This window comes from Sesamum indicum, linkage group LG10, assembly GCF_026168435.1.
Source record: "Sesamum indicum cultivar Baizhima isolate 11 linkage group LG10, ASM2616843v1, whole genome shotgun sequence".
Classification (NCBI taxonomy): Eukaryota; Viridiplantae; Streptophyta; class Magnoliopsida; order Lamiales; family Pedaliaceae; genus Sesamum; species Sesamum indicum.
Window position 1 is genome coordinate 10,819,974 of NC_142666.1, and position 144,179 is coordinate 10,964,152.

The 144,179-nt window shown below is 37.1% G+C and overlaps 3 protein-coding genes, 4 long non-coding RNA genes and 1 pseudogene across 7 annotated transcripts in view; 3 read left to right on the forward strand and 5 right to left on the reverse strand.

Annotated features, from left to right (window-relative positions):
* LOC105179640 (uncharacterized) overlaps positions 1–4,076 on the forward strand; it is an 11,110-nt gene extending 7,034 nt beyond the window's left edge. Inside the window, exons 2-9 of the mRNA XM_088886208.1 lie at positions 1–379; positions 496–591; positions 1,418–1,730; positions 2,386–2,735; positions 2,916–3,172; positions 3,349–3,487; positions 3,582–3,603; positions 3,862–4,076. The exon at positions 1–379 is cut by the window's left edge and continues 94 nt beyond it. Of these exons, the coding sequence (XP_088742334.1) occupies positions 1–379; positions 496–591; positions 1,418–1,730; positions 2,386–2,735; positions 2,916–3,172; positions 3,349–3,487; positions 3,582–3,603; positions 3,862–4,076 (1,771 nt within the window). The remainder of the gene's footprint in view (positions 380–495; positions 592–1,417; positions 1,731–2,385; positions 2,736–2,915; positions 3,173–3,348; positions 3,488–3,581; positions 3,604–3,861) is intronic.
* A 2,608-nt stretch (positions 4,077–6,684) lies between these two features.
* On the reverse strand, positions 6,685–8,913 carry LOC105179641 (uncharacterized). Its single transcript, XM_088886209.1, has 5 exons — positions 8,464–8,913; positions 7,969–8,127; positions 7,792–7,869; positions 7,391–7,699; positions 6,685–6,816 (listed from the first exon to the last, which is right to left on the reverse strand). Exons 1-5 carry the CDS (start codon positions 8,911–8,913, stop codon positions 6,685–6,687), a joined length of 1,128 nt encoding a protein of 375 aa, XP_088742335.1.
* A 4,696-nt stretch (positions 8,914–13,609) lies between these two features.
* Positions 13,610–26,574, forward strand: LOC110011365 (dnaJ homolog subfamily C GRV2-like; annotated as a pseudogene).
* Positions 26,575–40,862: 14,288 nt separating this feature from the next.
* LOC105179642 (uncharacterized) lies at positions 40,863–42,324 on the reverse strand. Its single transcript, XR_016067991.1, has 3 exons — positions 42,098–42,324; positions 41,171–41,395; positions 40,863–41,068 (listed from the first exon to the last, which is right to left on the reverse strand). It is a non-coding gene; the product is annotated as an uncharacterized LOC105179642 (long non-coding RNA).
* Positions 42,325–46,126: 3,802 nt separating this feature from the next.
* On the reverse strand, positions 46,127–48,566 carry LOC148786632 (uncharacterized). The gene is made up of 3 exons (XR_016067961.1): positions 48,531–48,566; positions 48,316–48,452; positions 46,127–46,194 (listed from the first exon to the last, which is right to left on the reverse strand). It is a non-coding gene; the product is annotated as an uncharacterized LOC148786632 (long non-coding RNA).
* A 1-nt stretch (position 48,567) lies between these two features.
* LOC105179632 (uncharacterized) lies at positions 48,568–50,697 on the reverse strand. Its single transcript, XR_016067962.1, has 4 exons — positions 50,656–50,697; positions 50,238–50,305; positions 49,742–49,928; positions 48,568–48,619 (listed from the first exon to the last, which is right to left on the reverse strand). It is a non-coding gene; the product is annotated as an uncharacterized LOC105179632 (long non-coding RNA).
* Positions 50,698–56,104: 5,407 nt separating this feature from the next.
* Positions 56,105–57,891, forward strand: LOC148786633 (uncharacterized). The gene is made up of 3 exons (XR_016067954.1): positions 56,105–56,158; positions 56,676–56,739; positions 57,617–57,891. It is a non-coding gene; the product is annotated as an uncharacterized LOC148786633 (long non-coding RNA).
* Positions 57,892–61,644: 3,753 nt separating this feature from the next.
* On the reverse strand, positions 61,645–62,469 carry LOC148786634 (secreted RxLR effector protein 78-like). The gene is made up of 3 exons (XM_088886210.1): positions 62,442–62,469; positions 62,180–62,325; positions 61,645–61,923 (listed from the first exon to the last, which is right to left on the reverse strand). The coding sequence occupies exons 1-3, from the start codon at positions 62,467–62,469 to the stop codon at positions 61,645–61,647; spliced, it is 453 nt and encodes a 150-aa protein (XP_088742336.1).
* Between the last annotated feature and the right edge of the window lie 81,710 nt (positions 62,470–144,179).

A 144,179-nucleotide genomic window follows, 5' to 3' on the forward strand; every position in this document is an offset into this window, starting at 1 on the left:
GACGCCGGAATTTGCTGATGAGCATGACACAACATTTGATGCGGACGCTGACATCAGTGCTGACCTATGTGATGATGTAAGTAATGACACAAGCGCTTATGCAACTGCTGATGTAATGCATGACATAAGCAATACTATGGACAAAATTAGTACTCTTCCTACACAAGAACGCTCTTTTCCCACGGGTTTGTTTGTGGGTAATATTTCGTTGAATACACACTCCAATATGAGCATTGATGACAAAATTACTGATGCTTTCAATAATTCATCTCGGAAGACACTTTCATACATACCTCCAACAATACAAAATGGTGAAGTGGTGGTGAGACCTACGATGGAAACTATTCGCAATGGATCTACAAAATGGAAAACCACAGCGGTTGGTTATTTTTTGGGAAACTCCCGTATTTTTATCATGTTAAAAACTTTGCCTACTCCGTTTGGTCGGAGTTGTGGGAGGTAAAGGCTACAACGAATGGTTTTTTCTTCTTCCAGTTCAAAACTGTTGCATATATGGAAGAAGCAATTGAAGGAGGACTGTGGTTGTTTCAAAGACAACCAATTGTGATGCAGAAATGGGAGCCAGGGATGGTGATGAGGAAATTAAAACATACACAAGTCCCTGTTTGGATAAAATTGAGACACTTATCGGTAGAATTATGGACTGAGGAGGGCCTCAGTATAGTGGCCAACGGTATTGACAAACCCCTATATCCAGATGTGATTACAACGGCATGCACAAGATTGGACTTCGCTCGTGTATGCGTGATGTTGGATGTGAGCTCAAAATTAACTAAACATATTATCATTATGACGCCGGACGAGGAAGGGGGAGAGACACCGTGCAAAATTGACGTGGAATATGAGTGGATACCTCCCAAATGTACAAACTGTATGACATTAGGGCACTCGGTTAAGGACTGTGCACTCAATAAACCATCCAAACCAATTATACCACTGGTGACTGTTTACGTTCCTAAACCAGGAGTTGTGAGGCCGCCACCAATGCCTGACCAGGAGACAATACCACCAGAATGAGATCCAAGCAGAGAGATGGTTGTGAACCTCCTCGTGGTGGTGGCGAAAGGCCGAGTCGAAAGGGGAAGGGTAAGAAAATTATCGTATACAATACGTTTGATGCTCTACACTTACTTGATGATGTAGATGAGATGTCACGGGGTCCTAATCAAAGCAGCCCCATTCCTGGTGACCCATGTTGAATGCAGCAATATGGAATGTTCATGGCCTGAACAAAATAGACCATCAACTAGCAGTGAAGGATATTGTTGCTGAGTTCAGGTTACAATTCCTTAGTCTTCTTGAAACTCGTGTTCGTATTAATAATGTAGCTGTTATTCAATCTTTCTTATTACCCAATTGGAAATGGTTTGTGGATTATTGACTGGTTGGTAATCAGCTTTGGATTGCGTGGGATGATAACTTTATTGATGTTGATGTTGCTGAATGTGGTACGCAATTCATCCATTGCCTTGTTTATATACGGTCACTACGTGAGTCAATTGCCATTACTATGATTTATGGAGCTACGGAGGTGACAGACAAGAGGGAGTTATGGGATTCCCTAGTGACTATTGCCATGCAGACTGTTGATATCCCGTGGCTTATTGGAGGGGATTTCAATGCGGTACGAGATCTTAGTGAAATATGTGGAGCATCGGGAGACATTCAAATGGCAATGAAAGAGTTTAATGACTGCATTCAGAATGCAGGTTTACTACCATTACCCATGCAGGGAGAATGGTATACGTGGCATAACTGCAGTGCAAGTCCACGGAATCTTTGGAAAAGGTTGGAGCGAATGATGATTAATGATAGATGGTTGGCTCGATTCCCAACATCTTTTTACACTAGCCTCACCCCACGTACTTCAGATCACTTACCGCTGGTTCTATACGGGGATAGTCAACAACAATATGGAGGTATGTTTCGATTCGATAATTACCTCACCTTATCACTAGTGTTTATTCCCAGTATGCAGCAGGTTTGGCAACATAACATTATTGGGGTGCCTATGTATGCGGTAACAAGAAAACTCAAAGCACTTAAATTGGTTTTAGAGAGCAGAGGAGGAATAAGAAAGACTTATCACATAATGTCCAGTTGGCTAAAGGGTTTCTTGAGATGGCACAACTGCTTGTCAGTTCTAACAGACAGGATGAATTATTCTTGCAGCTGGAACATTGTTGCTGATTCATACTAGGCAAAGCAGCCAAACTTGAACAAAGTATGCTCCAACAGCGAGCAAAAATGCAGTGGATGAAGGGGGCGACCAGTGCTCCCAGGTATTCTTTCGTCAGATTGCTCAACGGAGATCGACGAGGAGAATCTTACAAATCAATGATGATCATGGAGCCACTTACACAGAACCACAAGCGGTAGTCGATGAGTTTGTCATGTACTACCAAAACCTGCTTGGTGGGGAAAGAAGGAGAGACGTAATAGATCTACGGTTCCTTCGACCATGGGTGAGACATCTATTAAATGAAGAGGACGTTAGCTCTTTACTCTTGCCATTTACACCAACGGATGTCAAGCAGGCAGTTTTTGACATTGCGGAGGATAAGGCACCGGGGCCGGACGGATATTCATCGGGCTTTTTCAAAGCTGCATGGCCTATAGTGGGGCAGGAAGTGACGTCGGCAGTGCTGGATTTCTTTACTACGGGACGAATTCTGAAGCAGATAAATACTACACTTCTGGCGCTTATACCCAAGGTACACTCTCTTATGACCGTTGGTGATTTTTGTCCTATATCTTGCTGTAATGTGTTATATAAGATTATCGCCAAACTCATTATCCAACGGTTGAGTGTGATATTGGACAAACTAATTAGTCCGTGCCAAGCGGCATTTGTGCCCGGTCGAAGCATTGAAGACAATATTATGTTGGCGCAGGAGCTATTTATAGGCTACAACCAGGCTCTACCACCCCAGTGTGCCTTAAAAGTGGACATTCGAAAGGCATACGACACGGTGGAGTGGGATTTTATGATCGCGGTGATGGAGTTATTTGGGTTCCCCTCTAATTTCGTGAAGTGGATTGAGGTGTGTGTTACTACAACTTCATTTTCTGTTGGGCTGAATGGGAAACCTCATGGTTTCTTTAAGGGGGCTAGAGGGCTTCGACAAGGAGATCCTCTTTCGCCATACTTGTTCGTGCTTGTAATGGAAGTACTACACTTGGGTTTCCTACAGTTGATTGATCAGGATGAATTATTTTCCTTCCACTGGAAATGTGATACATCCAGGGTTTTTCAGTTGGGCTTTGTTGATGACTTGTTGTTATTCTGTCATGCTTATATGGACTCTATTGGAGTCATTAAAACAGGATTGGGTCGATTTGCTATATGGTCGGGGCTCAGGCTGAACGTGTAGAAAAGCTATCTTACAATCTCACGTTCAGCCCAAGGATTGCGCGAGGAGATGCTAACAACACTCGGGTTTCAGGAGGGTATCTTACCGATAAGGTATTTGGGGCTACCTCTCTTATCATCTCGCTTAAGAATTGCTGATTGTCTTCCATTATTAGTGAAAATTGATAAACGTATTGCTGGTTGGAAGGGTATTGCACTGTCTTATGCTGGTAGGGTACAAATTATTAGATCTTACTCATGTCGCTAAGTTTATATTGGGCATCGGCGTTCATACTGCCAAAGAAAGTTACAAACGAAATTGAGAAAAGGCTGCGAACTTTCTTGTGGAAAGGGACATCAACCAATGGTTATGCCAAGGTTGCGTGGAAAGACCTGTGTCGGCCGAAGGAAGAGGGAGGCCTAGGATTCAAGGATATTATTATCTTAAATCGTGCATTAATGGCTAAGAAACTATGTGATATTATCAGGTGCGATAGGACCTCGATATGGGTGGAATGGTTGTACCAGGGTCGTTTACGAGGTACTTCCATCTGGACGATTAGAGAGCATGGAGGATCATGGGTATGGCGCAAAATCCTCCGTTTTTACGGATCTTCCTCCGATCTATGGTGGATTATTAGATAGGAGATGTGAGGAGATTCTACTTGTGGCAAGACCCATGGCATCATCTGGGACCCCTTAGTGACAGATTCCCACGTGGACCGAGATTACTTGGATTGGAGGAGTCAGCTAAACTCAGTACGGTGATTAGTGGAGGAGAGTGGCATTGGCCCTCTATCACAGATTTTGAGTGTTCGGAAATCACACATGTACTACCCACTATCCATGGAGGGGAGGACCGTATTATTTCGAGGTTCAATCATGGGCTTCCTACAGCTCACGCTCTTTACAGGCTTTTTGATCCACCTGGACCGAAAGTAGACTGGTCCTCGCTTCTTTCGGGATCCCTCAAGATTTCACGTCACTTATTCATCCTATGGCTTGCTATTCTTGGCAAGTTGGCTACGACGGATAAACCATGACTAGCCCACCTTAGCCCGTGTATTCTATGCAGCGAGGGAGCGACGGAGACACATGGCCACTTATTTTTACAGTGTAGATTTAGTCGACAGTGTCTCACAAAAATTCGGAAAATGGTACGATTCTCGTGGCCCAATAGAGACTGGATGACGGATATTACATGGGCGTCCCGAAAATGGAGGGGTAAGCACATTATTAACATGTCTTACCGAGCGCTATTAGCATCATGTGTTTACCACATCTGGAAGGAGAGGAATTTGAGACGATTCGAGCAAACCGAAAGGACACCCAGCACCATGGCAGTAGTAATTATTAAGGACATCAGGCAGCGGATACATAGCATTACTTTACCTAGTTTAGTCAGTACACGAGCTTTATTTAGACTTTGGCATATCCCTTGGCCTGTCGGGGGAGACACCAACTGATAACCACCATGTTGTATTATACTATTATTTCATTAATGAAACTTACATTTACCCAAAAAAAAATAGACATAGGGGTGTTTTGCCTATTTTCAAATCAGAAGGGGGGCTTTTGCTGAGTTTTTAAATTACATGGGGGTTTTATGCAATTTGGCCCAAATAATTACATTGTCTTTTCATGAGATCGATATAATTACACGTAGATCTCATGTGGTTTGGAAATTTACATTTAGTACTCATGAGGTTTGTTTTCCTCTAATAAATTTACCCATCTGTCACTTAAAACTCATAAAAATTGCTAATATTTTTTTTTAAAAAAGGATGACAATTCATATTTACGCCCAATTGACTTATTATTGACTTATTTCAAGTAAAATAATACTTTCTGACTAAACTAGAAAATATACTTCCTTACATGCATTAACATGTGAAGATGCAGGGTAGTTTGGCTATAAAAAGATTTGTTTGACCTGCAATAAGTCAATAATAAGTGAATTGGGGGTAATAATGGATTTTCATTCAATTTTTTATTCATATAGCAAATTCTATGAAGTTTGAGTAACATAAACAAATTTTATGAATACTATATTTAATTTTTTCAAATTACATAAAATTTACGTGTTGTTACACCAAACCTTAAGAATGGGAGGTGCAACTATCCCATACAATATATGTTATCTCATATAACTTTGTATCAAACATTAAGACCAAGTTTTTCATACAAAATCGACTCTAGTTCAACAAACATAGTACTATAATATATTTTCATAAATATGACTAAAGAGTGATTTTAACTCACACAATCATATGAATCAATCCATTGACCTCTAAAATAAATAACAATAGCAATATTATTTTGCTATGCCATATTTCCACAACAAAATAAAATATATATATAAAAACTTGAGTTAATAACATTTATAACAAAAACAACGAAATGTATAAATATAAAAAAATTTTAGTATAAGGAACTTACTATACTAGTTTTGATTGTAAAAATCCTCAATTGAAAATGTCAAATAAAATAAAATAACATTTTGGATCAAATGCACTTTCCATCCCTAAAGTATACATAAAATCGTCATATATACCCCTTTAAACTATAAAATATAACAAACTCCCTCATAATATGGACCAAAAGTTTTATAACAAAAATACCCTTATTGTTTGCACCCTCTAAAATATGTTTATTATAGTCATCACAAAAAAAACATAATCTCAATTATTATAATTTTTTATTTAAAATAAATATTATCCAAAATTTATGTTCACGGACAGTCCAAATTGATGTGTCCCGTAACCGGCCTTGGTAAAGCCATTGAACCCAGATGGATGTCTTGTCACACCGAATAACATCACATAATTTCTTGCTCATTAATACGCGATTCAAGGTAGAGATGTCCTTGAACCCAAGTCCCCCCTCATCTGCCGGTCGACACACATCTTTCCAGCTACCTTGGTGTAGCCACTAGACGTCGTACCCTTCCATAGGAAATTCCTCAACCTCTTCTCAATTTCATTGATAACTTTCTTAGGTAGTATAAATGCAGATACCCAGTATAAACTCAATGCTGAAAGTACAGATTTGATGATTTGTACCCGCCCAGCATATGATAATGAAATCCCTTCCCATCCAGTAATGCGTGCATCGATTTTTGAAATAAGAGGCTGATAGTCAGAGATAGACAGTCTAGAAGAGATTAAGGGGAGACCCAGATACCTCATCGGTAGATGCCCCTCTTGGAAGCCCAAAATCTCCAACATCTGATCTTTCAGTTCTTGAGCCGAATGGGAGATGATTAAGTGGCTTTTTTGAACATTCAGCCTAAGGCCTGACACCTCCGCAAACTAGTCCATTCCCTCCTTGAAGACTCTGATGGAGTCAAAGTCAGCTCGGCAGAAAAGAAGTAGGTCGTCTGCAAATCCCATCTGGAAAACCTTGGAACTCTCACACTTCAAATGATAGGTGAATTGCATGTCCTGCTCAATTCGTTGCAGGAATCCCAAATGTAAAGCTTCCATAACGAGGACAAACAGATAAGGTGATAGTGGGTCTCCCTATCGTAATCCTGACAAACAGATAAGGTGATAGTGGGTCTCCCTATCGTAATCCTCTTGCTCCAGTAAAGAACCCATGAGGTTACTTACCTTTACCCAAAAAAAATAACCCATGAGGTTTTCCATTGAGACCAATCAAGAATGATGTCGTGGGAACACACTTCTCGATCCACCTTGTGGACTTAGGTGGGAATCCGAACAACTGCAAAACTGCTAACAAAAAGTCCCACTCCACCGTATCATAGGCCTTCCTGATATCCACTTTAAGCGTGCATCTGGGAGGTAGGCGCATCTGGTTATAGCCCGAGAATAGTTCCTGGGCTAACATAATGTTGTCCCCAATGCTTCTTCCCGAAATAAAAGCTGTCTGACAGGGGCTAATAATCTTGTCTAGCAAAACACTAAGTCTCTGAACAAGTAGTTTCGCAATGATTTTGTATAAAACATTGCAACATGAAATCGGTCTAAAATCATTAACCGACATAGGAGTGTGTACCTTTGGTATTAAAGCCAAAATTGTGGAGTTGATCTGTTTCAGTAGTTTTCCGGTAGAAAAGAAATCCAGAACCGCCCTCGTTACTTCTTCCCCCACCACAGGCCAAGCCGCCTTAAAAAACCCTAACGAGTAACCATCAGGTCCCGGCGCCTTGTCTTTAGCGATATCAAACACTGCTTGTTTCACATCATTCGGCGATAATGGTAGGAGTAAGTGGCTAGCTTCCTCATCAGTAATACAGTGCCTCACCCCTGGTCTAAGGTATCGAATATCCACTGTCAACCGTCGTCTGGTACCTCCTAAAAGGTTCTGATAGTATGAGACAAACTCATGGCGACCTCCCCTTGATCCGTGTGTGTGGTACCATTCTCATCATTGATCTGCAAGATTCTCCTCATTACTTGTCTCTGAGCAATCTTATGAAAGAAAACCCTGGAACATTGGTCTCCGTCTTTCATCCACTGCATCTTAGCTCTTTGCTGCAACATAATTTGTTCGAGTTTTGTCGCTTTAGCATAAATGATTCGACAACAATATTCCAGGAGTAAGTAGAGCTCATTCTGTCTGTCAGAGCTCACCAATTGTTGTGCTTCATCGAGAAAACCTTTAGCTAATTGGACATTCAGCGTCAAATCCCACTTATTCCTCCTCTGTAGTCGGAAGACCGATTTAAATGCCTTCAGTTTACATGTCACGGCATCCATAAGTATACCAACAACCTCATGATGCCAAATGCTCTGTACATTGGGAATGAACTCAGGTGAAAGGGCCAGATAGTTATCAAATCGAAACATACCTCCATTAAGTTGTTGTGAATCCCCATGTAGAACCAGTGGCGAGTAGTCAGATGTCCGTGTTGTAAGACTATGATAGGATGAGGTAGGGAACCTTGCCAGCCAACGATCATTAATAAGAATCCGATCCAACCGCTTCCATAAACTCCGCGCGGTTGTACTGCAATTATGCCATGTAAACCATTCACCTTGCATTGGAAGTGGAATCAGGCCCGCCTCCAGAATACCGTTATTAAATTCTGCTGTGGCCATTCTTATATCTCCTGAAATGCCACATACCTCATTAAGGTCTCGTACTGCATTAAAGTCCCCTCCCACCAACCATGGGACGTCTGAGCACTGCTGAGCGAGTGTCTCCAGTGCAGTCCACAAAATCTGATGGTCAGTCACCTCAGTTGCACTATAAACAACAGTAACAATAACAGATTCATTGACAGCTCTACTAGTGATACGACATTGCACGAATTGTTCACCCAGGTCAAGAACATGGACATCAATAAAATTCTCATCCCACGCTAGCCATATACGGTTTCCATTGGAATTATAATCAGCAAACCACTTCCATTGAGGTAGCAAATAGGACTGTATATGCATAACATTATTCAGTTGAACACGCGTTTCAAGTATGCCCAAGAAATATAACCTGAATTCTGAGACAAGGTCCTTTAATGCAAGCCGATGGTCTCGTTTATTCAGCCCACGGACATTCCACACGGCAAGGTTCAACATGGGTTATGATTAATGGGGCTGCTTGTGTTAGGACCCCTCGAGGATTCACCTGCGTCATCAATTAATTCAAAGCATCAAAGGCATTATAAATAACCAATGCCTTACCCCTATCATCGTGTTTGGCATTTTTGCATTCCCTAAGCATTTCTCCCTCCTCACGTCTCGGTATGTCAACCATTGTCGGTCTCATCGATTTTCTGCTCTTTTCATTATTTGGTTGTGGTAGAGGAATATTTGTTTTTGCCACATACATAGCTACTGGTGGTTTACTCGGTTTGTGTGGCTTGTTAGTGGACAGTCATTTGCCATGTGCAAAGTCATACAGTTTGTGCATTTTGGGGGTAGCTATTCGTATTCAACATCGACTTTACAAGTTGTTTTCCCTCTATTTTCATCTGATGTCATGACTATGATATGTTTTGTCAACTTTTGTGCTACATCAATCATCACACATACACGAGCGAAATCCAATCTCGTGCATGCTCTCGTTATTGCATCCGGGTAAAGAGGTTTACCCACTCCACTAGCAACCGTACTGAATCCATCAGTAGTCCAATATTCTATAGGAAGGTGTCTAAGTTTAATCCAAACAGGTACATGCTTATGTTGGAGCTTTCTCATGGCCATACATGGTTTCCACTTTTGCAAAACTATTGGTTGTCCTTGGAATAACCAAGGTCCCCCTTCGATCACGTCTTCCATATCAATAAGTGTTTTAAATTGAAAGAAAAAGAATCCATTAGCTGTCGCTGTGACCTCCCTCAGTGCTTGCCACATCGAATGAGCGTATTCCTTCAGATGATGATAAAGCGACTTTTTTCCCTGAAAATATCCGACAGTCGTAGTTTTCCAACATTTGGATCCATCACGTACTGTGTCCAAGGACGGCCGTACTATAGTTTTCCCATTTTGAACCGTTGGGGCGATAAAAGATAACGTTTTACAGGACGAATTATTAAACGCGTGGGCAATTTTATCTTCATCAATCGCATTAGGGCTAGCATGTAGTGGTATGTTCCCAACAAATAATCCAGTCGGAATAGTTCTTAAGCCTATCATACAATATTGTTGTATCTCAAGGTTCTTATAATATGGAGCTATATAATTCAGACTGCTATATTTTAAATATTTATGCATGTAATTTAATATAAAAATTATAAGTTATATAATATACTTTTTTATAAAATTAAATTGAGCTTGTAAATAATTTTCTTTGTAAAACATATTTTCATATTGAACTTGTAAACTTTTTCTTATGTATTATATAGTTTATATAAAGTTATACATTTTGAACATTATCGTTTAAATAAAAATTTGAGTGAAAATTTTAAAATTACTAAAAGTAGTTTTGAGAGAGATTTTTTAATTAAATATACTTAGGAAGTGAAACAAAAAACATAAAAATAAGTTAAAAGGGTGTTTTTATTCTGTCAACACTAAATTATTTTTTTACGGGAACTTTATTATAAACAAAAATTTGAGTGAAAATTTTAAAATTACTAAAAGTAGTTTGAGAGAGATTTTTTTAATTAAATATACTTAGAAAGTGAAACAAAAAATATAAAAATAAGTTAAAAGAGTGTTTTTATTCTGTCAACACTAAATTATTTTTTTACGGGAACTTTTGTTATAATAAACATAATTTAGTGGTCAAAATCTATAATAAAAATTTTATAATTTTGTAAAAGGTTTATTAGCGGTAAGATGGTCGCATGGTAAAACATATTTCAACTCTCTCCTCTCTCTCTCTCTCTCTCTCTCTCTAGGGTTTTGTTTTTCATCGATTGCACGAAAAATTCCCCAATTGGTCGTATCCATTCGATCGAAATGGTAAGCAAATGCGCGTTCCTGATTTCCAATTAGCTTATACGCTATTGTTGGCTTACCGATTTTGTATCTCGTGCTGTGATTATCGAATGTTTTGGTTTAATTTTGTAGGAATATGGAGGCGGAGATTTGGAAGCGAAAATTGACATGTTGCTGAATGTGGAGAAGTAGATGAGGCAAGTAGGTGATGTTGCAGGTACGACGAAGGCCGTCACACCTCTTGAAATTCTTCTTCTCACACCTCAAACAATACCCCTCAGTTTCTCCCTCCAAGAAAGCCAAAGCCGGCGAAGGAGAGACGCCGCAGTTCAGTCCTCCCACCGCCAAAATACCCTCACCCAACCCCACCATCAAACCATTTCCCTTCTCCTCTGTTCACTTCTTCGAGGAAAAAGTTTAAAGAAAGCAGGTGAAGTTCATGGTGGTATGGCCGACTCAAGGGTTCGAATGTGATGGTACGGCAGTACCCGCGGGAGAAGCAGCTGAGGATGTGGGTACAAATCCAAGAAAGGAAAACCCCGCTGGAAAAAACCCTTAAACCACCGTTTTCTCCCCATCATCAAACCCCACCCACACTCACATGGTGAAACCCTCTCACCTTCATTTCTTTTTTCTTGTGTGCATTTCTCACCCAAAAAACAGAGTAAAGAAAACCAAGAAAAGCAGGGGGGAGAGACAGAGCGAGAAGGAGGCCTCAAATTATGGTATTGCGAAATGTTACTGCTGTTTGAACAATCCTTCTTGGCCCAATATTTTCTCATTGTTCATATATTGATAGATAAAGAAGGAATACTGGAATACTCTCTGTTGATGTCCTAAGTTTGCTCTCACTTCCTTGCTTGCAAATACTTTCTCCCTCCATCTTACATGTCATCTTTATCTTGCTTTCTAGTGCTTCTTTCATTTAATTTTTGCTTTGACAATCCTAATGTGTTTAACTTGCTCTATTATAATATCATATGGTCAGTAATTTTCTTCTACTTAAAATTAGAAAAATGTTACTAAGGATTGTTGGAACAGTTTACATCTGAATTTGATGAATGTCTTCTTCTAGGTTTGGGATTACACTGGTTTTGGATATACAAGGTACAATGCCAGAGACATTAACAAAGAAATACTAGGGTAAGCACAATTCTGCAACTGTCTCCCTCTGTGATGAAACCTATAATGTTCACAGATTATCTTGTTTGTGGTTTTCATTTAGGTGTATTGTGGAGAATAAAGTGCTTCATAGATCTTTATTATCATGCTTCATAGGCCTTTCCCTCTTTTTGTTTTTTTTTCTTTTTTCGTTTAATCCGTAATACCCAAACCTGAGGATATGTGTCTGTATAATTATCCCGTAATCTTCCTTTGTTATTCCAGCTCTTAAGATGTGACAATTTGTAAGACATGAGCATTTATCTAAATCATGAGCGCTCCATGGTTGCTCAGGTGTCATTGCTAAGAGGATATAAATCAGACAGGAGACTTGCAAACTCGACAATGATGGCAATTCTGGATGGCTTTCAGAAGGCATATTCCGTTGATTTCAGACCACTCAATGTACTACGCGCTGCTGCATTCCAAGGGGCTCATTATATTTCACCATTGAAAAGGCAAATAATCTCGTATGCATCTGGTGAGCAGAGATTTCGGCTTTTCTTATGACTTGTAACAGTTAATTTTCAGAACCATGCTAGTTCTTTTTGAATGATGAATTCTATTACATGAAGTTTTAATGGAAGCCACTTTTTCTTTTATGATGTTTGGTCCCCTTGACCTGTCCAAATCCAATTTTTCACCCCTCTTTATCTTCTAATTCAAGAACCAGCTTCAATTTCTGATGGTTTTAAGGGCCTTCACAGTTTAACATTGTTGGTTATTACCACGAACAGTTCAGTCTCCTTTCCAAGTTGAATACATTCATCTAATACCATATTGTGAGTGAGAGGCTGTTTCTGCTGTTTGAACAATCCTCAAATTAGGATTTTCTGTACAGTTTGGTCTTATGTAGACGTTATTCGTGATAGTCCTGTATTTAGTCAGTTTGGGTAATATTGAAGCTGATGAGCTTCTGCTCGAATATTGTTTCATTTGGTAATTTACTGAGTTGTGGAGCTTTCTGAGTACATGTATCATGAATGATTATGCTACTCAAGATTGATTTATGATCAGCTACCCCCAAAACACTTTCATTTTTTTTTCTCGAAAATATTCAACTTGTTAATAGATCTGAAACTTATGCGAACCGATTCATTAGTTCATTGGTAGTGCTAGCTATTCTTTTGAGTGGATGGGTGGGCTGGTCCTCGTCCTACGTTTATCTTTTTAATGTAGTTCAAGGGTTGAAGGAGTATAATATTTGGGCATGGAGATTGCGTGGTATTAAGTTAAGCACTAGTAGCACAATGACATTGGGAGGAGAATAAATGGAACATAAGTATTGTCAAAATCTTTTAGGTACCTTTGAGGACTTACCATGCTGGCGATCAATATAACAAAGCACGACGGTCTTGTTTATAAGAGTGTCACTTTTTGCTGTGTTTGTGTGCATGTAATGATTCATGTTGTTCTTAGTTGTATGATGCCCTTATAAGTTCATGATTGATGGTTGGTTAAGGCTTCGTCTTAACAACTACTTATCTTTTTAAGCAATGCATTGGTTGTTCATATATATATATATATATATGTGTGTGTGTGTAGACATTTGCCACATCTAATGCATTTGTCAACGTCTTTGTGTTTCAATGTTTCTGGACCACATAGGTAACCAAGCTTGTACACTCGTTTGAGGAAGGTTCGGAGGAATGGTCCAAGAAGGTGGTAGAGCTTGAGGATTCATGAAGACTTTAGAAGTAAGTTCTATTTGTAATTTATTTATCCAACAATGGCGAATGATGCACAGTACACTAATTCCTCTTGTGAGCATGCAGTTTGGTTGTGGAATTTCAAAATTATCTGTTTGTCTTATGTCTTCATGCATGCTGGGCGCGAATGGAAGGTGTATGAGGTGGCAAAGACGGTCTTTGAAAACAATTACACAGAAACTAGAAAGTCTTTGCAAAATGATAATGGTGGTAAAAAGTTGATCATTTTCTTGGCTTTCACTCTTCATTTCATCCATCAAGCATTCCTTTATATGTTTGCATTGTTATCTTGAGTTCTTGATATTTATCATCTACATTATGGGGTTGTGATTTTCTTTTTATCTATGGCAAGTTTGTTCCTTTGATAAATAGTGTTGGATGCTTTTTTAGTGGTTTTCAATTACTTTACTACTGTGGTGTGGGTGTTTCTCATCTTGTTTAATTTGGTTGTGCTTTTATGTTATCTCATTCAAGTAAACGACGTGTATTGTGTTCTTTGTGGTATATCAAGCTCTGTGAGACATTTTGTTGTCGGGATGTCTGTAATTGTTTAGCATTTTAGGATTAGACTCTTGGTTCAATTGAAATTACATGAAACTTCTCATATTCTAATTTTGATTTGAACAGCCCAATTCACCTTCCAAATGAGATAAAACCATTTCAAAAGTAAAGAATTCCATGACATATATGCAGTGTTAATTAACACATAGGAACCAGAGGGTAACTTTTTTTTAAATTTTTGTTCATCTTTTGTTATCCTATCAAAGTACTTTTGTTTTGTTTTCTTTTGCCAGTTACTATCAAACTACTTCCGTTTATATTATTTTTTAGTAATTTGACAAATAAATGTGATTTAGGAAGTCATAAGATTGAGACATGAATGTGCACTAGCGTTATGTGATTGTTGCTTTGATTAACTGTGGAGTCGTTGAGGCATAATTTCATGCATTTTGAATTGCTTTGAAAGAGAGTTGGAATTTCTTTGCTTCTACTAAATCTTAGGATTCTTGTGAGATCATATTTGTTTGCTAAAACTCTACCCGATTGATCCTTATATCCCTAACATGGGACATGCATCCATTTTGAAAAATTCAAAGGCCCTTCCCCTTTCAGAAAAAAAAGAAAGAAAGAAAGAAAAGTAAGAAAAAGGAAATTACATCTACTCCGCTGGTTTAGGTCACTTAGTAACTGGGTAACTTCATCACAAATGTTGTTATTCACGTAAAACGGTGGCCGGAGCTATGAGTATGCAAAGCACTTTAGGTAAAACGTCTTTTGGTTGAGTAACCGGGTGCCTTCACCACAAGTGTTGTCATTCGCGTCAAAAGGCCAGAATGCGACGTTTTTTGGTTGAGTAACCGGGTGCCTTCACCACAAGTGTTGTCATTCGCGTCAAAAGACCGGAAAACGGCCTAAAGAACACAAGTCGCGGGCAAAAACAAAGGAAAAAAAAAAGAAAATAAAAGCCGTGACTAAAGCAAAAGGGGAAGAAAAAAGAAAAAAAATTCATTAGTGGCCAAAGAAAAGAAAGAAAAGCGAAATCCGTCCCGACTAGGTAGATGTGAGGAGATAAAAGGGTATTGTGCTAGCATCGAGGATGATAACACTTTGAAATCCATAGATTTTGTGGAAGCTTGATTGTCCTCCTCTATACTTGGCAAAACGAAGTGCTGTGATGTGATTGGCCTCTTACCCTCATTATGATAAGTTAGCATTTGCATAATGTGTTGCGGCGTTTGTGTTTTGAGATTATGTGCACATAGTATTTCATTCTGTTGGAGGCAATAACTTTAATGACATTGCGGCAGTCCTTTCTTTTCTTTATTGATTTATTAAAAAATTGTCACATTTCTTGGAGCTGAAAATTTTTTGTGTGTAAAATCCTCTACTTTGGCATGCCTTTTCTTATGTGACTACTATTTTTGGTTGGGAGGAGGAGGAGATAGATTCTGGCCTTGTATTTATTGTAACAATATTTAAATTCTATATTATTATAGTTTTCTTTAATCTTAATTAATTATTCCCTTTAGATTGCCATCCCAGCAGGGTGAGGGTGCAAGTTCAGTATGTAGCAGTAGTGCATCTTACATGACCGCCCCTTAAAAGGAAAATGTATGTGCTTGCATGTAAGAGTTAAAGAAGTCTACCATGGTGCATATAGACAAGTATTATAAATTTTTCACTTCTAATCTATACTGGCCCATGAATGCGGTTTATCCAGGTATGTGAGGTTGGGAATCATTGTTAACTAATAATTGATAATAAAATCAGATTCCTTTTTTGTGTTCCATCTTCTGTTAAACTCTTTAATGAAGTTCATCAGATACCTTTCAGTTACATTTGCTACACTTGGTGAGAACACCAGATGATGTCGCTGGATGTGCTTCTTAGTGCTGGTGTTCGGTGGTGCAGGTGACTATTTATATGCTATCATATCATCTTTATCATTTGTCCCCTACACTCTTATGCAGAACCCATTCATTCATTGGTAGTGCGATCTATTCTTTCGAGGGGCTAGGTGTGTTAGTGCTCTCCTGCATTTATCTTTTTATGCTATTGAAGTGTTGAAGGAGTAAAATTCAAGTCCATACTCGACAATAGATATTGGGTGGTATTGAGTTATGAGCTCACAGCAAGGTGTTTTAAATGAAAAAAAGATTACATCATGAGAAGAATATATGGAACATAAGTACTGTAAAAATCTTAGGTACCTTTGAGGACTTAGCATTCTGCTAGGGATTTTCTTATCCATTGAAAATCAACAGATACAATTAGATACCATGATTTGTAATTAGGTCTGTGTTACTTTTTGTTGCCCTGCATCTTTAGTGATTTAATCTTTGGTTGCATTGTAAGTCACTCTCTTAAATCAATGCTTTTCTTGACTACTGGTGCAAAAAGCTCGATACTTTGTTGTCACTTCCCAAGAGCTTATCACTCGGGGTTCAGTCCTGGTAAGTCGCTTGTACTGGCTTAATTCCTATCGATATTTATGTTGATCTATCTAGAGAAGTTATTTAATATCAATTTCTGAAATTAAAGTGCTTATTCTGTTTATTCGATCTTATTGTTTTAGGATATTATTGTGGAGATGCTGCTGATATGGCTAATACTGAATCGTCGAGTGTTGCAAGAGAAGCTGCAATACATAGTGCAGCTATTAGGTGTCCTCCAATGGTGTCTCGCTTCCAGTTATCATATGATCTTGCAGTCTCGTTATGTTCTAGGTTTGTTTTCTTTTCTTATGTGTGATCCTCTTCTGGTATCACGCAGAAATGGTCTCTTGGAAATTTAGTATTTTACCGGCATTCCTTTTCTTGTTATGCCCCTGTGCAGAAACTTATGGTAAGATAATAATTATTATTTAAAATTGAAATATATGCAAATAATTGCTTCATTTATGTAATATATGACTTTTGATCACAATTGGAATGCTAATTACTGTGTCGCGCTGTAGAATGATGCATGTTAGTTGGAGCTAAATGAAGGTAATTTGGTGGATATCTCTAAGTCATAAAGTATCAGAGCATTTTAGAGGATGCTTGATGGTTTTGACTTTTTGAGTGCAATAATGGCAATATACTAAAATTGTCCACAACAGTAGACATACTGTCCCCATATTCTTTTACTATTCCTTTCTCGAATTATGATATGCCTGTTGCTATGTAAATTGTTGAACTTATGTACATGAGCATGCAATTGCAATCTCTGGGATTTTGGCATCTAACTATTTGGACAATGCTCTGGTCCGTTGTGGGATGGGATGTTTGATGCTACATTTAGGATATTCTATACAGTTTGGTCTTATGTAGACGTTATTAGTGATATTACTTTTTTTTTGTCAGTTTGGGTAAGATTGAAAGTGATAAGCTCGTGCTCAAGTATTGTTTCATTTAGTAATTTACTGAGTTGTGAAGCTCTGTGAGTACATGTATCATGAATGATTATGCTAGTCAAGATTGGTTTATGATTGGCTACCCCCAAAACCCTTCTATTGCATTTGGTCTCTGAAATATGCAACTTGTTAATAGATCTAGATCTGAAACTTTGAAATAATTAAGCAGGCTGTTCAATTTGAGAATTGGAGTTCATTGGGTTTAGGCCTTGAATTGGTATCCTTTTGTCTATACCTGTATCATCCAGAATGGTACCGTGATGCCAATCAGGATCACCATGAACTCTGTGCTTCCTGTTTCCATCATGTCTGCTGACTTGTATTGAACTACTCTAGCTCTTTGCGGATCTTGGGGATCTTCAATAGCACTGAAGTGTTGTTTATATATCAAACTACTGCTGAACTGATGGAGTTGAATTAGTATCTAGTTTCTATAGAGACTAATTACTGGACTACAGACTATGATCATGATCATTCTGTTGCAGTTTTTCGCCACAGAATATGAAATAAAGTAATTTCTACTGTGATAGCGAAGAATTTTTCGCTCTTATGATCATCTACATTTCTTAGACTAAATATATTATTAATTAGTTACTGAACGAGGTTCTTTCTTATTTGCTTTGTTATTTAAATAGGATATCTATGGTAGAGAAATTTCTGTTTTTCCTGCGCCAAAGGGACAAATAATGACATGGAAGGAGTCTTTACTTGATACACCTACCTATAGTTGGGTATGCTTGTTTTACAATGTTCCTAAAACGGGCGTGTTCTTTTTCAGGTAGGAGATGTGGCATTGTCCATATTGCACAGTACGGTAGCCGCTCATTCAGATATAGATGATGCTGGAGAGATTGTTACGCCAACCCCCAGAGTAAAGAGGATCTTGTCAAGCTCACGTTGTCTTCCACATGTTGCACAAGTAATATTTTTAAGTGCCTGTCCTTCTATTGGTTGTGTGTGCTCTTGTCCCAATTTGGCCAACTGAAAAATCTACTCAGACTTATTAGAATAAAAAATTGCTAAAAACGCAGAAAGTTATGCTTATTATTGTATCTTTTGTTTATCTACCTGGAGAGCCTAAAAAATGTAAAGGTTGATATGTGGTTTCAAATAAGTTCCATCAACCTTTGTCCTCAAATATTTGAGATTTTCAATCTGGCAGTTCTATGATTTGTATTCGCTTAGGGCTAGTAAGTCAAGGATTATGTTGATGGATATGCGAGGGTGGTGTACAGCATTTCCGACTTCTGTTAAAAGAGTTCTAAATTTTGCTTGTACGTAGATCTAGTACAAGTTGGTTCAAAAGAATTATGAAGGGGCTGTTCATTTTGTGTTTCCCTTCCCTCAATCTTTACTTGCTTCAATGAGCAGGCCATTCTTTCACGTACATAAAGCACTGGGCCCCTTAAAGCATTCCTTTGGTTATGAGCTTGGTTACATGAAAGATTGATGTGTGGCACGTAGAGTAAAATAAGATCAGAGCTTTATCCATTTAAAATGGGAGTCAGTTGTCCGGTATTTATGCTTATCGTCACATGAGATGCACATTGGAGACTGATTGAGCAAACAATTGTAGAAGGGTCACTGGAACTGTTGCACCTCTTTAAACTAAAATATAGTTTCCATGTAATATGCACTTAGGATATCCACGTTTACTAGTATCCTTAAACTCCTGGTGTTTTAAAGATGCAACTTTTCATATTCTCTTGTGCCTTTTCATGGTAATTATATTATAACACTTTCACTTTGGAAGTGGGGTAACTTTTGTTCCTTTCTTTGCCTTCCACACAGGTTTGAGATGTTTTCGTTATTTTTTCTTTTGTTTTTAAGCTGAACTAGGCAGTGGCTCGATGGTGGCTCCCTCAATATGCACATTGTTTCTCAATTTCAGAGCTTCAGTTAATGAACCAAACTCTTTCCTCTATTTCTTATGTGCAGGCAATGCTTTCTGGTGAACCAACTATTGTTGATGCTGTTGCTGCTCTGCTGAAAGCTATAGTTACTAGGAACCCAAATGCAAGATCGACTATACAGTACAGGCGCATTTTCTTTTGCTCTGGCTTACCCTGGATCTAATCTTCTTTCAATTGCCCAACTCTTCTCAGTCACTCATGTTTATCAAGCTTTTCATGGTGGTGAGGAAGCTGCAGTTTCCTCTTCTCTACCTTTGGCGAAACGAAGTGTTTTGGGCGGCCTCTTACCTGAGTCATTGCTTTATGTACTGGAACGTAGCAGCCCAGTTGCTTTTGCCGTAGCAATGGTTTCTGATTCTGACACTCCTGATATTATTTGGACACACAAGATGCGAGCAGAAAATCTGATCCGTCAGGTAGCCCTGAATCTGCAACTGGAGTTTGCTACTTGTCTTTCACCCCAAGCTTCTTTTGTTAACATTTAGTATTTACATTCTAAAACATGGTGGTACTTGAGTCATCCTCAATGCAAATAAGTGCTGCATTTAACTCTCAGTTTTATTTGATTAGGTTCTTCAGCATCTTGGTGATTTCCCTCAGAAATTGTCACAGCATTGTCATTCCTTATATGACTATGCTCCAGTGCCACCAGTGACATCCAGAGCTGAAAGATGAAATGTGGTGTCATCGTTATTATCTTTGAAACTTATGTGATGAAACTAGATTTCCTAATTGGCCTATTGTTGAACATGTTGAGTTTTTGCAATCATTGCTAGTAATGTGGAGAGAAGAGTTAACTCGAAGGCCAATGGACCTTTCTGAAGAAGAAGCTTGCAAGATACTAGAGATTTCCATTGATGAAGTATCCAGAGACGACGCCCCTAAGAAACCAAGTTTTGAGTCAGTTGAGGAGATACCTGATATATCAAAGCAGATTGAGTATATTGATGAGGAAAAGCTCAAGAGATAGTATAGGAAACTTGCAATGAAGTATCATTCAGAGAAAAATCCTAAAGGGAGGGAGAAGTTTCTGGCAGTGCAGAATGCTTATGAGTGCTTGCAGGTATGCCAAATTCCTTGATCCTGTGTGAGGATCTGTCGTTACTGATAAAAAACGGAGACTATATGATTAAGCTTGAGAAAAAAAAAAGAACATATAGACAAGGGATCTTATAAGCTGCCAGATCTTATTTCAAATGAATTAGTCGACTTGTTTAGACGCCGTTTTCACAATTAAGCTGTTTATTTGACTGGTAGAAAGTGCTCTAAAGGTATTTATGCTGTCAAGATGAGCCAAATGCTTTTTTAACATATAAATGGATATCGGTATTGATTTTAAATATATCTTGGAACTAGGAAGGACACGGGACTATATATATATATATATTTAATTCTTAGATATGATACTACCTCAATTTAAGGTGTGGACCAAGAAATAAATTTAAATATATAAATTTAAGTGGCTTTTGCGGAAGAGTGAAAATGTAAATCATAGGGCTTTCCTATGAGGTTTGGACTACTTACATATGTTTCCCTTTGGTTTTGTTGCCTGCATCTAATATTTCATTCTGCAATCAGTAAACTTCTTGGAATATGATCAGCAAAGTTGGACAAAATTCCTAAGTTGAACCCTACATATGAGGGTTTTTATGAGGCATGTCTTTGGCCGGAATGCAATCCTCTTTAATTGGTTGTATTTCTTCATATTTGATTTCCATTTTTCATATTTTCTTTTTAGTGAGCTACTGCTTTCTTATTCCTCTCCCTTAGGTGACCGTGCAAGGATTGCAAGGTCCCCCAGAGTTGGAGGTTGTTGCTTCTCTTAAAGGGCCAGTGTATTCTATATAGGCGATATGGGAATGTATTGATGCCATTCAAATATGCTGGATATCCTATGCTCAAGTGCCATTACAGTGGACAAGGATGATAACAATTTCTTTCCTCTGATCAAGCACATCTTCTAGTTGCATCCTCGGAGCTTGTTTGGTTGACGTAAATTCATCATCTCCTTCAATTTCCATATCATTCTTCTTTAGATAAGTACTTTGTAAATGTACTTTTGCTTATGCTATTTCCACATATTTAACTTTCAGGTGCGAGTCTTCATCATTGAATGGTGAAGAGCTTGTGAGAGATGGTGGAATACCTCTTCTTGCAACCCTCCTTTCCCGTTGCATGTGTGTGGTCCAACCAACAACTCCTGCCACTAAACCGTCCGCCACTATTGTCGCTAACATAATGCGAACCTTTCCAGTTTTGGGTCAGTTTGAAAGTGCGAGAACTGAGATGCTCGAATTTTCAGGATTAGTTGATGACATTGTTCATTGCACTGCACTTGAGCTTGTTCCTGCTGCTATTGATGCTGCCCTGCAGACCATTGCTCACCTTTCTATCTCCTCTGAAATTCAAAATGCCCTTCTGAAGGCTGGTGTACTGTGGTAAGATAGATCATTATATTGTTATGATTATGCTTTCATCAGTTTTCTAGCATGAGATTCTAGTTTCTGGAAGTTCGCAGAACACTACTGTTTCTGTTATGGATTTCTGGACCGTCCTTTTATATTTATCGCTTAACCTGGTTCCAAGTGACATATTGCTTAGTGACTTAGTTTCTATTCGTTCATTACTTTTCACTCTTGCCCATATAATTCTTCGTAGCTCATATATGGATATTGAATAATGAAATTACCCATATTGGTCTATTTATAATGCTCTTTGTGCTCATGTGGATGACTTTGTTGCTGGCATTTTCTCTGTGTCTGTTTGAGCTTGTATAGAAAACTTATTTGCTTGTGAAGGTGGTCATATTTTTATTTTTTTAAATTGAAGAAAATGTTGGAACTCTAGTGTTGAAGATGCTTTGTGGTGACTATTCTTTGAATGCCAGAATATACTTTTTCTACGTGAAGTGTGAAAACTTAAGCTTTATGAACAATTTGAATTTTGAAGCCACTGCATCAGCTGGCACATGACTGTTACATCTTACAAAAACCACTCCGATGTTTCTCAAAAAACTGCCGTACCTTGATGTTATAGTTTTCTCTTGTGGTCTGTTACTTGAATCGAGGTCCATTTACAAACTTGAGGGTTCATAGAGTTAATGTTTATTTGTTCGGTACCTTTTGTCGAGTCAATTTGCTTGCAAAGAGAGTCCAACTTTTATTTTAAAATTGAACAAAATCTTGGAACTATTGTGTTGAAGGTACTTTATGGTGACTATTCTTTGAAAGACAAATTTTCTTTATTTTATGGCACTGTGGAAGTTTATGGTTTATGAACATTGTGAACTTGAAGGCCTCTGCATCAGCTGCTATGTGCCTGTTATATCTTAAAAACCACTCCACTGTTGTAAACTGCTTTATCGTGATGTTATGGTCTTTCTCAGGTGGATTTTTTTTTTTTTTGAATCCAGGTCCATTTCAGAAACTTGTGGTTTTATAGGGTCACTTTTTGTTTATTCAGGTACCTTATACCATTGTTGCTCCAATATGATTTGACGGCGGAGGAATCAGATAAGACAGATGCACATGGTGTTGGAACTAGCGTTCAAATAGCAAAAAACATACATGCTGTAAAAGCATCTCATGCCTTGTCAAGGCTTAGTGGTTTGGTTGACGAGGAGATCCCGACACCCTACAATCAGGCTGCAGCTGATGCCCTTAGAGCTTTACTAACCCCTAAACTTGCAAGCATGCTGAAAAATAAATTTGCAAAATGACCTCCTATTCACATTAAACTCAAACTTGGAGTCCGCTGAGGTAAATGCTGCAGATCTTGCATTTTGACAAAGAAAAAACGTATTGGGTGCTACTTGAGCGTTGCCTCATCTTCCTGCATCAGTATCTGCATATTTTCTTTGAATGTTGTGAAACTCAGAGCACTATAACGGGGCAGGCTTCTTAACATACCTTTTCTGATATGTCGGCAATATTTGCTTCTTCTTTTGTAAGTACTTTGTTGGTTCTATTAGAAGTAGATAATTGGGGGAAAAAAGGGAGGAAAGCAATATGTTCTACATGTTTGTGTTATTAAACGTTTTCAAATTGGCTTTAACTACTTGGTATGTAGTTGTCATGAAGATTCTATAACTGATTCAAGTTTCATTTTTTTTTTCTTTTCCCGATTTACTTGTTTACTAGCAAATCCGGGTGGTTTGATGGCATTGATGTATTCTGGACGTTCTGCATTTAAATTTAGAGAACTTAATTTTCTTTGAACTGTCTTTTGCACTGGACATAGTATTTAATTCAAAGAATCTCTTGCAGCTCAACTATTGGTTCTTTAAGGGAAGAGGTTATTTGTTTGCATCTAATAGAGTATCTTCTTCCGTATATCTATCTTGTCTGATCAAAGAAATTTGGTGTTGGGCCTTAAAATCTATGCCCTTCCTATCTATGACTAGTTGTGAAGTTTCCATGCATTTCTTATGTTTGATATGCGAACCTATTTGCACATTTTCCTCCTCCCCACCCCATAAAAAAAAAACAAAAAAACAAAAAAAGAAGCTTTTGCACCAGAAGTTCTTTTCACGAGCCTGAAGGTTTTATTTTTTGCATAATGATTAAGAAAAGGGTATCTATTATGTGCAAGCTATAATTCTAATCTATATATAGGTTGTCTTTCTGATAATAATTGGGGTGTGGGTGTTACTTTCCATAACTATCTAGATTGAAAATGTTTTAAACACATATAATGTAGTTCCAAGTGATGGCCATTTGTAGATGCTCTATGCCATAGTTGATGACCTTGTGGGACTCTCAGATATCATGACATAGTTTCACTTGATCTTTCATTTACAGATAATCTGGAATTCCTCCACCTGAGTAGAACTTTTGAAATTTGTGGAAGAGTAGCGTGCAAGCCTTAGTCATCATGGTTCCTATGACCTTAAAGATTTGCATTTCCTTTGTTTATGAAGCATTATCTAAGGAGCTCTATATTGGCAACATATACTTGAGAGTCTATAATGATCAACCAGATTTTGAAATTACTAAGCCTGAGGACTTCTGCCTTGCCCTTGTTGATTTTATATCACATCTAATCCATAATGCACCCGCTGCAAGCATGGATACTCATGTTAATAGTGATGTAACCACTGATGGATCTGCCGAGCAGCATCTGATGATTCTTCAGCATCACTTGATGGGAAAAGCTTGGAGAGGGAGGATTTGGAACTAGTTAAAAATCTTCAATACGGTCTGCTATCCCTTCAGGTAGAAGTCTGGTGGTTTTTCGTCTGACACTTTTTTAGTCACCCTTGACACCTTTTTTTCTGTAATTTCAGCACTTGTTGACAAAGAATCCGAATTTAGCTTCAGTGGTCTCCACAAAGGAGAAGCTATTCTACTCTTTGAATGCTTTTCTCTTCCTGTTTCTTCATCAAGCAACATTCCTCAGCTATGTCTACTTGTTTTGTCACGGTTGACAACACATGCACCTTGTGTGGTTTTCATTCTTGAAGTTCTCTTGCCAATACAAGGTATGCTGATCTCATAGATAGCGGTTACTTAAGAATTCTATCTTGCGCTCTAAAATGGAAATTCTGTGTAGAAGAGATTCCGTTGCAGCAAAGAGCCGCAGCAGCTTCGCTATTAGGGAAGCTTGTTGGCCAGACTATGCATGGGCCTAGAGTGGCGATAAGTCTGGCAAGATTTCTGCCTGATTTCCTTGTCTCGGTAATCAGGGATGGTCCTGGTGAAGCAGTTGTGATTGCTCTTGAACAAACAACAAAACTCCTGAACTAGTCTGGACTCCAGCAATGGCTGCATCGTTGTCTGCACAAATAGCAACTATGGCTTCGGATCTGTACCGTGAACAGGTGAAAGGATGTGTTGTTGATTGGGATGTACCTGAGCAGGCCTCTGGCCAACAGGAGATGAGAAATGAACCTCAGGTATAACTGCTGTGTGCTGCAGATGTACTCTTTTGTTTTTGATTGATTACATGGATGTTCTAAAGAACGCTAATTCTGTTTAATGACTTACATCATGTATTGCTGTCTAGGTTGGAGGGATCTATGTTAGGTTATTCCTGAAAGATCCCAAATTTCCACTTAGAAATCCCAAGAGATTTCTTGAAGGGCTGCTGGATCAGTACCTTACATCCGTTGCCGCCTCACAATATGATGGCCAAGCTGTTGACACTGAACTTCCTCTACTTCTTTCTGCTGCCCCGGTCTGTTTACTCAGGATGTACCCCGCTCTTGCAGATCATGTTGGATATCTTGGTTATGTGCCCAAACTTGTGTCTGCAGTAGCCCATGGAGCAAGCAGAGAAACAATAGCTTCAGAAACCTATGTATCTGAGGATGGTTCGTCGCAACAAAATTCACAAACTCCTCCGGAGCGAGTTCACCTTAATTGTTTACGTGTTCTACATTAGCTTGCAGGTAGCACCACCTGTGCAGAAGCTATGGCAGCCACTAGTATTGGGACACCCCAGATATGCTGTGGTTTTAAGCAGCCCCCCTTTTTTCCCCTCCAAGAAAATATCATACAAAAGATGTGTTTATCTGATTAAACATCTGTTGCTAAGTTTGGTATTGTTCTGATGAGCTTTTTCTTCAGGTAGTTCCACTTCTGTCGAACGCGATTGGTTGGCAAGGTGGAACCATCCTAGCTCTTGAAACCTTAAAGCGTGTTGTAGTTGCAGGGAATCGAGCAAGAGATGCACTTGTTGTAGGGAGCATCAATATCTCTTTAGACCCTAAGTTGTAGAATTGTTATGCATGTGAAATGTGCAGACGTGGTTAATGAAACAACAATGCGCATAAATTCATCTGTGTTTTCATGATAAATTTTCTAAGATGGGTATTCATGATAAATTTTCTAAGTAATGCAAATCATGCAATTAGTATTTATTAGATACAAAGTAATTTTCGGCCCACAACGTGCAATTATCTGTCACCTGGGCTAAGATATGGGTGGGTGATTGAGTCTGTTTTTAGAATATTATTGGGATATGCATGCTCTGATAAAACTACTGTTGCATGTTCTCTGTGTCATGCAATAGTAACATAGCATATAATTGTTGTAGGGTTGGTCTTGTGGAAGTTCTTCTTGGCCTTCTTGACTGGCGAGCTGGGGGAAGAAATGGGCTTTGTTCACAGATGAACTGGAATGAGTCAGAAGCAGCAATTGGCCGGGTTCTTCAAATTGAGGTCTGTACCATGTCATGATTTGTGTGAACACATGCTGCCTTTTTTGCATGGTGGTTTGGAAAATTCAGATGGTGCCTTTAGATTAAATGATAAATGGCTTTATATCCAAGTATAGAACATTTGCAATGAACTAACATAAAATGCCAGACCAACCTTGTGGGACAGAAGTGGTGCATAATTAGCAAAAGAAATTATGTTCTGAATTCATATGATAAGTTGCTCAAGGTGGTCTGAGTTCTATTTTTTTTAATTTCTCCAGAAATATATTTGTGTTTATAATCTCTTTGTGGTCATAATCCCTTTGCTGTGGGATCTTCCATGTTTCCTTCAAAGGACAAGGAAAAACAATATGCACACCAAAATGAAAAGCTCTAAAAGGATTAGTAGTTTACAAGTCCTTGTTAAAAGCTTTTCTTGAGGTATTGTGATTGTTTCCTGAGTTTTTTGATTAGCATGCGAGAATACTAAGTGAATAATGACTTATTTAGGCTTAAGAAAATTATAGCTGCTGAGAAGATTTCTGCATCTTCGTTTCACATGTATCTTTGATCTGCTTTAGTATTGGTGTTCCGTGGTGCAGGTGACTATTCATATGCTATCATATCATTTTTATCATTTGTCCCTTAATGTTGTGTTGTTGGGTTCTCATTTTCTTGGATTTTTGACTAATTGAAGCGTATTTCTTCATTGATTTTGCTGCTCTGATTAATTTATCTAGTAATAATAGCGTTTGTGTTCTACCACCTTGCATATTGGCTTCTTTGCTGTTGAAACTCTGTTATTGTTCTCCATTTTCAACTTTCTTGTTCACAGCATATATAGACAACTAACATATTGTAGAACTCTTGTAAAGCTAATCTACTCTTGTGGTAGAGATTGTGTTCTTGCTTGAGTCCATGTTGAAGTAACTTCCTCCTTGCATATATAACTCTTTGACAGCATAAGAATTGGCGGGTGATTAATACAGTTGTTGAACAAAATCTTCCAGCCAAAAAGGTGAGAATAAACTCATCCTCATACACTCTCATTTATTATTTAAAAGGGTATTAATAAAATATAAGTAGTGTTCACACTTTTATTATAGTATAATATAATAATATATATAACTGTAAATGAAAATTCTGAATGATTTGATATTATATTTCTTCATTTATGACTGCCGTAAATAATTTTATAATTATTTTTTAGTTTTTAATTTATTTGCATAGGATAATGGAGATAGTATTTGTCGTTTTTTATATTTCTTCTTTTTTTTGTGATGACAATTATATCTCTTTCTTATAATAATAGATTGTTAAATTATGTATAGTAACTTTGTAATTAGTTAATTTATGTAAAATCAAGTTAGTAGTTGAATTCTAACTTGGATGTTATATGATAATTGGATTTCAATAAATGGTTTATATGCAAATTATATTGCATAATAATAATTATTTATGATTTATTATATATTAAAAATTATTTGTAATGAGAAAGTCACCATTATTTCATTTATTTTACACACATACACACAGATATATATATAATCATATTTGTTGTCATTATTTATGATTTTGATGATTTTGAATTTTAATGTTTATAAATTTTTACAAATTTGGTTTGAAATTTGACCAAATTCGTAAGAATTTGTAAACGTTAAAGATAAAAAACCACGTCAATGGCTAAATGGATCAAAATTAATCTTATATGTAAATATTTGGAACCACGTTACCAAGGCATTTATTTGTACTTTTTGAATTTTATAATAATTTTTTTAAAGAAATTGTTTACATGCTTATTATATTATACAATTATTTTTTTTATATTATATATAATTTACTATAGAAACAAAAAATATTTATTTGCATACATAGAATAAAAAAATTGAATTAATTGTACATAAATTGTTTATAATTATATTAGTATTTTGTGATTTATTATATCTTACTAATAATATTTTCATATTACTATATTGTTATATATAATGTAAATTATATTTATGGTCCCTTTGTTTTATTCTGTGTACCAATGTTATAGGGCAAATTAAATATTTTTTGTTCTTAATGTTGTCGTATAATAGGATTTTTAAAGAATCTATATGCCTTATATAATTATTGTCATATCATTTATGAATTACCTTTATCTCATATTATTATATAGATATTTATTCGCTTTATTAGACAATAAAAAAAGAAAAAAAATTGAATTTATTGTACAAAATAAATAAATAGTCCATACGGTTATTATATTAGTAAATAGTCTTGCCGTTAAGTTTGTTGTAGATTTTTTTTTGTCCTTTTTTTTATTTCTTGAATGTCTTGATCTCTAAAATTTTGTTTTGTTTGAATAACTACTAAAATTAAACATTATCTTCATAAATTAAAAAATATAATAAACATCTTATATGTATATTATCTTTTTCACACTGTTGATTATAAAATATATAATTATGTCCACAAATATGAAATTTAAAATAATGCTAGTTAACTACTAAATAAAATATAGCTTATGAAATTCTTTTGAAAACAAAATGTACTAACAAATAATTATTCAAGACTTTCATCGAGCTATTGAGGAATATTATATGGATTTATTTCAAAATTGATAGTATAGCCAAATTGAGAAGATTTTTCAAATATTTAGGAAAAAATAAGTATAGCAAAACCCATTGATGGGACTGTATATCTAACTTAATTTTTTTTTTTTTTATTGTATGTACTCTAGAAATTAAAATTAATTATTTCGAATTAAGAATAATTTGTGTACAAAATTAAACTTAAAACTAAATTATAATAGGACTTTTAAAGAATCTGCATGCATTTTATAATTATATTTGTTGTAGTATTTATGAATTATCATTATAATCTTTCATATTATTAGATATATATTTATTCGTTTTATTAGGCAATAAAAAAAAAGAAAAAAATTGAATTTATTGTACAAAAAAATAAATAGTCCATGTTTTAATATTGTGTTTATATATTTTTCTGTATATATATAATTATCATGTAAAATTAGGAGTTTGGACATAAAATGCTGACCTTAGAACTGATCTTAAAATTTACAATTACATCACTAAGTTAACATTTTTAGTCTTATATGTATTATATATTTTTATTTTTATAAGTGTAAAATTAAAATTTTATCGATATTGTTGGACAATTCCAAATGGATTAAGTGTGAAAGTTTTGAATGGTGTGTATAATTTTAAAAACTTTATGGAAGAAAATATAATTTTTTATTTTAAGTTAATATTGTTTATTATTATGTGGTTAATTACTATTTAATTTTTAAGAACTAGTCATCGTGTACATAGTAAACATTATAAAATTGAATTAAAATAATATTTTATTTGAATATCTAGACAGTGGTTCTAATAATTAAATACTATAATGATAAATACAAAAACGTAATAATTATTTTGATTATATAAACATAGTTTTATCTGATAGAATTTAGTAATGTTAAAGTGTAGTGTGAAAAAATATGACCATAAAAATAAATTAATTTATAGTTTATTTTGAAAAGAAGTAAAGATGAGAGGGATAGATTAATTTTATAATTTTATTAATTTTAATTTTTATTATATTTAATGTTATTTGTATTATATTAGAAATTTATAAATTAATTTATTATTTATATTTCGATAAAATTTTTACATTTAAAAATCATAATGTAGTCAAATATGTTAAAATATTTAATGAAAATTAATTTTGATTTTTCACTCATTTGAAGATAAAAGTTATCTGATTTTTATTTTAGAAAATTGATTTTATTTAGTAGAATTTGTGGTAAATATTTATTAAAATAATTTCAAGCCAATTAATAATTTAATTTCAAATAGTTACTAATATATTAATAATTAATTATAACTAAATTTATAAAAGTTCTCTAATTTTTTTATTTTAAAAAATTATAATTTTTTAACTATTATATATGGTAAAAAATTCATTGAAATATTTTCAAAGAAAATAATAACTCACTTTCAAGTAAAAATTTATCTTGAATTCTTGTAGTTTTATTTTAAATTTAAAAGTTTCTAAAATAAATAATTTAAAGAATATTTTGGCGCTATATTTTTTCTTTATGGGTGAAAAGATCATCTTTCTTGGTTAGTCGGTGGTTTTATAGATTTTTCATTTACATTTGATTCTGTTCATGGTTTAAATGCAAAACGCTGACCTTAGCAAATAAATATTATCTAAATTTTTAGTTGTCACTGATTTAATATTTTTATACGTATGTGGAGTCAGATTAATATTATTATTTTTTTTTATAAACAAATTGGAATGATAAAAAGATAATGTCATCGTTATTTTTTTTCTACTAATTATTTTTTACATTCACACTGTATTATTTACTAAAAATAGCCTCTATCATGGAAGATGGAAAAACTAAAACAAACCAACAAAATTAGAAGTATCTCAACCCCCACTCTCCCATTTATTATAATTTTGGTCAAGTTTTTTTTTAGAAGAAAAACTACCTCAGCTAAATTATATGTAAAATTTAGTATTAATTTATATTTATATAAATTAAAATCACTAATTTTATTTAAAAAATAAATATATTTTATTATAATTATATCGTTTATAAATTTATTATATCTTTGTAAAAGATATAATTATATCTACAAAATACAAAATTTGTTAATTCTAAAATTAACTATAAAAGAGAAAAAGTCACGATTGAAATCCTTCTCAAAATAAAGTATAGAAGTAAAATAAGTTTATAATTAATATAAAAACCAGTAATGAATTTTCTTTATATATTTGTACTTAACTCGTAATTATATTTTAGATTACAATTAGCATATTTTAATTTTATGTACCAACAATAATAATATTCAAAATAAAAATAATTGAAGTTAATATTATTGTTTTAAATAGAAATTTAATAATATTTTATATTATTTGTATTTGAAAATTTTGTGTTACTTCAAATCTTATAAATTTTATATTCACCTCAAGATTGGTAGTACTATAAAAATGTGGAAGATATATTTTATATTTCTTCCTTATAAATGTTCACGGATAAGTAATTTTATAATTAATTTATTTACATAGGTTAATTGAGATAAAATTATAATGGAATAGTTTAATAAATCAAAATTATAATAAACTACCTATTTAATAAATATTTAAGTACATTAGACAAATCAAAACAAAGCGATGGGCGACGGCAAGGGCAGGGCGATCGATGATGGAGAAATGGTGAAAAAGAATAATTTAATAAATAAAAAAATTACTAAATTATGTTAAAATAATAATTTACTAGTTTTAACAAAAATTGTATTTTTAAATTATAATTTATTAACTTTAATAAATTTTAGTTATACATAAAAAATAGAGGATAATATACTTACACAAAAATTTTAATTTTAAAATTTATTAATTAATAAGTAATATGTTACTTTTAGTTTGAAGACTTTTAACATTAAAAGTTGCAATGTTATGAATTTAGTTTTAAATTAAAAATTTGTATGAAAAGTATATGGTGTTATATTGCTCTTACCCAAGATATTACTCTGACACCCTGCTAAAGTTTGGTAATTACATAAATAAATGTTGAGGGATTATGATCCATGAAAAATTAAATAAATATTTGACCAAGTTAATATGGTTATTTTGCAATTTTTAAAATTTTTTTGGCTGACATGAATTTTTTCGGATCGAAAAATTGGTGATAGGATATCAGTGTAATGAAGTTGACATATTTTTATGGGTGTATGTATGCATAATTATGCAAAGATAAGAGTAATTAGTACAATTACACTATAGTTTAATAGACATCAAGTATTAGACATGTCAAATTTTGTTCCTTGTTAATGATCTCCATCAATCAATTCTTCATTTTAGGTACTACTAGAGGACAACGTCAAATCATTCAACAGATCGATAATCTGAGCAGGCTCCTACATGAATATTATGGGAAAAGAGCTCTCATCAAGGACGAATACATAGCACATGACTCTTTGGTTGTCTCCAGTGTTGGAATCCTATTGCTCAAAACTGTGCCGTCTCAGAAATAAATGTGGTTGCTACTCTATTGTGCTTACTCTTCAAATTAATTAAAAAACATACGTTTTCTTCCAGAACAAGTATTTTATTTTAGATGGTCAAATTATATTAAATTATCACAATTTGCTTCAAATTATATTAAATTATCACAATTTGCTTTCTAAAATTTTGGGATTTCTCACTTTGTCATTCGACTTAGGGCCGTTCATTTGGGATTAGGATAAATAGCCTAATTCAATAAAAGCTTGTTTCTTGTTTACTTTGAGTGTTGGGGCCTGGGCTTGTGGCCCCAGCGTGGCACTATTATTATTTAGACTCGATTAGTGACCAATAGAGGGGGTGTATTTATCAAGTCTAGTTTCTAGATCTGCCAATATGTGGGTATTATCTTATTCGAATTTAGACTCCTTAAATATTCATTGATATTATTTATATGTTCTACTCAAATTCTACCCGTATAATATTCATTGTGTTTTAAGTCATTCTATATCTAAAATAATTAGATCTGATACGACTCTTATGTTACATATTAAAATAGATGAAATTATAATTTTCAAAATAAAAAATGAGAGAATTTTTATAAATATTAATATATCAATAATTATTTGAAATTGAATAATTGGCTTGAAATTATTTTAATAAATATTTACCACATTCTACTAATAAAATCAATTTTTTAAAAATAAAATTAGAGAACTTTTATCTTCAAATGAATAAAAAATCAAAGTCAATTTTTATTAAATATTTTAATATATGCTAACCACATTATATTTTTTAAATGTAAAAAATTATTTTAATATAACTTATAAATTTTTAATATAATACAAATAACATTAAATATAATAAAAATTAAAATTTATAAAATTAGAAAACTAATCTATCCCTCTTCTTTATTTCTATTCAAAATAAATTATAAATTTGTTAGTTTTTATGTGATTACTTTTTCACACTTACACTTTGACATTACTAAATTTTATCAGATAGAACTATGTTTATATAATCCAAATAATTATTACGTTTTTGTGTTATGATTATAATATTTAATTATTAGAACCACTATCTAGATATTCAATAGACAAACACTCCCTATGTTCTAAAATAGGCAAAACACTCTCTAAGTCTAATAAATTACATAGTAATTAACCACATAATAATAAGCAACATTAACTTAAAAATGACTTTCTTCAAAGAGTTCTACAATTACACACACCATTCAAACTTTCACACTGAATCCATTAAGAATTGTCCAAAAATATTGATAAAATTTTAATTCTACACTTATAAAAATAAAAATATAGTGTTAAATTCATTTTGACCCTTGTAATATAACAAAATATCAAAAATCTCCCCATGAAATTTTTAATATACAAAATCACCGCCTATGTTACGAATAAATAATCACACTGCCCCAATTTTTATACGAAGGATTTTTTAAACTTTATTTTATATTATAGGGGAAGTATTTGGTACTTTAATTTTTCATATGGAGTTTTTTTAACATTCCTATTATTACAGGGGTGACTCTGGATTTTTTCCTAAAAATATAATAATATGAAATGATTATAATGGTAATTCATAAATAATACAATAAATATAATTATAAAATGCATGTAGATTCTTTAAAGTCCTAATAATCATTTAATTTTAAGTTTAATTTAATTTTATTTTTTAGAGTACATAAAGTGAAAAAAAAAAAAGAAAATTAAGTTAAGTATATAGTCCCATCGTTGGATTAATAATATGATTATAATTATAAATTTAACAAAATTAATTAATACCTACAATATAAATAGGAATATATAAGCATAATATTAAAGAAATTACGAATAATTAGAATACATTCAAATCTACTCATGAAAATAATAAGTCACCATTAAATCTAAATATAATACAAAATAAGGACCAAATAACTTATCCACCTCAACATTTCAAATAATATAATATAATATGATTAAAGAAGATAATTGAGAAATGATTAATCTAAGGTTCATTATACTTATATTGCTTTTAAAAATGAGAATTGCACTTTTTTTCGAAAACAAAAAATTCTAATTTGACCCTCTTTGTTAAGAATTAGACAAAAAATACTGACGATAGCAAAAAATTACACAAATTTTTAATTTTACCCCCTCAATCACATTTATATGTAATAATACTTGCTTATAAAAGAATATATGATAATATTAACTCCATTCTATATACATAACCTACATTCATTCTAAGTACAAAATTATACATAAAAATATTCAATGACTGACGAAATTCAAGATTTCTATAATTCTTATTTGCTAATCCAATATTTTATGTCGAAATCATATCAAAAAAGGTAAAATGTAAATGGAGAATTTTGACAGAACATGTAAGTATAATTTCGAAACGTAATAATATACAAGTAAAATTATGTTTCATAAAATTTAATTTTTAAGATCACTGTCCAGCTAGATAAATATTCTTTTTGCCCATAATTTAATAAAAAAACTGAAAAACATGAAACAGCCGCGACACGACCTTATCTTAGATGAATCTCGCTGGTGCCACCTAAACAGCCTTTGTTTAGCATCATGTGGGAAGGGCTACCAAAGGGGGACTTTTTTATCTTTTTTAATAAAAATTAAAAAACTTGTAATTTTAATAAGTATTTACCACAAATTCTAATAAATAAAATAAAAATTTTATCTTCAAATAAATTTAAAAATTAATTTTTATTTACTAATTGTACTGCGAAACATCCAAAGCAACGATATGTTTGTAATGTTTGGTTATATACCTTAATAATAAACTCTGACCATATATTATATTTTTTTAATAAATTAAAATTTTATTTTAATATAAATAATAAATTAGTTTTTTTTTTAATTTTTGATGTTACAAAATCAAAATTTAAAGTAATAATATTAGCTTACATATAAAATTAGAAAACTGACTTATCCATCTAATATTTTTTCTATTAAAAATTAACACAAAGATATCATTTAATTATTAAAACTACTATCTAACAAATAATTACTTTTACATTATAAAATTTATTTATTATATACATGTAGAAATACCACAACAACTAGTGCAAAAAAATAACTACCCACATAATAAATTAACAAAATCAATTAAAAGGAAAATGACAAAACAAGGAACAACTAGTGCAAAAAAATAACTACCTATATATAGACAATTTATTTAATTTTGTACAGTAAATTCAATCTTCATCTAATAAAGCGAATAAATATATAATAATATGTACAATATGATTATAATAGTAATTCATAAACAATATAACATAGATAATTATATAATATGTATGTAGATAATTTTAGTACATAAATTATTCTTAGTCTAACTAATTACTTTTTTTTTAGTACAGAAAGTGCACCAAAAAAAATAAAAAGAAAAAAATTATTTTGTTATTTTAACCTTTATAATAATATAAGCATGTAAATATTTTTTTTTTAAATCCTATCTTAAATTTAATTTTTTTAGAGTACAAAAAGTAAAAATAAATGTCATCGTCACATGATCCAAATATTTACATATAAAATTATTTTTGGCTTTTTTTATTATATATTTTTCACAAGCTACTGTATTTTATCTAATATGATTTTTGATCTCTAATGTTTACAAATTCTTACGGATTTGATCGAATTTCAACCAAATCTATAAAAATTTATAAACATTAATGTTAATGTTAATTATGTACATGACGACTAATCCATAAAAATTAACTAGTAATTATTATGAATAACAAAATTAATTAAAGAAATAGCTAAGTTGCCATTAAAATTTTATTAACAAAATAAACTTGACATAATTAATGAATAAATTTAGAATTAACTTAAAAATAAAAAATTATATTTTCCTCCAAAAAGTTCTAAGTTACACACACTGTTCATTGTTTTAGGCTTAACCCTTGTTTCGTTAGGAATTGGTCCAAAAATATTGATAAAAAACTTATAAAAATAAAAATATAATAATATTAACATCATCCTATATATAAATATATGACATATCCCCAAAAAAAATAATTAAAAATATAATTAAATGACGTAATTCTAATTTTCTACTATCAATTATAAGACCATTATTTTATATCCTAACTCCTAACCCTACATGAGAATTATAAATACAATAAATTCAATTATAATTACAAATATAATAACCATATGGACTATTTATTTATTTTGTACAATAAATTCAATTATTTTTTTTTATTGCCTAATAAAGTGAATAAATATCTATCTAATAATATGGAATAAAGGTAATTCATAAATGATATAACAAATATAATTATATAAGGCATGTAGATTCTTTAAAAGTCCTATTATACGACAACATTAAGAAACCAAAAATATGTAATTTTTCCTATAACATTGGTACACATAAAATAAAACAAAAAGGGACCATAAATATAATGTACCCTATATATAACAATATAATAGTATGAAAATATTATTAGTATAATAAATCATAAAATATTAATATAATTGTAAACAATTTATGTACAATTAATTTAATTTTCTTATTCTATGTATGCAAATAAATATTTTTTTATTTCTACAGTAAATTATACATAATATAAAAAAATATAATTGTATAATATAATATTCATGTAGACAATTTCTTTAAAAATAATTATTTTAAAATTCAAAAAGTACAAATAAGTGTCATGGTCACGTGGTTCCAAATATTTACATATAAGATTAATTTTGACTTATTTAGCCATTGATGTGATTTTTGATCCTTAACGTTTATAAATTCTTACAAATTTGGTCAAATTTCAAACCAAACTTGTAAAAATTTATAAATATTAAAATTCAAAATCATTAAACCATAAATAATGACAACAGTACATTTATATATATATATATATGTGTGTATGTGTGTGTGTAAAACAAACCAATAGATAATTGATGTCTTACTATTTAACATATATACTGCATTAAAATATTTGGTCCACTTAATAGTTTTTCAAGTAATATGTAATTTCTAAATCATTAAATTCTTAATTAATCTTTAAATTAAATAATCAATTAAAATTTTAATTTGTAGCACTCCAATTCATTCCATCAATTTTAAAACATTTTTTTCTCACAACACGACAAATAAAATAAGAAATTTAATTAATAAGTGAAACAAATATAAAATAAATAAAATAATGGTGACTTTCTCATTACAAATAATTTTTAATATATAATAAATCATAAATAATTCTTATTATGCAATATAATTTGCATATAAACCATTTCCATTGAATCCAATTACCATATAACATCCAAGTTAGAATTCAACTACTAACTTGATTTTACATAAATTAACTAATTACAAAGTTACTATACATAATTTAACAATCTATTATTATAAGAAAAAGATATAACTGTCATCACAAAAAAGAAGAAATATAAAAAAAGACAAATACTATCTCCATTATCCTATGCGAATAAATTAAAAACTAAAAATTAATTATAAAATTATTTAACGACAGTCATAAATGAAGAAATATAATAGCTAATTATTCACAAATTTATAATAGACACAATAACTTAGTATGCTTTTCATTTACAGTTATATATTATTATATTATACTAAAATAAAAGTGTGAACGCCACTTATGTATTATTTCAATTATATACCCTTTTAAATAAAAAATGAGAGTGTATGAGGATGGATCTATTCTCACCTTTTTGGCTGGAAGGTTTTGTTCAACAACTGTATTCATCACCCGCCAATTCTTATGTTGTCAAAGAGTTGTACAAGCGAGGAGGAAGTTACTTCAACGCGAGTCCAAGCACTCAAGCAAGAACACAATCTCTATCACAGGAGCAGATTAACTTTACAAGAGTTCTACGATATATTAGTTGACTATATATGCTGTGAAAAAAAAAAATTGAAAATGGAGAACAACAACAGAGTTTCAACAGCAAAGAAGCAAATATGCAAGGTAGTAGAACACAAACGCTATTATTACTAGATAAATTAAAACAGAGCAACAAAAACAATGAAAAAATAGGCTCCAATTACTCAAAAGTCCAAGAAAATGAGAACCCAGCAACACAAAAAATTGGGGGAGAAATGATAAAAATGATATGATAGCATATAAATAGCCACCTGCACCACGGAACACCAATACTAAAGCACTTCCGGGAACTCACCGTGGTCTTCTCACCACGTGTAGCAAATGTAACTGAAAGAAAATTATGTGATGAACTTCATTAAAAGAGTTTAAAAGAAACATGGAAGACAAAAAAGAAAGAAAAAGAAAGAACTATAAATTAGAGGGCTACACGACAAATTTGAAGAAGTTGCACATGCGACGAGTACCATAACATATGTTAGATGAGAAACCACAAGAGATTCTTTGAATTAAATACTATGTTCAGTGCAAAAGACAGTTCAAAGGATAATTGAGTTCTCTAGATTTAAATGCAGAACGTCCAGAAAACATCCATGCCACCACCACACCCGGATTTGCTAGTAGAAAAGTAAACCGGGAAAAGAAAAAAAAAATTAAACTTGAATCAGTTATAGAATCTTCATGACAACTACATACCAAGTAGTTAAAGCCAAGAAGATCTAAGGACGTAAATTTGAAACCTTTTAATAACACAAACATGTAGAACATATTGCTTTCCTCTCTTTTTTCCCTCAGTTATCTACATCTAATAGGACCAACAAAGTACTTACAAAAGAAGAAAGAAGCAAGTATTGCCTACATAACAGAAAAGGTATGTTAAGAAGCCTGCCCTGTTATACTGCTCTGAGTTTCACAACATTCAAAGAAAATATGCAGATACTGATGCAAGAAGATGAGGCAATGCTCAAGTAGCACCTAATATGTTTTTTCTTTGTCAAAATGCAAAATCTGCAGCATTTACCTCAGGGGACTCCAAGTTTGAGTTTAATGTGAATAGGAGGTCTTTTGCTAATTTATTTTTCAGCATGCTTGCAAGTTTAGGGGTTAGTAAAGCTCTAAGGGCATCAGCTGCAGCCTGATTGTAGGGTGTCGGGATCTCCTCGTCAACCAAACCACTAAGCCTTGACAAGGCATGAGATGCTTTTACAACATGTATTTTTTTTGCTATTTGACCGCTAGTTCCAACACCATGTGCATCTGTCTTATCTGATTCCTCTGCCGTCGAATCATATTGGAGCAACAATGGTATAAGGTACCTGAACAAACAAAAAGTGACCCTATAAAACCACAAGTTCCTAAAATGGACCTGGATTCAAACAAAATAATCCACCTGAGAAAGACCATAAAGCAGTTTGCAACAGTGGAGTGGTTTTTAAGATATAACAGGCACATGGCAGCTGATCCAGAGACCTTCAAGTTCACAATGTTCATAAACCATAAACTTCCACAGTGCCGTAGAATAATGAAATTTTGTCTTTCAAAGAATAGTCACCATAAAGTACTTTCAACACAATAGTTCCAAGATTTTGTTCAATTTTAAAATAAAAGTTGGACTCTCTTCGCAAGCAAATTGACTCGACAAAAGGTACCGAACAAATAAACATTAACTCTATGAACCCTCAAGTTTGTAAATGGACCTCGATTCAAGTAACAGACCACAAGAGAAAACTATAACATCAAGGTACGGCAGTTTTTTGAGAAACATCGGAGTGGTTTTTGTAAGATGTAACAGTCATGTGCCAGCTGATGCAGTGGCTTCAAAATTCATATTGTTCATAAAGCTTAAGTGTTCACACTTCATGTAGAAAAAGTACATTCTGCCATTCAAAGAATAGTCACCACAAAGCATCTTCAACACTAGAGTTCCAACATTTGTTCAATTTAAAAAAATAAAAATATGACCACCTTCACAAGCAAATAAGCTTTCTATACAAGCTCAGACAGACACAGAAAAAATACCAGCAACAAAGTCATCCACATGAGCACAAAGAGCATTATAAATAGACCAATATGGGTAATTTCATTATTCAATATCCATATATGAGCTACGAAGAATTATATGGGCAAAAGAGTGAAAGTAATGAACGAATAGAAGCTAAGTAACTGAGCAATATGTCACTTGGAGCCAGGTTAAGCGATAAATATAAAAGGACGGTCAAAAAATCCATAACAGAAACAGTAATGTTCTGCAAACTTCCAGAAACTAGAATCTCATGCTAGAAAACTGATGAAAGCATAATCATAACAATATAATTATCTATCTTACCACAATACACCAGCCTTCAGAAGGGCATTTTGAATTTCAGAGGAGATAGAAAGGTGAGCAATGGTCTGCAGGGCAGCATCAATAGCAGCAGGAACAAGCTCAAGTTCAGTGCAGTGAACAATGTCATCAACTAATCCTGAAAACTCGAGCATCTCAGTTCTCGCACTTTCAAACTGACTCAAAACTGAAAAGGTTCGCATTATGCTAGCAACAATAGTAGCGGACGGTTCAGTGGCAGGAGTTGTTGGTTGGACCACACACATGCAACGGGAAAGGAGTGTTGCAAGAAGAGGTATTCCACCATCTCTCACAAGCTCTTCACCATTGAATGGTGAAGACTCGCACCTGAAAGTTAAATATGTGGAAATAGCATAAGCAAAAGTACATTCACAAAGTACTTATCTAAAGAGGAATGATATGGAAATTAAAGGCAGATGATGAATTTACATCAACCAAACAAGCTCCGAGGATGCAACTAGAAGATGTGCTCGATCAGAGGAAAGAAAATTCTTATCATCCTTGTCCACTGTAATGGCACTTAAGAGCATAGGATATCCAGCATATTTGAATGGCATCAATACATTCCCATATCGCCTATATAGAATACACTGGTCCTTTTAAGAGAAGCAACAACCTCCAAGTCTGGGGACCTTGCAATCCTTGCATGGTCACCTAAGGAAGAGGAATAAGAAAGCAGTAGATCACTAAAAAGAAAATATGAAACATGGAACTCAAATATGAAGAAATACAACCAATTAAAGAGGATTGCATTCCGGCCAAAGACATGCCTCATATAAACCCTCATACGTAGGGTTCAACTTAGGAATTTTGTCCAACTTTGCTGATCATATTCCAAGAAGTTTACTGATTGCAGAATGAAATATTAGATGGAGGCAACAAAACCAAATGGAAACATATGTAAGTAGACCAAACCTCATAGGAAAGCCCTATGATTTACATTTTCACTCCTCCGCAAAAGCCACTTAAATTTATATATTTAAATTTATTTCTTGGTCCACACCTTAAATTGAGGTAGTATCATATCTAAGAATTAAATATATATATAGAGTCCCGTGTCCTTCCTAGTTCCATATATTTAAAACCAATACTGATATCCATTTATATGTGTAAAAAAGCATTTGGCTCATCTTGACAGCATAAATACCTTTAGAGCACTTTCTACCAGTCAAATAAACAGCTTAATTGTGAAAACGGCGTCTAAACAAGTCGACTAATTCATTTGAAATAAGATCTGGCAGCTTATAAGATCCCTTGTCTATATGTTCTTTTTTTTTTTCTCAAGCTTAATCATATAGTCTCCGTTTTTAATGAGTAACGACAGATCCTCACACAGGATCAAGGAATTTGGCATACCTGCAAGCACTCATAAGCTTTCTGCACTGCCAGAAACTTCTCCCTCTCTTCAGGATTTTTGTTTGGATGATACTTCATTGCAAGTTTCCTATACTGTCTCTTGAGCTTTTCCTCATCAATATACTCAATCTGCTTTGATATATTAGGTATCTCCTCAACTGACTCAAAACTTGGTTTCTTAGGGGCTTCGTCTCTGGATACTTCATCAATGGAAATCTCTAGTATCTTGCAAGCTTCTTCTTCAGAAAGGTCCGTTGGCCTTCGAGTTAACTCTTCTCTCCACATTACTAGCAATGATTGCAAAAACTCAACATGTTCAACAATAGCCAATTAGGAAATCTAATTTCATCACATAAGTTTCGAGTAATAACGATGACACCACATTTCATCTTTCAGCTCTGGATATGTCACTGGTGGCATTGGAGCATAGTCATATAAGGAATGACAATGCTGTGACAATTTCTGAGGGAAATCACCAAGATGCTGAAGAACCTAATCAAATAAAACTGAGAGTTAAATGCAGCACTTATTTGCATTGAGGATGACTCAACTACCACCATGTTTTTGAATGTAAGTACTAAATGTTAACAAAAGATGCTTGGGGTGAAAGACACGTAGCAAACTCCAGTTGCAGATTCAGGGCTACCTGACGGATCAGATTTTCTGCTCGCATCTTGTGTGTCCAAATAATCTCAGGAGTGTCAGAATCAGAAACCATTGCTGCGGCAAAAGCAACTGGGCCGCTACGTTCCAGTACATAAAGCAATGACTCAGGTAAGAGGCCGCCCAAAACACTTCGTTTCGCCAAAGGTAGAGGAGGAAATTGCAGCTTCCTCACCACCATGAAAAGCTTGATAAACATGAGTCACTGAGAAGAGTTGGGCAATTGAAAGAAGATTAGAACCAGGGTAAAGCCAGAGCAAAATAAAATGCGCCTGTACTGTATAATCGGATCATTGCTTTTGGGTTCCTAGTAACTATAGCTTTCAGCAGAGCAGCAGCAGCATCAACAATAGTCGGTTCACTAGAAACAATGTGCATATTGATGGAGCCACCATCCAGCCACTGCATAGTTCAGCTTAAAAACAAAAGAAAAAATAACGAAAACATCTCAAACCTCTGTGGAAGGCAAAGAAAGGAACAAAAGTTACCCCACTTCCAAAGTGAAAGTGTTATAATATAATTACCATCACAAGAGAATATGAAAAGTTGCATCTTTAAAACACCAGGAGTTTAAGGATACAAGTACACGCGGATATCCTAAGTGCATATTACATGGAAACTATATTTTAGTTTAAAGAGGTGCAACAGTTCCAGTGACCCTTCTACAATTGTTTGCTCAATCAGTCTCCAATGTGCATCTCATGTGACGATAAGTACCGGACAACTGACTCCCATTTTAAATGGCTTGCAAGGCAACCGGTTTATTGTAGGATAAAGCTCTGGTCCTATTTTACTCTATGTTCCACACATCAATCTTTTATGTACCAAGCTCATAACCAAAGGAATGCTTTAAGGGCCCAGTGCTTTATATACGTGAAAGAATGGCCTGCTCGTTGAAGCGAGTAAAGATTGAGGGAAGGGAAAAACAAAATGAACAGCCCTTCATAATTCTTTTGAACCAACTTGTACCAGATCTACGTACAAGCAAAATTTAGTAGGTAGAGAACTCTTTTAACAGAAGTCGGAAATGCTGTACTCCACCCTCGCATATCCATCAACATAATCCTCGACTTACTATCCCTAAGCGAATACAAATCATAGAACTGCCAGATTGAAAATCTCAAATATTTGAGGACGAAGGTTGATGGAACTTATTTGAAACCACATATCAACCTTTACATTTTTCAGGCTCTCCAGGTAAATAAACAAAAGATACAATAATAAGCATAACTTTCTGTTTTTTTAGCAATTTTTTATTCTAATAAGTGTAGATTTTTTCAGTTGGCCAATTTGGGACGAGCACAGACAACCAATAGAAGGACAGGCACTTAAAAATATTACTTGTGCAATATGTGGAAGACAACGTGAGCTTGACAAGATCCTCTTTACTCTGGGGATTGGTGTAACAATCTCTCTAGGATCATCTATATTTGAATGAGGGGCTACCATACTGTAAAATATGGACAATGCCACATCTCCTACCTGAAAAAGAACACGCCCGTTTTAGGAACATTGTAAAACAAGCATACCCAACTATAGGTAGGTGTATCAAGTAAAGACTCCTTCCATGTCATTATTTGTCCCTTTGGCGCAGGAAAAACAGAAATTTCTCTACAATAGATATCCTATTTAAATAACAAAGTAAATAAGAAAGAACCTCGTTCAGTAACAAATGAACTCCAATTCTCAAATTGAACAGCCTGCTTAATTATTTCAAAGTTTCAGATCTAGATCTATTAACAAGTTGCATATTTCAGAGACCAAATGCAATAGAAGGGTTTTGGGGGTAGCTGATCATAAACCAATCTTGACTAGCATAATCATTCATGATACATGTACTCACAGAGCTTCACAACTCAGTAAATTACTAAATGAAACAATACTTGAGCACGAGCTTATCACTTTCAATCTTACCCAAACTGACTAAAAAAAAGTAATATCACTAATAACGTCTACATAAGACCAAACTGTATAGAATATCCTAAATGTAGCATCAAACATCCCATCCCACAACAACGGACCAGAGCATTGTCCAAATAGTTAGATGCAAAAATCCCAGAGATTGCAATTGCTTGCTCATGTACATAAGTTCAACAATTTACACAGCAACAGGCATATCATAATTCGAGAAAGGAATTGTAAAAGAATATGGGGACAGTATGTCCACTGTTGTAGACAATTTTAGTATATTGCCATTATTGCACTCAAAAAATCAAAACCATCAAACATCCTCTAAAATGCTCTGATACTTTATGACTTAGAGATATCCACCAAATTACCTTCATTTAGCTCCAACTAACATGCATCATTCTACAGCGCGACACATTCCAATTGTGATCAAAAGTCATATATTACATAAATGAAGCAATTATTTGCATATATTTCAATTTTAAATAATAATTATTATCTTACCATAGGTTTCTGCACAGGGGCATAACAAGAAAAGGAATGCCAGTAAAATACTAAATTTCCAAGAGACCATTTCTGCGTGATACCAGAAGAGGATCACACATAAGAAAAGAAAACAAACCTAGAACATAACAAGACTGCAAGATCATATGATAACTGGAAGCGAGACACCATTGGAGGAGACCTAATAGCTGCACTATGTATTGCAGCTTCTCTTGCAACACTCGACGACTCAGTATTAGCCATATCAGCAACATCTCCACAATAATATCCTAAAACAATAATAAGATCGAATAAACAGAATAAGCACTTTAATTTCAGATATCGATATTAAATAACTTCTCTAGATAGATCAACATGAACATCGATAGGAATTAAGCCAGTACAAGTGACTTACCAGGACTGAACCCCGAGTGATAAGCTCTTGGGAAGTGACAACAAATTCTCGAGCTTTTTGCACCAGTGGTCAAGAAAAACATTAATTTAAGAGAGTGACTTACAATGCAATCAAAGATTAAATCATTAAAGATGCAGAACAGCAAAAAGTAACACAGACCAATTATTAACAAATGATGGTATCTAATTGTATCTGTTGATTTTCAATGGATAAGAAAATCCCTAGCGGAATGCTAAGTCCTCAAAGGTACCTAAAAGATTTTTATAGTACTTATGTTCCATATATTCTTCTCATGATGTAATCTTTTTTTCATTTAAAACACCTTGCTGTGAGCTCATAACTCAATACCACCCAATATCTATTGTCGAGTATGGACTTGAATTTTACTCCTTCAACACTTCAAGTGCATAAAAAGATAAATGCAGGAGAGCACTAACACACCTAGCCCCTCAAAAGAATAGCTCGCACTACCAATGAACTAATGAATGGGTTCTGCATAAGAGTGTAGGGGACAAATGATAAAGATGATATGATAGCATATAAATAGTCACCTGCACCACGAACACCAGCACTAAGAAGCACATCCAGGGACATCATCTCGTGTTCTCACCAAGTGTAGCAAATGTAACTGAAAGATATCTGATGAACTTCATTAAAGAGTTTAACAGAAGATGGAACACAAGAACGGAATCTGATTTTATTTTCAATTATTAGTTAACAATGATTCCCAACCTCACATTCCTGGATAAACCGCATTCATGGGCCAGTAAAGATTAGAAGTGAAAAATTTATAATACTTGTCTATATGCACCATGGTAGACTTCTTTAACTCTTACATGCAAGCACATACATTTTCCTTTTAGGGGGCGGTCATGTAAGATGCACTACTGCTATATACTGTACTTGCACCCTCACCCTGCTGGGATGGCAATCTAAAGGGAATAATTCATTAAGATTAAAGAAAACTATAATAATATAGAATTTAAATATTGTTACAATAAATACAAGGCCAGAATCTATCTCCTACTCCTCCCAACCAAAAATAGTAGTCACATAAGAAAAGGCATGCCAAAGTAGAGGATTTTACACACAAAAAATTTTCAGCACCAAGAAATGTGACAATTTTTTAATAAATCAATAAAGAAAAGAAAGGAATGCCGCAATGTCATTAAAGTTATTGCCTCCAACAGAATGAAATACTATGTGCACATAATCTCAAAACACAAACGCCGCAACACATTATGCAAATGCTAACTTATCATAACGAGGGTAAGAGGCCAATCACATCACAGCACTTCGTTTTGCCAAGTATAGAGGAGGACAATCAAGCTTCCACAAAATCTATGGATTTCAAAGTGTTATCATCCTCGATGCTAGCACAATACCCTTGTATCTCCTCACATCTACCTAGTTGGGACGGATTTCGCTTTTCTTTCTTTTCTTTGGCCACTAATGAATTTTTTTTCTTTTTTCTTCCCCTTTTGCTTTAGTCACGGCTTTTATTTTCATTTTTTTTTCCTTTGTTTTTGCCCGCGACTTGTGTTCTTTAGGCCGTTTTCCGGTCTTTTGACGCGAATGACAACACTTGTGGTGAAGGCACCCGGTTACTCAACCAAAAAACGTCGCATTCTGGCCTTTTGACGCGAATGACAACACTTGTGGTGAAGGCACCCGGTTACTCAACCAAAAGACGTTTTACCTAAAGTGCTTTGCATACTCATAGCTCCGGCCACCGTTTTACGTGAATAACAACATTTGTGATGAAGTTACCCAGTTACTAAGTGACCTAAACCAGCGGAGTAGATGTAATTTCCTTTTTCTTACTTTTCTTTCTTTCTTTCTTTTTTTTCTGGAAGGGGAAGGGCCTTTGAATTTTTCAAAATGGATGCATGTCCCATGTTAGGGATATAAGGATCAATCGGGTAGAGTTTTAGCAAACAAATATGATCTCACAAGAATCCTAAGATTTAGTAGAAGCAAAGAAATTCCAACTCTCTTTCAAAGCAATTCAAAATGCACGAAATTATGCCTCAACGACTCCACAGTTAATCAAAGCAACAATCACATAACGCTAGTGCACATTCATGTCTCAATCTTATGACTTCCTAAATCACATTTATTTGTCAAATTACTAAAATATAATATAAACAGAAGTAGTTTGATAGTAATTGGCAAAAGAAAACAAAACAAAAGTAGTTTGATAGGATAACAAAGGATGAACAAAAATTTAAAAAAAAGTTACCCTCTGGTTCCTATGTGTTAATTAACACTACATATATGTCATGGAATTCTTTACTTTTGAAATGGTTTTATCTCATTTGGAAGGTGAATTGGGCTGTTCAAATCAAAATTAGAATATGAGAAGTTTCATGTAATTTCAATTGAACCAAGAGTCTAATCCTAAAATGCTAAACAATTACAGACATCCCGACAACAAAATGTCTCACAGAGCTTGATATACCACAAAGAACACAATACACGTCGTTTACTTGAATGAGATAACATAAAAGCACAACCAAATTAAACAAGATGAGAAACACCCACACCACAGTAGTAAAGTAATTGAAAACCACTGAAAAAGCATCCAACACTATTTATCAAAGGAACAAACTTGCAATAGATAAAAAGAAAATCACAACCCCATAATGTAGATGATAAATATCAAGACAAGATAACAATGCAAACATATAAAGGAATGCTTGATGGATGAAATGAAGAGTGAAAGCCAAGAAAATGATCAACTTTTTACCACCATTATCACTTTGCAAAGACTTTCTAGTTTCTGTGTCATTGTTTTCAAAGACCGTCTTTGCCACCTCATACACCTTCATCCAGCATGCATGAAGACATAAGACAAGCAGATAATTTTGAAATTCCACAACCAAACTGCAGGTTCACAAGAGGAATTAGTGTACTGTGCATCATTCAATATTGTTGGATAAATAAATTACAAATAGAACTTACTTCTAAAGTCTTCATGAATCCTCAAGCTCTACCGCCCTCTTGGACCATTCCTCCGAACCTTCCTTAAACGAGTGTACAAGCTTGGTTACCTATGTGGTCCAGAAACATTGAAACACAAAGACGTTGACAAAAGCATTAGATGTGGCAAATGTCTACACACACACACATATATATATATGAACAACCAATGCATTGCTTAAAAAGATAAGTAGTTGTTAAGACGAAGCCTTAACCAACCATCATTCATGAACTTATAAGGGCATCATACAACTAAGAACAACATGAATCATTACATACACACAAACACAGCCAAAAGTGACACTCTTATAAACAAGACCGTCGTCCTTTGTTATATTGATCGCCTGCATGGTAAGTCCTCAAAGGTACCTAAAAGATTTTGACAATACTTATGTTCCATTTATTCTCCTCCCAATGTCATTGTGCTACTAGTGCTTAACTTAATACCACCCAATCTCCATGCCCAAATATTATACTCCTTCAACCCTTGAACAACATTAAAAAGATAAACGTGGGACGAGGACCAGCCCACCCATCCACTCAAAAGAATAGCTAGCACTACCAATGAACTAATGAATCGGTTCGCATAAGTTTCAGATCTATTAACAAGTTGAATATTTTCGAGAAAAAAAAAATGAAAGTGTTTTGGGGGTAGCTGATCATAAATCAATCTTGAGTAGCATAATCATTCATGATACATGTACTCACAAAGCTCCACAACTCAGTAAATTACCAAATTAAACAATATTTGAGCAGAAGCTCATCAGCTTCAATATTACCCAAACTGACTAAATACAGGAATATCACGAATAGCGTCTACATAAGACCAAACTGTACAGAAAATCCTAATTTGAGGATTGTTCAAACAGCAGAAACAGCCTCTCATTCACAATATGGTATTAGATGATGAATGTATTCAACTTGGAAAGGAGACTGAACTGTTCATGGTAATAACCAACAATGATAAACTGTGAAGGCCCTTAAAACCATCAGAAATTGAAGCTGGTTCTTGAATTAGAAGATAAAGAGGGATGAAAATTGGATTTGGACAGGTCAAGGGGACGAAACATCATAAAAGAAAAAGTGGCTTCCATTAAAACTTCATGTAATAGAATTCATCATTCAAAAAGAACTAGCATGGTTCTGAAAATTAACTGTTACAAGTCATAAGAAAAGCGGAAATCTCTGCTCACCAGATGCATACGAGATTATTTGCCTTTTCAATGGTGAAATATAATGAGCCCCTTGGAATGCAGCAGCGCGCAGTACATTGAGTGGTCTGAAATCAACGGAATATGCCTTCTGAAAGCCATCCAGAATTGCCATCATTGTCGAGTTTGCAGGTCTCCTGTCTGATTTATATCCTCTTAGCAATGACACCTGAGCAACCATGGAACGCTCATTATTTAGATAAATGTTCATGTCTTACAAATTGTCACATCTTAAGAGCTGGAATAACAAAGGAAGATTACGGGATAATTATACAGACACATACCCTCAGGTTTGGGTATTACGGATTAAACGAAAAAAAGAAAAAGAAAATGAGGGAAAGGCCTATGAAGCATGATAATAAAGATCTATGAAGCACTTTATTCTCCACAACACACCTAAATGAAAACCACAAACAAGATTATCTGTGAACATTACAGGTTTCATCACGGAAGGAGACAGCTGCAGAATTGTGCTTACCCTAGTATTTCTTTGTTAATGTCTCTGGCATTGTACCTTGTATATCCAAAACCAGTGTAATCCCAAACCTAGAAGAAGACATTCATCAAATTCAGATGTAAACTGTTCCAACAATCCTTAGCAACATTTTTCTAATTTTAAGTAGAAGAAAATTACTGACCATATGATATTATAATAGAGCAAGTTAAACACATTAGGATTGTCAAAGCAAAAATTAAATAAAAGAAGCACTAGAAAGCAAGATAAAGATGACATGTAAGATGGAGGGAGAAAGTATTTGCAAGCAAGGAAGTGAGAGCAAACTTAGGACATCAACAGAGAGTATTCCAGTATTCCTTCTTTATCTATCAATATATGAACAATGAGAAAATATTGGGCCAAGAAGGATTGCTCAAACAGTAGTAACATTTCGCAATACCATAATTTGAGGCCTCCTCCTCGCTCTGTCTCTCCCCCTTGCTTTTCTTGGTTTTCTTTACTCTGTTTTTTTGGGTGAGAAATGAACACAAGAAGAAAGAAATGAAGGGAGAGGGTTTCACCATGTGAGTGTCGGTGGGGTTTGATGATGGGGAGAAAACGGTGGTTTAAGGGTTTTTACCAGTGGGGTTTTCCTTTCTTGGATTTGTACCCACATCCGCAGCTGCTTCTCCCGCGGGTGCTGCCGTACCATCACATTCGAACCTTTGAGTCGGCCATACCACCATGAACTTCACCTGCTTTCTTTAACTTTTTTCCTCGAAGAAGTGAACAGAGGAGAAGGGAAATGGTTTGATGGTGGGGTTGGGTGAGGGTATTTTGGCGGTGGGAGGACGGAACTGCGGCGTCTCTCCTTCGCCGGCTTTGGCTTTCTTGGAGGGAGAAAATGAGGGGTATTGTTTGAGGTGTGAGAAGAAGAATTACTAGAGGTGTGACGGCCTTCCTCGTACCTGCAACATCACCCACTTGCCTCATCTGCTTCTCCACATTCAGCAACATCTCAATTTTCGCCTCCAAATCTCCGCCTCCATTTTCCTACAAAATTAAACCAAAACATTCGATAAATCACAGCACGAGATACAAAATGGGTAAGCCAACAATAGCGTATAAGCTAATTGGAAATCAGGAACGCGCATTTGCTTACCATTTCGATCGAATAGATACGACCAATTGGGGAATTTTTCGTGCAATCAATGAAAAACAAAACCCTAGAGAGAGAGAGAGAGAAAGAGGAGAGAGTTGAAAGATGTTTTACCATGCGACCATCTTACCGCTAATAAACCTTTTACAAAATTATAAAATTTTTATTATACATTTTGACCCCTGAATTATGTTTATTATAACAAAAGTCCCCGTAAAAAAATAATTTAGTGTTGACAGAACAAAACACCCTTTTATCTTATTTTTATATTTTTTGTTTCACTTTTTAAGTATATTTAATTAAAAAATTTCTCTCAAAACTACTTTTAGTAATTTTAAAATTTTTACTCAAATTTTTATTTAAACAATTTTAAAATTTTTACTCAAATTTTTATTTAAACAATAATGTTCAAAATGTATAGCTTTATATAAACTATATAATACATAAAAAAAATTTACAAGTTCAATATGAAAATATGTTTTACAAAGAAAATTATTTACAAGCTCAATTTAATTTTATAAAAAAGTATATTATATAACTTATAATTTTTATATTAAATTACATGCATAAATATTTAAAATATAGTAGTTTGAATTATATAGGCCATACTATAAGAACCTTGCCCAAGATACAGCAATATTGTATGATAGCTACCTGCATCATTGAAGACGTCAGACAGAGGATAATTAGTATTAATCTTTCCAGTTCTATTAGTACATGTGCACTCTATAGACTTTGGCGTATCCCTTGGTCTGTTGGGGGTACCACCATGTAACCGTTTGATTGTTGTACTCTGTACTCTGTACTTGTACTCTGTACTCTTTACCTATTTTTTAATGAAACTTACACTTACCCCAGGTTTAAGAGATAGTGGCCACGCCATTAGTAGCGGTATGAGGGGGGTTGGAGCACAAGTTACTCAGGGACAGACCCAGGCAAGGATATATAACATTACTAGAGAGGAAGCCCCAGCATCAAATGACGTGATATCAGGTACGACATTGTTATATGACATTGCGGCTTATGTTTTGATTGATCCTGGCTCTACACATTCATATATTTCATCCGAATTTGCATCTAAAATACCGGGAGAGAATAGTCCGTTGGGATGTAATTTGATGGTTTATTTGCCCGTGGGAGGGGGTGTGATAGTGAACAGTGTTAGAAAAGGGAGTTTAGTGAGAATCGGAGATGTAAATTTACCTGTAGACCTTATAGTGCTGGATTTGAAGGAGTTTGATGTGATTCTGGGGATGGATTGGTTAGCGCAACATAAAGCAATAGTTGACTGTTATAAAAAGGAAGTAATGATCGAATGTTCTGGCGAATCAAAAGTAATATTGGTGGGGGATCGTCAGGTAGTACCAGTTTGTGTAATATCAGCCATGGAGGCAAGACGATTAATGTTAGAGGGTTGTGAAGCATATCTAGCCCATGTGGTAGATACCGAAAAGGTTAATCCCACGTTGGAAGAAATCCCGGTAGTGAGAGACTTCCCTGAAGTATTTCCTGATGACTTACCAGGATTGCCACCGCATAGAGAAGTGGATTTTACCATAGAAACTCTTCCGGGAGTTGCCCCAATTTCTATTGCGCCGTACAGAATGGCCCCAGTGGAATTACATGAGCTCAAAAAGCAAATCGAAGAATTATTGGGGAAAGGGTTTATCAGGCCGAGTACTTCGCCGTGGGGAGCACCAATGCTGTTTGTGAAGAAGAAAGATGGGAGCATGAGGTTATGCATCGACTACCGCCAATTAAACAGAGTAACAGTAAAGAATAAATATCAATTGTCGAGGATTGATGACCTGTTAGACCAGTTAAAGGGAGCTACAATATTTTCAAAGATCGATTTGAGGTCTGGTTATTGGCAGTTGAGGATAGCAGAGAATGACATACCGTGGACAGCTTTCTGTACTCGTTACGGTCATTATGAGTTTCTGGTGATGCCTTTTGGGTTAACAAATGCACCAGCGGCATTCATGGCATTAATGAACCGTACATTTCAAGAATATCTGGATCACTTTGTTATTGTGTTTATAGATGATATTTTGGTATACTCGAGGGATAGAGATGAGCATGAACAACATCTGAGGATGGTGTTGCAGATTTTGAAAGAGAAGGAATTATATGCTAAGTTAAGCAAATGTGAATTTTGGGTAAATCAGGTGGTTTTCCTTGGGCATGTAGTATCTGGTGATGGGGTTATGCCTGATCCTTCAAAAGTAAAGGCTATTATGGAGTGGAGAGGGCCAAAGAATGCCACTGAAGTCCGAAGCTTCTTAGGGTTGGCTGGATATTACAGGAGATTTGTTTAGGGTTTCTCTATAATTGCCGGTCCTCTAACCAAGTTGCTAAGAAAGGGGGTAGAATTTCAGTGGACGGAACAGTGTCAACAAAGTTTTGATGAGTTGAAGAAGAGACTGACCTCCAATCCAATTTTGGTGTTGCCATCTGGTAGCGGTGAATATATAGTATATACAGATGCTTCTAAACGGGGTTTGGGATGTGTGTTGATGCAAAACGGAAAGGTAATTGCTTATGCGTCCCGTCAATTGAGGAACCATGAATTAAATTATCCTACACATGACTTGGAGTTAGCCGCGATTGTGCATGCACTGAAGATCTGGAGACATTACTTGTACGGAGAAAAATTTCAGATCCTTACTGACCATAAAAGTTTGAAATATATCTTGACACAAAAGGAATTGAATTTGAGACAGAGAAGATGGATAGAATTGCTGAAGGATTATGATTGCACTATTGACTTCCATCCAGGGAAAGCGAACGTGGTAGCAGATGCCTTGAGTAGAAAGAGTTCAAGTACATTAGCCAATCTGGGGAGTCATAATCAGACATTGCTACTGGAGATGAGGTCTATGAATACGAAACTAGAGGTTGATCAGGTAGCGGGTTTATTGGCAGCCTTGCAAATTAAGCCAGACTTTGTGGATCAGATCAAAGAAGCACAGACTCGAGATGCTTTCTTATTACGAATGTTGGAAAGAATAAGACTTGGTAAGAAAACAAATTTTTCAATAAGAGCTGATGGAGTAATAGTGAATGGGGGACGAGTATGTGTGCCTGATACAGATGGGTTACGCGAAGCAATTTTGCAGGAAGCTCATAATGCACCATATGCAATGCACCCTGGTACTACAAAAATGTATCGAAATTTAAGACCCTATTACTGGTGGCAGACAATGAAGAAGGATGTGGCTGAATTTGTGGCTAAATGTATGACATGTCAGCAAGTAAAGGCAGAACATCAGGCACCAGCAGGTAAACTGCGACCTCTATCAATACCAGAATGGAAGTGGGAGAAGATCACTATGGATTTTGTCGTGGGGTTGCCACGTATGTTCAGGAAGCATGATGCTATTTGGGTAATTGTGGATAGATTGACAAAATCTGCTCATTTCTTGCCGGTACGAATAACTGATTCTCTGGATAAGTTAGCTGGATTATATATTTCTGAGATAGTGAGATTACATGGAGTCCCTATATCAATTGTGTCAGACAGAGATCCTCGATTTACGTCACGCTTTTGGGAAAGTTTACAAAGGGCATTGGGCACAAAATTGCATTTCAGTACCGCATTTCATCCTCAAACAGATGGGCAGTCAGAAAGAACGATCCAAACCCTTGAAGATATGATGAGAGCTTGTACAATGGAGTTTAAGGGCAATTGAGATGATCATCTACCTCTAATGGAGTTTGCGTATAATAACAGTTTCCACTCTAGTATCGGTATGGCTCCATATGAAGCTTTATATGGAAGAAGGTGTCGCAGTCCAATTTGTTGGGATATAGAAGGACTAAGACAACTAGAAGGTCCTGAACTGGTGCAGGAAACAGTGGAAAAGGTACAGGTAGTTAAGAAGTGTTTGAAGGCAGCACAAGATCGACAAAAAAGTTATGTTGATCAACACCGAAGAGAGATGGAGTACGAAGTAGGTGATAAGGTTTTCCTGAAGATATCTCCTTGGAGGGGAATTATGAGGTTTGGCAGGCAAGGAAAGCTGAGTCCGAGATACATTGGGCCGTATGAAATTATCGAAAGAATCGGACCACTGGCGTATCGACTGGCATTACCAGCGGAGTTGTCACAAATACATGATGTTTTTCATGTTTCGATGCTGCGACGATATCGGTCTGATCCTAGTCACATTATTCATGAGCCGGAGATAGAGATTTCTGAGGAGTTAACATATGTGGAGGAGCCTGCAGAGATCTTGGATAGAAATGTAAGGAAATTAAGAAATAAAGATATACCGATGGTAAAAGTGAGATGGAGTCATCATTCCCCAAGGGAGGCGACTTGGGAGGTTGAGGAGCATATGAAAGAGAAATATCCCTATTTATTCCATTGAGCGGGTAAGTTACTTAAATTTCGGGGATGAAATTTTTATTAGGAGGGGAGAATTGTGACGTCCGTAGAATTTTTTATGTAATTGGGAGACTAATTGGTAATTATTAGAAATTTAGATGTAATTAGTAAATAAAATTATAGATTGAATTTGGGATATAATAAAACTTGAACGGATTAAATTGGAGTTCATAATAATATTTGAAAACAAATTATATTAATTAAGAAAATTAAGAAGGACACAATGGTAATTATCAAAAGTATAAAATATCTATATAAAAAAAAAGAATAAAAGGTGGGCAGTGGCATGTGCTGCCACCGCCTCACCACTTATTAAACATATATATATGTATGTGAATTGAGAGCAATTACATATTAACACACACACACCCACATTTACACACACCGACGCACACACACATTCGGAAAACAGAGGTACGGAAATTGTAATTTAATTTTTATTAATTTATATAATTGTATTATTTAATTAGTCCGTTTATTAAATGTTGATTATATTGAGCGGTGAACTATTTAACCGGAGTATTTTATGATTTTGGCTATTTAAATTAGTGCCGTATTAAATATCACAATTGCTATAAAAATGATATAGTTGGGCAATTAAATTATTTGATTTGTTAGATTTAATTATTACTATAGCTAATTTACACAATTCCATCGGAATGATTAACCAAATATGTAATTCTATGTATTATTGCTTAATTAAATTGTATAGCAACGGTAAATTGACAGAAAATTCGTAGAAGTACTTCGGAAGTTATATTTTAGAAATATTATGTTATTAAAGAGGAAAATGAGGTTTCAATGGTAATATAATTTACGAATGTTATTAAAAATGATAGTTATAAATACATAAGGGGTTTGATTAAGTGAATTCTTATGAATTATTTGGTAAATTAAATATATTGATTATACGTATTATAATTTATTATAGCACGTGACGACAAGGTAGAGGGTTGAGCAGTCCCTCGTGAATCGAAGTATTTTGGGGATTTACGGTAAGTATAGCTAATTGGATTTATATATATCTATATGTGTATTATGGTATATATTATGTATATTGGTTTCTTGGATGTGAACGTGAATTTGACTTAATATTATTATGCGTGGCTCTCGTATATTGATTGTTTATATAATTAGTTGTGGATTATTTGTTAGATTACCATCATATTGGTGAAATTATTACTATGTGATATGTAATGGTAATGTAGGGATATGGGGGATATGATTATGTGATAATCATATAATTGATTGTTGATGAAATCTAATTGGGAGTTGTTATTGAGGAAGTGATTATTATAAAGAATAGAATGACGATTGTGAATGGAAATAAAAGATGATGCTTACCTAGTTGTAAACACAGTCAATGGTTTATGAAAATGTGATTGATATTGAGATATGAAAAATATGTGAATTAAGCTAGGTACCATGGCGCGTAGGGTACCGGGGTATTCCGGGGCAGCAGGGAATATCCTGTGCTTGTTAGCTACACACTGGGGTGGTGTGGGGGTACCATGTTTGTTGTGATGTCCTGTGCTATATTGCTACACAGCTGGAGTAAAAGAGTGTGGGGATATCACACAACGGGTATCCTGTGTTGTATATGATATGATGATGGCCGGCGAAACCATTGACTGATGTATACCAATTAGAGTAAGTGGGGCCCTTAACTAATAAACGATAATGTTGAATATTGTGTCATAGCTTGATTTATAATTGTGAATAGGTATTACTGCTTATATTTGTTGTTGCTATTGACAATGACTGTTAGTCGATGTGACTGCATGCACGTGAAATTGTTGCCTGTATGTATATATAAACTGATCAGCTATACTTATTGAGTAGGCAGCTCATTCCTTGCCACGTACTTTTCAGGAGATAGGTCACACTGACTAGCCACATTGACTTTGAGCGGTGCCGTCGTCTTTATTAGGTGGGTCAGCCGTGACTTCTGAAGCCAAAGTTTTTCATTGTTAGGTTGTAAATATTCTGGTCTTTTGTCGGGATTTGTGTTTAAAAGTTGTGGTATGATTTTTCTTGAGGTTATGTACACGAGAACATGTAGGGAGGGTAAATATGAACTTTTGGTGGTATATATTATCTTTTGTGACATATAATGTTATATTGATAAATTAGAATTTATTTTACGACTTGAAAGAGAATTACTTATAGAATGAGTTTTGATTAAAGAGAGGATGAAATAGAAATGATTAGATGTAGCGAGTAGGGGGTGCTACAATAGAGAGCACATGTACTAATGGAACTAGAGAGATTAATACTCAAAATTCTCTGCCTAACATCGTCGGTAATGAAAGAAGCCAATACATTTGCCGTATGCTCAGTTTGTTGGAACCGTCTGCAGTTTGTTTCACGCCATAAGTGGTAAACGAATGATCCAAGTAACGCTCGGTATGCAGCATTGATGATATGCTTCCCTCTCCATTTTCTCGCTGCCCATTCCACATCTGTTGCCCATGCTCGATTGGGCCAGCCGAATCGAATAATTTCTCGTATTGCTGAAAGGCATCTTCTGCTGAAGCGGCATTAGAAGAATAAATGAGAATGTGTCTCAACTACATCCTCATCACAAAGTATACATCCTCCCATGTGTGTGAGCCATGGTTTGTCCGTCGTTAGTAATTTTTCCTAAATATCCATCCATAAGATAAAAGTATGCCGTGGAATCTTCAAACGAACCCGAAAGTAGTAAAGACCAGCCTACTTTCGGTCCAGTCGGGCTGATAAGTCGGTAAAGAGCTTGGGCGGTGGGTCGTCCATCCAGAAAACGCCAAATGATTCTATCATCTCCTTCATGAATCTGGGGTAATGTATAAATAATCTGAAGGCATTCCAAATCTGTGATGAGGGGCCAGTGCCATTAGCCCTCATCAATAACCGTATGGAGCTTGGTGGAATCGTCTAGCCCAAGTAATCTCGGTTCTTTTGGAAATCTAGTGATCAGGGGTCCAAGGTGATGCCATGGATCCTTCCAAAGAGAGAAGGTCCTACCATCACCAATATGAAACTCCACCATTGGTTGGATAAGTTTGTGTAGACGAAGCAGCTTTCTCCAACCCCACGATCCTCCCTTCTCGTTAACTGTCCAAATGGAATTATTTCGTAGTCGTCCGAGCTGTAGCCACTCAACCCAAATAGACGTTCGGTCACATCTAATGACATCACACAGTTTCATTGTCATTAAGGCTCGGTTAAGAATATCAATATCTTTAATTCCTTGACCCCCTTGCCCAACTGGTTTGCAAACACATCACTCATAAAAAATAATAAAATATTATATAACTTATATATTTTATATTAAATTACATGCACAAATATTTAAAATATAGCATATCATCACTCATAAAATAATAAAATATTATATAACTTATATACTTTTTATATTAAATTACATGCACAAATATTTTTTATATTAAATTACATGCACAAATACTTAAAATATAGCATATCATCACTCATAAAATAATAAAATATTATAGATTAATTATATCAACAAAGTAGCATATTTTATAGTACGTATACATAAATGTTCAAAATAATTTTTTAGATGATGTTGACAATTCCTCTAGAAAAAAACTTCACTATATATAACAATATAAAATAAAAGTTATGTAAATCTTTTAGAAATTATATAAAATAAATGTATTGAAAATTTATAGAGTTTATTCAAATTTTCATAATAATTACAAAAATTATAAATTTTGGATAATATTTATTTTAAATAAAAAGTTATAATAATTCAAATTACGTTTTTTGGTGATGACTATAATAAACATATTTTAGAGGATGCAAACAATAAGGGTATTTTTGTTATAAAATTTTTGGTCCATATTATGAGGGAGTTTGTTATATTTTATAGTTTGAAGGGGTATATATGACGATTTTATGTATACTTTAGGGGTGGAACGTGCATTTGACCCAAAATTCTATTTTATTTTATTTGACATTTTCAATCGAGGATTTTTACAATCAAAACTAGCATAGTAAGTTCCTTTCACTAATTTTTTTTTTATATTTATACATTTGGTTGTTTTTGTTATAAATGTTATTAACTCAAGTTTTTATATATATATATATATATATTTTATTTTGTTGTGAAAAGATGGCATAACAAAATAATATTGCTATTGTTATTTATTTTAGAGGTCAACGGATTGATTCATATGATTGTGAGTTATGATCACTCTTTAGTCATATTTCTGAAAATATATTTTTTTTTGGTAAATATAAATTTCATTAACTAAATAAAAATAGTACAACACTGTGTTCATGAGTTGGTTTCTCCCGTGACAAATCATGGGATACGCCATAGTCTGTATAAGGCACATGTGCTAACCGAGTAAGCTAGATTAATACTAAGTATCATCTGCTTTACATCATTAACAATCAAGGAAGCCAAAGTGGTCGCTGTTCTTTGTTGATGCTCGAATCGTCTTAGATTCCTCTCCCTCCAAATATGGTAAACACAAGAAGCTAGCAATGCTCTATAAGCAAGGTTGACAATGTGCTTGCCCCTCCATTTTCGTGCTGCCCAATCAATGTCATTTGCCCAATCTCGGTTGGGCCATGGGAATCGAACCAATTTGCGGATATCGAAAAGGCACCGTCTACTATATCGGCATTAGAAGAAAAGGTGAGTATGATTCTCCATCGCCCCATCACACAAGACACAATCACCGAGATGAGATAGCCATGGTTTGTCCGTCGTTGGGAGTTTGCCAAGAATTGCCATCCATAAAATGAAGAGGTGACGAGGGATCTTACAGGAGCCCAAAAGTAGGGAAGTCCAGTCTACTTTCGTTCCTGGTGGATCAAATAATCTAGTAAGGGCCTTAGTTGAGGGTTGTCCACCGTCCACTCTCCAAATAATACTGTCTGCTTCTCCATGGATTGGAGGTAGTACATGAGTTATTTCGAGGCACTCAAAATCCGTGATAGTGGGCCATCACCATTCACCTCCACAAATGATCGAGCTAAGCTTGGTCGAAAAATCTAGTCCCAATAGGTTCGGAGCGCGTGGGAATCCATCAATAAGTGACCCAAGAGGGTGCCATGGATCCTGCCATATATAGAAACTCGTTCCATCTCCAATACAGTAATCCACCACTGGGCGAATGTAACTTCGAAGACGTAGCAATTTCCTCCAACCCTATGAACCCTTATCATCCAGTCCACCCAGAGGTGTTTTGTAACCGACTAGCGTACAACCAGTCCACCCATATTGATGTCCTCTCGCATCGGATTACATCACAGAGTTTCTTGCTCATTAATGCCTGATTTAATGTAGCAACATCCCTGATTCCTTGGCCTCCCTCCTCAACAAGCCGACACACGTCATTCCATGCTACCTTTGCGTATCCACTGTTCTCCGTTCCTTTCCATAAGAAAGCTCGTAGTCTTTTCTCAATTTCTTTAATGATTTTCTTCGGCAAAATGAATGCAGAGGCCCAATAAACACTAAGTGATGTGAGCACATATTTTAGAATTTGCACTCTTCCGGCATATGAAAGTGCAAGCCCCTCCCACCCAGCAACACGTTGGTCAATTTTTATCAATAACAGTTGGCAATCCGAAAAAGACAATTTAGAAAATAGGAGAGGAAGACCAAGGTACCTCATCGGCAGTTGCCCTTCCTGGAACCCAAGTAAAGTCAGCATATCTTCTCTCAGTCCCTGTGTTGACCCTGAGATGATAAGATGACTCTTTTGGACATTCAGCTTCAGCCCTGACCATCCAGCAAATCGATCAAGTCCCATTTTGAAAACTCCGATGGATGTAATGTCAGCCTTGCTTAACAATAGTAGGTCGTCAGCAAACCCAAGCTGGAACACACGCGCTGCTTTGCATTTCCAGTGAAACGTAAAAGGGCCTTCTTGATCAATCAACTAGAGAAAATCCAAGTGTAGCACCTCCATGACGAGCACAAATAAGTACGATGAAAGAGGATCCCCCTGTCGTAGCCCTCTAGCTCCCGTGAAGAATCCGTGGGGCTTTCCATTGAGCTCGACTGAGAAAGATGCTGTAGTGACACATTCCTCAATCCACCTGGTAAATATGTTCAGGAACCCAAATAGCTCAAGAACAGCAGACAGAAAGTCCCACTCAATCGTATCATACGCCTTTCTAATATCCACTTTCAGCGCACATCTGGGAGGAAGGTGTGTCTGCGTGTATCCCGTAAAGAATTCCTAGGCTAGCATGATATTATCACTAATACTTCTGTTAGGCACAAACGCCGTTTGGCAGGGGCTAATGAGTTTGTCCAAAACCACACTCAATCGTTGGACAATGAGTTTGGCGGTAATCTTATAAAGCACATTACATCAAGAAATGGGTCGAAAATCACTGTGCCAGCAAAGTGGTGTTGATTTGTTTCAAGAGTCTCCCGGTATTAAAGAAATCCAACACCGCTTCCCTTACCTCCTGTCCCACAATTGGCCATGCCGCTTTAAAGAAACCTAATGAGTACCCATCGGGCCCCGACGCTTTATCCTCAGCAATATCAAACACTACCTGTTTAACATCAACCGGGGTGAAAGGTAATAAGACAGAGTTGGCCTCGTCGTCTGTCAGCAAATGTCATGCCCATGGTCTAAGGAACCGGATATCAACTACATCCCGTCGTCTCTCTCCTCCTAGCAGGTTTTGGAAGAAGGAGACAAATTCATTTACCACTGCCTACTGCTCCATATGGGTGACTCCGTGTTCATCGTTAATTTGCAAGATTCTCCTTGCTGTCCTTCATTGCGCAATCTTGTGAAAAAAAACCATGGAGCATTGGTCACCCCCCCTTCATCCACTCCATTTTAGCTCTCTAACGAAGCATGATTTGCTCTAGCTTCGCCGCCTTGGCCAAAACCATTCGACAACAATGCTCTAGGTATAAGAACAAGTCCTCCTGTCTGTTCGAGCTGACCAGGATTTGTGCTGCTTCAAGAAAACCCTTAGCTAACTGCACATTGTGCGATAAATCACCTTTATTCCTCCTCTATTCTCGAAAAATTGGTTTCAAAGCTTTTAGTTTTTGAGTCATCGCATACATCGAGATGCCAACTATCTTATGCTGCCAAACGCTCTACACACTAGGAATGAGTTCTGGTGAGAGGGTAAGATAATTATCAAATCGAAACATATCTCCCAACTGCTGTTGTCGGTCCCCATACAGGACCATCGGTGAGTGATCCGAGGTACGCTGTGTAAGGCTCGAGTAGGAAAAAATGGATAAAACCCCCCTGTGTTTTAAAAAATATGCAAAAAGCACTCCCTGTTTTTAGATTAGGCTAAAACCCCCCTCCTGTTTTGTTTTAGTCAGCTCACGTGCCCTTTTTCAAAATGAGCACTAACGACGTCATTTTTCTTCCTAATTTGACCGTTATAACCTTGCTGTCTTTACTGCTCTTTGACTACAGTCAAAGAGTGAATTCGAAGAGAGAGAAAGAGTTACAGCGAGACTAGAATTACCAAAGTAAAAAAACTAGGGTTTTGTGGGTTTGCGATTGAGAGGGAGAAAACGAGGGAATTTGATTAAAAAACTTGTGTTTCTTTACCCTAAATAGAACGAAAAATACTGATTTAGATTTTGTAAGTTAGATTTAGGGTTTGTGCTCGAGGAGAGGAGAGTTCGTTCGTGTTGTTGAAGAAGAACCGGTAAGTTTAAATGTTTTTATGTTTTCTGAGAAATTGTTGTAATTCTTGCAGAGTTTACAGAAATTTTTCTATTTTTATTTGGTATTCCATTTGCTATTCTAGAATCCATGTCCTCTTTCTCTCTGTTTGGTATATATATATATATATATATGCGAACTTTTTATTTGGTATTCTATTTGTTGTTTTCAGAATCTGATATTAATACTGTGATATTGTTTTATTCATCAAATAAATGCATATCTTTCAAGTTTCGAGAAGAGATGCCTTGATGGGTGTGTTAATTGTTTTCAATAAATGTTTACACTTTCAATTTCTTTGGTGCGAATGTGCTTGGAGAAAGAGTTGTAGGGTGGTGGAGATGTGCAATCAATACATAATACAAGTTTACAGAGAACATGTGGCTGGTGGAGTTGGTTTATAATTGTTGTAGTTTTTGTTGGATGAGATTTATTCACACGAACAAACTTATTTGCATTTGTACCGTGAGTCACCTTGCATACTTAATATTTATTTACTATTATTTTAAATTTGTAATAATGGTTAATCATAGAAATTTTTACAGTTTCTGTAATACTTCTTGTTAATTTTATATGTTATGACTAAATTAATTTCTTAATTAATTTGCAGAGAATGGTTTTGGGAGACTATGCAGACTTTTTTCTGTGGTTAGGTGGGGTCATAGAATGGGTACCAACCATTAGATATGTTGGGGGATATACTGTCTTTTTTCCAGGAGTTGATAAAGAAAGATTATTCTATGATAACCTGATAACAATATACACTAAAGCTGGGGGCAAGGGTAGTAATGTAGTAATTTATTATTCATTTCCTCAACTAACATTACAAATGTCTATAAAGAAGTTAGAAGGGGATGAGGGTATATTAGAGAGTTATTAAGAGACTATAAAGGTTGTAATGTTATATCAATTTACATTGAAGAAAAAGCAGGCCCTTTGTTGTCTACAGATGTTAGTGGTAATGTCCTTTATTGTGAAAATTATGTGCCACTATTACAATATAATGTTGAACAAACAGGGAATGAGGAAGGGATTGAGGCTGAAAATGAGAGTGCAAGATTTGTTTTTGAGGGAGTAGGGATTAAGGAAGGGGCTGAGGGTGAAAATGAGGGTGTAGGGGTGGAGGATGGGTCTGAGGGTGGCAATGAGAGAATAGAGGGTGAAGAAGGGGCTAAGGGTGAAAATGAGGGTGTAGGGGTGGAGGATGGGGCTGAGGGTGACAATGAGATAGTAGAGGGTGAAGAAGTAGGGGTTGAGGGTGAAAATTAGGGTGTAGGGGTGGAGGATGGGGCTGAGGGTGACAATGAGAGAGTAGAAGGTGAAGAAGTAAGGGTTGAGGAAGGGGCTGAGGGTGATAATGAGGGTGTAGGGGTTGAGGATGGGGCTGATGGTGACAATAAGGGTGTAGAGGGTGAGGAAGTAGGGGTTGAGAGAGAGGTAGAAAATGATGAGTCAAATTCTGATTCATCATTAGTTCTGATTGCCCTTCATGGATGTTAGAGGATTTAGAGGGTCCATAGGATGATGATATTTTCACTAGTAGGCCTGAAAACTACACAAGAACAATGCTAAAGACTCTAGGTCTTTAATGAGAGAAAGAAAGAAAAAAAAAACAGCAAGAGCAACAAAATGAGAGGGGTGAAGGGACTAGTAGGGGAGATGGACAGAGGTTTACTGATTGTGAGGATGAAGAGTTGGGTAATGAGGGAGATGGGTGTCCAGTGTGGGATGAGATGATGAATATGGCTGAAGTAGATTTGACAGTAGGTATGAAGTTTGAGACAAGAGCCAAATTTAGGGATGTGCTGAGGGATTGGGCTGTGAGGAGGGGATGGGATTTGAAGTTTGGTGAAGAATGAAAAACACTTGATAGTTGCAACTTGTAAAAATGGGTGTAATTGGAAGTTGAGGGCATCTTCAATCATGAAATCCACAACATTTCAGATAAAGTCTATTAAGGGAGAACATACCTGTGCACGTAAATTTGAAAATAAGCAAGCCAATTATAAGTAAATTGGTAAAGTAATTGAAAAGTTTGTAAAAGACAATCCAAATGAGTCTCTTCAATCATTGAAGAACAAAGTCAGAAGAGAATTACAGATTAACGCTTCAACTCATAAAGTTTATAGAGCCAAAAAACATGCTCTCAAATTGGTAACATGTGATGTGAAAGAGTACTATGCAAGACTTTATGACTACTGTCATACAATAGTCAAACATAATCCTAGGAGCTCTTTAATAATGAAGCTGAACAAAGAAGTGAATCTACCTGTTTTACAAAGAATGTATTTTTGCTTGAGAGGCATGAGAGATGGTTTCATTGAGGGGTGGAGACCATTAATTGGGTTGGATGGGTGCTTTCTGAAGAGGTTATTTAAAGGGGAGTTGTTGGCTGCTATTGGGAAGGATCCAAATGACAACATTTATCTAATTGTTGTTGCGTATGTAGAGGTTGAAAAATATGATAGTTGGGAGTGGTTTTTGAACCTTTTGCTTAGAGATATAGGGTCACAAAATAAGAGGGGATGTGCCTTCATTTCAGATAGGCAGAAGGGGTTACTAGAGGCCATTGTTGAACTGGCACCTGGGGCTGAACACAGATTCTGTTTGAGGCACATGTACAATAATTTTAAAGAAAAATTTAAAGGGCAACAACTGAAAAAAAATGTTTTGGAAAGCTGCATCAACTTACAGTGTTAATCAACACTTAAAAACAATGACTGAGATTGAAAAAATGCACCCAAAAAAAGATGTTGAACAAACACCATACGAATGGTTGGCTGAAATACCTCCAGTACATTGGGCAAAATGTTTCTTCCCAACTAAGACAAAGTGTAATGTGCTTGTGAATAACATGAACGAATCTTTCAATCATATTATCCTGGAGGCAAGAGAATTACCAATAATTTAGATGTTTGAACGGATAAGGAAGAAGTTCATGGGAAGAATTCAAGTGAAAAGAGAGGGGATGGAAAAATACAAGGGGGTTGTTTGTCTTAATATCATGAAGAAAACTGAAGTGCAAAGACTGGAGAGTAGAAACCGCTTTCCTTCTTGGGGAGGGGAAGATAAATACGAGGTAATGCATTTTATGCAAAACCACATGGTTTACCTCAAGGAGAAGTTTTGCAGTTGTGGCATGTTTCAGCTTGTGGGTTATCCTTACTGTCATGTCATTGTTGCTGTAGCACCCCCTACTCGCTACATCTAATTATCACTATTTCATCTTTACTTTAATCAAAACTCATTCTATAAATAATTCTCTTTCAAACCGTAAAATAAATTCTAATTCGTCAATATAATATTATATATCACAAAAGATAATATATACCACCAAAAGTTATATTTACACTCACTACATTTTCTCATGTACATACTCAAGGAAAATCATCCACAACTTTAAACATAAATCCCGATAAAAGACCAGAATATTAATAACCCAACAATCAAAAACTCTGGCTTCAGATGTCATGGCTGACCCACCTAATAAAGACGACGGCACCGCTTAAAGTCCAATGTGGCTAATCAGTGTGACCTATTTCCTGAAAAGTACGTGGCAATGAATGAGCTGCCTACTCAATAAGTATAGCTGATCAGTCTATATATATACACAAACAAAGATTCATGTACATGCAGCACACCGACAACAGTCATTCGTCATAAGCAATATTAGATATAAGCAGTAATACATACTCACAACTGTAAATCAATCCACGACATAATATTCATTTGTTATCATTTATTAGTTAAGGGCCCCACTTACTCTAGCTGAAGTACATCAGTCAATGGTTTCGCCGGCCATCATCATATCATATACAACACAGGATATTCCCCGCTGCCTCGGAATATCCCGGTACCCTACGCGCCATGGTACCTAGCTTAATTAAGATATTTCTCATATCACATTATCAATCACATCATCATCAATCATATTTTCATAAACTATTGACTGTGCTTCCACTAGGTAAGCATCATCTTTTATTTCAATTCACAATCATCATTCTATTTGTTATAATAATTACTTCCTCAATAATAGCTCCCAATTCGATTTCATACAACAATCAATTGTACAACCATCACATAATCATATCCCGCATGTCCCTACATTATAATCATAACACATACTAACAATTTCACCGATATTATGGTAATCTAATAAATAATCCACAATTAATTATATAAACAATCAATATACACAATCAATGCATATAAATATAAATCCAAGTTCGCGATCATATCCAAGAAACTAATACATATAATATATACAATACTACACATATAGCTATATATATATATCCAATTAGCTATACTTACCTTATATCCCAAAATGCTTCGATTTCACGAGGGACTGCTCAACCCTCTACTTTGTCGTCAAATCCTATAATAGAATATTATACGTATAATCAATATATTTAATTTACCAAATAATTCATAAGAATTCACTTAATCAAACCCCTTATATATTTATAACTATCATTTTTAATAATATTCGTAAATTATACTACCACTGAAACCTCATTTTCCCTCATTAATAACATAATATTTCTAAAATATAACTTCCAAAATATTTCTATGAATTTTCTATCAATTTATCGTTGTCATACAATTTAATTAAGCAATAATACATAGAATTACATATTTGGTTAATCATCCAAATTTTTACATATTGGTCTTGTTCAAATAGCCTTTAAGCCTCTAACATTAGAAGGTTTACCAGAAAGCTTTTTAGCTGCCCTAAGAGATGCCAGGAATTTAGACAGGAAGAAATCTCTAATAGGAATAATCCAATCTAGTCTAGCCCACGGGCAGGTATTTTTTAATGTTTACCCAAATCTACAGTTATCAATGTCTGATGTGAATATACTTGATGCACTAACGTTAAATGTCAAAACTCATAGATATAATTATACACCCGGATCAGAATTAATATGTATATGTTATAGAATTTACTATAAGCTTCTCCATACACTTAATCCTAATTGTAAGACACAAGATAATAAAACTCTTGAACAAACAGTATTCTTTGAAACAAATTTACAAAATTCAAGGATTAATACTAGGAGACAAATAAAATGGAGCGAAGTAGAGTTTCCAGAACATTGGGTGATTGAGAAGGAGGTCCCCATTAGAAGTAATACTGAAAGTATGTACACAAATATATTACAAAATCCAAAAGGAAATGTCATAATAGATTTTGTTAATCAGTCAAAATATTTGAGAAGTTGCTCTTCAAGATACTCTAATATGTCTTATATATCACCAATAGAGGTGAAAACCCCATCTAGAGCATCCACATCCCAAATCAAAGAAAAAACTAATAGCTCAAACTATGATAAGGTTGAAGAAATAAGGGTACAACCAAATAATATTGTTAAAGGAGTATATAAGGATCCTAAACTAAATGAAGAATTAACTTTAGAAACGAATTTTTGTTTATAAATGAACACACATGACATAAATGCCTATGAAATTCCATTTGAAAATTATACAAACATAATCGACTTTAGTCCAGGATCCCTGGCTAGAAAAGAAATTAAGGGAGAATTTTCTGAAAAAAGATGGGAACCCTTTAGAAAATGATTTTTTAAAAATTTCCCACCTGATAAACAAAATGAAATTTCAAATCAATTCTATAAGGAACTATCTGTATGGAATAAGAAAGTTACCTTTGTCCCATGGTTTATAACCAAATATTCAAAACAATATTTAAATGTGTTAGAGAGAAAATATTTCCTAGAAAATGGGAAAATCCTTAATAATGTCTTTCCCCCTCAACAGCCTTTCAAAATGAATTCTAATGAAACATAGATTAATTTTAAAGCATTTTCTAAATTAATTGAAGATAACACCTTAATAGTTACAATAACAGAAATAAATGAGTTACTAAAAAAGCAAAATTATGCCAACTTATACTTAAATGTTATAGGGGAACAAATTATGGAATTAAATAATAAGATAGATAAGATTATGGAGTGGCAAAGAAATTGGCAAAAGGAAATCAGCTCAACTAAAATAATAGGTGAAGAAACAAGAGGAGAAATTATCACAAGACCCTCAATTCAACCACCCCCGGATATTGTGGGTTTTAATTTAAAACCTATAGGAGACCTAGAAAAGCTATTAGATCAGAAATTTAAAACTCTAAAATTAAATACTCTAAATAATGAAGGAGATCCTCAGGATCATGAAGACGAATTCGTGGAGGAAATTAACAAAATAGAAAAATTTGCTAGGAAGCCAATGCAAACCAAATTTTATTATCCTAGGCCAACACCCCAAGATGTCCTTTAAAAAGAACAAGAGATAATTGACCAAAATAGTTATAATGGGAAACAAATTTATGAATGGAACATTGATGGATTTACAGAAAGACAAATTTATAATACTATACATAGAATGATGATGTTCAGTACTATTTGTAAAGGAAATAACAATTCCGATAAAGCTATTGCTAAAATGATCATAGCTGGATTTACTGGCCAATTAAAGGGATGGCGGGATAATTATCTCAGCCAAGCTGATAAAGATGAAATATTAAATACAGTAAAAATTGAAAATAATATCTCAGAAGAGAAAGCAGTTTATACATTAGCCATAAACATAGTTGAGCATTTTATAGGTAGATGGTCAGATAATAGTGAAAATATTCGAACACTTTTACAGAATCTAAAATGTAAAACATTAACTTCATTTAGATGGTACAAAGATGTATTACTCAGTAGAGTAATGGAACTCCCAGAGTCAAATGATTCTCATTGGAAGTCTAAATTTATAGATGGCCTCCCTCATCTTTTTGCAGAAAGGGTTAGAAATGTCCTAAGAAAAGGAGACCTGCACATCAACTATAATCAATATACTTATGGGAAGTTAATTGGAACCTGCATTCAGGAAGGATTAAATTTATGCAACGAAATTAGATTAAATAAACAAATTAAAAGACAAAATTTGACAGAGAAAAGCCAATTAGGACAGTTTTGTGCCCAATTTGGGATGAAAATGAAACCATCCGATAAATCAAAAATCTCTAGGAATAGAACTTCGAGGTTTAAGGAAAAGAGGTACAAAAAGAAAAAATTTAGAAAAGAAATAAATAAAGAAAAAGACTTAGCTAGAAAAAATGAATGGAAGGCTAAAAATAATACCACAAAGAAAATAAGAAGATGCTATATTTGTGGAGAAACAGATCATCTTGCAAATAGATGCAGAAACAAAAAAGCTAGAAGGCTGAAAAAGAAAATAAATAATCTTAATTTACAAGAAGAAGAAAAACAAGAAATACTCAGTGTAATATTTTCGAAAAAAAAAAGAATCCTCTGAATCAGAAAAATCGGAAGAGCAAAGTGAACTTAAAAATATTGAAGAAAATTTTGAATATTCATCAACCACTTCTGAATCTGAAGAACAAGAGCCTTCTTGCTCATGTAGGCAGGAAGAAAATTCACATCAAGAATTTTATGAATTGATAGCAAAATTTAAAGAAATGGGAAAAATAAATGTTCTCACTGATAATCATATTATTGAATTACTTAGGGAAATAAAGGATCCTGAAGTTAGGGACATTATCTTGAGCAAGATTGATAGTAATAATGCCTCCACATCTGAGCTTAGCCCATTTCATGATAGTACTATTAATAAACCCTTTGAACCATATACAATAGCTGAAGTCAAGAAAATACTTAATGAAAAGCATACCATTAGAGATAGCCCCTCTACTATGGAGGATCTCAAAATTGAAGTCGAAAAGTTAAAAGAAGAAATAAAGAATATTAAAAAATACAACCAGTCTCTTACAAACAGACTTGAAAGAATTGAAATTAGTAAGAATAAGGAAGTAGAAGAAGAAAAATACGAGGAAGATTTTTTATCCACTTTAGAAATAGTCACTAGTCAAAAATGGAATGTCAAAATTGATCTCTTAATAAATAACAATTTTAGAAAAATATTTACGACTCTTATTGACAGTGGAGCAGATATTAACTGTATTAAAGAAGGCCTTATACCTACTAGGTATTTTGAAAAAACGACTCACTCTTTATCATCTGCCAATGGCCAAAAACTAAATATAAGCTTTAAAATTCCAAAAGCTTACATTTGTAATAATAAAAAATGTATTCCAACAAGCTTCTTGCTAATAAAAGATTTAACAAATGAAATTATCCTTGGAACACATTTCCTTAAAAAGATTTTTCCGATAAAAAATATTAATGAAAAGGGTATAATAGGAACCTATGATAATGAAATAATAAAATTTGAATTCATCACCCAACCAATAGACAGGGTTATAAATGAAATAAAAGATTTAATAATATCTAAAACCAACCAAATATGCTTCATTAAGGATGAAATAAATTCAATACAAATAAATGAACTACTTAAAAATCCTAAATTACAAGGGAAGATTAAAATGATTCAAAATAAATTTGAACTAGAAATATGTGATGAACATCCCAATGCATTTTGGCATAGAAAAAAAAAATATTGTTAACCTTCCATATGAAAATGAATTTTCAGAAGCAAACATCCCCACTAAGGCAAGACCATGATGAATAGTGAATACTTAGAATTATGTAAAAATGAAATTAATTCTTTAATTGAGAAAAAACTAATTAGATCTTCAAAATCACCATGGTCATGTACTGCATTTTATGTTAACAAACATGCAGAGAAAGAAAGAGGAAAACATAGACTTGTAATAAATTATAAACCTCTTAATAAAGTCTTAAAATGGATTAGGTATCCGATTCCTAATAAAAAGGACTTGTTAGATAGGTTACATAGGGCAATAATTTTCTCAAAATTTAACTTGAAATCAGGATATTAGCAAATTCAAATAAATGAATTAGATAGGTACAAGACAGCATTCACAGTCCCATTTGGACATTATGAATGGAATGTTATGCCATTTGGACTAAAAAATGCACCTTCAGAATTCCAGAATATTATGAATGATATTTTTAATCAATTCTCTAATTTTATCATTGTTTATATTGATGATATCTTAGTGTTCTCAAATAGTATTGAGGACCACTTTAAGCATTTAGAAATGTTTAAAACCTTAGTCATCCAAAATGGTTTGGTTTTATCGAAATAAAAAATGAGTATTTTTCAAACAAAAGTTATCATATTGAAAAGGGAGAAATTATACCCATCAATAGAAGTATTGAATTCGCTGATAAATTCCCTGATAAAATTATTGATAAAACTCAATTATAGAGATTTCTAGGCAGTCTAAATTATATAGCCCCCTACTATAAGAACCTTGCTCAAGATACAGCAATATTGTATGATAGGCTTAAGAAGAATCCATCAGAATGGACTAATGAACATACAAGAGCAGTTAGGTTAATTAAACAGAAGGTAAAATCATTACCATGTTTAACTCTTGCTAATCCAAATTGGAAGAAAATTATTGAAACAGATGCCTCTGATGTTGGATTTGGAGGAATACTAAAACAAATTGATGAAAATAAACAAGAATTCTTAGTTAGATTACATTCAGGGAAATGGAAAGCAGCCCAAAGAAATTATACTACGGTTGCTAAAGAAGTTCTTGCTATTGTTAAATGTGTTTTAAAATTTCAAGATAATTTACTTAATCAAGAATTCACCATTAGGACAGATTGTTCTGCTGCTAAATTTATGTTTAATAAAGATTTTAAACATGATGTTTCTAAATAAATGTTTGCTAGATGGCAAGCACATCTTGCCCCATTTAATTTCTCCATTGAATATATTAAAGGAGAGACAAATAGTCTCCCTGATTTCCTTTCAAGAGAATATATTGATCGAAATAAATCTGGATGAATTTGATAATGAAATGTTTAGAGGAATGAATATTTCCTCAACAATTCCAAATGGTTGGATTGAAGAAATGGTCATAGGAGAAAGATATTTTATGAATGGAGTTCATTGGCCTATTTACCAATGGAAATTTTGGGACGAACCAATTGAATATAAGACAAGATTAAAAAGAATTCAAAAAATAATCAGAAAACGAATTGATAAAGTCAAGGAATTAATTTCTGACATTCTCATACAATTTCCAGATGCAAATGTCACTGTAGAAAATCGTATGAAACAACTTTGGATAGCAAATTTGCTATACCATCAGCAAATTGCTGGTCTTTATGCTGGCTAATGAATCATGTTTATTGTTTCAGGAATGCTCCCCCACCAACGGGGAAGAGAAAGAAATTCCTCCTCTAATCAGATAGGAGGTAGGTTCCGAGCCGGTGATATTGTCAGGCATGGGAATAGAGCCTTAGTAAGAGAAAATATTTCAGGAATAGGAAAATTTAATAACATCCATGAAGAAGAGAATGAACTCTTCAAACAGTTCCTTGAATTTAAAAAGGAACATAAAAAATTAACGACTGATGAATCATCAGCCTCTTATGCAAAAATGGTGCAGGAAGATGAAGATGAACTGGTTAATTACAAATCTAGTGAACACCACGAGATAATTATACTCCTTGAAAATGATGATTTGAGGTGGGAAAATGACTCATGGTATCTAATGAAAAGGTATCTTAATGTTGCATCTTTTCCAGTAGGGTCATATAAACCTAGGGCACATTACGAATATATCCTTAAAGCTACTCAAAGTGTTGAAATGAATCACACATTTTCCAGTAATGGGAAGGAATTTAATTATTCCAAAGCAGTAATTAAAAAATTATCACTGCTATTGAATGGGGAATTAACCCATTAGGGGAAAAAGAATACTTTCACTCAGAATTAAAAAATACAATAAAATTTAACTACTGGGATTATGTTGAGGCATTCAATAAGGCTTTTCTTTATGAAAATTATAAAAGAAAACATACATGGTTTTTCAAAATTTGTCCACTAGTTTTTCAACAAGAGATACCAAATTGGGTATTCCAATGGTGGATAAGCTTCGGCCCATCAATTACTATTCTTCCTGAAATCTTCTAGGAATATTACACAGAATGACTAAATTATTCGCCAAAAATAATACAAGCAGAAAAATCAAGGAAATGGATAGAAGGAATGACTTCACTCTATTTTTTTACTGAATTCTCTATCCCACGGATCTGGAAATGGCTGCCAGAGGTAGGAATTACCCTACAGAAAATCCCATGCATAAAAAGGAGGTTTTGTTCGAAATTCTAGAACAAGCTAATGCAAATTGATCCCGAGACCAAGAAATACTATGGTCAAGAGATCATCAATGAGATGGAGGAAAAATTACAAGAATATAAAGTTCTTGCAGAAAAGGAAGAAAATCAGGCACCCAATCCTTTTGAGCATATCTCCTAGAGGATTCTGAATAAGAAGGGGGTAATCACTAAAGATCAGATTATTGAGGAATACCTCAAGCAAATGCAAAATGATTTGAAAAAGAATCTTTCGGGAATTGCTTCTCCCATGGAAACCTCAAGCAAAAATGGGGAAAATAAATTTTCTTGTCTTGCTGGGGAAGCTCAAAATCCATTTGAGGAATTTTCTCAAAAAGAATTCCTTGATAATCTTTTTAAAGGAATCCGGGAGACATTAAAAGGAAAATAAAAAATGGACATTTCAGAATCATCTGAGGACAAAGAGGATCACAAGCAATCGGGATCAGAGTCGAAAGGAAGTAGCTTCTCCAGACTCATGAAGAAATGAAGTGACAGCAGGGCAAGTCAACAAAAATTGACCAAATGACACGTGTTGAAAATGAGAGGACACTTGGCAGATGGAGGCCATGCGGACGTGAAGAATTGATTTCAAGTCCGAACCCACTGGTTATAAATACAACCTTCTCCCCCCTTTTCCTGTAAGCCCTCGGAAGCATTCATGTGTTGAAGCTGAGGCATTTGCACTTGTAATTTCTTTCTTTTCCCTTAGTTATAAAAACTTTCATTTGGCATAAGAAGAAACCACCTGTGAGTTCTCTTATTTAAATTTCTGCATTCATTATTTCCATTCTTGTTTTCTGTTTTTGTTAGCCTAGTGCAAGGCTAAATCGCTGCTGCTGAATTATTCAACTATAACAGAGATAGCATGGCTATATAGATGTATATATATATATATATATAAAGAGTATTTTTCATTACTGATAAAAATAAGGAGAAATTGAAGGAACTTAATGATAAGGCTCTCTGGGTCGTCGGTTTAAATTATGGGTATGAATGAGGTCGGCCTTACCATTACTGCTCGGTTTTGCCGATTTTTGGCGTTGATTTTGGGCTTTAATGTGGTATTTTCTGACCAAAATTCATACCTATTAGTTTAACCAACGTAAAAGGTTCCCAACTTAGTCTTTCCTTATGGTATTCGTTTCTCTTTATATTTATCGTGATAAAAAATATTCTTTTTGATGCATTCCGCCTGAATGGCCGATTTTTTCCTACCGCCTACATGGTCAGATTTATCTTTTATTTTTGTACACTCCGCCTACATGGTCGGATTTATCTTTTTACTGTTGTGCATTCCGCCTACATGGTCGGTTCTTCCTACCGCCTCATGGCCGGATTTAAATTTTTATTATTTTCTTCAATCCTCCATGACCTTCGGTCATGGCTACATGGTGCTCAATATAATCAACATTTTAATAAATGAACTAATTAAATAATATAATTATATAAATTAATAATACTTAAAATATGAAGTATTACCTCGCTGCGCTTCACTGAAGGCGAAAAGAGAAAATGCAATTGTAAGGATAAAGTTTGGATTCTATTATATATATATATATATAAATATATATATATATGAGAGGTTGGGCGGTGGGCATCCCCCTCCTTTCTTATATTAAATACATATATTTATATAGTATTATTATTATTACTATTATGATACGTTTATGTGTATATATATATATATATTATTATTTTATTTATTTAATTAAACTTTTCTCAAAATACCCATTATGTCCTTTCTAATTTTCTTAATTAATATAATTTGCCTCCAAATATTATTATGAACTTCAATTTAATCCATTCAAGTTTTATTATATCCCAAATTCAATCTATAATTCATTTACTAATTAAATTTAAATTTTTAATAATTACCAATTAGTCTCCCAATTACGTGAAAAAATTCTACGGACGTTACAGTTGCAATTGATTATCACAGGCTGAAAGTGGAGGATTTCATTGATGAATGCTTCAAGAAGAAAGTGTATTTAAAGGTATACAACCACATGATCCACTCAGTGCCAAGGATGCATGATTTTGAAGATTCAAAAATGGAAAAAGTGGATCCTCCTAATGTAGTAATAAAGATGGGAAGGCCAAAAAAATGTAGAAGGAAGGATGCAAATGATGTGAGGGAAACAACTTCAAGAAGAGGTCTTACCCACACTTGTGCAATATGTATGAGAAAAGGGTAGAATAAAAGAAGTTGCACAAATCCCCCACACCCCAATTCCAAATTCAAGCAAGTAATTTTCCTTACTTTAATTATTATTTGTTCATTTATTATCTAACAGATATTATTTAATAGCTTTAATTATTTTTGTCTTACTTTAATTATGTCTTTGCAGAATCCCAACCAAGACAGACAAAGATCCAGCAAGTCACATGGTGCATCAGGATCTAGAAGACCTAGTACCCCACTCCATCCACCTTTTGATGAGAATGAGACAATTCAAGAAGAGGTAATACTAATTTAATATCAGCTTTTTAACTGTCATACACCAATTTTTGACTCTTTTTCTTGTGCTGCAGGTACCTCCAATTTATTCCCAACCATCTCAAGATTCCATACCCGAAATTGCAGTTCAGCCCCCACTTCCACTTCAGCCACAAATTGCAGTTCAGCCCCCACTTCCACTTCAGCCACCAATTCCACTTCAGCTACCACCTCAAACAGCCCCAGGACAACCTTTTAAGGTACGTAATTTTAGCATACCAACCATGCTTCAATTTATGAGGTTTTTATAATGAAAAATCTACTTTATAGATTCCTAAACAGAGTAGCAGAACAGCACAAGGTGAGACTATCACTAGAGAATTGAATGTGCATAAACCATCACATGAACAAGTATGTCACTTGTTGTATTAATAAAGTAGAATTTACTGGTTTATTTGTTCACACCAGTGTCTCATTTACTGTGTTTTAGATTGTTCATTCAGAGCAAATAACTCAACAACCTGTCCAACAACAACATCCACAATCCTCAACAGCTTATCAGGTAATTTCCTTAATGTTTCATTAAGTATATGTCCCTTTAACTTTATTACTTTGGACTAAAATAATTTCATGCAACTACAGAAAAAACCTAAAGCTCTTAGAAAGCAAAAAAAAACCAATATCTTCTTCAACTAAATTGCTTAAGAGACAACAACAAGATGCTCCAGACCAGTCCTCCCAATTCAAGAGAAAATATTGTGCAGAGAGAAATCCATCTATTTCTTCACTGATCAAGGGTTTGGCCAACTCATATAGGCCAGGACAAACCAAGAAAAATGATGAAAATAATGATGGAACATCAAAGCCCACAAGAAATGTATGAGGTGCAATTGAGGTTCAATTTTTATCTATTTTGTGATGTTTTAGTGATGGATTTTGCAAAACTGAGGGTTGCAAATTAGAATTTTTGGATGTATAGTTGTAAATCAGGATGAAAATCTAGTTGTGTACATGTTTCAGTGAATGCACTTTGTCCATTTTGAAGTAAAATGAAATTCATGATGGTTGTTTTTGTTGTTTGTTGTTGGGAAATTGTGATGATGCATTGATGCATTTTGCTGTTTTTTATTTATATTATAGGTTCATTAACATTACACTAACAAATTCACTTAACAACATTGTATTGACAAATTCATTTAAATAATACAACAATCATGCAAAATAAAATGGCTACAATTAGTGCCTTTAACATTTTTTGATTGCCATCAAGCTGCTTCACTTTGCCAGTCAGGTCTTCGCATACAGAGATCAGTTCAGAAAATTTCTCTTCCATACCTCTTAAATTTGATTCCACCTCTTCCATTTCTGGTATTTGGAAACTTTGTGAGTTTGTACGAGATACATTGATTGGTTCCAACCAACTAAAAAAATTGCATTGTCCAGCTCTACAATTGCAGAACAATTTTCCTTCACTTTCTTTTGTCGGACCAACAACTCCAATAGCGACATTTCTTTGACAAAAGCACTTTGGATTTTTATATCTCAAATCTATAATTTCTTCTCTTTTTGAAGGGGATTTCCTAGAATAGCTCATTCTACAAAATTGAAATAAAAAAAATAATTTGATATAATTAAATTACCAAAATTAAACTGAACAAATAAAATAAAAGAGAAAAAAAAATAGTTTCATACCTTTTTTCGGGGGAGAAATGGCAAAAGGAAGATACAAAACAAGCAAAAAACCCCTTTGCATGTTATATAGACCTATAGAGGGGCATTTTGGTCTCAAAAGTCATTAAATATCAACCTAAATCACAGAAAAACACTACCAAACGTGGCAGACGCGTGTCTTCTCCACTTCCCGTTAGTTTCTAATAGAATGGGGGTTTTTTGCTGACTAAAACAAAACATGAGGGGGGGTTTTAGCCTATTCTGAAAACAGGGGGGGTGCTTTTTGCATACTTTTTAAAACACAGGGGGGTTTTATGCATTTTGTCCGGCTCGAGTAAGATGAAGTGGGGAGACGATCGATCCATGTGTCATTAATGAGTATCCTATCCAATCGTTTTCATAGATTCCGGGGGCTTTCACTGCAATTGTGCCATGTGTACTATTCTCCTTGCATGGGTAAAGGAAGCAATCCTGCATTCTGGATGCAATTATTAAATTCCTCCATTGCCAGCCGTATGTCCCCAGAAGCTCCACAAACCTCACTAAGGTCCCGAACAACATTAAAGTCACCCCCAACTAACCACGGGGTATCCACACATTGTCTGGCCAATGTCGTCAGAGAGTCCCAAAGTTCTCGTCTGTCCGCTACCTTAGTGGCCCCATAAATGATGGTAACATCAATTGATTCCTGAAGTGCTCGAATAGTAACATGATAGTGTATAAATTGTGTACCCAACTCAACCACATCAACATCAATGAAGTTATCATCCCATGCAATCCAAATACGATTCCCCGTCGTCATATAATCCACAAACCATTTCCATTGGGGTAGTAAAAAAGACTAAATTTGAGAAGCATTATTCAAAGGAATATGGGTTTTAAGGAGACCAAGGAAATGTAACCTGAACTCAGCAACAAGATCTTTCACTGCTAGCTGATGGTCCCTTTTATTCAGGCCACGAACATTCCAAACTGCCATATTCAACATGGATCACCTTGCTTGGGGCTGCTTGGATTAGGACCCCCAGTAGTTTCATCTACATCCTCAAGCATCTGTAAGGCATCAAAAGTATTAAAAATAACCAATGACTTGCCTTTGTCCTCTCGTCTCTTGTCTCCATATCGAGTTGGAGATGCATGCGTGTCCAATGGTAGTGATTCACTCTCTTCCACCTGTAGCCTGGAAGAATTCCGAGGAGTTTCTGGTTGTGGAACCCTTAACGTTTTAGTGAAATTCTCCTCCCTCCTAGGTATCCATGGCCCCGCTACTTTGGGTACATATACAGACACTGATGATTTGGTTTGCTTAGCCGATTTCATCAATAGACAGTCTTTGATAGACTGGCCCAAGCTCATGCAATCCGTACACTTCGGCGGAACCCATTTATATTCGACATCGACTTTGCATGGTGTTTCCCCTCCTCTCTCATCCGGGGTCATGATAATGATATGATTTGGTAATTTCGAGGTGATGTCTAGCATGATGCATACACGAGCGAAGTCCAGTCTCGTGCATGCTCTCGTTATGGCATCCGGGTACAACAGTTTTCCGACTCCACTCGCCACTGTGCTCAATCCCTCCGTAGTCCACAACTCCATCGGAAAGTGTCTTAGCTTGATCCAGATGGGGACTTGTGTATGTTTCAATTTTCGCATTGCTATTCCTGGCTCCCATTTCTAAAGGACGATCGGTTGTCCCTGAAATAGCCATGGTCCACCCTCAATTACTTGTTCCATATCTATGACTGATTTGAATTGGAAGAAGAAGAACTTATTTGCTGTAGTAGTGACGTCACACAACGCCGGCCATATTGACGTAACAAATTCTTTCAGGTGGTGGAAATATGATTTTTTTCCGAGAAAATATCCAACTGCCGTGGCCTTCCATCGTTTCGATCCATCCCGAATAATTTCCAATGAAGGGCGAACAATCACCTCAAATTTTGCACAGTGGGCTCCACATACGACAAAGTTTTTTTCTAAGAATTATTGAAAACATACGCAATTTTGTCATCCAAAGTCGCATTTTTAGGACATGCATGCAACGGGATATTCCCAACGTACAACCCTGTTTGGACGGGAACACCGATAGCCTTTTTCCTTGTCGTGTCATGAAAATGCTGTTTTTTCCCTACAGAAATGCTGATGTCAGTAGCTGTGTCATTGCTGATGTCAGCCCTAGCATCGCTGACCTCAGCAATTGTGTAATTGTTGATGTAAGCCCTTGCATCAATGATGATGTCAGCCCTAATAGGGCTGATGCCAGCAGCCCTTGCAGCAGTGATGACATCAGCCCTCTCACTTGCCAAGTCTACCTCCATGTCACCCAAAGCGCCGACCACCTCAACTCCAGCCCTTTCCACCGTGGCATCCACGTTAGCCGCCCATCGCACGTCACTGTTCGTCGCAAAAGTGACCGGACCTTCACCAGTTCGCCGGAAAATCGTTCTGGCCAGTTTCTCACTCGTCTTAGTTACTGTTTCATTACCTTGGTTGCCGAAAGAAGAGTCACACAACCGCGCCAGAATCTGGGATTTTTTTCCAAGCGGCGGCGAGCCATTTTCCGTCGACCCACTAGCCCTTAAATCCTCCCGTCGCGTTTCTGTTGCCGGCCCAAGGAGATAGTGGCGAGCTTTGAGAGTTCCACGGCCAAAAGTTTTTCCAGTCATCGTCGCCGGCCAAAAGGTTTCTGCAAATTTCCGCCAGGGCCGAACTTTTCCTCCCATCGGGTTTTGAGCGCCGCCAGTGCCTCTATTACAGCAATATCTCCGACGTCCACGACTCTATTCGCAAGGAATAGGAACTTTGAGATTTTGAAGTCGTGAGGTGAAGCAACAGTCCCTTGTCCGCCATTGATGGAGGTTGAAGAAGCTTCACCAAAACCCAAAAATGGCGGCGCCCCTAACCCCGACGAAACAGAGGCCAAACTTCCTCCTTTTTTATTCGGAATGTTTCCTTTCATCTCCAAAGATCGATTGCAAACCTCAATTGCCGGAAAAGAACCAGCAAAACCAAACCTTTCATCTTCCTGAAAAAACTGCTGCGTTTGGCCTTTTTTCTCGTTGATTTCAATGGCGAAACTTTGATCTTTCTGGACCAGCGAAGCCCCCTTTAATTCCCCAATCGCTGATTCATCCTCTATCGCCGGAAAAAAACCGGTCACCATCGTTTTCTCAACAGCCGTTTCTTCATCTTTCTCGCGCCTCATTTGAAAAACTCGGGAAATCTCTCCACTACCGGCCTCCTGACTCCGGCCATCCTCCTCCCCGACCGTCCCGTCGTCGGCCGACCCTTCATCCTCGTCTTCCAAGTCATCGGCCGGTGTGTGTAATGGCGAAACTTTGATCTTTCTGGACCAGCGAAGCCCCCTTTAATTCCCCAATCGCTGATTCATCCTCTATCGCCGGAAAAAAACCGGTCACCATCGTTTTCTCAACAGCCGTTTCTTCATCTTTCTCGCGCCTCATTTGAAAAACTCGGGAAATCTCTCCACTACCGGCCTCCTGACTCCGGCCATCCTCCTCCCCGACCGTCCCGTCGTCGGCCGACCCTTCATCCTCGTCTTCCAAGTCATCGGCCGGTGTGTGTAAAGATTGCGCATTAGTGTGTGTTTTGGGTGGTGTGTGAGTGTGTGAGAGAGGAGAGAGAGAATGTGGAGATTTCATTTTTTCTCTCTCTAGCTTTCTTTTGTCTTCCACTTTTTTTTTTCACTATGAAAGTATATTATAGTATTACGTTTGTTGAACTAGAGTCGATTTTGTATGAAAAACTTGGTCTTTCTAGGAATAATTTTAAGTTACAGATATATTTTAAATATAAAACATATAAATTGCTGAAGACGGAAAATGGTGTTGCCAATTAAGATAGATTGGGATGTGCAATCTTTTTCACTTTGATGAATAAATATGTGTATGTTGATATTTTTGTTGAAGCAAAGAAAATCTCTAATATTATTGTACCAAATATGTGTATGTTTTTTTGTTTTTCAACTTTCTATATATAATATATATACATAATATAAAATATACATGATTTGATAATAAACAATAATTTTTGTCTCCAAAAAATACAACATTACAATAAAATATTTATATATATACATATTTATATAAAAAAAATATATATAAAAATATATGATTTGACAATGAACAGTGATTTTTGTCTCCCAAATCCCAACATCAAACCTACACCACTTATTTTAAAATATTTTAAATTATCCCAAAATATAAATCCAAACATATCATCTATTTTCAACACACACTTACTTTTCTCTATTTTTCTCTCTCTATTTTCAAAACACAAAACAGAACAACTAAAACACAAATTCAAACACAATGAATATTCTTCATCTTCTAAAAATAGAAAGACATGTCTTGCAAATCACCTGACGAATGACTTTCTTCGGGTTTCTTCATCCAAAGACGTCGCTGGTGCCATTGTGGCAGCAGTGAGTTGAGAGAGAGAGAGAGAGAGAGAGCACAAAGGAGAAGGAGAAGTAGCGGTTTAGGATTTTTTAAAATTGGGAATGAATGAAGGAATGATTTCAAAGGATCTTTTCCCTTCTTATTATTGTGAAAAGACTAAACAAACACTACTCTATTCTGCCTTTTACTGCTAGTGGTGAATAAAGAGAAAAAAGGTAATTAAATATATTTTTTACAAAATAATATGAAATATATTTCTCTCAATTCTTTTCTATTTTTTTTATGAAATAATGTATTTTCCAAACCGTAAAAGTGGGGTACGGGTTGGGGGTTACTATGAAAGCCCATCATCAATGTTCTAACTATTCTGACTATTGTGGGACTGAATTTTGCTTTGTGGGTTTAATTTATATTGTTTGCCTCACAAAAAAAGAAGTATGTGAGAAAAAAGAAATGTGGGTTCAGATAAAAAAGGGAAAAAATTATAATTGTTGGTTTTATTAAAAATATGAAAGTTTGTAAGAAAAATAAATATAGAGAATGTGAGAGAGAAGAAAAAACTAATTGTAACAGAGTTTATTAAAATTATAAAAATTTGAATATTTTCAAAAAACAGTTTAATATTTATTATTTTATGATACAAAATCTCTTATAATTTTTAACGTTGAAAAAATTTAATTTTAAAAATAATGTTTATAAAATAAAATATTTTTTTAAAATTTATTTTCAATAATAAGCTGATAACATATAAATACTATTTCCAACATATACTTATTTATTTTTATTTTCTCTTTTTATCTCCACAAAATACAATAAAACACTTTAAAAATCAATCCAAACACCATGTTTAAATTTTCAACATAACGAATGCATTACTCCACAAACAAACACCCTCAGAACATAGTCCTCACAGAATTGCATGCAAACCACTATAAATTATTGGGGTGATTATCTCGACACTTGCATAATGTCTAAATCTTTAGTTATATATGTATACACAAAATTAAGTGTGATAACATATATTTTATGGGATAGTTACACCTCCCATTCTTAAGGTTTGGTGTAACTACACGTAAATTTTATGTAATTTGAAAAAATTAAATCTAGTATTCCTAAAGTTTGTTTATGTTACTCAAAGTTCACAGACTTTGCTAATATGAATAAAAAATTGAATGAAAATCCATTATTACCCCCAGTTCACTTATTATTGACTTATTGCAGGTCAAACAAATCTTTTTATAGCCAAACTACCCTACATCTTCACATGTTAATGCATGTAAGGAAGTATATTTTCTAGTTTAGTCAGATAGTATTATTTTACTTGAAATAAATCAATTGGGTATAAATATGAATTGTCATCCTTTTTTTAAAAAAAACATCAGCAATTTTTATGAATTTTAAATGACGAATGGGTAAATTTATTAGACGAAAGCAAACCTCATACTAAATAAAATTTTAAATCATAGGAGATCTATGTGTAATTATACCAGATCTCAGGGAAAGACAGTGTAATTATTCGGGCCAAATTGCATAAAACCCCCATGTAATTTAAAAACTCAGCAAAAGCCCCCTTCTAATTTGAAAATAGGCAAAACACCCTTATGTTTAACAAATTACATAGTAATTAACCACATAACAATAAGCAACATTAACTTAAAAATGAGAAATTACATTTTCTTCCAAAAAGTTCTAAAATTACATACACCATTCAAACTTTCATACTTAATCCATTAGGAATTGTCCAAAAATATTGATAAAATTTTAATTTTACACTTATAAAAATAAAAATATAGGGTTAAATCCATTTTGACCCCTGTGATATAACAAAATATCAAAAATTCCCTATGAAATTTTTAATGTAGAAAATCACTTCTATGTTACGAATAAATAATCACACCGCTTTTTGGTCAATTTGAGTCTATTTTTAAAAAACTAAAATAGCCCTTCTAGTCAATCGGACAAACTAGGCTTATTAATATATAATTATTTTAATTCATAATGTATATAATTTATAATTATTACAATATGTTTATAATATATATAATTATAATTTATAAAAAAATTCAAAATAACAATTATAACCCCCCCAACATCTTCTTCCCCCCCCCCCCCACCCCTCTCCCTTCCTTCCGGTGACCTTTCCTCCCCCTCCCCTTTCCTCCCCCCACTGTCCATTTGGGCGTCGTTGGTCGCCCAGATCTGGCCGATCGGCGTCGCCCTCGTTGCATTGGGCGATGACTGCTGCTTTTTTTAATTATTATATAAAAGAATATTTGATTATTATTAAAAATGTATAATATTTTAATTAAATAATTATTATATAAATAATATTTAATTATTAAATTCATATATAATAGTATATATATTACAATTGAGAGAAGGGCAAAAATATAAAAAAAAGGTACTTTCATTGGAAAATCGCAGTCAAAGCGCGTGTGGCCCAATTTTTGTACGGAGGGGTTTTTTGAACTTTATTTTATATCATAGGGAGAGTATTTGATACTTTAATTTGCATAAGGAGTTTTGTGAACATTCCTATTATTACAGGGGGGTCTCTGGATTTTTTCCCAAAAGTAGATAATATAAACCTCATTCTATATACATGAGACTAAAAATATTAATTGAGTGATGTAATTCTAATTTTTAAGACCACTTCTAAGGTTAGCATTTTGTACGTATATCTTTTTTTCCTTGAAACTAGTACGGTGTACGTGCATGATTGTAATATTTATCTTATTTTTTAGAATATAATTATAAAATTACGAATATGTTACAAACTTTGAATTGTTATAAAAGATTGTTACAGATATTTTATGATAAAAACCTCAATAGTTTTGAGTTGTCTTATGGATCTCTCTTAAATCTTGAGACAACTTTGAGGTATTCATATCGAATTCTTTTTCAGTCAGTTCATTTTATCATAATATTAAGAACTGTAGCATTTAAAACATTTACTATTATATTTTTCTTACTGGTTTTCTACCCTATATCTTGGTGGTAGACATCTCACCACATTCGTGGTTGAATGAGTCAACTACATGTGAACCATCTATTACGATACGTAGTATGGTGGTCCGTAAAATCAATGGCTTGGTTTACTAAGTTATAAATGAGTACTTCAAATTAGTTAATGCAACATCATTATAGTTACTAAAAGAGAAACAAACACCCAATATATTAAGTGGCAAAAAGAAAAAAAGACAATAAGTTTGATAGCAAAATGCATATATATATATATGTATATCTACTACAATTAACATGATTAAAAAAATTATTTTTTCTTAAAATTTTTCGTAACAGAAATCAAGATTAGAACTATATTTCTTAATAATTGCATTAACATCATTATGAATTAAAAAATCAAGAGAAAGAAATTGAAAAATAGAATCAACAAAATTCACAAACAAAGTAACACAACTATATTCATTAAGGACATTTCCTAAAAAAGAAAAAAAATCTTATAATATTTGTCGCTACTATAAGCCATATAACAATTATTATATTGGTGCTTAACATATATTAATTAGTACTTAATAAATAATAATTATAAATTATATTTTTTTAACAATTCAGAATTATAAATTTTTTTTTGAATATGTAATTATCTTTTACAAAAATGAATTAAAAAAATAAGATAAATATTAATTATCCATGCGCAACGCATCGTACACCTTATAATCAGTATAATCAAAAGTATCTAAAAACAATAAACTTATGTGCTCTTATGATTAATTTCTTAATAATAATGGTTCATTTTTATATCAATTTAAGTCCTCTTCCCACAATTGTATCATAATGAATAATTAGTCACCTCCTCCCAACAATCATCATACAATTATATCATTTAGCACAAATAGTACTCTTCGTTGTGTAACTTAGGTACTTTACACTTTTGAAAAATGCAACATGTAATGGACAAAGCACAAACCTATATCTAATGTCTGAACATTCTCAAGTTTGGATTCCTAAAATATTAGAAACAATCATAGGAACATTATATAATAGCATAAAAAGTCCGAAAATTGAGAAAAAGACAACTTATAATGTAGAAATGATCACTTACCTACTCACAAAGTGCATCCTGCCGCTGAAACACAACCGCAACTCTATATTCTTCAATGATTCTTAGTTGGTTGGACTTCTTCAAATTCTCTTCTTCCTCCTTCAATCATTTAGTGACATTCCTCTTTATTGAATTCTTAGTTGCAAAAACTTGAAATCACAAATTTAGTTTAGAATTCCACCAACAAAAGATAAATTGTTCTCTCCGGTCATCTTACCTTTCTTCAATGCTTTGTTGACATCTTTCTCATCCTCATCAACACGATAAACTGCCAACTTGCACTCACGCATTTCTCTGTCTTCATCAGCATGTTCATGACCTCCAATGCACAATTTCTAGTTCAAGAAAAATGAATGAATCAATGTATAATGATCGAAAATGAGTTGTCTTTCTAAGCTATAGAAGCAAATAAAAATGAAGAAACCATTTACTCACTGTTCTTTTGGATTGTTCCTCCCTTTTGGTTATCTTGACCGAGCAAGAACGTTTCCACCCAAGGTCCAAAGGCCGAGGCAATCCTTGTCCAAGCATAATATCCTTAAGGCTACTTACTGGGAGAGCCAAAAACTTTCTTTCGCTCCCATATACAAATCTATGAATAATAAGATATTATCAGTCAAGCAAATTTAAGTTAATCCAAATCAACATTGTGAAGAACTTAGATATATAATGTATGAGAATAGTTTTGGAAAAAATATGCTTACCAATCTGAATACGACTTTCTTTTCATCATCCTTACCGTTCTTTACAACCTCTTAGATTGCTGAAGGAAGAACCTTCTGGAATCGGGTAACAAAACCATTTCTTTTAGTTTTGTTGTTGCGGAGGATATCACTAGCAAGGACAGAAGAGGTAGTCTCTGAACTACCTTAGACCTAAAAATGTTTAACCTATGTTGGAATGATCTGGTCTGCATTTTTATGGTGATACATACACCACTCTGACAAAGCTGTTGTCATAGTCAAGGTAAATAATATATCATTAAGTTATGACAAGCAAAATCGATCAATGAGGTGGAATGAGACTGAAATTTGTACTAAACTCTCAAACATAAGTACCAAGAAAACACAAGTTTTTCGCCATGTAATGAGGGAAAACATAAACTTTTACGATATATACTCAATGAACAAAAGCTTCTCAAATCAATGAATATAATAGATGGACAATAGGCTTTGAAAATATTAAAAATTAACTATAAGAAGCTTTTATTACATGACGAAGACAAACATAACTTGTCCTACATTTACCAAAGGAAATCTCATGTTGTAACGACTGCTATAATGTGTTCCATTAATGGTAGCAAATAAATTCCTTTATGATTTAGACATAAATAAATACATGAAAATGGTAATAAAACACGGGCAAACGTTTTAATATAAACATCACAACCAACAGATAGAGTAATCAGGCTTGTCAGTTGCTTATAAACGTATGAACATACATTGATTGTATGAAAGTGTCTACTCAATTGAATTCATGAAATAAGACGAAAAACACGCAGTAGAAATATTCAGTAAGGAAAAGCTGGTTAATTCCATTAATTTCCCACATCAAATCCAGAAACATAATAACTTCAAAAGTTAGACTTCATGTTCTTCTATTAGTCTACTCATGATCAATTGAACAAGAACCAAAGTTGTGTTATCACATAATTCAAGAAAAACATTAAGAGCAAAGATGTCAAAGAAACATCAAGTGCAAAAAGTATAGCACCAATTTCTTCAATTTTTCTTAATTGTTTATGACTAAATCAGAGTATCAAAATTCACAACAGCAAGCATATCAATTTTCATAACTTGCAAAATCAATTGTTCAATTAAATCATTTCACCAACTAGCAATCATAAATAAACTACAACATGCATTATATATATGCATGCCAATTTTTGTACAAGAAATTCACAATATCAACATCATTATGCTAAGTATCCTCTGTCGGACATCATTGATGATCAGGATACATAAAGTCCTAGGAGTCTACTCCGTGTGTTTAAATCGGCTCAAGTTCCTCTCTCTCCAAATGTGGTAGACACATGATGCCAGTAGTGTATGATAACCGATGTTTACAATGTGATTGCCTCTCCATTTCCGTGTTGGCCACTCAATATCTGTTGCCCAATCCCTATTGGGCCAATGAAAACGAATCCATCTTTGAATCTCAATGAGGCACTGTCGGCTGAATCTGCATCGAAAAAAAGGTGTAAATTGGTTTCGTAGCCCCCTCGTCGCATAAAGTACAAGCTCTCAGGTGGGATAGCCATGGTTTGTCCATAGTGGGAACCTTGCCAAGAATTGCGAGCCACAATATGAACAAGTGACGAGGGATCTTCAAGGACCCAGAAAGTAGTGAAGACCAACCTAATTTCAACCCTAGGGTATCAAATAACCGATAGAGGGTCTGTGTAGTGGGTTGTCCCTTGTCACATTTCCAAACAACTCGAATCCTCCGCTCCATAAATTCATGGCAGGTTATGAGTAATCTCCAAGCATTCAAAATCCGTAACGGGAGGCCACTGCCACTCCCCTCTTGAAATTACCAAGCTAAGGTTGGCCGATTCTCCAAGTCCAAGATGGCTCGGTACTAACTTGTAGTTATTATTACGCTTAGCAAACTTACCACACAAATGCTTGGGTCTAGACCAACGTTTGGGATAAGTTTCGTCGAATTCTGAGAACATTCAAAATTTAGCGATTTTGCACGGTTTTATTAAAGAAAGTTTGTTTCTCTATTATACAAATATGTAGTTATTATTATGCTTAGCAAAGTTAACACACAAATTCTTGGGTTTAGACCTACGTTTGTGTCAAGTTTCGTCGAATTTTGAGAACGCTCAAAATTTAGCTGTTTTGCACTATTTTATTAAAGCAAGTTTATTTCCTTTTTATTCTAACTTGTAGTTATTGTATGCTTAGAAAATTTAACACACAAATTCTTGGGTCTAGACCTACATTTGGATCAAGTTTCGTCGAATTCTGAAAACGCTCAAAATTTAGCTATTTTGCACTATTTTTATTAAAGCAAGTTTATTTCCCTTTTATACTAACTCGTAGTTACTATTAAGCTTAGCAAATTTACCACACAAATGCTTGGGTCTAAAACAACGTTTCGGACAAGTTTCGTCGAATTCTGAGATTGTTCAAAATTTAGCTATTTTGCACGGTTTTATTAAAGAAAGTTTGTTTCTCTGTTATACAAACTTGCAGTTATTATCACGCTTAGCAAATTTATAACACAAAAGCTTGGGTCTAGATTTACATTAGGGACAAGTTTCATCAAATTCTGAGAACGTTCAAAATTTAGTTGTTTTGCACGGTTTTATTAAAGCAAGTTTGTTTCCCTTTTATATTAACTTGTAGTTATTATTACGCTTAGGAAATTTACCATAAAAATTCTTGGGTCTAGACCTACGTTTGGGTCAAGTTTCTTCGAATTCTGAGAATGTTCAATATTTAGCTGTTTTGCACGGTTTTATTCAAGCAAGTTTGTTTCCCTTTTATACCTGTAGTTATTATTACACTTAGCAAATTTACAACACAAATGCTTGGGTCTAGACCTACGTTTGGGTTAAGTTTCGTAGAATTATGAGAATGTTTAAAATTTAGCTGTTTTGCACGGTTTTATTAAAGCAAGTTTGTTTCCATTTTATACTAACTTGTAGTTATTATTACGCTTAGCAAATTTACAACACAAATACTTGGGTCTAGACCAATGTTTGGGACAAGTTTCGTCGAATTATGACAACGTTCAAAATTTAGCTGTTTTGCACGGTTTTATTAAAACAAGTTTGTTTTCCTTTTATACTAACTTGTAGGTATTATTACGCTTAGCAAATTTACCACACAAAATCTTGGGTCTACACCTACGGTTGGGTCAAGTTTCATCAAATTCGAAGAACGTTTAAAAGTTAGCTGTTTTACACTATTTTATTAAAACAAGTTTATTTCCCTTTTATACTAACTTGTAGTTATTATTATGCTTAGCAAATTTATCACACAAATGCTTGGGTCTGGACCTACATTTGGGTCAAGTTTCGTCGAATTCTGTGAACGTTCAAAATTTAGCTGTTTTGTACGGTTTTATTAAAGCAAGTTTGTTTTTCTTTTATACTAACTTGTAGGTATTATTACGCTTAGCAAATTTACTACACAAAATCTTGGGTCTACACCTATGGTTAGGTCAAGTTTCATCAAATTCGTAGAACGTTTAAAAGTTAGTTGTTTTGCACTGTTTTATTAAAGCAAGTTTATTTTCCTTTTATGCTAAATTGTAGTTATTATTATTCTTAGCAAATTTATCACACAAATGCTTGGGTCTGGACCTATGTTTGGGTCAAGTTTCGTCGAATTCTATGAACGTTCAAAATTTAGCTGTTTCGCACGATTTTATTAAAGCAAGTTTGTTTCCCTTTTGTACTAACTTGTAGTTGTTATTATGCTTAGCAAATTTACCACACAAATGCTTGGATCTAGACCAATGTTTGAGTCAAGTTTCGTCGAATTCTGAGAACGCTCAAACTTTAGCCTTTTTTGTACAGTTTTGTTAAAGCAAGTTTGTTTCCCTTTTACACTAACTTGTAGTTGTTATTACGCTTAGCAAATTGACCACACAAATGCTTGGGTCTAGACCTACTTTTGAGTCAAGTTTCGTCGAATTCTGACAACATTCAAATTTAGGTGTTCTGCACGATTTTATTAAAGCATATTTATTTTCCTTTTATACTAATTTTTAGTTATTATTACCCGTAGCAAATATACAACATAAATGCTTGGGTCTAGACCAACGTTTGGGACGAGTTTCGTCGAATTCTGAGAACGTTCAAAATTTGGTTGTTTTGCACTGTTTTATTAAGGCAAGTTTATTTCCCTTTTATACTAACTTGTAGTTATTATTACGCTTAGCAGATTTACCACACAAATGCTGGGGTCTAGACTAACATTTGAGACGTAAGTTTCGTCGAATTCTGAGAACGTTCAAAAGTTAGCTGTTTTGCACTGTTTGATTAAAGCAAGTTTATTTCCCTTTTATACTAACTTGTAGTTATTATTATACTTAGCAAATTTACCACAAAAATGCTTGGGTCTAAACCTACGTCTGGGTCAAGTTTCGTCGAATTCCGTGAACGTTCAAAATTTAGCTGTTTTGCACGGTTTTATTGAAGCAATTTTGTTTCGCTTTTGTACTAACTTGTATCTTGCAGGCTCACACTTCGAGTGGTTGGTGAACTGCATATCTTGTTCAATAAGTTGTAGAAGTCCCAAATGTAGCACTTCCACAACAAGTACAAAAACGTAGGGAGATAGAGGATCTCCTTGTCGTAATCCTTTCGCCCCAGCAAAGAACCCGTGAGGTTTTCCATTGAGTCCAATCGAAAATGAGGCCGCGGTAACACACTCCTCAATCCATTTGATGAATATTGTTGGAAAGTCAAATAGTTGCAAACCGCTAATAGGAAGTCGCACTCCACCGTGTCATAGGCCTTCCTGATATCCACTTTCATTGCACATCTTGGAGGGAGGCGTAACTGATTATAGCCCGTGAAAAGTTCCTGAGCTAGCATAATATTATCCCCAATGCTTCTTCTCAGGATAAATGCTGCCTGACAAGGACTAATAATCTTGTCCAATACTCCACTCAATCATTGGACAAGTAGTTTAGCAATAATCTTGTATAAAACATTGCAGCATGAGATAGGTCTAAAATCACCAACGGACATGGGTGTATGTACCTTTGGAATCAATGCCAAGATCGTGCAATTGATCTGTTTAAGAAGTTTTCCCGTAGCAAAAAATTCCAACACCACCCTTGTAACTTCTTACCACTAGCCAGGCTGCTTTAAAGAATCCTGATGAGAAGCCATCAGGTCCCGGTGCGTTATCCTCTGCAATATCGAATACTGCCTGCTTAACATCGTCCGGTGAGAATGGAAGGAGTAGGTGAGCAGCTTCCTCATCGGTAATAATATGCCTCGCCCACAGTCTAAGGTAGCGAATATCGATCGATACACGTCGTCTGGTACCTCCTAAGAGGTTTTGATAGTATGAGAGAAACTCGAGAGCGACTTCCCTTTGTTTTGTGTGGGTGGTGCCATTCTCATCGTTTATCTGCAAGATTCTGCTTGTCACCCGTCTTTGAGCAATTTTGCGAAAGAAGACCTTGGAGCATTGGTCCTCATCCTTCATCCACTGCATTTTCGCCCTCTGCTGTAGCATAATTTGTTCCAACTTGGCCGCTAAACAATCCGACAGCAGTGCTCCAGCACAAGTAAAGTTCATTCTGTCTGTCGGAGCTCACCAAGTTTTGCGCCTCATCTAGGAATCCTTTGGCCAAATGTACATTGAGTGTTAAGTCTCCCTTGTTCCTTTTCAGCGTTCGGAAGATCGGTTTGAGGGCTTTCATTTTACGTGTCACTGCAAACATAGGCACACCCACCATCTTATGCTGCCAGATATTCTGCATGCTAGGAATAAAATCAGATGATAGGGCAAGGTAGTTATCAAATTGAAACATACCTCCGTGTTGTTGTTGTGTGTCCCCATGAATGACTAATGGTGAGTGATCCGATATACGCGGAGTGAGGCTATGGTAGAATGACATGGGAAATTTTGCGAGCCATCTATCATTAATAAGGAACCTATCCAATTGCTTCCACAAACTCCTCGTGCTCGTAATACAATTGTGTCACGTGTACCATTCGCCTTGGATAGGCAATGGCATCAATCTTCCTTCTTGAATATCAGTATTAAATTCATCATGGCCATCCTGATGTCACCTGATATGCCACAAACCTCATTAAGATCTCGGACAGCATTGAAGTCCCCTCCCACCAGCCACGGAATGTTCGTGTACTATTGAGCTAATGTCTCTAATGTAGTCCAAAGAGACAGATGGGCGATCACCTCGGAAGCACCATAAGTAACAGTAATAAAGACAGGTTCATCGTCAGCTCTATTAGTGACACGACAATGTATAAATTGTTCTCCCATGCTAAGAATATTAACATCAATAAGATTTTCATCCCAAGCTAAACAAATACGATTTCCAACAGTATCATAGTCAGCAAACCATTTCCATTGAGGCATCAAAAAGGATTGAATATGTATGATATTATTCAAACGAACTCGGGTTTCAAGGATGCCCAGGAAATGTAACCTGTATTCAGAGACCAGATCCTTTAAAGCGAGCTGATGGTCTCGTTTGTTCAGCCCTCGGACATTCCACATGGCAATGTTCAACATGGATCACCTCCGTCGGGGTTGCATGTGTTAGGACCCCTAGAAGTCTTGTCTGCATCATCAATTAAGTGTAAGGTATCAAAGGCATTATAGAGGATAATCGCCTTACCCCTATCCTCATTGTTGGAGACATTTCGTTTGACATGCACCTCACTCTTAGTGGGTTTCGGTTCGGTAGCTTTGGGTTTCTCTCGTTCCTTTTCAGGCAGTATTGTAGGTGGGACATTTGTTTTTGGTACATACACTGTTATTGGTCGCTTTGTTGGTTTTTGGGACTTGTTAATTGCACACTCCTTCACTGTGTGCCCCAATGTCATACAAGTTGTGCATTTTGGGGGAAGCCATTCGTATTCTACATCGACTTTGCAAGGTGTCTCCCCTCCATCTTCGTCTGGTGTCATGATAATAATATGTTTTGTCAACTCCTATGTTACGTCAATCATCACGCATACACAAGCGAAGTCTAGTCTCTTGCATGCTCTCGTTATCACATCAGGGTACAAGGGTTTTCCTACTCCACTCGCCACAATACTCAATCCTTCCGTTGTCCAGTATTCCATCGGAAGGTGTCGAAGTTTTATCCATATCGGAGCTTGCGTATGTTTTAGTTTCCTTATAGCCTTACCAGGTGTCGAAGAATTGTTAAAAGCTCGAGCAATTTTATCATCAATAGTCATGTATGAATTTGCGTGTAATGAAATATTCCGACAAACAATCCCGTAGGGGTAGTACCCAATTGTGTAGTAGAAAATCTATTTTTTTCCACATCTTCAGTGACATTAGCGATGACATCCGCAGGGGTGACATTGGCCATGACATCAGCAAATGTGACTTCAGCGATAACATCATCGCTGATGCAGCCTATGCGTCAGCAGATCCCATTGACTTTTTAGCATCTGTCAGACGGCCGGATTTCCTCGCCGGTGCCAGAATCTGGCCAGATGAAGGACAACCATTTTTTTCGATCGGTTCTCCCCAAATCCCGTCGTCTTCTTGCCAAAACCAGCCGTCTGCTTCCTCGTCGCCAGCGGAACCGGCCAAGGCACTGTTTTCATTTTCTGTCGCCGGAGAAACCTTCCCCGACGAGCCTTAATAGAATTTCGTCCAAATGGCAGATTTATCGCCGATTTTTTGGATCAGCCATTATCGTACTTTTCTTCCCATCGATTTTTGAGCCCCTCTAAGGCCTCCATTACAGCGGTATCACCATTGTCAACAACTTTGTTTGCAGGACATAGAAATTTAGAGATGTTGAAGTCGTGTGGAGAAGACACCCTTGCGTCCGCCATGGATGGAGCTTGAAGAACACCCTAAAAATGGCGGCACCTCTATCTCCATCGACCCAGTGGCCAAACTTCCTCCTTTTTCGTTCAAATTGCTTCTGCTCGTCTCCATAAGATCAGATCTACCCTCAGTTTCCAGGGAAACACCAACTGCCAGTGTATTGAGGGCGCCCGACTTTTCGTCTTCGAAAGTTCCTACTTTGGCTGCCATATTTTTTCGTCGATTTCAGTGGCTGATCTACGTTCTTTCTCAGCCAGGGATGTGCCAGCCTTCTCCCCAATCCGTGCTTCTTCCTCGGTTAATAGAAAATCTCTAATTTTCGGCGAACTTGACCTTTCGCTTCTACACTAAACTGCTAAAAAATCTGCTGTTTTTCCTCCACAACCTGCTGTTTTTTTCCATTATTCTCGCTTCCACCTTCCTCCATGTCGTCTTCTCCACCGGCCGCCTTATCTTCGGCGTCTCCATGGCTGCCGGCAGGAAAATAGGGGTTTGGGGTTTTAGTGTGTGTATTTGATGGTGTGCTAGTGTCTGCTAGAGAAGAGAGCATTTTTTTTAGAGAGATAAATTTTTTGAATTCGAAATTCGACTCCGTTTGGGTCAAGTTTCGTCAAATTCTGAGAACGTTAAAAATTTAGCTGTTTTGCACGGTTTTATTAAAGCAAGTTTGTTTTCCTTTTATACTACCTTTTAGTTATTATTACGCTTAGCAAATTTACCACACAAATTCTTGGGTCTAGACCTTCGGTTGGGTCAAGTTTCGTCGAATTCTGAGAAAGTTCAAAAGTTAGCTGTTTTGGACGGTTTATTAAAGTAAGTTGTTTCCCTTTTATACTAACTTGTAGGGATTATTATGCTTAGGAAATTTACCACACAAATTCTTGGGTCTAGACCAACGATTGGGTCAAGTTTCATCGAATTTTGAGAATGTTCAAAAGTTAGCTGTTTTGCACGGTTTTATTAAAACAAGTTTGTTTCCTTTTTATACTAACTTGTCGTTATTATTACGCTTAACAAATGTATAACACAAATGCTTGGGTCTAGATCTACGTTTGGGTCATGTTTCGTCGAATTTTGGGAACGTTCAAAATTTAGTTGTTTTGCACGGTTTTATTAAAGCAAGTTTGTTTCCCTTTTATACTAACTTGTAGTTATTATTACGCTTAGCAAATTTACAACACAAATGCTTGGGAAGTTTCGTCGAATTTTGAGAACGTTCAAAAGTTAGCTATTTTGCACGGTTTTATTAAAGCAAGATTATTTCCCTTTTATACTAACTTGTAGTTATTATTACGCTTAGCAAATTTACCACACAAATGCTTGGGTCTAGAGCAACGTTTGGGACAGGTTTCGTCGAATTCTGAGAGCGTTCAAAATTTAGCTGTTTTGCACGTTTTTTTTTTCGAGAAAGGTAAGTTGCATTAAGTAAAAAATAAAGAAAAAAAATAAAGCAATTCGATCAACCAGCGGTGTTTCCCTTGACATGCCAAGGGACACGCCCCAGTCTAAATAAAGCGCGTGTACTGATCGATCTAGGCAAGATGATGCTATGCATTCGCTTTCTAGTATCCTCGACTATTACTAGCGCTATGGTGGTAGGTGTTCATTCCGTGTGTTTAAGTCGTCTGAGATTGCTCTCCTTCCAAATGAGGTTAATACATGATGTAATGTATGTATTTCAGTCTCCTGTCTCGGTATATGATCCCGAGGTGTATCTTCTGCATCATCTAGCAATTGTAGAGCATCAAATGTATTATACATGGCAATTTCCTTACCCTTTTCCTCACGACTCAGCCTTCTTTCATGAGGACGCTCTCGTCCCTCTCTTTGGTTGTCCTCCTCTTGGGTCGGTAGCTCATGCTCTCGTCCCTTTCGCTGGTTGTCCATCCCTTGAGTCGGCGGTATTCTCTCTTGGTCTTCCCCGTGAGGAAGCTCTCGTCCCTCTCTCTGTTTGTCCATCCCTTGAGTCAGCTGCATGGGTGGTGGCCTTACAGGTATCGTTTTAGGAACATAGACAGAGACCGGTGGTTTAGCTGGGTTGGACGGCTTGGTGAACGCACAAACCTTTGTCGTATGTCCTAGCGTCATACAACTTGTACATTTAGGAGGTAGCCACTCGTATTCAATATCAATTTTGCATGTTATTTCTCCTCCTTCCTCTTTAGGCATCATGATAATAATATGCTTTGGTAATTTGGAACTCACATCTAGCATCAGGCATACACAAGCGAAGTCCAATCTCGTGCATGCTCTCGTGATCGCATCTGGATATAGGGGTCTGCCTATTCCACTCGCCACCGTGCTAAGACCTTCAACCGTCCATAGTTCAACCGGCAAATGTCTCAATCTTATCCAAACTGGGACTTGTGTATGTTTGAGTTTTCGCATTGCCATTCCCGGTTCCCACTTTTGGAGTACAATCGATTGCCCATGGAACAACCACGGTCCTCCTTCAATTGCTTCTTCCATATATGCAATTGTCTTGAATTGGAAGAAGTAAAATCCATTTGAGGTGGCCTTAACCTCCCGTAATCCAGGCCAAGCTGACAAGGCGAACTTTTGGACATGATAAAAATATGGTTGCTTTCCTAGAAAGTAACCAACTGCAGTGGATTCCCATCGCCTAGCTCCGTTTTGTATAGATTCTATCGTAGGTCGGACAACAATTTCATCATTTTGAATTGTCCCGAATGAGAGAGTCTTACGAGATGAATTGTTGAATGCGTCAGCAATCTTGTCATCCACGACTGGATCTGAGCTTGTTTGCAACGGAATGTTCCCTATAAAGCCACTATAAGTAGAGTTTGTCTCATAAGTTCGTCTAACTCTGAATCCACCACTATTACCATCCTTGATCGTGTCAACACTGTCTTCTTCGTTGTCCATGTCAACATGAACTGCAGCGTTGACCAAGTCAATGTTTATCTCATCATTGCTCACCAAGTCACCTTTGACCACTTCAACACAAGTTTCCTTCCCCCTGTAGTTGTCCATGTCAACATTAACTACGTTGTTGACCAAGTCAATGTTGATATCGTCATTGTTGACTGACCATGTCAACACAAGTCTCCTTCTTCCTATCTGCAACACATTTGACCACGTCATTAGTGAATAGGTCAACATTGACCGAGTCAACCCCCATCTCATCAACAATTGTTACGTGATTAGAGTTTGATACGAAGTCAGCCACTTTTCCTGCTCCAACCAGCGAATTAGTTGGAAACGGATCCGGACAGTTTCACGTCATTTCTGTAATCTCTATTCGTCTGACCGATGGCAGGACATTCCTCATAGTTGGCCCTAACATCCTTGGCAAAAACGACGTGGTTGTTGCCCCCTTGGATGGTGCGAACCATCGCGTCGTTGCTTCGTCCCCAAATCGTTCTGTCCATTTGTTTTTCAAGTCACTCACCGCTTTCAAGGCTTTTTTATCACCATCATAAATAACCGTATGCGCAAGTTTTAAAAATTCAGGCATGTTAAAGGATATCGGATCGTGTTTGCCATGAATTGGTGTTGTAAATTTGTTAAGCGTAATAATAACTACAAGTTAGTATAAAAGGGAAACAAACTTGTTTTAATAAAACCGTGGAAAACAGCTAAATTTTGAGCGTTCTCAGAATTCGACGAAACTTGACCCAAACGTAGGTCTAAACCCAAGAATTTGTGTGTTAAATTTCCTAAGTGAAATAATAACTACAAGTTAGTATAAAAGGAAAACAAACTTGCTTTAATAAAACCGTGCAAAACAGTTAAATTTTGAATGTTCTCATAATTCGACGAAACTTGACCCAAACGTTGGTCCAGACCAAAGCATTTGTGTTGTAAATTTGCTAAGGGTAATAATAACTACAAGTTAGTATAAAAGGGAAACAAACTTGCTTTAATAAAACCGTGCAGAACAGCTAAATATTGAACGTTCTCAAAATTCGACGAAACTTGACCCAAACGTAGATTTAGACCCAAGCATTTGTGTTATGCATTTGCTAAGCGTAATAATAACTACAAGTAAATATAAAAGGGAAACAAACTTGTTTTAATAAAACCGTGCAAAACAGCTAACTTTTGAACGTTCTCAGAATTCGACGAAACTTGACCCAATCGTTGGTCTAGACCCAAGAATTTGTGTGGTAAATTCCTAAGCGTAATAATACCTACAAGTTAGTATAAAAGGGAAACAAACTTGTTTTAATAAAACAGTGCAAAACTGCGATATTTTGAACGTTCTCAGAATTCGACGAAACTTGACCCAAACGTTGGTGTAAACCCAAGCATTTGTGTTGTAAATTTGCTAAGCATAATAATAACTGCAAGTTAGTATAAAAGGGAAACAAACTTGCTTTAATCAAATCGTGCAAAACAACTAATTTTTGAGCGTTCTCAGAATTCGATGAAACTTGACCCAATCGCAGGTCTAGACCCAAGCATTTGTATTATAAATTTTTCTAAGCGTAATAATAACTACAAGTTAGTATAAAAGGAAAACAAACTTGGTTTAATAAAACCGTGTAAAACTGCTAAATTTTGAACATTCTCATAATTTGAAGAAACTTGACCTAAACGTGGGTCTAGACCCAAGTATGTGTTGTAAATTTGTTAAGCGTAATAATAACTACAAGTTAGTATAAAAGTGAAACAAACTAGTTTTAATAAAAACGTGAAAAACAGCTAAATTTTGAGCGTCTCAGAATTCGACGAAACTGTAGGTCTAGACCCAAGAATTTGTGCGTTAAATTTCCTAAGCGAAATACTAACTTGTTGCTAAGGGTAATAATAACTACAAGTTAGTATAAAAGGGAAACAAACTTGCTTTAATAAAACCATGCAGAACAGCTAAATTTTGAACGTTCTCAGAATTCGACGAAACTTGACCCAAATGTAGATCTAGACCCCAGAATTTGTGTTATGCATTTGCTAAGCGTAGTAATAACGACAAGTAAATATAAAAGGGAAACAAACTTATTTTAATAAAACCGTGCAAAATAGCTAACTTTTTGAACATTCTCATAATTCGACGAAACTTGACCCAATCGTAGGTTTAGACCCAAGAATTTGTGTGGTAAATTTCCTAAGCGTAATAATACCTACAAGTTAGTGTAAAAGGGAAACAAACTAGTTTTAATAAAACCGTGCAAAACAGCTAAATTTTGAGCGTTCTAAGAAATTGACGAAACTTGACCCAAACGTAGGTCTAGACCCAAGAATTTGTGTGTTAAATTTCCTAAGCGAAATAATAACTACAAGTTAGTATAAAAGGGAAACAAGCTTGTTTTATAAAACCATGCAAAACAAATCCATTTTTTAGAGAGAGAATTTTTGGAGAAGGTGTATTTTGGAGAACACTTGTGACCTAGCCTCTATGTCAACGTCGGCCGGCCATTAACCGCCGACGATGGTCCGGCCATCACTGAGGAAGACGGGGAGGAGACTGGCCGGAGTTCTGGTGATTATTCCAGTGGACGTTATGGAGAAACAGCAAATTCCGGCAAAGAAAGCGAAATGACACGCGACCATTTTCTGGCGACTGATGGATCAGGGACTGTTCTGGATGCCGATGCAAGTATTCAGACTGAGAAAGAAGTTAACCTGGCCGGTGGAACGACGAGATTCGAAGCGCCGTTGGATCCAGGGTTTTCTGCAAAAAAATGCACCGTGGAAGACGAAACGTCGAGGTTCATGAAACCGGTGTCTGATGGGATTTTTCCGGCAAATAAGGCTGGCAATGACTTCATGGAGATGAGGGGAAGCATTTTGAATGAAAAATATGGAAACTTGGCCACGGGTAAGTCGGGTTTTAGAGAGCCGCCATTTTTAGGATTTTCTTCAACCTTCAATGGCGGACGAGGGAAGGATGTATCTCCTCAAGACTTCAATATGTCAGAATTCCTTAAAAAAAGAGTTGTGGACACTGGGGACGCTGCTGCAATGGAGGCACTGGCGAAACTTAAAACGCGATGGGAAGAAAAATTTGGGCTCATCCGAAATCTGAGAACGCAAAGAAACTTTGGCCATCCAACTATTAAACCTCGCCGGTGTATCCTGGAACCGGTGACTGAAACAACGAGGAGGGAAGGATCGACTGCCATGGTGACGATTGATATCCCCTCGGTGGAGAAGTTGCAGACAACGAAAATCGAGAAGACGTCGGATTTTGGGGATAAGTTGGCCGGATCTGATGGAGAAGATGGCTGTCCAGGTGGGGTTCCCTCATCTGATCTTGCAGCCGTGATCGGAAAATAGTCGGAAGGGATGATTCAGAGTGCTGTGATTTTTGGTTTGGAAGTTTCACCGGAAAACCAGAGTTGGCCGGAATCTGGGCATATTTCGACGACGAACAGTAGTCCTCCGACGTGTGCTGACGTGGATCCGGCGAGAAATGATGTGGAAAATGTTGTTGACTTGGAAGCTGACGTGGGAATATGTGCTGACATCATGCATGAAGTGTCAAATGATCTCATGGTTGATGTAGCTGATGATGTTATGGATGATGTAGCTGCTGATGTCATGGATGATGTTGTTGCTGATGTCACTGGTGATGTCAGCAATAATGTGGAAAAAATTAGTCCTACTATTACACAAGTGCACTCTTTTCCTATGGGTTTGTTTGTGGCTAACATTCCGTTGAATGCGAATTCGAATATGGGCGCGGAAATGACAAAATTGCTGACGCGTTTAATAATTCATCTCGGAGGACTCTATCATATATACCTCCTACAATACAAAACGGTGAAGTGGTAGTGAGACCTACAATGGAAACTATTCGCAATGGTTCGATCAAGTGGAAGACCACTGCAGTTGGCTATTTCCTTGGGAAAAGACCGTACTTTTATCATGTTAAGGATTTTGCCTTCTCCGCTTGGCCTGGATTGAGGGAGGTAAAGGCCACAATGAAAGGATTTTTCTTCTTCCAGTTCAAGACTGTTGCGTATATGGAAGAAGCAATTGAAGGTGGACCATGGTTTTTTCAAGGACAACCAATTGTGCTATAGAAATGGGAGCCGGGTATAGCGATGAGGAAATTAAAACATACACAGGTCCCAGTTTGGATAAAACTGAGACATTTACCGGTAGAATTATGGACTGAAGAGGGCCTCAGCACGGTGGCCAGCGGTATTGGCAAACCCCTATATCCGGATGCTATTACGAGGGCATGCACGAGACTGGACTTCGCTCGTGTATGCATCATGTTGGATGTGAGCTCTAAATTACATAAACATATTATCATTATGACTCCTGACGAGGAAGGAGGAGAGACACCATGCAAAATTGACGTTAAATATGAATGGATACCTTCCAAATGTACCAGGTGTATGACGTTAGGCCATTCGGCTAAGGATTATGCGCTCAATAAACCATCCAAACCTATTAAACCACAGGTTGCCGTTTACGTTCCAAAAATAGGACCTATAGAGCCGATTACTGTGCGTGATCAGGTGATAACACCACCACCTCGAGGGGAGGAAAAGCATAGAGATGGGCGTGAATCTCCTCGTGGAGGTGGAGTGAGGGCAAGTCGAAAGGATAAGGGTAAGGAGATTGTAGTATATAATACATTTGATGCTCTACACTTAATTGACGATGCAAATGATTTAGCAAGGGGTCTTAATCAAAGCAGCCCTATACTTGGTGATCTATGTTGACCGCAGCAATATAGAATGTTCGTGGCCTGAATAAAAGAGACCATCAGCTAGCAGTGAAAGACATCGTAGCTGAGTTCAGGTTGCAATTTCTTGGTATTCTTGAAACTCGTGTTCGCATTAATAATGTAGCTACTATTCAACCTTTCTTATTACCCAATTGGAAATGGTTTGTGGATTATGGAATGGTTGGTAATCAAACTTGGATTGCCTGGGATGAAAATTTTATTGATGTTGATGTCGTTGAATATGGAACACAATTCATCCACTGCCTTGTTTATATACGGTCACTACGTGAGTCAATTGTCATTACTATGATTTATGGAGCTATGGAGGTGGCAGATAGGAGGGAGTTATGGGGTTCCCTAGAGACTATTGCCATGCAGACTGTGGATATCCCGTGGCTTATTGGAGGGAATTTCAATGCGGTACGAGACATTAGTGAAATATGTGGAGCATCGGGAGACATTCGAATGGCAATGGAAGAGTTTAATAATTGCGTTTAGAATGCAGGTTTACTACCATTACCCATGCAGGGAGAATGGTATACATGGCACAACTGCAATGCAAGCCCACAGAATCTTTGGAAAAGGTTGGATCGAATGATGATTAATGATAGATGGATGGCTCAATTCCCAACATCTTTTTACACTAGCCTCACTCCACGTACTTCAGATCACTCACCGTTGGTGCTATACGGGGATAGTTAACAATAATATGGAGGTATGTTTCAATTCGATAATTACCTCACCCGATCACCAGAGTTTATTTCCAGTGTGCAGCAGGTTTGGCAACATAACATTATTGGAGTGCCTATGTATGCGGTAACGAGGAAACTCAAAGCGCTTAAACCGGTGTTTAGAGAGTAGAGGAGGAATAAGCGAGACTTATCACATAATGTCCAGCTGGCAAAAGGGTTTCTTGAGATGGCACAAATACTAGTCAGTTCAAACAGGCAGGATGAATTATTCTTGCAGCTGGAACATTGTTGACGATTCATACTAGCCAAAGCAGCCAAACTTGAACAAAGTATGCTCCAACAGCGAGCAAAAATGCAATGGATGAAGGGGGGTGACCAGTGCTCCCAGGTATTCTTTCGTAAGATTGCTCAACGGAGATCGGCGCGAAGAATCTTACAAATCAATGATGATCATGGAACCACTCACACAGAACCACAAGCGGTAGTTAATGAGTTTGTCATGTACTATCAAAACCTGCTTGGTGGGGAACAAAGGAGAGACGTGATTGATCTGCGATTTCTTCGACCGTGGATTAGACATCTATTAAGTGAAGAGGAGGTTCACTCTTTACTCTTGCCATTCACACCAGTGGATGTCAAGCAGGCAGTTTTTGATATTGTTGAGGATAAGGCATCGGGGCCGGATGGATATTCATCGGGCTTTTTCAAAGCTGCATGGCCTATAGTGGGGCAGGAAGTGACCTCGGCAATGCTGGATTTCTTTAATACGGGACGAATTCTGAAATAGATAAATACTACACTTCTGGCGCTTATACCCAAGGTACATTCCCTATGAACGTGGGTGATTTTCATCCTATATCTTGCTATAATGTGTTATATAAGATTATTGCCAAACTCATTGTCCAACGGTTGAGTGTGATATTAGAGAAACTAATTAGTCCATGCCAAGCGGCTTCTATGCCCAGACGAAGTATTGGGGACAATATAATGTTGGCGCAGGAGTTATTTACAGGCTACAACCAGGCCCGTCTACCACCACGGTGTGCTTTGAAAGTGGACATTCGGAAGGCATTCGACACGATGGAGTGGGATTTTCTGATCGCGGTGATGGACTTATTTGGGTTCCCCCCTAATTTTTTGAAGTGGATTGAGGTGTGTGTTACTACAACTTCATTTTCTGTTGGACTGAATGGGAAACCACATGGTTTCTTTAAGGGGGCCAGAGGACTCCGACAGGGAGATCCTCTTTCGCCATACCTGTTCGTGCTTGTAATGGAAATACTACACTTGGTTTCCTATAGTTGATGGAGCAGGATGAATTATTTTCCTTCCACTAGAAATGGGTTTTGCTGATGATTTGTTGTTATTCTATCATGTTGATATGGACTCTATTGGAGTCTTTAAAATAGGATTGGATCGATTTGCAATATGGTCAGGGCTCAAGCTAAACGTACAGAAAAGCCATCTTATTATCTCACGTTCAGCCCAAGGACTTTGCGAGGAGATGCTGACAGCACTCGGGTTTCAGGAGGGTATCTTCCCGATGAGGTATTTGGGGCTTCCTCTCTTATCCTCTCGCTTAACAATTGCTGATTGTCGTCCATTATTGGTGAAAATTGATAAACGAATTCCTGGTTGGGAGGGTAATGCACTGTCATATGCTGGTAGAGTACAAATTATTAAATCTGTACTCACGTCTCTAAGTTTATACTGGGCTTCAGCGTTCATACTGGCAAAGAAAGTTACCAATGAAATTGAGAAGAGGCTAAGAACTTTCTTGTGGAAAGGGACTTCAACCAGTGGTTATGCCAAGGTTGCTTGGAAAGACCTATGCCGGCCGAAGGAGGAGGGAGGCCTAGGATTCAAGGATATTACTCTCTTGAATCGTGCATTAATGGCTAAGAAACTATGTGATATCATCAGGTGCGATAGGACCTCGATATGGGTTAAATAGCTCTACCAGGGTCGATTACGAGATACTTCCATCTGGACGATTAGAGAGCATGGAGGATCATGGGGATGGTGGAAAATCCTCCGTTTACGGATCTTCCTTCGATCTATGGTGGATTATTAGATAGGAGATGGGAGGAGATTCTACCTATGGCGGGACTCATGGCATCATCTAGGACCCCTTAGTGACACATTCCCACATGGACCGAGGTTACTTGGATTAGAGTAGTCAACTAAACTCAGTACTGTTATTACTGGAGGAGAGTGGCAGTGGTCTCCTATCACAGACTTTGAGTGTTTGGAAATTGAAAAGTCATCGGATTCTGGGGATATCTTGGGCGGATCTAGTGGAAAACATAGCTGTACAGGTGCTCCATCATCTGATCTTGCTCTAGTGACCGGAAAACAAGCGGTGGGGACGAATTCGATTGCTGCAGTTACTGGTTTGGGAGTTCCGCCGGAAACTCAGATTTCGCCGGAAGAAAATAAACAGTTCACGGCGATGAACAGGAGGACTCCGACGTATGTTGATGTGGAACCGGCGAATGATGACGTGGAAAATGCGGGTGACTCATGCGCTGACTTGGGATGAGACAATGATGTCTTGCATGAGGTGTATGATGATGTCATGGATGATGTAGATGCTGATGTCATGCATGATGTAGCTGCTGATGTCACTAGTGATGTCAGTGTGGAAAAAGTTATTCCTACTACTACACAAGTGCGCTCCTTTCCTATGGGTTTGTTTGTGGCTAACATTCCGTTGAATATGAATCCGGATATGGGGGTGAATGACAAAATTGCTGATGCGTTTAATAATTCATCTCGGAGGACTCTATCATATATACCTCCTACTATACAAAATGGTGAAGTGGTTGTAAGACCTACTATGGAAACTATTCGCAACGGTTCGACCAAGTGGAAGACCACTGCGGTTGGCTATTTTCTTGGGAAAAGACCGTACTTTTATCATGTTAAGGATTTTGCCTTTTCCATTTGGCCTGGATTGAGGGAGGTTAAGGCCACAACAAATGGATTTTTCTTCTTCCAGTTCAAGACTGCTGCGTATATGGAAGAAGCAATCGAAGGTGGACTATAGTTGTTTCAAGGACAACCAATTGTGCTACAGAAATAGGAGCCGGGTATGGCGATGAGGAAATTAAAACATACACAGGTCCCTCTTTGGATAAAATTGAGACAATTGCCCATCGAATTATGGACAAAGGAGGGCTTAGTACGGTGGCCAGTGGCATTGGCAAACCCCTTTTTCCAGATGCAATTACGAGAGCATGCACGAGATTGGACTTCGCTCGTGTATGCGTAATGTTGGATGTGAGCTCGACATTACTGAAACATATTATCATCATGACACCTGATGAGGAAGGAGGCGAGATACCATGCAAAATTGATGTGGAATACGAGTGGTTACCTCACAAATGCACCAATTGTATGACGCTAGGACACTTGGCCAAAGATTGTACACTCAACAAATCATCCAAACCTGTAAAGCCTCCGATTTCAGTGTACATTCCTAAAATGGGACCACCACAACCACCTCCTCTCCCACCAGCTCGAGAGGTTGAAAACCAAAGAAAGAACCGTGAATCTCCTATAGTTGCTACAGGCCCACGGCATGAGGAGAGGGGTAAGGCAATCATCACCTATAACCCTTTTGATGCCTTAAATCAACTGCCAGATATAGGTGAATTGAGCAGGGGTCCTAAGCAATGCAGCCCCATACCTGGTGACCCATGTTGAATGCAGCACTATGGAATGTACGTGGCCTGAACAAACGAGACCACCAGCTAGCCGTTAAAGACATTATTGCTGAGTTCAGGTTACAAATCCTTGGTCTTCTTGAAACTCGCGTTCATATCAATAACGTATCCCATATTCAGAACTTTTTATTACCTCAATGAAAATGGTTTGTGGATTATGGATTGTCTGGTAATCGTGTTTGGATTGCTTGGGATGAACATTTTATTGATGTTGAAGTGGTTGAATGTGGCGCACAATTTATTCACTGTCATGTTAATATCCATGCAATCTATGCATCCGTTGCTATTACTGTTATTTATGGGGCTAATGAGGTGGCAGAGAGGCGGGAGTTACGGAATTCCATGGAGAATATAGCTATGCAGTGTAATGACATCCCGTGGCTTGTTGGAGGGGATTTCAATGCAGTGCGTGACCTTAGCGAAATATGTGGTGCAGCGGGAGATACTAGAATGGCTATGGAAAAATTTAATACTTGCATCCAAAACACAGGATTATTACCCTTACCCATGCAGGGAGAATGGTACACATGGCATAGTTGCAGTGCGAGCCCAAGAAATGTTTGGAAAAGATTGGACCACATGCTAATTAATGATAGATAGATGGCGCGGTTCCCGACATCATATTATTCTAGCCTCACACCACGCACTTCGGACCACTCTCCAATGGTGATATGCGGGGATAGACAACAACAACTAAGAGGTATGTTCCGATTCAATAATTACCTCGCCCTATCTCCAGAATTTACCCCCAGTGTATAGCAGGTCTGGCAACATAACATAATAGGGACACCTATGTATGCCGTAACAAGGAAACTCAAAGCACTTAAACCGGTGTTTAGAGAGCAGAGGAGGAAAAAGGGGGACTTATCACACAATGTCCAACTGGCAAAAGGGTTTCTTGAGATGGCGCAAGTACTTGTTACTTCAAACAGGCAGGATGAACTATTCTTACAGTTGGAACACTGCTGCCAGGTAGTATTAGCTAAAGCAACTAAACTTGAACAGGTTATGCTTCAACAGAGATAAAAAATGCAGTGGATGAAGGGGGGTGACCAGTGCTCCTGGGTGTTCTTTCATAAGATTGCTCAAAGGAGATCGACGAGGAGAATCTTACAAATCAATGATGATCATGGAGCCACTCACACAGATCCAGGAGCAGTAATTAATGAGTTTGTCATGTACTACCAAAATTTACTTGGTGGGGAACAACGAAGAGACATGATAGATCTTCGATTCCTGCGACCATGGGCTATACATATATTGAGTGAAGATGATGTCAACTCCTTAGTCTTGCCATTCACACATACGGATGTCAAGCAGGTGATTTTTCACATTGCTGAAGGTAAGGCACCTGGACCGGACGGGTATTCATCAGGCTTCTTCAAAGCTGCATGGCTGATAGTAGGGCAGGAGGTGTTTTCGGCAGTATTGGATTTCTTTAATACGGGTCGAATTCTGAAGCAGATAAATACTACACTTTTGGCGCTCATACCAAAGGTACATTCCCCTATGAATGTTGGTGATTTTCGTCCTATATCTTGCTGCAATGTACTGTAAAAAATTATTGCCAAGCTCCTTGTCCAACGGTTGAGTGTGATACTGGACAAACTTATTAGTTCGTGCCAAGCGGCATTTGTGCCCGGAAGAAGCATAGGAGACAATATTATGTTGGCGCAGGAACTGTTTACGGGATATAACCAGACCCATTTACCACCCCGGTGTGCTTTAAAAGTGGACATTCGGAAGGCATATGATACGGTGGAGTGGGACTTCTTGAATGCTGTGATGGAGTTATTTGGGTTCCCTCATACATTCGTGAAATGGATTGAGGAGTTTGTCACAACACCCTCGTTTTCTGTTGGGCTTAATGGAAAACCTCATGGCTTCTTTACGGGGACCAGAGGGCTTCGGCAGGGTGATCCTCTATCACCGTACTTGTTCGTGCTTGTGATGGAAGTCCTACAATTGGGTTTCCTACAGTTGATTGACCAGGATGAATTATTTTCCTTTCATTGGAAGTGTGATGCAGCCAGGATTTTTCAGTTGGAATTTGCCGATGATTTGTTGTTATTCTGCCGTGCCGATATGAATTCTATTGCAGTCTTTAAGACAGGATTGGATCGCTTTGCTGAATGGTCGGGGCTCAGGCTGAATGTGCAGAAAAGCCACCTCATTATCTCACGTTTAGCACAAGAATTACGAGAGGAGATGCTGGGAGTACTCGGGTTTCAAGAGGGAGTTTTACCGATGAGGTATTTGGGGCTACCTCTTTTATCTTCTCGATTAACAATTGCTGATTGTAACCCATTATTGTTGAAAATTGATAAACGCATTGCGGGATGGGAGGGTATGGCTCTTTCTTATGCTGGTAGGGTGCAGATTATTAAATCTGTACTCTTGTCGCTGAGTTTATATTGGTCATCGGCGTTCATCCTGCCAAAGAAAGTTACTAACGAAATTGAGAAGAGACTGCATTCTTTCTTGTGGAAGGGGACAACAAACAGTGGTTATGCGAAGGTAGCATGGAAAGATCTATGCCGACCGAAGGATGAGGGAGGACTAGGATTCAAGGATATTGCTATCTTGAATCGTGCATTAGTAACAAAGAAACTCTGTGATATCATCAGGTGCGATAGGACCTCAATTTGGGTTGAATGGCTTTACTAGGGTCGGTTACGAGACACCTCCATTTGGACGATTAGAGAGCATGGAGGCTCATGGGGTTGGCGGAAAATTCTACATCTACGGGTTTTCCTCCGCCCTATGGTGGACTATCAAATCGGCGACGGGAGAACATTTTACCTTTAGCAGGACCCGTGGCATTATCTCGGGCCGCTTAGTGTCACATTTCCAAGGGGACCAAGGCTACTCGGATTGGAGGAATCAGCCAGACTGAGCACGGCGATTAGTGAAGGAGAGTGGCAATGGCCTCCTATCACAGATTTTGAGTGTCTGGAGATCGCACATGGTTTACCCACCATCCATGGAGGGGAGGACCGCATTATTTGGAGATTTGATCAGGGAAAACCCACAACTCAGGCTCTATACAGGCTTTTTGATCCCCCAGGACCGAAAGTAGGCTGGTTTTCACTACTTTCAGGATCACGAAAGATTCCACATCATTCGTTCATCCTATGGCTTGCTATTCTAGGCAAATTGGCTACGACGGACAAACCATGGTTAGCACACCTTGGCCCATGTATTCTATGTAATGAGGGAGCGACGGAGACACATGGCCACTTATTCTTTCAGTGCAGATGTAGTCAACAGTGTCTTACAGCAATCCAGAGAATGGTACGTATTCTTGGCCCAATAGAGACAGGATAACGGATATTGAATGGGCTTCCCAAAGATGGAAAGGTAAGCATATTGTTAACATATCTTATCGAGCAATATTAGCATCATGTGTTTACCACATTTGGAGGGAGAGAAACTTGAGACGATTCGAGCACACCGAGAGCACGCCTAGCACCATGGCTTTATTGATTGTTGAGGATATCAGGCAGCGGATCCTTAGTATCTCATTACCTAGATCAGTCAGTACACGAACTTTAAATAGACTGTAGCGTATCCCTTGGCCTGTCGAGGGAGAAACCAGCTGATAACCACATTGTTGTACTGTACTATTATTTTATTTTACTTAATGAAACTTATATTTACCCCAAAAAAAAATAATAACTACAAGTAAATATAAAAGGGAAACAAACTTGTTTTAATAAAACCGTGCAAAACAGCTAACTTTTGAACGTTCTCAGAATTCGACAAAACTTGACCCAATCGTTGGTCTAAACCCAAGAATTTGTGTGGTAAATTTTCTAAGCGTAATAATACCTACAAGTTAGAATAAAAGGGAAACAAACTTGTTTTAATAAAACAGCGCAAAACAGCGATATTTTGAACGTTCTCAGAATTCGACAAAAATTGACCCAAACGTTGCTCTAAACCCAAGTATTTGTGTTGTAAATTTGCTAAGCGTAATAATAACTACAAGTTAGGATAAACGGGAAACAAACTTGCTTTAATAAAACCATGCAAAACAGCTAACTTTAGAACGTTCTCAGAATTCGACGAAACTTGACCCAATCGCAGGTCTAGACCCAAGCATTTCTATTGGAAATTTTCTAAGCGTATACAAGTTAGTATAAAAGGAAAACAAACTTGGTTTAGTAAAACCGTGCAAAACTGCTAAATTTTGAACATTCTCAGAATTAGACGAAACTTGACCCAAACGTTGGTCTAGACCCAAGTATGTGTTTAAATTTGTTAAGCGTAATAATAACTACAAGTTAGTATAAACGGAAAACAAACTAGATTTAATAAAAACGTGCAAAACAGCTAAATTTTGAGCGTTCTCAAAATTTGACGAAACTTGATCCAAACGTAGGTCTAGACCCAAGAATTTGTGTTAAATTTCCTAGGCAAAATAATAACTACAAGTTAGTATAAAAGGGAAACAAGCTTGTTTCAATAAACCGTGCAAAACTGCTAAATTATAAACGTTCTTAGAATTCGACGAAACTTGACCCAAACGAAGGCCTAGACCCAAGAAATTGTATGTTAAGGGCTTCACTACTTTCGGGCTCGCTAAAGATTCCACGTCACTTATTCATCCTATGACTTGCTATTCTTGGCAAGCTGCCTATGACAGACAAACCATGGTTATCTCACTTTGGCGATTGCATACTTTGTAACGAGGGGGCAATAGAGACACATTCACACCTTTTCTTCCAGTGCAGATTTAGCCGACAATGTCTCTCAGCAATCCGGAGAAAGGTACGATTGCATTGGCCCAATAGAGACTGGGCGAACGACATTGAGTGGGCTTCTCGTAGATGGAGGGGTAGGCACATCGTTAACATAGCTTATCGAGCACTGCTAGCATCTTCTGTTTACCACATTTGGAGGGAGAGAAACCTGAGACGTTTTGAGCACATTGAGAGGACTCCGAGCACCATGCCGTTATTGATAGTTGATGATGTCAGGCAGCGGATCATTAACCACCTGATGATCCGTACACGAGCTAGTTCTGTCAGTACACGAGCTTTGTAGACTATGCCGTATCCCTTCGCCTATCGAGGGAGAAACCACCTGATGATCACTTTGTTGTACTGTACCATTTTTTACTTAATGAAAATTACATTTACCCAAAAAAAAAATTGTGTGTTAAATTTCCTAAGCGAAATAATAACTATAAGTTAGTATAAAAGGGAAACAAACTTGCTTTAATAAAACCGTGCAAATCAGCTAAATTTTGAACGTTCTCAAAATTCGCAAATGATCTCCTCCTCTTTTGTAAAGCTGACAAGGACTCGGTTAGAACCCTAAAGGTGGGACTGGACAGGTTTGCAGAATGGTCGGGCCTCCAGTTGAATATTCAAAAGAGTCACCTAATTATCTCCCGGCCTGCACAAGAAAGGAAAGAACAGCTACTATCGATCTTGGGCTTCCAGGAGGGGCAACTCCCAATGAGGTACTTGGGCCTATCTGATTGTCAGCCACTTTTATCTAAAATTGATGCTCATATTGCTGGTTGGAGGGGAATGTCATTATCATATGCTGGTCGGGTACAAATCATAAAAACAGTTCTTTCAGCATTGAGCTTGTATGGGACTTCTACATTCATATTACCGAAGGCGGTTATTAAGGAAGTGGAGAAACACCTACGACTATTCCTCTGGAAAGGCACTTCAGGCACAGGATATGCCAAAGTTGCGTGGAAAGATGTTTGCAAACCGATCGTGGAAGGGGGACAGGGTATAAAAGATATTGGTATACTCAGCCAAGCTCTAATGACAAAGAAATTGTGTGACGTCATTAGATGTGACCAAACGTCTATCTGGGTTGAGTGGCTACAGCGTGGACGACTTCGAAATAATTCCATTTGGACAGTTGATGAGAAGGGAGGATCGTGGACTTGGAGAAAGATGCTTCGACTACGCAACCTCATCCAACCAATGGTGGAGCTGCAAATTGGAGATGGGAGAAGCTTCTATCTTTGGAAGGATCCATGGCATCATCTTGGACCCCTGATTACTAGATTTCCACGTGGACCGAGACTACTTGGGCTTGATGAATCTACCAAGCTTCATATGGTTATAGTTGACGGCCAATGGCACTGGCCTCTCATTACGGAATTGGAATGCCTTCAGATTATCTGCACATTACCCCTGATTCATGGTGGTGAGGATAGAATCATTTGGCGGTTTCCCGATGGGCGTCCCACTGCACAAGCTATGTACCAGCTTCTTTGCCCACCAGGACCAAAAGTAGGATGGACTTCACTACTTTTGGGTTCGTTGAAGATTCCACGATATTCCTTTATCTTATGGATGGCTATTCAGGAAAAATTACAAACGACGGATAAACCTTGGCTCGCACACCTTGGAGGGTGTATTCTTTGTGATGGGGACGTAGAAGAGACACATTCCCACTTGTTCTTTCGATGTCGATTCAGTAGACGATGCCTCTCAGCACTACGACAAATTATTCGATTAACGTGGCCCAATAGAGAATGGGCAAGGGATGTGGAATGGGCAACTAGGAAATGGAGAGGGAAACATATCATCAATATTGCATATAGAGCGCTACTTGGGTCATTCGTTTACCATATATGGCGGGAAAGAAACTCGAGACAGTTCCAACAGATTGAGCATTCAGAAAAGATATTGGCTTCTTTTATTGTTGACGATATTAGACAGAGGATTTTGAATGTCAATCTACCTAGGTCCATTAGTGCATGTGCTATTTATAGACTATAGGGCATCCCTTGGTCTGTCGAGGGATAGCCAATTGACTGTTGTACTGTACTATTATTTACTTAATGAAACTTACCTTTACCGAAAAAAAAATAACCTAAACGTTGGTCAAGACCCAAGCATTTGTGTGGTAAATTTGCTAAGCGTAATAATAACTACAAGTTAGTACAAAAGAGAAACAAGCTTGTTTCAATAATTCATGCAAAACAGCTAAATTTTGAGCGTTTTTAGAATTTGACGAAACTTTTTTTTTTGGGTAAATGTAAATTTCATAAATAAAGAGTAATGGTACAGTACAACATGTGATCATCAAATGGTTTCTCCCTCTACCCAAGGGATACGCCATAATCTATACAATGCTCGTGTACTGACTGACGATGCTAAATCAACGCTAAGAATCCTCTGCCTGACGTCATCGATGATTAGGATACTCAAAGTGGCCGGTGTCCGCTCAGTATGTTCAAATCTCCTCAAGTTCCTCTCCCTCCATATGTGGTAGATACACGATGCAAGTAGAGTACGGTAAGCGCTATTAATAATATGCTTATCTCTCCATTTTCGTGTCGCCCATTCAATATCTGTTGCCCAATCTCTATTGGGCCAATGAAAGCGAATCCTTCTGCGAATCTCATAAAGGCACTGACGACTAAATCTGCATCGAAAGAATAAATGTGGATGAGATTCCGTAGCTCCCTCATCGCACAATATGCACATCCACAGGTGAGATAGCCATGATTTGTCCGTGGTAGGTAGTTTGCCAAGGATTGCGAGCCATAAGATGAACGAATGACGAGGAATCTTCAAGGAGCCCAAAAGTAGTGAAGACCATTCTACTTTTGGCTCAGAGTGATCAAATAATCGGTAGAGGGCCTGAGTAGTAGGTTGCCCTTCGTCACATCTCCACACCACCCGATCCTCACCTCCAAAAATAAGCGGTAGGTTATGTGTGATCTCCAAACATTCAAAGTCCGTGATGGTAGTCCATTGCCATTCTCCTGCTGAAATCACCAAACTGAGTTTTGTTGATTCTTCAAGTCTAAGATGGCGAGGACCTTGAGGGAACCGCTCGATAAGTGGACCCAAGTGATGCCACAGGTCCTGCCAAACAAAGAATCTATCTCCATTTCCAATCTGGTAATCCACGATAGAGCGAAGGAAAGGACGAAGCCTGAGTATTTTCCGCCATCCCCAAGAACCTCCATGTTCACGGATAGTCCAAATCGATCTATCACATAATCGGTCTTGGTAGAGCCACTGAACCCATATGGATGTCCTATCACACTGGATAACATCACATAATTTCTTTCTCATTAATGCTCGATTCAAGGTGGAGATGTCCTTGACCCCAAGTCCCCCCTCATCCATCGGTCGACACACATCTTTCCAGGCTACCTTGGCGTAACCACTAGACGTCGTACCCTTCCATAGGAAAGTCCTCAACCTCTTATCGATTTCATTGATGACTTTCTTAGGTAATATGAATGCAGAAGCCCAATATAAACTCAATGTTGAAAGCACAGATTTGATGATTTGTACCCGCCCAGCATATGATAATGAAATCCCTTCCCATCCATTAATATGTGCATCAATTTTTGAGATAAGCGGTTGGCAATCAGAGATGGACAACCTAGCCGAGATTAAGGGAAGACCCAGATACCTCATTGGAAGGTGGCCCTCCTGAAAGCCCAAAATCTGGTTTTTCAAATTTTGAGTCGAACGTGAAATGATTAAGTGACTTTTTTGAACATTCAGCCAAAGGCCCAACAACTCCGCAAACCAATCTAATCCCTCCTTGAAGACTCTGATGGAGTCTAAGTCAGCTCTGCAGAATAAGAGGAGGTCGTCTGCAAATCCCATCTGAAAAACCTTAGAACTCTCACACTTCCAATGATAAGTGAATTGGATGTCCTGTTCAATTCGTTGCAAGAATCCCAGATGTAAAGCTTCCATAACAAGGACAAACAAATAAGGAGAAAGTGGGTCTCCCTGTCGTAGTCCTCTCGCTCCAGAAAAGAACCCATGAGATTTTCCATTGAGCCCAATCGAGAATGATGTCATGAGATGCAAGAATTCGACGAAACTTGACACAAACGAACGTCTAGACCCAAGAATTTGTGTGAAAAATTTTCTAAGCGTAACAATAACTACCAGTAAATATAAAGGGAAACAGACTTGATTTAATAAAATCGTGCAAAATAGCTATATTTTGAACGTTCTCAGAATTCGATGAAAGGTGACCCAAACGTTGGTCTAGACCCAAGTATTTGTGTTGCAAATTTGCTAAGCGTAATAATAACTTCAAATTAGTATAAAAGGGAAACAAATTTGTTTCAATAAAACCGTACAAAACAGCTAAATTTTGAACGTTCTCAGAGTTCGATGAAAATTGACCCAAACGTTGTTCTAGACCCAAGATTTGTGCTGTAAATTTTTTAAGCGTAATAATAACTACAAGTTAGTATAAAAGGGAAACAAACTTGTTTTAATAAAACCGTGGAAAACAGCTAAATTTTGAGCGTTCTCAGAATTTGACGAAACTTGACCCAGACGTAGGTCTAGACCCTAGAATTTGTGTGTTAAATTTTCTAAGCAAAATAATAACTACAAGTTAGTATAAAAGGGAAACAAACTTGCTTTAATAAAACTGTGCAAAACAGTTAAATTTTGAATATTCTCAGAATTAGACGAAACTTGACCCAAACGTTGGTCTAGACAAAAGCATTTGTGTTGTAAATTTGTTAAGCGTAATAATAAATACAAGTTATTATAAAAGGAAAACAATCTTGTTTTAATAAAATCGTGGAAAATAGCTAAATTTTGAGCGTTCTCAGAATTCGACGAAACTTGACCCAAACTTAGGTCTAGACCCAAGAATTTGTGTGTTAAATTTTCTAAGCGAAATAATAACTACAAGTTAGTATAAAAGGGAAACAAACTTGATTTAATAAAACCGTGCAAAACAGTTAAATTTTGAATGTTTTCAGAATTCGACGAAACTTGACTCAAACGTTGGTCTAGACCAAAGCATTTGTGTTGTAAATTTGCTAAGGGTAATAGTAACTACAAGTTAGTATAAAAGGGAAGCAAACTTGCTTAAATAAAACCGTGCAGAACAACTAAATTTTGAACGTTCTGAGAATTCGAGGAAACTTGACCCAAACGTAGATCTAGACCCAAGCATTTGTGTTATGCATTTGCTAAGCGTAATAATAACTACAAGTAAATATAAAAGGGAAACAAACTTGTTTTGATAAAATAGTGCAAAACAGCGATATTTTGAACGTTCTCAGAATTCGACAAAACTTGATCCAAACGTTGGTCTAAACCCAAGCATTTGTGTCGTAAATTTTCCAAGCGTAATAATAACTATAAGTTAGTATAAAAGGGAAACAAACTTACTTTAATAAACCGTGCAAAACAGCTAACTTTTGAACGTTCTCAGAATTCGACGAAACTTGACCCAATCGCAGGTCTAGACCCAAGCATTTGTATTGTTAATTTTCTAAGCGTAATAATAACTACAAGTTAGTATAAAAGAAAAACAAACTTGGTTTAATAAAACCGTGCAAAACTGCTAAATTTTGAACATTCTCAGAATTCGACGAAACTTGACCCAAACGTTGGTCTAGACCAAAGCATTTGTGTTGTAAATTTGCTAAGGGTAATAGTAACTACAAGTTAGTATAAAAGGGAAGCAAACTTGCTTAAATAAAACCGTGCAGAACAACTAAATTTTGAACGTTCTGAGAATTCGAGGAAACTTGACCCAAACATAGATCTAGACCCAAGCATTTGTGTTATGCATTTGCTAAGCGTAATAATAACTACAAGTAAATATAAAAGGGAAACAAACTTGTTTTGATAAAATAGTGCAAAACAGCGATATTTTGAACGTTCTCAGAATTCGACAAAACTTGATCCAAACGTTGGTCTAAACCCAAACATTTGTGTCGTAAATTTTCCAAGCGTAATAATAACTATAAGTTAGTATAAAAGGGAAACAAACTTGCTTTAATAAACCGTGCAAAACAGCTAACTTTTGAACGTTCTCAGAATTCGACGAAACTTGACCCAATCGCAGGTCTAGACCCAAGCATTTGTATTGTTAATTTTCTAAGCGTAATAATAACTACAAGTTAGTATAAAAGAAAACAAACTTGGTTTAATAAAACCGTGCAAAACTGCTAAATTTTGAACATTCTCAGAATTCGACGAAACTTGACCCAAACGTTGGTCTAGACCAAAGCATTTGTGTTGTAAATTTGCTAAGGGTAATAGTAACTACAAGTTAGTATAAAAGGGAAACAAACTTGTTTTAATAAAACCGTGTAGAACAGTTACATTTTGAACGTTCTCAGAATTCGACGAAACTTGACCCAAACATAGATCTAGACCCAAGCATTTGTGTTATGCATTTGTTAAGCGTAATAAGAACTACAAGTAAATATAAAAGGGAAACAAACTTGTTTTAATAAAACCGTGCAAAACAGCTAACTTTTGAACGTTCTCAGAATTCGACGAAACTTGACCCAAACGTAGGTCTAGACCCAAGAATTTGTGTGTTAAATTTCCTAAGCGAAATAATAACTACAAGTTAGTATAAAAGGGAAACAAACTTGCTTTAATAAAACTGTGCAAAATAGTTAAATTTTGAACATTCTCAGAATTCGACGAAACTTGACCCAATCTCAAGTCTAGACCCAAGCATTTGTATTGTAAATTTTATAAGCGTAATAATAACTACAAGTTAGTATAAAAGGAAAACAAACATGGTTTAATAAAACCAAGCAAAACTACTAAATTTTGTACATTCTCAGAATTCGACGAAACTTGACCCAGACGTTGGTCTAGACCCAAGTATGTGTTGTAAATTTGTTAAGCGTAATAATAACTACAAGTTAGTATGCCATAGTCTAAATAATGCTCGTGTACTGACTGATGTAGGTAGAGTAATGCTAAGGATTCGTTGTCTAATATCCTCAACTATCAATAAAGCCATGGTGGTAGCTGTCCTCTCGGTGTGCTCGAATCTTCTCAAGTTTCTCTCCCTCCAGATGTGATAAACGAAGGCTGCTAATAATGCTTGATAAGACATGTTAACAATGTGTTTACCCCTCCATCTCAGGGAAGCCCACTCAACATCCGTTTGCCAGTCTCTATTGGGCCAATAAAATCGTACCATTCTGCGGATTGCTACAAGACACTAACGACTAATTCTGCACTGAAAGAATAGGTGTCCATGTGTCTCTATCGCTCCCTCGCTGCACAGAATACAAAACGCTTAAAATTTAGCTGTTTTGCACGAATTATTGAAACAAGCTTGTTACTCTTTTGTACTAACTTGTAGTTATTATTACGCTTAGCAAATTTACCACACAAATGCTTGGGTCTTGACCAACGTTTGGGTGAAGTTTGGACGAATTCTGAGAACGTTCAAAATTTAGCTGATTTGCACAGTTTTATTAAAGCAAGTTTGTTTCACTTTTATACTAACTTATAGGTATTATTTCGCTTAAAAAATTTAACACACAAATTCTTGGGTCTAGACCTTCTTTTGGTTCAAGTTTCGTCGAATTCTAAGAACGCTTAAAATTTAGCTGTTTTGAGTTTATTGAAACAAGCTTGTTTCCTTTTATACTAACTTGTAGTTATTATTTCGCTTAAGAAAATTTCACACACAAATTCTTGGGTCTAGACCTACGTTTGGGTCAAGTTTCGTCGAATTCTGAGAACTCTCAAAATTTAGCTGTTTTGCACGTTTTTATTAAAATTAGTTTGTTTCCCTTTTATACTAACTTGTAGTTATTATTACGCTTAACAAATTTACAACACATACTTGGGTCTAGACCAACGTCTTGGTCAAGTTTCGTCGAATTCTGAGAATGTTCAAAATTTAGCAGTTTTGCACGTTTTTATTAGACCAAGTTTGTTTTCCTTTATACTAACTTGTAGTTATTATTACGCTTAGAAAATTTACAATACAAACGGTTGGGTCTTGACCTGCGATTGGGTCAAGTTTTCGTCGAATTCTGAGAACGTGCAAAATTTGACTGTTTTGTAGAGTTTTATTAAAGCAAGTTTGTTTCCCTTATATACTAACTTGTAGTTATTATTTCTCGTAGGAAATTTAACACACAAATTTTTGGGTCTAGACCTACGTCTGGGTCAAGTTTCGTCCAATTCTGAGAACGCTCAAATTAAGCTGTTTTTCCACGATTTTATTAAAAGAAGTTTGTTTCCCTTTTATACTAACTTTTTGTTAATATTACGCTTAAGAAATTTACAGCACAAATGCCTTGGTCTAGACCAACGTTTGGGTCAAGTCAAGAGGTCTGAAAACTTTCAAAATTTAGCTGTTTTGTACGATTTTATTGAAACAAGTTTGTTTCCCTTTTATACTAACTTAAAGTTATTATTACGCTTAGCAAATTTGCAACACAAATACTTGAGTCTAGACCATCGTTTGGGTCACCTTTCGTCGAATTCTGAGAACGTTCAAAACATAGCTATTTTGCACGGTTTTATTAAAACAAGCTTGTTTCCCTTTATATTTATAGGTAGTTATTATTACGCTTAGGAAATTTATCACACAAATTCTTGGGTCTAGGCTTTCGTTTGGGTTAAGTTTCGTCGAATTCTAAAAACGCTTAAAATTTAGCTGTTTTGCACGAATTATTGAAACAAGCTTGTTACTCTTTTGTACTATCTTGTAGTTATTATTACGCTTAGCAAATTTACCACACAAATGCTTGGGTCTTGACCAACGTTTGGGTGAAGTTTCGACGAATTCTGAGAACGTTCAAAATTTGGCTGATTTGCACAGTTTTATTAAAGCAAGTTTGTTTCCCTTTTATACTAACTTATAGGTATTATTTCGCTTAAGAAATTTAACACACAAATTCTTGGGTCTAGACCTTCTTTTGGGTCAAGTTTCGTCGAATTCTAAGAACGCTTAAAATTTAGCTGTTTTGAGTTTATTGAAACAAGCTTGTTTCCTTTTATACTAACTTGTAGTTATTATTTCGCTTAAGAAAATTTAACACACAAATTCTTGGGTCTAGACCTACGTTTGGGTCAAGTTTCGTCGAATTCTGAGAACTCTCAAAATTTAGCTGTTTTGCACGTTTTTATTAAAATTAGTTTGTTTCCCTTTTATACTAACTTGTAGTTATTACGCTTAACAAATTTACAACACATACTTGGGTCTAGACCAACGTCTTGGTCAAGTTTCGTCGAATTCTGAGAATGTTCAAAATTTAGCAGTTTTGCACGTTTTTATTAGACCAAGTTTGTTTTCCTTTATACTAACTTGTAGTTATTATTACGCTTAGAAAATTTACAATACAAACGGTTGGGTCTTGACCTGCGATTGGGTCAAGTTTTCGTCGAATTATGAGAAACGTGCAAAATTTAACTGTTTTGTAGAGTTTTATTAAAGCAAATTTGTTTCCCTTATATACTAACTTGTAGTTATTATTTCTCGTAGGAAATTTAACACACAAATTCTTGGGTCTAGACCTACGTCTGGGTCAAGTTTCATCCAATTCTGAGAACGCTCAAAATTTAGCTGTTTTCCACGATTTTATTAAAACAAGTTTGTTTCCCTTTTATACTAACTTTTTGTTAATATTACGCTTAAGAAATTTACAGCACAAATGCCTTGGTCTAGACCAACGTTTGGGTCAAGTCAAGAGGTCTGAGAACTTTCAAAATTTAGCTGTTTTGTTCGATTTTATTGAAACAAGTTTGTTTCCCTTTTATACTAACTTAAACTTATTATTACGCTTAGCAAATTTGCAACATAAATACTTGAGTCTAGACCATCGTTTGGGTCACCTTTCATCGAATTTTGAGAAACGTTCAAAACATAGCTATTTTGTACGGTTTTATTAAAACAAGCTTGTTTCCCTTTATATTTATAGGTAGTTATTATTACCCTTAGGAAATTTATCACACAAATTCTTGGGTCTAGACTTTCGTTTGGGTTAAGTTTCGTCGAATTCTAAAAACGCTTAAAATTTAGCTGTTTTGCACGAATCATTGAAACAAGCTTGTTACTCTTTTGTACTAACTTGTAGTTATTATTACGCTTAGCAAATTTACCACACAAATGCTTGGGTCTTGACCAACGTTTGGGTGAAGTTTCGACGAATTCTGAGAACGTTCAAAATTTAGCTGATTTGCACAGTTTTATTAAAGCAAGTTTGTTTCCCTTTTATACTAACTTATAGGTATTATTTCGCTTAAGAAATTTAACACACAAATTCTTGGGTCTAGACCTTCTTTTGTGTCAAGTTTCGTCGAATTCTAAGAACGCTTAAAATTTAGCTGTTTTGAGTTAAACAAGCTTGTTTCCTTTTATACTAACTTGTACTTATTTTTTCGCTTAAGAAAATTTAACATACAAATTCTTAGGTCTAGACCTAAGTTTGGGTCAAGTTTCGTCAAATTCTGAGAACGCTCAAAATTTAGCTGTTTTGCACGTTTTTATTAAAACTAGTTTGTTTCTCTTTTATACAAGTACTTGTAGTTATTATTATGCTTAACAAATTTACAACACATACTTGGGTGACCAACGTCTTGGTCAAGTTTCGTCGAATTCTGAGAATGTTCAAAATTTAGCAGTTTTGCACGGTTTTATTAAACCAAGTTTGTTTTCCTTTATACTAAATTTTAGTTATTATTACGCTTAGAAAATTTACAATACAAACAGTTGGGTCTTGACCTGCGATTGGGTCATGTTTCATCGAATTCTGAGAACGTGCAAAATTTAACTGTTTTGTAGAGTTTTATTAAAGCAAGTTTGTTTCCCTTATATAGTAACTTGTAGTTATTATATCTCTTAGGAAATTTAACACACAAATTCTTGGGTCTAGACCTACGTCTGGATCAAGTTTCGTCCAATTCTGAGAACGCTCAAAATTTAGCTGTTTTCCACGATTTTATTAAAACAAGTTTGTTTCCCTTTTATACTAACTTTTTGTTAATATTACGCTTAAGAAATTTACAGCACAAATGCCTTGGTCTAGACCAACGTTTGGGTCAAGTTAAGAGGTCTGAGAATTTTCAAAATTTAGCTGTTTTGTACGATTTTATTGAAACAAGTTTGTTTCCCTTTTATACTAACTTAAAGTTATTATTACGCTTAGCAAATTTGCAACACAAATACTTGAGTCTAGACCATCGTTTGGGTCACCTTTCGTCGAATTCTGAGAACGTTCAAAACATAGCTATTTTGCACGGTTTTATTAAAAGAAGCTTGTTTCCCTTTATATTTACAGGTAGTTATTATTATGCTTAGGAAATTTATCACACAAATTCTTGGGTCTAGACAATCGTTTGGGTTAAGTTTCGTCGAATTCTAAAAACGCTTAAAATTTAGCTGTTTTGCACGAATTATTGAAACAAGCTTGTTACTCTTTTGTACTAACTTGTAGTTATTATTACGCTTAGCAAATTTACCACACAAATGCTTGGGTCTTTTTTTTTTTGGGTAAAGGTAAGTTTCATTAAATAGAAAGGAGTATAGTACAACAATCAAGTGGTGTCTCCCTCGACAGACCAAGGGATACGCCAAAGTCTATAGAGCGCACATGTGCTAATTGAATATGATAGATTAATACTAAGTATTCTCTGTCTAACATCATCAACTATGCAGGTAGCTAATACACGTTCCCGCCGTTGGGTGTTTTCAAAGCATCTCAGGTTCCTCTCTCGCCAGATGTGGTATATGCATGCACTAAGTAAGGCTCGATAAGCAATATTAACGATATGCTTTCCCCTCCACTTTCTCGAAGCCCATTCCACGTCTCTTTTCCACTCGCGATTGGGCCAAGAGAATCGAATATGTTGGCGTACAGCTGCAAGGCATCTTCTGCTATATTGACATCGGAAGAACATGTGAGTGTGTGTCTCCGTTGTACCCTCATCACAAAGGATACATCCACCTAAGTGGGTCATCCAAGCTTTATCGGTAGTCGGTAGCTTCTCCTGAATTGCTAACCAAAGGATGAAATTATGTCTGGGGATCTTCAATGAACCTGATAGTAGTGAAGACCATCCTACTTTTGGTCCAGGTGGGCAGAAAAGTCTGTATAGTGATTGTGTGGTGAGTCGTCCCTCTGGGAATCTCCAGTTGATCCTGTCGTCCCCTCCGTGAATCTGAGGTAATGTGTAAATGATCTCCATACATTCCAAATCAGTTATAAAAGGCCACTGCCATTGTCCCTCATCAATAACTACTTGAAGTTTGGCGGATTCATCAAGTCCCAAAAGACTTGGTCCTCGTGGGAATCTAGCAATAAGGGGGCCCAAGTGGTGCCACGGATCCTTCCACAAGAAGAATGTTCGTCCCTCCCCAATGAGAAACTCCGTCATAGGTAGTATGGAACTTCGGAGTCGAAGCAGTTTTCGCCATCCCCATGATCCTCCCTTCTCGTTAATTGCCCAAATTGAGTTATCGCGCAGTCTTCCATGCTTCAACCACTCAACCCATATAGATGTTCGGTCGCATCTGATTACATCACAAAGCTTCTTTGCCATTAAGGCACGGTTAAGTATACCGATATCCTTAATTCCTTGGCCTCCTTCCACAATCGGTTTGCACACATCCTTCCACGCTACCTTGGCGTATCCCGATGTATAAGTGCCTTTCCACAGAAAATTTCTGAGTCGTTTCTCAATTTGTTTAATAATAGCCTTTGGTAATATGAATGCAGATGCCCAGTATATGCTCATTGTTGATAGTACGGATTTAATGATTTGTACGCGTCCTGCATATGATAATGAAATCCCCTCCCAGCCTTTAATACGAGCATCAATTTTCAATAAAAGTGGCTGACAATCGGCTATAGACAATCTGGAAGATAGAAGAGGGATTCCCAAGTACTTCATTGGTAGGTGGCCCTCCTGGAACCCCATAGCTGCTAAAATCTGATCCTTCCATCCTTGCGCTGATCTGGATATAATGACATGGCTTTTATGTACGTTCAGCCGAAGTCCAGACCATTCTGCAAATCGATCCAATCCCATCTTGAGGACTCTGAGAGAGTCCAAGTCAGCTCTACAGAAAAGCAGGAGGTCATCAGCGAATCCCAGCTGGAATACTTTGGCCGACTCACATTTCCAATGGTAAATGAATTGCATATCCTGCTCGATGAGTTGCAAAAATTCCAGATGCAATACTTCCATAACGAGAACAAAAAGATAGGGGGATAGTGGGTCTCCCTGTCTTAACCCACGTGCTCCTGCAAAGAAACCGTGAGGGTTTCCATTAAGCCCAATTGAGAATGAGGCCGTCGTTACACACTCCTCAATCCACTTTGTGAATGTTTGTGGGAAGCCAAACAATTGCAAGACTGCTAGTAGGAAGTCCCACTCCACCGTATCGTAGGCCTTCCTAATATCAACTTTCAGGGCACACCGAGGTGGTAGCCTCATCTGATTATATCCTGTGAACAATTCCTGTGCCAATAAAATATTGTCCCCAATGCTACGCCCTGGAATAAACGCTCGTTGACAGGGACTGATTATCTTGTCCAGAACTACACTTAACCGTTGGACAAGTAATTTTGCAATGATTTTGTATAACACATTACAGCATGAAATTGGTCTATAATCTCCAACAGTCATAGGAGTGTGTACCTTTGGGATTAGAGCCAAACTTGTGGAGTTGACTTGCTTGAGTAATTTGCCGGTTCTAAAGAAGTCTAGTACCGCCTTTGTAACTTCTTGTCCCACCACTGGCCATGCTGCTTTAAAGAAGCCAGATGAATACCCATCAGGGCCTGGTGCCTTGTCTTCTGCTATATCAAAAACCGCTTGCTTCACATCATCCGGAGTGAAAGTCGAAATAAGATGGCTAGCCTCTTCATTAGAAAGAATATGCCTAGCCCACGGTCTGAGAAATCCAATATCTATAAGTATCTGTCTTCTGTTACCGCCCAAGGGGTTTTGGTAGCAATGGACAAATTCATTGATGATCTCTCCTGGTTCTGTGTGGCTTGTTCCATAATCATCATTGATCTGTTCCATAATCGCCACTCTTCTCTGGGCAATTTTACGAAAGAAAATTCGGGCGCATTGATCACCTTCCTTCATCCACTATATTTTGGCTCTCTGTTGCAACATGATTTGTTCCAATTTTACCGCTTTTGCATAAACCAGTCGGCAACAGTGTTCTAGCTGTAAAAGTGCCTCATTCTGTCTATCATTCCTCACCAGCTGTTGCGCCTCATCAAGAAATCCTTTGGCTAATTGAACATTGAGTGTTAAATCCCCCTTCTTTCTCCTTTGTTCCCTGAAGACCGGCTTTAGTGCTTTAAGTTTACGTGTTACCGCAAACATAGGAACCCCAATAATAGAATGTTGCCAGATATTCTGCACACTGGGGATAAATTTAGGTGAGTGTGTTAGGTAGTTGTCAAATCGAAACATACCTCCGCCTGTTTGTTGATGATGTTGCATATCCCCATGTATTACAAGTGGCGAGTGGTCAGAAGTCCTCGGCAATAGGCTATGATAACACGAGGAAGGAAATCTCGCAAGCCATCTATCATTAATGAGGATCCGATCCAATCTCTTCCATAGACTCCGAGAGCTCGTACTACAATTATGCCAAGTATACCATTCACCCTGCATGGGCAAAGGTATTAACCCGGCCTCCTGGATAGCAGCATTGAATTCTTCCATGGCCGTCCTTATATCACCAGAAACTCCACACACTTCATTCATTTCTCGAACTGCATTGAAATCCCCCCCCCCACCAGCCAGGGATCATCCCTTTGCTCTCAAGCCAATGTTTCCAAAGTATTCCATAAACTCCTACGATCAATCATCTCAGAGGCACCATAAACAACGGTGATAGTGAGGGATTCACTATCAGCCCTATTAGTGACGCGACAATGCATAAATTGATTCCCCAATTCAAGAATATGAACATCAACAACATTGTCATCCCATGTTACCCAAATACGGTTACCCACAGACACATAATCAACAAACCATTTCCAATGAGGGAGCAAAAACGACTGAATATGCATAATATTGTTACATTGAACACGAGTTTCTAATATGCCCATAAAATGTAACCTGTGTTCCGAGACGAGGTCCTTAACTGCGAGCTGATGGTCTCTCTTATTCAGCCCCCGGACATTCCACATCGTGATGTTCAACATGGACTATTACTAGAGGGGTTGCATGTGTTAGGACCCCTAGTAATCTCTTCTGCATCGTCAATTAGATTCAAAGTATCAAATGGATTATAAATAATCACTTCCTTACCCTTCTCCTTGTAATATGAGGGTTCACATTCATCGTGTTCAACACTTTTATCTCCTCTAATGGCATCATTAACCTCAACCATGGTCTCGCGTTTCTTTTGCCTTTCCTTGGGGGCTGGTGGTTGCAGGACGTTTGTTTTTGGTACATACACTTTTACTGGGGGCTTTGTTTGTTTCTGAGGTTTAGTTGACGTACACTCTTTCACCGAGTGTCCCAATGTCATGCATCCTGTGCATTTAGGTGGAAGCCATTCATACTCGATATCAATCTTGCATGGGGTTTCCCCGCCATCTTCATCTGGTGTCATTATAACAATATGATTTTGTATTTTCTGAGTAACGTCAATCATTACGCATACACGAGCGAAATCCAGTCTCGTGCATGCCCTCGTTATCGCATCTGGGTAAAGAGGCTTACCCACACCGCTTGCAACAATACTCAATCCTTCCGTCGTCCAGAATTCCATTGGAAGGTGTCTCAATTTTATCCAGACCGGCACTTGTGTATGCTTCAATTTTCTCATAGCCATGCCCGGTTTCCACTTTTGCAATACAATTGGTTGTCCCTGAAATAGCCATGGACCTTTTCGGAGGAGAGGATCGGGTGGTGTGGAGATGTGACGAAGGGCAACCTACTACTCAGGCCCTCTACCGATTATTCACTCACCCCGAGCCGAAAGTAGGATGGTCTTCACTACTTTTGGGCTCCTTGAAGATTCCTCGCCATTCGTTCATCTTATGGCTAGCAATCCTTGGCAAACTTCCTACCACAGACAAATCATGGCTATCCCACATGGGGGTGTGCATACTGTGCGATGAGGGAGCTACGGAATCTCATCCACATTTATTCTTCCAATGCAGATTCAGTCGTCAGTGCCTTTATGAGATTCGCAGAAGGATTCGCTTTCACTGGCCCAATAGAGATTGGGCAACAGATATTGAATGGGCGACACGGAAATGGAGAGGGGAGCACATTATTAATAGAGCTTACCATACACTACTGGCGGCGTGCGTCTACCACATATGGAAGGAGAGGAACTTGAGGAGATTTGATCATACTGAGCGGACACCGGCCACATTGAGCATACTAATCATCAATGACGTCAGACAGAGGATTCTTAGCGTTGACTTAGCATCGTCAGTCAGTACACGAGCATTGTATAGATTATGGCGTATCCCTTGGGTAGAGGGAGAAACCAGTTGATAATCCCATGTTGTACCATGTTGTACTGTACCATTACTCTTTATTAATGAAATTTACATTTACCGAAAAAAAAAAAGAAATAGCCATGGACCCCCTTCAATGACGTCCTCCATATCAATTTCCGTTTTAAATTGGAAAAAAAAGAAACCATTAGATGTTGCCGTGACCTCTCGAAGTGCTGGCCAAACCGAATGTGCAAACTCCTTCAAGTGGTGAAAATATGGCCGTTTTCCCATAAAATAACCAACGGCCGTAGCCTTCCATCTTTTGGATCCTTCCCGCATCGTATCAATTGTAGGGCGAACAATAACCTCCCCATTTTGCGTCGTTGGGGCAATGAAAGATAGCGTTTTACGTGTCGATTTATTGAACGCATCAGCAATTTTATCATTATTAATCATAGTAGCGTTAGCGTGTAACGGAATGTTCCCAATAAACAAAGGAATGGGTGCTAATTTTGTACCAAAATTGCAGTTTTTTTTCCTGCAGCGCTGATGTCATCACTTAGCTCAGCAGTGATGTCATCATCACAGTCAACTCCCACATCAGCAGTATAGTCAACGCCCACATCAGCAGCAGAGTCAGCGCCCACGTCAGCAATTGCATCAGCAGATTTTTCCTCCTTGCTGTGTGATGGAATCGCAGCACCTCCATGAATCACCGGCCTGATTTCTGTAGATCTGGTCGGAACAGTAACAGACTCTGAATCAGCACCTCCGTTCATCGTTTCCGCCGCAGTCCGGCCAACATTATCGCCTGTAACTATCGTTCTCACCGGCAGAATCTGAGTTCGAACTGTATCTCTGTTTCCCATCGATTTTTCCCCAAGATTTGGAGGGAAAGCGTTTCTCAAGGCCTGGCGAAACCCTCTTACCAGTGGCGGCTCCGCTAACGTCGTCGTTGCCAGAAAACTTTTTGCAGCAGCTTCCTTCCCAAATCGCATCTCCCATTTCGTTTTCAACTCCTCAAGTGCCGTCCAAGAGGCGTGATCATTAGTATCTATTACGGTGTGGGCTAGCTTGATAAACTCAGACATATTAAATGAAACTTCTCGCCGTCCACCATTGTTGGTTGTCAATGGTGCGCCGCCAAACCCTAGTTTTGGGCGGCGCTCCAAATCTCGATCGTTTTCTGTCAAGTTCAATGCTTTATCCTTTGGCATGGCATCTCCTTGATCAAAGACCCCTACTCGATCGTTAGTCATGAGCAATCTTACGAAAGAAGACCCTAGAGCATTGGTCACCATCCTTCATCCACTACATTTTCGCCCTCTGCTGCAGCATAATTTGTTCCAACTTGGCCGCTTTTGCATAAACAATCCGACAGCAGTGCTCCAAGTATAAGTAGAGTTCATTCTGTCTGTCGGAGCTTACCAAATTTTGTGCCTCCTCCAAAAATCCTTTGGCCAATTGGACTTTGATTGTTAAGTCCCCCTTTTTCTTTTTCTATGCTCTGAAGACCGGTTTTAGGGCTTTCAGTTTACGCGTCACCGCAAACATAGGCACTCCCACCACCTCATGTTGCCAAATACTCTTCACGCTGGGTATAAAGTCAGATGATAATGCAAGGTAGTTATCAAACCGAAACATATCTCCGTATTGTTGTTGCGTGTCTCCATAGATGACTAAAGGTGAGTGGTCAGATGTGCGCGGTGTAAGGCTATGATAGAATGACATAGGAAACCTCGCCAGCCATTGATCATTAATAAGGAGTCTATCCAACCGCTTCCATAAACTCCTGGTGCTCGAGCTACAGTTGTGCCATGTGTACCATTCGCCTTGCATAGGTAGAGGCATTAGTCCAGCCTCTTGTATTCCAGCATTAAATTCATCCATCACCATCCGAATGTCCCCTGATATTCCACACACCTCATTAAGATCTCGAACAGCATTGAAGTCCCCTCCTACCAGCCACGGGTCGTTCGAGCACTGCTGAGCTAATGTCTTTAAAGTAGTCCAAAGAGTCCTACGGGCGACCACCTCAGAAGCTCCATAAGTAACAGTGATAAAGACTGGTTCATCAATAGCCCTATATGTGACACGACAATGCATGAATTGTTCTCCCACGTCAAGTATATGGACATCAATAAAATTATCATCCCAAGCCAACCAAATACGATTTCCCACAGAATCATAGTTAACAAACCATTTCCATTGAGGCAATATAGAAGATTGAATATGAATGACATTATTCAATCGAACTCGAGTTTCAAGAATGCCTAGGAGATGTAACCTGTATTTGGAGACCAGGTCCTTTAATGCGAGCTGGTGGTCCCATTTGTTCAGCCGACTGACGTTCCATACGGCATAATTCAACATGGATCACCTCTGACGGGGCTGCATATGTTAGGACCCCTCGGAATCTCGTCTGCGTCATCAAGTTCATGCAAAGCGTCAAATGCATTGTATATAATAATTGCCTTACCCCTATCATCATGGTTGGAGACATTTCGTTCAAAATGCACATCACCCATATCAGTGTTCTGTGTAACAACTGTTGGTGTCCTTCGTTTTTTTTCAGGTGGAGGCGGTGCGGGGGCGTTTACTTTTGGTACATACACTTTGACCGGTGGTTTTGTTGGTTTCTCTGGTTTGTTTGCGGGACACTCCTTTGTTGTATGTCCCATATTCATGCATTCTGCACATTTTGGGGGGAGCCATTCATATTCCACATCTACTTTGCAAGGTGTCTCCCCACCATCTTCATCGGTGTCATGACCACAATATGTTTTGTCAGTTTCTTATTAACGTCGATCATCACGCATACACGAGCGAAATCCAGTCTCGTGCATGCTCTCGTAATCGTGTCTGGGTAAAGGGGTTTACCCACACCACTTGCCACCGTGCTCAATCCTTCCGATGTCCAGTATTCCATCGGAAGGTGTCTCAATTTAATCCAGATAGGCACTTGTGTATGCTGCAATTTTCTCATAGCCATTCCCGGTTCCCATTTTTGGAGTATAATCGGCTGTCCTTGGTATAGCCATGGTCCCCCTTCAATCACATCTTCCATATCAATGACAGTTTTGAACTGAAAGAGGAAAAAACCATTAGTAGTCGTTGTAACCTCACGAAGTGTTGGCCAAATCGAGTGGGCAAATTCCTTAAATTGATAATAATATGGTCGTTTCCCCATAAAGTATCCAACTGCTGTAGATTTCCACCGTCTAGCCCCATCTCGTACTGTGTCTAATGTAGGGCGAACCACGACTTCCCCATTCTGCATCGTTGGGGCAATATATGAAAGTGTTTTCCGGGATGAGTTGTTGAATGCTTGGGAAATTTTATCGTCAACAATCGTTTTCGTATTTGCATGTAGTGGAATTTTTCCAATAAACAATCCCGTTGGAGTTGCATTCACATGTGAATTAATAGAATTGAAATTCGCCACATCATGTATAATCTTGTTTTCCACGTCATCAATTCCAGCATTCAGGGAAGTGTTGTTATCATTTCCAGCATTCAAAATAGTGATGTCATCCTTGATAGTACTAGTGATGTCACCCATGACATCATGTATGACATCAGCCCTATCCATGACATCATGCATGACATCAGCCCTTCCCTTGACATCATGCATGACATCAGCCCTGTTCATGACATCATGCATGACATCATCCCTTGCTGCAGATTTTTCCGGCGCCATAACCGTCCATCTGATCACCGGCGGCTCATCTTTTCCGTCCAAAACTGCACTGTTCATAGCCGGAGTATGACCATAGGTTGGCGGCGCCTGGTTCATCGGAGAAGATGAACAAGCAGCTGCGGAAATTGATGCAGATCGATCTCCTCTTTCTTCCATTCGTTTTCTGGCCAAGTTACCGCTAGACGCCGGTAAATCTGAGTTCTGCTGTTGCGATGTAGTTATCATCCCTCTATTTTCTGATGTAGAGACTGTTCTCACTGGTTTCACACACCTCAAAGCCCGACGCAGGCTAGCCACCATTGGTGGAGCTTCACCCAAATCTGTGAGTGAGTGCGACTTCGAACGAAATCTCTTCGTCCATTTAGATTTGAGTTCTCTCAATGCCATAATAGCGTTTTTGTCTCCTTCATCGATTATAGCATGTGCCAGTCTCAAGAACTCATCAAGATTGAAAGGTTCTTCCTCAAGTCCGCCATTGTTGGAAGATGAAGGTCGAAACCCTAATTTTGGCGGCGCCTCTAATGCCAGCGGTTCAGTGCTTAAGATCGTGTTTCTTTCCTTCAAAACTGTTTCTACTATCTCTACAGACCCATCGTTATCATTAATGGCCCGAGAGATGTGAGAATCCGGCGAGATATTGATGCGCGACCTTTCGTTTCCGGAAAACCCTAAAAATGGCGTCTGAGTTTCAGATCTAGTTTTCGCCCCCAAAACTCGTTCTGTCACCAATAGATCCTTACTGTTTACCCCCAAATCACTTTCAGACGTCTGCATCTTCTCCAGCGCCGGTGAAATTTCAAATTTTCCGGTCCAAAACCCAAGATCCGATTCTGCAATTTTTTCGCCGTAAAAACGATTTTTTCCGTCACCGTCCTTCTCAAAACGGCCAATCAGTTTCCCTTCATCCCCCTCGGCCGGCGAATCATCTTCCTCCTCCACCTCTCCGGCGATTTGCATGGAAGAGACATTAGTGTGTGTCTTTGATGGTGTAGTGGTGTGTGTAGTAGAGAGAGAATTTTTAGTGAGAGAATTTTTGTATTCCATTTTTTTTCCCTCTCCATTTCCTCACTGCCCATTCCACATCCATTGCCCATGTGCGATTGGGCCAAGCGAATCGAATGATTTCCCGTATGGCTATAAGGCATCTTCTGCTAAATCGGCATCGGAAGAATAAGTGATTATGCGTCTCGGTTGCTTCTTCATCACATAGAATACACTCTCCAATGTGTGTGAGCCAAGGTTTGTCTGTTGTTGGTAGTTTTTCCTGAATAGCCATCCATAGGATAAAACAATGTCGTGGGATCTTTAGCGAACCCGAAAGTAGTGAAGTCCAACCTACTTTCGGTCCAGGCGGGCAGATAAGTCTGTACAGGACTTGGGCTGTGGGTCGGCCATCCGGGAAATGCCAAATGATTCTATCATCTCCATCATGAATCTGGGGTAGTGTATAAATAATTTGAAGGCATTCCAAATCCGTGATGAGGGGCCAGTGCCATTGGCCTCATCAATAACCGTATTGAGTTTGGTAGATTCATCAAGCCCAAGTAAACTCGGTCCTCATGGAAATCGATAAATCAGGGGGCCAAGGTGATGCTATGGATCCTTCCAAAGATAGAAAGTCCTCCCATCTCCAATACGACACTCCACCATTGGTTGGATAAGGCTACGTAGACGAAGCAGCTTTCTCCAACCCCACGATCCACCCTTCTCGTCAACACTCCAAATGGAATTATTTTGTAGTCGTCCGCGCTATAGCCACTCAACCCAGATAGACGTTCGGTCACATCTAATGATATCACACAACTTCTTAGTCATTAGTGCTCGGTTAAGTGCATCAATATCTTTTATTCCTTGGCCTCCTTCCCCAACTGGTTTGCATACATCCTTCCATGCAACTTTGGCTTAACCCGTCATTGAGGTGCCTTTCCATAGGAACCTTCTAAGGCGTTTCTCTACTTCCTTAATGATCGCCTTCGGAAGTATGAATGCAGAAGTCCAATAAATGCTCAATGCTGAAAGTACAGATTTAATGATTTGTACCCGCCCAGCATATGATAACGACATACCCTCCCATCCCGCAATACGTGCATCAATTTTGGACAGAAGTGGCTGACAGTCAGATATAGTCAATCTAGATGAAATTAAAGGGAGGCCCAAGTACCTTATCGGGAGATGTCCCTCCTGAAATCCCAAGATCGATAGCAACTGATCTTTCCTTTCTTGTGCAGACCGGGATATAATAATGTGACTCTTTTGAATATTCAACCGGAGGCTCGACCATTCTGCAAATCGGTCCAGTCCCACCTTAAGGACTCTAACAGAGTCCAAATCAGCTCTACAGAATAGCAGGAGATCATCCGCGAATCCCAATTGGAATACCCTTGCTGGCTCACACTTCCACTGATATTTGAATTGCATATCCTGCTCAATTAATTGCATATAACCAACATGCAGAACTTCCATAACAAGCACAAACAGGAAGGGGGATAAAGGATCTCCTTGACGTAGACCTCTAGCTCCAGCAAAGAACCCATGTGGAGTTCCATTAAGACCAACCGAAAAAGAGGTCGTCGAGATACACTCCTCAATCCACCTTGTGAAGGTTGGTGGAAACCCAAATAGCTGTAAAGTCGCCACAAGGAAGTCCCACTCAACCGTGTCATAGGCCTTCCTGATATCCACCTTCAATGCACATCTTGGGGGGAGTCGCGCCTGATTATATCCCATAAACAGTTCTTGGGCTAGCATAATGTTGTCACTAATGCTTCGTCCCGGGATGAATGCTGCCTGACAAGGGTACAGTGTATAGCGGATTTGGCAGCATAACATCATAGGGGTGCCTATGTATACGGTAACAAGGAAACTCAAAGCACTCAAACCGGTGGTTAGAGAGCAGAGGAGGAACAAGGGGGACTTATCACATAATGTCCAATTGGCCAAAGGATTTCTTGAGATGGCGCAAATGCTTGTTAGTTCAAATAGGCGGGATGAAATATTCTTGCAGCTGGAACACTACTGTCGGTTAGTACTCGCTAAAGCAATCAAGCTTGAACAGATTATGCTCCAACAGTGAGCTAAAATGCAGTGGATGAAGGGGGGTGACCAGTGCTCCCGGGTATTCTTTCGAAAGATTGCTCAAAGGAGATCAACAAGGAGAATACTACAAATCAATGATGATCATGGAGTCATTCACACAGAACTAGGAGCAGTAGTAAATGAATTTGTCACGTACTACGAAAACCTTCTTGGTGGGAAATGACAACGAACTATGATAGACCTTCGGTTCCTACGACCTTGGGCTAGACATTTATTAAGTGACGAGGACGCTTGCTCGTTACTCTTGCCATTCAAGCGGTTTTTGACATTGCTGAGGATAAGGCACCGAGGCTGGATGGATATTCATCAGGCTTTTTCAAAGCTACATGGCCTATAGTGGGGCAGGAGGTGTCTTCAGCAGTGCTAGACTTCTTTAATACGGGCCGACTTCTGAAATAGATAAATACTACAATTTTGGCGCTCATACCAAAGGTACAATCCCTTATGACTGTTTGTGATTTTCGTCCTATATGTTGCTGTAATATTTTGTATAAGATTATTGCCAAGCTCATTTTCCAACGGTTCAGTATGATACTGGACAAACTAATTAGTCCATGCCAAGCGGCGTTTGTGCCCGGACGAAGTATAGGAGACAATATTATGTTGGCACAAGAACTTTTTACAGGATATAACCAGGCCCGTCTACCACCCTAGTGTGCTTTAAAAGTGGACATTCGGAAGGCATATGACACGGTGGAGTGGGAGTTCATGATTGCTGTGATGGAGTTCTTTGGGTTCCCTTCTACTTTTGTGAAGTGGATTGAGGCGTGTATTACAACCCCCTCATTTTTTGTTGGGCTGAATGGAAAACCCCAAGGTTTCTTTAGGGGGCCAGAGGGCTTCGGCAAGGTGACCCTCTATCGCCATACCTGTTCGTGCTTGTGATGGAAATCCTACAATTGGGTTTTCTTTTTTTTGGGTAAAGGTAAGTTTCATTAAATAAAAAGGAGTATAGTACAACAATCAAGTGGTGTCTCCCTCGACAGACCAAGGGATACGCCAAAGTCTATAGAGCGCACATGTGCTAATTGAACATGATAGATTAATACTAAGTATTCTCTGTCTAACATCATCAACTATGCAGGTAGCTAATACACGTTCTGGCCGTTGGGTGTGTTCAAAGCGTCTCAGGTTCCTCTCTCACCAAATGTGGTACATACATGCACTAAGTAAGGCTCGATAAGCAATATTAACGATATGCTTTCCCCTCCACTTCCTCGAAGCCCATTCCACGTCTCTTTTCCACTCGCGATTGGGCCAAGAGAATCGAATATGTTGGCGTACAGCTGCAAGGCATCTTCTGCTATATTGACATCGGAAGAACATGTGAGTGTGTGTCTCCGTTGTACCCTCATCACAAAGGATACATCCACCTAAGTGGGTCATCCAAGCTTTATCGGTAGTCGGTAGCTTCTCCTGAATTGCTAACCAAAGGATGAAATTATGTCTGGGGATCTTCAATGAACCTGATAGTAGTGAAGACCATCCTACTTTTGGTCCAGGTGGGCAGAAAAGTCTGTATAGTGATTGTGTGGTGAGTCGTCCCTCTGGGAATCTCCAGTTGATCCTGTCGTCCCCTCCGTGAATCTGAGGTAATGTGTAAATGATCTCCATACATTCCAAATCAGTTATAAAAGGCCACTGCCATTGTCCCTCATCAATAACTACTTGAAGTTTGGCGGATTCATCAAGTCCCAAAAGACTTGGTCCTCGTGGGAATCTAGCAATTAGGGCGCCCAAGTGGTGCCATGGATCCTTCCACAAGAAGAATGTTCGTCCCTCCCCAATGAGAAACTCCGTCATAGGTAGTATGGAACTTCGGAGTCGAAGCAGTTTTCGCCATCCCCATGATCCTCCCTTCTCGTTAATTGCCCAAATTGAGTTATCGCGCAGTCTTCCATGCTTCAACCACTCAACCCATATAGATGTTCGGTCGCATCTGATAACATCACAAAGCTTCTTTGCCATTAAGGCACGGTTAAGTATACCGATATCCTTAATTCCTTGGCCTCCTTCCACAATCGGTTTGCACACATCCTTCCACGCTACCTTGGCGTATCCCGATGTATACGTGCCTTTCCACAGAAAATTTCTGAGTCGTTTCTCAATTTGTTTAATAATAGCCTTTGGAAATATGAATGCAGATGCCCAGTATATGCTCATTGTTGATAGTACGGATTTAATGATTTGTACGAGTCCCGCATATGATAATGAAATCCCCTCCCAGCCTTTAATACGAGCATCAATTTTCAATAAAAGTGGCTGACAATCGGCTATAGACAATCTGGAAGATAGAAGAGGGGATTCCCAAGTACTTCATTGGTAGGTGGCCCTCCTGGAACCCCATAGCTGCTAAAATCTGATCCTTCCATCCTTGCGCTGATCGGGATATAATGACATGGCTTTTATGTACGTTCAGCCGAAGTCCAGACCATTCTGCAAATCGATCCAATACCATCTTGAGGACTCTGAGAGAGTCCAAGTCAGCTCTACAGAAAAGCAGGAGGTCATCAGCGAATCGCAGCTGGAATACTTTGGCCGACTCACATTTCCAATGGTAAATGAATTGCATATCCTGCTCGATGAGTTGCAAAAATCCCAAATGCAATACTTCCATAACGAGAACAAAAAGATAGGGGGATAGTGGGTCTCCCTGTCTTAATCCACGTGCTCCTGCAAAGAAACCGTGAGGGTTTCCATTAGGCCCAATTGAGAATGAGGCCATCGTTACACACTCCTCAATCCACTTTGTGAATGTTTGTGGGAAGCCAAACAATTGCAAGACTGCTAGTAGGAACTCCCACTCCACCGTATCGTAGGCCTTCCTAATATCAACTTTCAGGGCACACCGAGGTGGTAACCTCATCTGATTATATCCTGTGAACAATTCCTGTGCCAATAAAATATTGTCCCCAATGCTACGCCCTGGAATAAACGCTCCCTGACAGGGACTGATTATCTTGTCCAGAACCACACTTAACCGTTGGACAAGTAATTTTGCAATGATTTTATATAACACATTACAGCATGAAATTGGTCTATAATCTCCAACAGTCATAGGAGTGTGTACCTTTGGGATTAGAGCCAAAATTGTGGAGTTGACTTGCTTGAGTAATTTGCCGGTTCTAAAGAAGTCTAGTACCGCCTTTGTAACTTCTTGTCCCACCACTGGCCATGCTGCTTTAAAGAAGCCAGATGAATACCCATCAGGCCCCGGTGCCTTGTCTTCTGCTATATCAAAAACCGCTTGCTTCACATCATCCGGAGTGAAAGTCGAAATAAGTTGGCTAGCCTCTTCATTAGAAAGAATATGCCTAGCCCACGGTCTGAGAAATCCAATATCTATAAGTATCTTTCTTCTGTTACCGCCCAAGAGGTTTTGGTAGTAATGGACAAATTCATTGATGATCTCTCCTGGTTCTGTGTGGCTTGTTCCATAATCATCATTGATCTGCAATATCCTCCTCGCCACTCTTCTCTGGGCAATTTTACGAAAGAAAATTCGGGTGCATTGATCACCTTCCTTCATCCACTGTATTTTGGCTCTCTGTTGCAACATGATTTGTTCCAGTTTTACCGCTTTTGCATAAACCAGTCGGCAACAGTGTTCTAGCTGTAAAAGTGCCTCATTCTGTCTATCATTGCTCACCAGCTGTTGCGCCTCATCAAAAAATCCTTTGGCTAATTGAACATTGAGTGTTAAATCCCCCTTCTTTCTCCTTTGTTCCCTGAAGACCGGCTTTAGTGCTTTAAGTTTACGTGTTACCGCAAACATAGGAACCCCAATAATAGAATGTTGCCAGATATTCTGCACACTGGGGATAAATTCAGGTGAGTGTGTTAGGTAGTTGTCAAATCGAAACATACCTCCGCCTGTTTGTTGATGATGTTGCATATCCCCATGTATTACAAGTGGCGAGTGGTCAGAAGTCCTCGGCAATAGGCTATGATAACACGAGGAAGGAAATCTCGCAAGCCATCTATCATTAATGAGGATCCGATCCAATCTCTTCCATAGACTCCGAGAGCTCGTACTACAATTATGCCAAGTATACCATTCACCCTGCATGGGCAAAGGTATTAACCCGGCCTCCTGGATAGCAGCATTGAATTCTTCCATGGCCGTCCTTATATCACCAGAAACTCCACACACTTCATTCATTTCTCGAACTGCATTGAAATCCCCCCCCACCAGCCAGGGATCATCCCTTTGCTCTCGAAGCCAATGTTTCCAAAGTATTCCATAAACTCCTACGATCAATCATCTCAGAGGCACCATAAACAACGGTGATAGTGAGGGATTCACTATCAGCCCTATTAGTGACGCGACAATGCATAAATTGATTCCCCAATTCAAGAATATGAACATCAACAACATTGTCATCCCATGTTACCCAAATACGGTTACCCACAGACACATAATCAACAAACCATTTCCAATGAGGGAGCAAAAACGACTGAATATGCATAATATTGTTAAATTGAACACGAGTATCTAATATGCCCATAAAATGTAACCTGTGTTCCGAGACGAGGTCCTTAACTGCGAGCTGATGGTCTCTCTTATTCAGCCCCCGGACATTCCACATCGCGATGTTCAACATGGATTATTACTAGAGGGGTTGCATGTGTTAGGACCCCTAGTAATCTCTTCTGCGTCGTCAATTAGGTTCAAAGTATCAAATGGATTATAAATAATCACTTCCTTACCCTTCTCCTTGTGATATGAGGGTTCACATTCATCGTTTTCAACACTTTTATCTCCTCTAGTGGCATCATTCACCTCAACCATGGTCTCGCATTTCTTTTGCCTTTCCTTGGGGGCTGGTGGTTGCAGGACGTTTGTTTTTGGTACATACACTTTTACTGGTGGCTTTGTTTGTTTCTGAGGTTTAGTCGACGTACACTCTTTCACCGAGTGTCCCAATGTCATGCATCCTGTGCATTTAGGTGGAAGCCATTCATACTCGATATCAATCTTGCATGGGGTTTCCCCGCCATCTTCATCTGGTGTCATTATAACAATATGATTTTGTATTTTCTGAGTAACGTCAATCATTATGCATACACGAGCGAAATCCAGTCTCGTGCATGCCCTCGTTATCGCATCTGGGTAAAGAGGCTTACCCACACCGCTTGCAACAATACTCAATCCTTCCGTCGTCCAGAATTCCATTGGAAGGTGTCTCAATTTTATCCAGACCGGCACTTGTGTATGCTTCAATTTTCTCATAGCCATGCCCGGTTTCCACTTTGGCAATACAATTGGTTGTCCCTGAAATAGCCATGGACCCCCTTCAATGACGTCCTCCATATCAATTTCCGTTTTAAATTGGAAAAAAAAGAAACCATTAGATGTTGCCGTGACCTCTCGAAGTGCTGGCCAAACCGAATGTGCAAACTCCTTCAAGTGGTGAAAATATGGCCGTTTTCCCATAAAATAACCAACGGCCGTAGCCTTCCATCTTTTGGATCCTTCACCAGGACGAATTATTTTCCTTTCATTGGAAGTGTGATGTAGCCAGGGATTTTCAGTTGGGATTTGCTGACGATTTGTTGCTATTCTGTCATGCTGATATGGACTCTATTGGAGTCTTTAAGACAGGATTGGATCGCTTTGCTGAATGGTCAGGGCTCCGACTGAATGTCCAAAAAAGCCATCTTGTTATCTCATGCTCAGCACAAGGATTACGCGAGGAGATGCTGACAGTACTCGGGTTTCAAGAGGGAGTCTTACCGATGAGGTATTTGGGGCTACCTCTTTTATCTTCTCGATTAACGATTGCTGATTGCTGTCCATTATTGTTGAAAATTGATAAACGTATTGCGGGTTGGGAGGGTATGGCTCTTTCATATGCTGGTAGAGTACAAATTATAAAATCTGTACTCATGTCGTTGAGCTTATATTGGGCTTTGGCGTTCATCCTGCCAAAGAAAGTAGTAGCCTGGAGAGATCTATGCCGGCCAAAGGATGAGGGAGGACTTGGATTCAAAGATATTTCTACCTTGAATCGTGCATTAATGACTAAGAAACTCTGTGATATCATGAGGTGCGATAGGACCTCGATTTGGGTCGAATGGCTATACCAGGGTCAGTTACAAAACACATCCATTTGGACAATTCGGGAGCATGGGGGTTCATGGGGTTGGCGGAAAATCCTCCGTCTACGGGTTTTCCTCCGACCTATGGTGCAGTATCAGATCGAAGACGGGAGGAGATTCTATTTATGGCAGGACCCATGGCATCATCTAGGCCCTCTCAGTGACACCTTTCCACGGGGACCGAGGCTACTCGGATTGGAGGAGTCAACTAAACTCAGTATGGTGATTAGTGGAGGGGAGTGGCAGTGGCCTCCTATCACAGATTTTGAGTATTTGGAGATCACACATACACTACCCACAATCCATGGAGGGGAGGACCGCATTGTTTGGAGATTTGATCATGGGCAACCTACAGTTCAAGCTCTGTACAGACTATTTGATCTACCAGGACCGAAAATAGGCTGGTCTTCGCTACTTTCGGGATCACTTAAGATTCCACGTCATCTTATGGCGATTCTTGGCAAGCTGGCTACGACAGATAAACCTTGGCTAGTCCACCTTGGCCATTGTATTCTATGTAACGAGGGAGCGATAGAGACACATAGACACTTATTCTTTCAGTGCAACTTTAGTCGACAGTGCCTCGCAGCAATTCGGAGAATGGTACAATTTTTTGGTCCAATAGAGACTGGATTGCGAACATTGCATGGGCATCTCAGAGATGGAGGGGTAAGCACATAGTTAACATGTCTTATCGAGCGCTATTAGCATCATGTGTTTACCACAATTGGAGGGAGAGAAACTTAAGACGATTTGAGCACACAGAGAGGACACCTAACACCATGGCTTTATTAATAGTTGATGATATAAGGCAGCGGATTCATAGCATTACTTTACCTAGATCAGTTAGTACACGAGCTTTATTTAGACTATGGCGTATCCCTTGGCCTGTCGAGGGAGAAACCAACTGATAATCACATTGTTGTACTGTATTACTGTTTTATTTAATGGAACTTACATTTACCCAAAAAAAAAACTTGCTTTAATAAAACCGTGCAAAACAGCTAAATTTTGAACGTTCTCAGAATTCGACGAAACTTGACCCAAATATTGGTCTAGATGAAAGCATTTGTGTTGTAAATTTGCTAAGCGTAATAACAACTACAAGTTAGTATAAAAGGGAGACAAACTTGCTTTAATAAAACTGTGCTAAACAGCTAAATTTTGAACGTTCTCAGAATTCGACGAAACTTGACCCAAACGTAGATCTAGACCCAAGCATTTGTGTTATACATTTGCTAAGCGTAATAATAACTACAAGTTAGTATAAAAGGGATACAAACTTGCTTTAATAAAACCGTGCAAAACAACTGAATTTTGAACGTTCTCACAATTCGACGAAACTTGACCCAAACGTAGATCTAGACCCAAGCATTGGTGTTATGTATTTGCTAAGCGTAATAATAACTACAAGCTAGTATAAAAGGGAAACAAACTTGTTTTGATAAAACCGTGCTCTTATGTGGAAAAAACCATGCGAGGTCATCCGATGTGACAGCACGTCGATATGGGTGGATTGGTTGATTAGTGGAAGGTTACGGGATAGTTCAATCTGGACTATACCGGATCATAAGGGGCCATGGGGATGGAGGAAACTCTTTTTTTTTTTGGGTAAATATAAATTTCATTAATAAAGAGTAATGGTACAGTACAACATGTGATAATCAAATGGTTTCTCCCTCAACCCAAGGGATACGCCATAATCTATACAATGCTCGTGTATTGACTGACGATACTAAATCAACGCTAAGAATCCTCTGCCTGACGTCATCGATGATTAGGATACTCAAAGTGGCCGGTGTCCGCTCTATATGTTCAAATCTCCTCAAGTTCGTCTCCCTCCATATGTGGTAGACACACAATGCAAGTAGTGTACGGTAAGCGCTATGAATAATGTGCTTACCTCTCCATTTCCGTGTTTGCGTACTTGGATACGATCTATCGTTGAATATCGCATTGGTGATGGGAGTGAATTTTATTTATGGAAGGATTCATGTCACACCCTTGGACCACTCATAGACAGATTCCCATGAGGGCCTTCCAGATTGGGTTTGCATGAGAATGCTACATTGAATTCAGTTATCCACGAGAATCAATGGCACTGGCCATTGATTACGGACATGAAGTGCTTAGAGATTACTCACACACTTTTTTTTTCGGTAAATGTAATTTTCATTAAGTAAAATAATAGTATAGTACAACAATGTGATCCTCAAGTGGTTTCTCCCTCGACAGGCCAATGGATACGCCATAGTCTGTATAACGCACGTGTACTGACCGAATAAGCTAATTTAATGCTAATGATCCTCTGTTTCACGTCATTGACAATCAGTATACCGATGGTACTCGATGTT

What these genes read in the sequence shown, in the direction of transcription:
- LOC105179641 (XM_088886209.1), bottom strand. Translation starts at nt 8,913, where the DNA reads ATGTTGAACCTTGCCGTGTGGAATGTCCGTGGGCTGAATAAACGAGAC. An exon ending in TCGATGAAGCACAACAATTG is followed by an intron (nt 7,870 to 7,968) that starts GTGAGCTCTGAC and finishes ATTATGTTGCAG; the next exon opens with CAAAGAGCTAAGATGCAGTG. An exon ending in TTTTGGCTTTAATACCAAAG is followed by an intron (nt 6,817 to 7,390) that starts GTACACACTCCT and finishes CGAATTGAGCAG; the next exon opens with GACATGCAATTCACCTATCA.
- LOC148786634 (XM_088886210.1), bottom strand. Translation starts at nt 62,469, where the DNA reads ATGAACACGGAGTCACCCATATGGAGCA. An exon ending in GGAGTCACCCATATGGAGCA is followed by an intron (nt 62,326 to 62,441) that starts GTAGGCAGTGGT and finishes ATTTGCTGACAG; the next exon opens with ACGACGAGGCCAACTCTGTC. An exon ending in GGCCAATTGTGGGACAGGAG is followed by an intron (nt 61,924 to 62,179) that starts GTAAGGGAAGCG and finishes GGATACACGCAG; the next exon opens with ACACACCTTCCTCCCAGATG.